Raw genomic sequence first — 144,179 nt, forward strand, 5'->3', positions numbered from 1 at the left:
AAATTCTGGTTCTCAATTTAGACATTTATTCCATATTCTTTCTATTGTTGCCCTTTATTTACACTGTTTACAAACCTATTTCACACTTTTTTTTAAAGTTAATATTACAGATTTTAAACTTCACATACATGTATTTAACAAGAAACACAATTCTGTTTAATGAATGTAGACGTTAATTTACTTCCCTTTACAAGATTCTAAATTTGTCAATGCTCAATATTTTAAAAGCAAGTCCTACGTTAAATTTGTTCACTAATTTTATTCTTCGGGAGAGGGGGGGGGGGGGGGCGCACAAAGTTGTTTTTAACTATAACAGGCCAAACTTTTGTTTGAATGTGGAAATGGAGTTTTTAAATTTGGTAATCTCGATTTTACTTAAAATTGTCAGTGATTTTTGCCTCAAATCTTATACAACTATTTTTTTCAAATTCTGAAATATTTTAACCACTTCAAAAGTAAAACAATACCAGTTCCAATACAGTAACGCCTTATTTCAGGAATAATTGCTTGTACAACTAAATTTAAATAAGTTAAACATTGATTTACAAACATGTTACAGATAATATATGCATACTGCCCTCTATAGACCAAATATTTTAACTGTGTCTATCTGGCTAGATTTTGATGCCAATTCATTTTAGAATGCTCAAATTATTTCAAAAACACTTTCCATTTCCCTTTTCTTTCCATAAATTTAAGGACATCTCAAAAAGCAAATATTTAAGGATCTTGTTTCCTTAAAACATTAATTTTTCCTCTAAGAACTTTTAGAAATTTAGTTTCAAAATGTCACTTTACAAAAAAAACCAGTTTCATTTGTATATTGCGAAGAAGTTACTATTGTTAACTTTGTATGATAACATCTTTTACATGACACAAATTTGGCTTATTTCATTCATGTCAACCATATCTTACACCTTGTAACAAAGCACTCCTATGCATCATGTTTAAACCAATTGTTAGTGTGGATCATACACTTTGAGTTTTAAATGATCACATTGGTAAAATTGTATTTATATTCCTTTTATTTATAGAAATAGTTTGATTGTAAAGCACCAGGGAGCATTTTTTAAATGGATTCGGCGCTATGAAATTCCATTATTATTTCATTATTATTATACATTAATTCATTCATTAAACAGTCATTAGCAATTCATGGGCAATAGAGGGCGCTCCTCATTGAGACTAATTTTTATTTACCACAACTAGGGTGCACAACTATGTACAACATTTCTTAATTTTCTCTCATTGATATACAAACAAAAATCTCAATTTTAAATTTAAACAAATGATAACTACACAAATGAACAAAAATACAATAATGCCAAGCAACTAATTGGGCAAAACCAGAAAATCTACAGCTTTAGCAAGTATATGGGCAATTCCATGGTGACAGACATTTCAGAGTTTCGGCAGGTTTCAAATTCGCATCAGTATCACGATTCAGAACAATTTTACGCGTAACGCCATCACTTCAATTCTTTTCGAACGCTAAGCGATAAAGTGGCATAGGGTTTTAATTCAAATTTTTCTCTTAAAGAAAAATGATAACCACCTCTCATTCTTAATTTTATGATGTACATAACGTCTGATTGCAATAAGAAGTAAAAGAGTGATTTTTTCAAGGAGTATGGTGAATTTTGAGCATTTATGTGACAAGAAATTATAATGCGATTTTCTCAATAGGTTTACGCAGAGACGCCATGCCAAAACTGAAATTTGAACACGCCATTATGTTTGCGTACACTAATCAGCCGCATCATATAATTCCAATACGCATCATTTTTGGGGGGATGAAGTGTTTTTACATTTTTCAACCTGTAGACGCATTGATCTTTTCTGTCCTTCGCTTACAGAACTCTTTCTTTATTGTGACCGACATTACATAAAAGCAACACAGGAAACAAATGACAGATCAAATTGGGAATTTCTCTTCATGTTAAAGGCCAATGGATGTCATATTTTATTTCTCATATAATTTATAGCCAGTATAACACTTTATACATGTACAAAGATGTAAAATGAAAGTTTTTATAGTCATAATAATTGAGAAATGAGACACTGTGAATTGAAAAGTTTCTGTTAAGGTCAAGTTTTATTTTCTTTATAATTTCCAACAGTGACTGTATTCGAGACCAAAAATAATTTTTCAATATCCAAACTCAAAGAATTTTAGAATTTATCAAAAACAAAAACATAATAAAAAACCTACATGTATATACCATCAACACCAAAAAGTAACTGATCATAAAGCTAATTAAGTAAGAAATTTTGCAAAGCGACCATAATAATAGTACAGTTGTCTCCAATAAAAACTGTGTAAATAGACTTGCATCATATTTTCTGTGTTATTACAAATTTTGAGGTCTCAACATGTTCAACAAATTCCATGCTCAATTCTAACTACTTTTCTCCTAGTTTTATTCCTGCCCACTTATGAAACTCCTCATGTTCTGTTCTTTTCTGTCTATTCCTCTTTCATTTGTTCCTCTTGTGGTCTTCATACAATCCTTTTCCTCCAAGTTTTGTTTCTGCTGTGTCTTTCTCTCTCCAAGTTGCAACTTGGCTGTACATCTTTCCTGAAAATATAAAATATTCAACAGAATTAATCATAATTTGTACATGTTTACATTAACACAATTTTACTTGCTATTTTTCTAGCAATACCAAAGTTATCCAATGTACCAACAACAAAACAAATGAAATAAGTTAGCCAATGTTTAGTAATAAATAGGGAATTATGAATATCAAACTATTTGGTGCCAAACAATAATTCAGTTCTCACAGGGAAGACTTCCCCCACCCCACCCCATCAGAATGGACAATGATAGACTACTTGTGCCCAAAAGCAAAACAAATATATTTTTCGTTTTATCAAAGGGTTACAGATGTCCAAATTAAATTTTAAAAAGACTCATTTTGTGAATAATATGTAAGTTGCTCAGACAGTGGCTTGGCACTCAGTTGCATTTTGGTTCAAAGAGTTGACTACTTGTATGTGTATGGACTTAAATAACATGTGTACTTGCATTTTCCTCAACTATGGACTGTGCAATAATGTGACTGGCACTACGTTACGCTAAGAGATTGTGACTGCATGACATTACATGTGGCTGACATTACAATATTTCATGGCTGGTCTAAGCATAAAACAAAAATGTAAACAAAATTCTAGTTTTAAATATACTTCTCAAAACTCAAGCTAAGAAACTTTTAACAGAATAATTCATTGGTAAAAAATGTAGGTATTTACAAAAAAAAACAAATCCATTTTGGTGACTTATAAATAATTAGATTTGTACATCATTTTACAAGCAAAATCTGACTAAAATTAAAAACTACAAATAATATCCAAACACCCTTAAAATGGTAACACAGCAAATTGAGAAAAATATTACTGAATAGATAGCAAAAGACAACTTCAAAATTACTTACCAGTGCATCCATAAGTCATCATGACGTCATTGCAGACTTTGATGTGATGGTGTACCGTAACTCACAAAAAGTGCGCGCATGGGACGAAACTATTTCAGTTTTAAAAACGCCAAGCTATATTATGTCACTTCAGCAAATCAAACGAGAACAAATCGTAAAATAATTGTTTGGTCTTGTGTCTCCACCAGCATGGAATTGCCCATATAACCTTTTTTACTCATTGAACAGCCTAGTACATTCTAAATAGGCCCAAGGCACCTTGGATGTAGTTTCTCTGATGTTTGATGTCATCACAAAGTGGTGCAGTTTCAGGGCATTCCGGCATCAAGAGCAACGTCTTCTCAGTAATAGCAGGAAAACCTAAAATAAGTTGAATAAAAAAAATTAAAAAGGAAAATTGAATATAAATAGCATACTTGTATACATGCAGTTTATGATTACTTTTTTGCAGGCTTTTGTAGCTTTTGAGGCTCCACTGATTTGGGAGAACAACTATATGTAGGGAGGAGTTTTGAAGATAGAATTTAGAATTTTAGCTTCCTTTGCGTTCACATCTACAGCAAACTTTTAGTATGAATTATCATCAACCCATAATTCACATAAACATTGTTGCAAAAGCAAGTACTCAAGTATATTGAACAAGTTCTTAGCTCACCTGAAACACATGCGTTCCTCTTCTTGTGGTTCTGATAACAGACGTCTGATGACTTACTCAGGTTACTCAGGTCCTGTCTTATCAATGACTGTGCAACAAATGAAATATAGATTAGTTATGACAGAGTAAATTACTTGTGAGGCTGTAGACATTGGTTATTATTATCCGAAACAAATAACTGACTTTTAGAGGCAAGCAAAACGATACACATTTCATACACGTGAGCACACAGAATGGAAAGTTACAGAACAATTTGAGTGTTCATCACAGAGCTTGAGTTGGCATTGTAATCGTTGGACCATGCTCTGAATGACAGGTAGTGGTGTGTACGTGTTTGCAGCCAAGTAAGTGAGGGTGCCAAAGAGGGCTGATTCAAATTACCAGCTGCGGTCGGTTGTCAACAAGAGAAATTTACCAGAGTAAAACTCTCGGGCGCGGCCCGCTGAACCGTGGTAATGCTCTTGGAGAGTATCTCCTTCCCCTTGTCCGTACGTGTGACTACTGAGCCATAACAGCAGCCACTGAAAGAGATACGCAACAGGCCAACCACCATAATAGCCTGGGACCAGAGGGTACAGATCTGCCCGCTCAAGCTGAAGTTGGCCAGGTCCCCCTCCGTAGACTAGCTCATGAACTGAATGGTTCGGCAGATGACAGAAATCAGCTGCATGGTGGAGACACTGCAACCGGTATTGCCAGGTGAAGAGGAAATTTGTACAGCTTGCATGACTGTTTGACTGCAGCATCCTGGATGGGATCCGTCAGACCCAGACCGCCCACCATTCTGTCTGCAAAGATGTCATTGGTGGCAGTCCTCGTCGGAAGGATGCAAACTTTCCGCACCAACCTCACCACCTCATCCCTTAGCCACTTTAGACTTTTCTTCTGGCAATTTCTGGCAAGCAACACATACAAGGTGCACTATTCAATGGCAGTGTGTAGTGCATCCAGCGTTTGCCAGAAAGCCAGGAGAGAGGATTCCACCTTGCCCAGATCTTCTGTCATCTTGGCCACCACTGCCTCAAGGTTCTCGTTACTTCTGCGACCCGATACGGACGCGACAGTAACGATATAATTCCTCAGTCAGTGCTGGAATATCGCTGCCTTGCACTTTGTAGACTGAGGGAAGCACTCACCGACCTCTGCGACACTCCAGGGACAGAGTGACACACTTCATTGGTCTGAAGGTAAGCCGCAGCTTGCTGGCCATGTCCAAAAGCAACCTGGCCTGCTCCCTCACCTAGCTGTGATGGAATTCCAGCGCCGCACATCAGTCACATGGATTTGGTTGCTCCCCCAGCACATACATGTACAGACCCTCATCTGTGTTATGAAAAACCAAAGGGCCCCAAATGAAGTGTTGGAGCACCAGGGCAACTCTCTCATCAACGCTAGAAGAACCCCGGAGGGGACTCCAGCATTCATCCGTGGAGTGTTGGGAAATGGCCAGATCTCACTTGATCCCAGTCCCGGCTGGGAAGTCCCTGATTCGTGCTCCTGGGAGACAGAGTGTTAGGCTGATGTCAGTACAGTCGTAATTAATTGACCAACCAAGCCATGGGCTGGGAGCGTTGTATCCACAGGCTTGGAAGGTGTGTCATGAGGCCGCAGGAGAGCCTGGACAATCGGTGAAACGGACCCACTGCACTTGTGAGTTTGGTAGTGGTTGGAAACAGCTAGCCTGTCTGAGTCAAACTCCCACTGATAAACGTACAAGGTGAAAAGAAACTAGAGAATGTACTGCTGGTGTTGTGTCAGCGTCTGCTGCAAGTGGTAGCTCTCCCGACACATGACACAATTTCAGTGACAGGATAGGAAAAGATTGGTCTCATTGTCTGAAGATCTTGGAGGCTGTGGATTTGAAATGGACCCGCGCCTGTAACGATGGAGTCCAAAAGCCGTAGGAATGATCTTGAGTACCAGTACAGGCGTTGGCCTGGCCCTTGTCCATGTTATGGTCGCCCTAGGGTTCCTGAGCATTCCTCCACGGAGTGTTGGGCTTTTTCCCGGTCACTTCCCCAAACCCTCTTCTGTGATACGGCTACCCTGAGGGCTTCCCAAGCATGCATCCACAGAGTGTTAGGATAGAGCCAGAATCCTCCCCTTATCCGCCTTACTGTTGCCCAAAGGGGCGTCTGAGTGTTCTTTCGCGGAGTGTTGGAGATTAGCCGTGTAGTGATTCTTCTCCAGCAGCTTGTCTCCAAGGTTTTCTTCATCATCCAGCTCCTATACCTACCATTTCAGGGAGCAGGGTCGATTGCTTGAATGACTGCAAGAATGATGACGTCCTGCGGACAATGTTTGTATTTGCAGTGACAGCTGGTTTGTTTCTGTGTGAAGTAGTTGCACTTCTGTCAGTGATGCAGGGGTGCATGTAGATGCGACTGAGTTGACCCTGACTGACTGCTGTGGAGCAGCAACATCCATTATTCTGTCTGCAAGTTCAGCCCACTGTTTGATTTTGACGCTATCACAAGTAGGACATTTTGACTGAAGAAACAACTTGCATGCAATCTACTTCAAGCGATCTCCAGTAACTGGGTTGGTTGCATGCCACTGAGTATACACTTGCTGAAACCGTTTTTAGTTTTATTATCCGGAACAAATACCTGATTTTATGAAGCAAGTGAAATGGTAAACAAACAAGATAATTACACACATGCACAGAATGGAAAGTTACATAATGAGTGAACTTGTTCACCGAGCCGTCTGAAGAAGGTGCACTTACAATAACTTGGTTACTACAATGTTCAAGCAAGGATCTGATCCATTAATGGTGCCTAAAACCTCTACTGATCCATTTCAAGTAAATAGTTGATGTAACAACCACTTTGAATAAAGTTTATGCAATTGATCACTGATGCAGGCAGGGATGTGAAGTCAACCATTAATTTTATCCTTTAAATTTATTAGTTCTTGAGTTCTGAAAAAAACATTAAAACTATATTCTAAGCAGACCAAAGGTATCAAAATTTTGTCAAAGACACCACAAACTGACACTCGGTTTTCACGAACTGAAACCGGTCTTAAAGTCACCAGTTTAAAGGATTCTAATTCATTTTTTGTGTAAGCCCACAAGTAAATGGATGACGTAAATTTGTGTTGAAGCCTTCAAAGCGTTTTTATATTGTATTTCCATCACATGCTTGTGTTTCATTGGGTAAAAAACTACATTATTCTATTACGAGTCAGTGTACTATTAAAGTGCGCGTACACACCCCCATGTCAGTTCTTGAAACTGAAATTATTGATAACACGGTTTTCACGAACTGACTCCACATGCGTACATGTCAGTTTGTGAAAACAGTGACGATTTACCTGATGTGTGATGTCACAAAGTAGTGCCGTGTCAGTGCATTTCAGCATCAAAAGCAGCTCATCTTTGAGGTCCAGGTATTGTGAAAACCTTGAATTGGAAATAAAAAGCAACATTAAAATTAATTATATATGTAAGTAAATGTATAGGGACCGTACACGAACCGGCACGCAATCGCTCTTCGGGAGGTATATAACAGGTGTTTCCACATGTTATTGATCGTCAATAATTCTAAGACATGTGGGTCATTTATTCCTGATATAATGCAATCCTAAGCTGGCTGTTTTATCGAATCCTGCTTCATTGATCCACACTGGATCTGTCCCACACCTGTTAACCCCTTGATGCTGGTATTGTCAGCCACGGATCAGCGGCACTTTGAGTTTGAATGTGTACATGCAGGCATTTGGATATTGCCCATCAATGAATGCAGCAGGAATGCGGCCACAGCGTTCCCTGGCTCATCACCCTTCATTGAGCTGCAGTCACCGCCGTCAGCCAGCGTTAAGGGGTTAAATGATCACCTGTCTTTAGGTTTAGGCATTCTCCTGATGACAGTCACAGATCACTGACTAAATCTTCAAATCTTCAGAACCACTTCTCTTTTTAGAGACTGTCACTTCACATGCTGTTCATATAGAACTTTTCCCTAGTGATTTCTATCGTATTCAACATCACCTACCTAGGCAGAGTCAGCATCCAGGATCTCTAGTAGCTACCATTAAACATCAACGTTGTTAACTTGAACTTTGCTCCTCCACCCCTAGCTACCGACTTCCTCAACGGGATGTGCTCTAGCGCCCATCGCATGGCAGATGGCAGAGAGGTTGGAGCAAAACTACTTCACTGAAACATCCGTCTGTGGTGGCAAGAAATTGGAGATGCAGTGGATAGGAAGACCAGGAGACTACTGGTGAAAGATGCTGGTCATCACCTGGCTGTCAGCAACCTCCTTTTCTTTGTCTGTGGCATCCATAGGGATCCCTATGGATGCCACAGACAAAGAAAAGGAGACAATTACCATCAACGCATGTCATTTGTAACCAGCATGCTTTATATGCAATTGTTGACCAGCTAGGAAGGCAGCTGCAGCTTGCGTGTGTCACACTTGATCGGCAAGTTTCTAATATTCAAACATTCAGTTAAGTGCAGTTTTGAAATGATCAAATACTAAATTATTTGAAAATGGACAGCCCTACAAGCCCCACTTTAGTTGTAGCCAGCAGACCAGCAGTTTATAGTTCACAGTATTTCATTATAAGTTGCTCCTAACTGGAGTTGTTTCCTGCTTGGGTTTGTCTGCTTGTGGAGTCATTGGTTTGTAGATCATTGCTGTGCTTTTACAGTCATTTTCCAACAATGCTGTGCGGCTTTTTACTTTTTTCCTGCTGTCCATTTTTTATACCTTAGTTTTTCTCTTATTCTCCTAAAATGTTATCCAATTGTTGATTATTTTTATCCTTGGCAAAGTTTTATTTTTCTCCTTGGCAAATTCCTTTTGAGCTTTTTATTCATTGTTTGATCCAGATTGAGATTTCTTTCAGTTAAAAAGACTGTTTTTTTTTTATTTAAGGATACAAATTGTTTTTGTATGTGTGAAAGATCCCCTTTTTATCAGACTAAATTAAAAATTTGAGAAGTCTATTTGGTTTCCTTGATTCCTTTTCTTCTTTGTCCCAGTTTCTAAAAGTATATCGTGACATAATAAATTCAACCAGGATTTGTTCTTAGGTAGCCATTTTTTGCCGTTACACAAGTATCAAACATCTTGGAGAAAATATCACAATTTTATGCATTTGCATATAGTTAAAAAAATTACAATATTTACAAAATACCAAATATTTAACCAGTCATAACCTAGAACAACATTCCATTTCAAACCTGAAAACCTAGCTTTCCCACCACCGCTTTCCCACCACCACTACTTCAGAAAGTTCCGATGAAGGTTGATTGGTCAGTCAGTTGTAAATCCACTTGTGAGAAACGCTCTCCTCTGCAAGGCTATCGTGCTGTCTGTGTGGTCCACCTGCAGAGGAAGATGTGAGATAGAAACAAAAAGGCATATCAGAGTCAAGTCAACTTGAATTGGATTGAGAACAGTGGGGTCTTAGAATAGTGTTTATCAGACAGGGCTCATAGTGGATCATCAGACAATTTCAGAATTTGAGAACATCTCAACTACAAAGAAGATTTTTGTATTTTGTAGTTACTATCAAGAGGACATGCAGACTTGAATTGATCTCAAGAGATTATGGAGACTATAATCGGATGACCACATTTGAAAGCAATTTCTGAGATGGAACCAGTGCACACTTTCAGGGCATGTTCACAATCAGCGAATCATTCGTAGTTTGAAAAAAAAAACCATTTACAACTTGCAAACCTGTCCTTCAAATGCACATGCGTAAATCTTTGTGTCAACAGCAGAGAGTCTACTCTCTACCTTGGAAGTCAACTACAATTGCTCCTTGATTTCAAAGCACAAGTGCAAAATCAGAGACCTTATTAAAATGGTAGTTCTTGCTAACAATGACTGCGGCAGATCTTGTCTCCTGCGTGTTTCTAAGAGCCCATACTGACTATCAGGAAAGGAAGGAAAGAAAAACAAGAAATTCATGTTTGATATCTGAAGGAAATAAATGATCAGGGCTAAGAATGACCAGAAAGCATAATTCTTGACAAACAGGGGAATTTTAAATAAATTTGCAAAAATGCACTGCAAAACCAATTTTGGAACCATTACATGTTGAGAATCAATTCCTTCCAAAGTTAGAATGCATGTGAAAAGTACAAAATCTGACTTGAGAATGTATTTTGCTCTGACAAGGACCTCTGAATGGGCAAATGTCCGATCATAATTTCAGCCTTTTCTTAGGTTTATCCGTTCCCTTTGCTGTCTTGAATTGATCATCTTCAGTCAGATGTTTTGCTCACCTTTGATTAGAATGATTCATTGTCACCACAACAAATTCCTCTACAGCCTCTCATCTCCAGTGGGGAGGGGGGGGGTTAAACTGCAATAACAAAATAACTTGCAAAACAACATTATCCAGTGGCAAATCGTGGAATTTCTTCTTTAAATTAATCAATTAAACTGAAAAGCGTTCAGTTTTGAAACTGTTTAATTTACTGATGCATTTTGAAACAAACTGACCCGACAAAATATATTTTAAACCGTCTCATGCAGAGCATCAAAAGCCATTAATTTAGAATGCACTTCAAAGTACAGAATTCAATTTGTTCACAGACAAATGTCCAATCGTAATTTCAGCCCGTTTGGTTATGTTTCTCCATTCCTTTTGCTGTCTATAATGGATCAGTTGCAATCAGATGCTCACCTTGGATTGGACGATCGGATTCCCCTGAAGTCGTTGGTTCATCGCTACTTTCCCACTTCTCTCCAGTAAGCTTCTCATCTATACCTTGTACCTTGCAGTGTTATCAAAAACAAAACAATCATTCAAGTGGTCAAGTTTTCAAAGTACATTTTGCACAGAAATCTTGTCCACAAATTTTGTATTTCCAATTATAAACACAAAAGCAATTTTATTTGTGTTGTTTTACTTATTTGTTCTCTTTATTCAGCGTGCCCAGAATTTTTAAGCTATAGATTCAGAATGCCGAGTTAAAACTGGAGTGAAATTTTGAGAGGTGGAATCAATTTCACTTTCAAAAAAAAGGCCTTTGTTGACCCACTCTGAAGATTGTTTTCCATTGTAAGAAAAGGTTTTAAAATCTTTCTCCAACAGAATGCTTTGGTTTACTTGATGGAAAACATAATAATCCCAGAAACAAATGGAATGTTTTTTGGGGTCTAAAATTGAAGTCCATTTTGACTGATCGGCAATAATTATGATGTTTGTTGAGAATTCATTTTTCAAAAGTTGCTAATTGAATTTCACATTTCTTCAAAAAGTCATTCCTTCTTAAAATCTTACCTTGTTTTTAGATGTAACCCTTCTGGAAGCACATCCTGGTAAGATTAGTTTAAACAGGGCCACCACGTGAAGGTCCCAGGATACCAGCCCCAAACACGCTTTCAGTATCGTCAGGTCCATTGCTGGGCAAAAGGCCGGCCCCGGAGGGCCATGCACAGTTGCCGACTGTCCGGTACGCCCCCCCAACCCCGAAGGATCAGGAGAGTACCCTAACCTATATGCGTGCCCCCCTAAGTCCATCCCCCATTACGGGTTCATGCGGTCTGATAGGAAGTAGCAGCGTTTGCCGGCTGTGAATACAGGGCCACACCCCTATAAAGAGGGACGCACTACCTGCTCCTTTATGGCACGGCATCCTAGGGTTTCCAGGCCGCTGCGTAGGACCCACGCCCCACGTGGATGCCGGAGCATTCACGCGGACGCAACCCGTCCCTTGAAACTGGGTTTGCCTCGCACCAATCGGAGCACCAGTTCAACCCCGATTAACTGGGTTTACCCCGCACCTCAATCGAAGAACCAGTCCAACTCCGATTAACTGGGTTTACCCCGCACCTCAATCGGAGAACCAGTCCAACTCCGATTAACTGGGTTTACCCCGCACCTCAACCGAAGCACCTGTGGAGAAACCACCACCTATACCCCACACAAACCACCACCTACACCCCACACAAACCACCACCTACACCCCACACAATAACAAGCACACACCCACCACCAACCAGTACATCACAAACACATATGTCAACCACCCTGGACATTCTTATTGTTTAAGTAAAACATTAACTAAAATGTTGTCTGTTTAAAAAAAAAAAAAGTAATTGTTAAAAATTTAGGCTGATAAATGCATTGCAGAATGTTTTCTCCCAATTTTCCTTTATTTCTACAAAATCCCGACAAACAAATTTAATTTTGTGCTTATTTCCAAAACATCGTTTAAACTGAAATTATTCCAGGATGGTTCATGTAACATATACATGTACAAGCAAATTTGAGGGTTTTTATTGAGAAATTTGATTACAAAATTGCTAAAAACTGCCGCGCTAATTGGTTCACATATTAAAAACATAATAATGTACTGCAGTTGCTTCAACTTTATAGAATCAGGATAGATTCAAATTTGCTTGCACATGAAAAAGTACAAGAATTGTGGTTTGACTTACTCTGAACAAAACGAACGACTCCACTTGCAAACTGTCACAATCCGGGGGGAACAAGTGCATGTGGCCTTGAGCTGCAAAGAAAATGGTTACCTCACCTCAGTTAACATGCAACCTTGTCCCCCGTGCGCCGATGATTCCGAACAATCCAACGAATGACTCCACTTGCAAACGGTCACAATCCAAGAGGGAGGGGGGGGGGACAAGTGCATGTGGCCCTGCAAAGCAAATGGTTACCTCACCTCAGTTTACATGCAACCTTGTCCCCCTGTGCCGATGATTCCGAACAATCTATCGAATGACTCCACTTGCAAACTGTACACTTTCACAATCCGGGGGTCTCTTGTGCATGTTCACGTCTGAAGAAAATCAATGCAAATAAATTAATGTTCATTTAATTTGAAGTATTTTCCTTGTACTGCCTTTGGTCAAATAATAAAAAGCTGAAATTTATAAAATACCAGATTCATTATATCTGCCTTGTTACACTCTAAATACAGATTGGTTAACATAACCAATCATTGGTTGAATTAACCAACAGTTGTTTAATATGTGTTGAACTAATCGGGTTGGTTGGATACATTTTAACCAACATTGGTTATTTAACCAATCTGTTTTTAGAATGACCTATAGTGTCATGCCCCATAACATGTGTTAATTTGTGAAACAAACCCAAACCTAGTTAAATGATGCATTGCTATAACATCAGCAAAATCCTTTTTAAGTATCTGACAATCAGAGTTGCTGACTCGAGTCATGTGACTTGGACTCGAGTCGGACTCGAGTCGCTATTTTTGTGACTTGTGACTTGACTTGTAAATACAAGCTTTGACTTGTGACTTGACTTTGACTTGCAAACAATGACTTGTGACTTGACTTGGGATTGCAAAAAATGACTTGTTACCAACCCAAGTCAGACGCTACTCGAGCGACCCAATACACTTTAATTAAGCTATTATACTTTTAATTAGCTTTTTCATTCCAGAAAATAGACCTCGGTGACTGAATCCAGTAAAATGAATAGTTCCCACTAGTTTAAAAAGTGTTCAATAAGACTGTCACAACAAACTACAGTTTTCAATGACCAATTGTCTCTTGCTTAATGTATTGGTTGAACAAACTTGGAAAGGAACCTTTCATGAAAAGAAAGCAGGCCTTTGTCAATTGCATGTAAAATACCAGATAGCCTAACCCATTGGTAGGCGTTTAGTATACATGAAAATTGAACAATAAAGTGTTAGTATACAACATGTAATGGAGTGAGGAAGTCTTTTTTTCACGGTCATCTCAACATTTATTTCTACAATGTAAAATAAATTTATTAAAGTAAACAAAGGGCTAATATCCGACAGATATGTGATAAACTACAAGAATAGTAATTGCAACACATTGAAAAAGGGAGATTAAGGAGGCATGTTCAAAATAACTCGTAAGTTCACGCCAGGTTAATTCTTTTAGCTTATTACAGCTGGACAAAATAATGTGCAACTTGACGTGTTCTTGGACAAAGATACTTGTAACTTGACTTGTTTTTAGACCAAAAGACTTGTGACTTGACTTGTGACTGGACCTAATGACTTGTGACTTGACTTGGACTTGCAAACAATGACTTGAGACTTGACTTGGACTTGCAAAAAAATGACTTGCTGCCACCTCTGCTGACAATTAACAATGATTTTTTTTTTGGGGGGGGGGGTTACCTCCGAGGTTTCCGAGTGATACAGGCAACCACAGGTAGCGAGGATGGCGAATTCCACTTCTCCCAACATCAGAAATTCACCAGAAAGTCACCAGAATCATTCCACTTCTCCCAACATCAGAAAGTCACCAGAATTCCACGTCTCCCACATCAGAATAGGCAGTGTTCCTCAAAGTTCCAGATGGTCCTTCCAAACAAGCATCGTCCTTCCAAACAAGCATCGTCCTTCCAAACAAGCATCGTCCTTCCAATTAAGCATCGTCCTTCCAAACAAGCATCGTCCTTCCAAACAAGCATCGTCCTTCCAAACACGCATCATCCTTCCAAACAAGCATCGTCCTTCCAAACACGCATCGTCCTTCCAAACAAGCATCGTCCTTCCAAACATGCATCGTCCTTCCAAACACGCATCGTCCTTCCAAACAAGCATCGTCCTTCCAAACACACATCGTCCTTCCAAACAAGCATCGTCCTTCCAAACACGCATCGTCCTTCCAAACAAGCATCGTCCTTCCAAACAAGCATCGTCCTTCCAAACATGCATCGTCCTTCCAAACAAGCATCGTTCTCCAAACACGCATCGTCCATCCAAACAAGCATCGTCCTTCCAAACAAGCATCGTCCTTCCAAACAAGCATTGTCCTTCCAAACAAGCATCGTCCTTCCAAACAAGCATCGTCCTTCCAAACAAGCATCGTCCTTCCAAACACGCATCGTCCTTACAAACACGCATCGTCCTTCCAAACAAGCATCGTCCTTCCAAACACGCATCGTCCTTACAAACAAGCATCGTCCTTCCAAACAAGCATCGTCCTTCCAAACACGCATCGTCCTTACAAACACGCATCGTCCTTCCAAACACGCATCGTCCTTCCAAACACGCATCGTCCTTCCAAACAAGCATCGTCCTTCCAAACAAGCATCGTCCTTCCAAACACGCATCGTCCTTACAAACAAGCATCGTCCTTCCAAACAAGCATCGTTCTCCAAACAAGCATCGTCCTTCCAAACAAGCATCGTCCTTCCAAACACGCATCGTCCTTACAAACAAGCATCGTCCTTCCAAACAAGCATCGTCCTTCCAAACAAGCATCGTCCTTCCAAACACGCATCGTCCTTCCAAACAAGCATCGTCCTTCCAAACAAGCATCGTCCTTCCAAACAAGCATCGTCCTTCCAAACACGCATCGTCCTTCCAAACAAGCATCGTCCTTCCAAAACACGCATCGTCCTTCCAAACACGCATCCTCCTTCCAAACAAGCATCGTCCTTCCAAACAAGTATCCAAACAAACTTGCAATATTGCATGGAGTTCAAGGTAGGCATGTTCTTCAGTTGAGCTTCCAATCCAAGACAATTGTATCAAGTTATGTAGCAGTTTGCAACGAGTCCGCACTGGAGAAACGCAAACGGCAATACTCAACAAAACAGTCATGTCCATCCTTTGTTCCAAACTGGTCAGATGTGCAGCAGTATTTCCAGTACTGTTAATGTCCAAAGTTCATCCAGGGGCAACTTGGGGGGCGATTTTCAGAGTTTCTCCATAATGACTCTCACATTTTACTGCTCCGTACTGAACATTGTCCCAAGTATGTCAAGGGCCAACTTGAGTAAATGTCATATACCTCAATTTTCAAATCATGTGGTTATGGCAAACAAGAAATGTGAGTTACCTTGTTTGTAATTACAGTTTTTAAATAAAACTCTTTCAGGTTTATGCCTTATACTAACTAATCCTTTCAAACATTTCTTTTTATGAATGTAGTTTTAAATTGCATTTTTACATTGAACATCCTTTATTGTTTGGCTATTTATCATTTATATCATTTTCAGAGAATTTAATTTCATTACAAAATTTTGTCCATTTTTAACATTAAGATTGTTTTTAAATATGTCATTTTTTTAGATTATGCTCTGAAAGAATTTGTTTTAAAGCATTTTCATTTCCTTTCTTGTTTGTGCTCATTATTTCAGCCAAATGTAAAAGTTGACTCAAATTGTTTGCCTTTCAATAAATTGTGTAAATGCTAAGAACTGCTTTTACTGGCAATCCAGCTTTGAAAAACTAAGAAGAAAATGCGCAAGTGAACTCAAGTTCCCAAGAAGTGTGGAATATTTGCCCAGTCCTTGCAACATTTGGACAGGTCTGGTTAGCGGTTAATTAGGTGGTTTATGTCGTCAGTGCCAGTGGTTAATACGACTGTCCGTCAATGGATGCATGCAGATGATTGAATGACCTAACAAATGCTGCAAGGGTCCACAGTTTTACACAGAACAGTGGAAACAAAAATGACTTTGGCATACTTGAATGCTACCACATTGTAGTCAAAACTGGATTGCCATCCCAAGTGAGCTGCCTCACATCTAAAGCTAAATTTGACTTTCATTCGCTTTGACCTTCGGTTTTGTTACATTTACGGTTCTGCTGATGCTTTCTCATTTCATTAAATCAAGTGGACAACTTAGTTTTAGGAACTGAATATTCTTAAGTCTAAACAAATATTGATTCCATTTATTAAAGTGAATTGTTAAATGTATTTGAAGTTTGAATTTACTTTTATGAGCACTGACCTAATGTTAAGGTTAGGTTTTCTGTGCAACTTTTTCAAGTTATTTTAAAACTGGACTTAGTTCCAAGCATCTACGTGCTCAAGGTCTAAACATCATGAAGATTTAGTCCATTTGTTAATGTATTTGGAATCAAATCACTCATTTCATATTTCAGTTTAACTACATAACTCATAAGATTATTTCCATGCCCTAAGAAGTTGGCCCGAAAGACTTTACTGGAGCTTTGTTCTAGAGCATATTAGTTCAATGAACAGAGTTGAACCATGACAAACCGAATGGCAAGGACTTTGAAAGTTGGGCATTCCTTCAGTTGAAGATCAGCTTTGTGTGGTTCACGTAAGCATTCTTGACAGCATCCACTTCATTGGCTCTGAGTCTGACTGTCATGATAACCACCTGTAAATAACAAGAGTGCAACTGATCAGTTTTCAATGGCAGACTTGTGAGAGCTACCATTCAGTACTGAACATTCAAGAGACATGCAGGCAAATAAAATAGACATTTGAAGGAAGTGTATAATTATTTTGCAGGTTAGATTTAGCTGGCCTTCTTTCAATGAACGATATTTAGCCAGATAGATTATACAGCGCCCCTTTTGACGCGTATACAAGTAGGCATACATTAGAAAATGCATGGAATTGCCAACATTGTTTGTGCATGTGCAAGACCTGTGGCCTAGTGGATAGCATGTGAATCTTATGAGTGAGAGATCCCCAGCACAGCAGGGTTCGATTCCCAGCCCTCAACATTTTCAATTTTTGTTCATCCCAAAAAAAATTCAGAATATCCTTTTATTAATTTATATAATAAAAGAATTTGTTTTAATTACGGGAAATAAAGTCTGAAATTGTAACATGGTCAGATTCCATCTCGTGAATATGAAGTTACGATGACAATGTTAGCGCGTAACCAGACTAAGATTTATCACAGTAAAAATGTCTAAGTCCTGAAAAATGTTGCTGCTCATGTTCAGTGCCTATCTGGCAAAATATCGATCACTTTAACTTTTAAAGAAGATAGTGGATATTTTGCCGGAGGTAACGCCGGCAAATTAACGTTTATTAAAGGTTTGCCGGCGGCAATCCATATCAACTGAGGGCGCTGTACTCTATTGAGTGGGATGTCCCGAGTTCGAATCCTGATTCCTGCCACATTTTTAAGGTTTTTTTTCCCATCCCCAAATAAATAATAATATTCTTCTTTTATTATTTAATATGTCTCCAACATTTTATTGCAGAGTATTACTTTTTCTTTTTCAGATTTGTGGCTCAGGAGGATTTTTTTTAAAGGGCAATAAAGTCCGAAATTATAAAATGGTGTGATTCCCATCTTGTAAATACAAAGTTACAACGATAATATTGGCATGGAGCCAGACTAAAATTTGTCACCGGAAAATGTTGAAGTACAAAAAAAACTGTAACTGCGCATGTTCAGTGCATATCCGGCAAACTAACGTTTACTCAAGGTTTGCCGTCTCCAGCAAAATATCCACTGCCTTTAAAGAAAGCCGGCGCCAGCTAAATATACACTGCCAAATTTGAACTTGAATAAATAAGACAAGTTTGGTAATCCTTACTTTTAGGACCCCGTTCCTATATAGGAAGGGAAAGACTCACCAAAACAGTTGACTAAATGACACTAAAAATTGACATTATATTTCTTGGCACATCTGAACAATTTACAATGACACCTTCTTCAAGTTCTTGAATATCAGCAGGTTTAATTTTGTGGAAAGAGGGCAGGGCTTTGATTTATGAGGGAAATTCAGGGGTAAAAGACGACGATGACAACCAGAAAACAGACTCAACAATGCTCAAAAACCAGGATGGCAAACATGAAAGCTCGATGCGATGAAAGCTCGATGCTGATTGGCTGATAAAAAATAAACATCTTATTTATTTTTTTTAACAGCCTATCAGCATCGGGCTTTCATTATGCAGGGCTTTCACACGTGTGAGAACTAAAACATGCACGTCTGACTGCGAAAACAGGTAGGAAATTCACATTTCCTTTGAAAGTACTTTCAAAATTACAACTAACATGAGTTTATATGAAGAAAAAAAACCTGCATTAGCCTGCAAAAGTCACTTTGGTACTGAACAGTCATCTTGCAAAAGTCAGTTTTGAACAGAACTCGTAAAAAATAGAGGTGTCCTAAAAGTAAGGATACCACAAGTTTATGCATTAAAATTCCTGTTTTTATCCATGCCGAGCATGCATTGCAAATGTCAGTAAATTGTCACAAATGTTTGTTTCAACCTTTTGCCCTTCCTGCCCTACGTCCATTTTAAGTGTTGGTGCCAACCCCCCCCCCCCCCCCCCCCCCCCCCCCCCCGCAGTCCAATTTCTGAAACCACGCCCAATCCCAGATTCTCAGAAAATGGAGAAAGGAAAAAAATAACTGACGGAATTCCTTCTTTAAAAACTAAGGATTTCGGACCGTATTTTCGACTGCATCAACTTCAGAAGAATCTACAGTAGTTCAGTCACTTCTACCTAACTTTTCAAGGCCAAATGGTTCACTTTTCAGGTCAAAATTGGCAAACTTACTTTGACTGTTGTGACGTTTTCTCGAAGTCCTCCACCATACGTGCCCCGCCAATTTACGAACGCGCAACGAACCACGTGAGATTGGTTGATGAACAAATCCCTGGTCCCTGTACTATTGCAATGATTTCAAAGGCATTGGGGGACGCGAACCAGTTATTTGTGCGGCGCCTTCCTTATCACTGAAAACTATCCGGCAATTTTTTGTGGGGAAGTTTTCAGTTTCTTTTAGTTTGGGGTAAAAGTCGGGTTTTTTTTTTAATTCACAATTTTTGCATACCCATCTTTTTAAATTCTCACAATTTCTATAAAACAATATTGGAGACGTGCATCTAAGAAAAGATTGTTTGAATAGTTTGCTTTGTTTTATTTTGAACTGAGTTCCCTTATTTTTGTATTGATGGATGGCTCACCCCTACCATTAATTTGGTATAGCCGGGACAGTGCGGAATGTATATGCAAATTTTACATGTGCAATTGGTCTTTTCTTTCATCACGTGATAACTACGCAAATTTCCAGAGTGCCGCGATTTTCTAATTATTCCTCTATTTTAATAATATTCCTCTATTCGATATATATTTAATATCTAATATTCCTCTATTTAATAAATTTAGCCATAGAGGGCGGGCTTTCGATTAGTGCGGCCAAATAAACTTGTCCTCTGATAACCCCCATTAATAATGTAGACAGCTGAATTAAATTGTACAAAAACATCTTTTTTACGGGAATATGGAAGGGGGTCAAACAAAATGCGCATTTTGTTCTTTTAAAGTGGAGTTGTTTATTAGTGGGGCCCATGACAACAAAATTATCGTTCATTCACGAAAGGGGAAGAATGGGGGGGGGGGGGGGGGGGGGCAGTAATTTGTGCAAGTTCCAATTTTTGGTGTTCATTGGGTGCTAGATAAATATTTTAAAATGCTGTTTGTTTTCAAATGTAAGAGTCACTATGGTGTCGCAAAGCTGACACAATGATTCATTCAAGACAACTTCAATTTATATCAAGTTGTCTTGAAGTCATAAAAGAAGCTTTTGTCTTGCAGACCGAAGTGGGGGCCACCAGAAATGCCTTTAAGATTAATCCACCAGGGAACAAGTGAAGACGACTGTTTTTAATGCGAAATTCATCCCCGTTGCCAATTTATAATACAAAGAAAGAAAAGAAAGGAAACACTGCACCCCTCCCATAAAATGCGATCTAGCCCCGCCCCTCCACATAAGGAATTGGCAACAACTGGCCTGTCGGTGACCCCTTTCTTAATCCCCCAACAATAAATGCTTCTGGATCCATCAGTGATTTAGCTGTCTAATCATTGTTTTTTTAATTGCATGAAGTAAATTTGTGATTGGGTTGATATATTTTCTAAGGAATTTCTTTTGATATCCTCATTATGAAGCCTGCATGCCTGATTACAAAACCCAAGTGGTGACCCAGCTGTAGAATTCAGAGGCGGGAGATTGGTCCATCACTGAGGGAGGAATGGAGGCATAATACAACAATCATCTAACCTCAAAGATTTCTCCTTGATTGACTCAAGTCATTGCATGCAATGATTTATTACACGAAAATAAACTTACAAAAGTACACAATGTCAAATAATAATCCCTGACGTCTTAATCTTTGCCCAAAATATCTGGAAAAATAAAAGAAGAGATCACAAATATTTCTGCACCAATAACAAATGATACAAATGACTTACAAATTCCAACATATCTCTACTCATAGTTAACCAATAAACTTACTTCCGCCAAACGGTGCAAATTTCAGATATTTAATTTTTATTTTCAAGTTAAGACAAGATAAGTTTGCAGTAGCACCATGTGAATAAATCTCTTTTGTGAGTATGTTGGTTCTGAAAAGAACCGGAGGGACTCAACGTTTCAAACAGTATGCTCTGCCCGTCGTCAGGAGAATGAGGGATTCCAACGATGATGAGATGTTATAAGGATGGGTGCGGTGAGGCGTGAGAAGGATGCAAACTGGTGAAGCTCCAAACCGGTGAAGCTGAGAAGGATGCAAGTTGACTGATTTATTCACGTGGTGCTACCGCAAACTTATCTTGTCTTAGTATCTTTCCACCATGCAAACCTTCAAATCTTATTTTCAAGTTAAATAAACAAATTGACTGCAGCAGGATGACCGTTCCAGATTACCGTACCGGAACAGGAATCCGGAGGTCACAGGGTCAAACCAGCTCCAGTCAATTTCTTTGTTCAACTTTCAAGTTATTATAATGCACCGAGTCAGTTCTCCTTTGTGATTTATTTTTATGACTGAAACCAAACTATCCAGAAGTCAGCAGATTATCTTGACTTGGAGTCCGTGCCCGAGTGATGACCTTATCTTACAGAGTTGCACATTAATGATCACAAGATAAAAATCACAATTATGTAGTTTGTAAACCATGGCTTAAAGGCATAGGAACATTTGTATTTCATGCATTTTGTTCGTTTCCAATACATGTAATATCATCACTGTTCCACAGAAGAATACTCTAAACCTAACATGTTGAAGCTTTGGATATTACACTTTTTAAGAAAAGAGTAAAATATCCATGCACAAACTTTTCATCAATTAACGCGATTTCGTCCATAGAACTCCTATTTCCAAAAATCAGTCAATTGACTTATCATTGGAAATCACCTACATTTCTTGATTTCTTCTTAATGACAGCAAGCCAGATGGAATAATTTCACAGGGTATTTAGTACCAGTACGATCTTCAATCCAAGTGAGCTTTTTGATTTCAATTTGGTAGGTTACTTTTGGGATAAATGCAAATGATCCCGTCCCATATCCCTTGAAATGCGTAAATGAATGAGTAAAAACATCCCCGTCTTTTAAAATTGCAATCAGTTCGGCTTCGCAAATACAGTGTTTAAATCTCATTTTAATCAAAATCTTCTTTCATGTGTCATGCCAGCAACAACAGTTAGACATTACTAACATTCAGTTTACATTTCCAATGTGAATAAATCAAAACGTTGATTCAAAGTATACTTTTTCTCTCCTGCAGAACCGCTTTTACCAAATTGAATTGTTGCATTTGGGCATGTTATAAACGACTGCTATCACCTGGGCAACTACAAAATATCAAAACTGTTAGAAACAAAAATGTCAGTTTTTGTACAGAATATTGATCATTCTTGGAATAAACAAATCTAGTGTCAATCAATACTTTAAAGAGGCTTGCAATGAAAAAACAAGCAAATTGTCCACTTGTACCTATTCCAACATAATCAGAAACACAGAAACATTTTTGTGTATACAACAATTGCAATGATTGGTCCTGAATGAGCAAACATGACCGTCCTCTGACAAAAAAATGCATCATTTGGCAATGCAACATTCTACATGTATATATTATACATGAATTGTTTGACAGTATGAACACTGGTTTAGTAACTCTCAATATGGACATAGGCCTATAGTTGAATAGTAAACAAAATCCACGTTATACTGTCCTTACACAACTGCACCACTTTAAAGGTATATTACATAAACAGTCAAGGTGAAAGATATATACAAACGTTAGCAAACTGGAATCATAATTTTTGCCATTTAATGCATAATTTACATTAATTTACACAAAGGATAATGATAAAGAATGAAGCACAAACACTCAAAAGAAACGTCTGTTTAAAAGGCGTGAAGTTGCAAGAATTTTCCGAATTTGTACATAAGGCAAACGCAAAACAATTCAAAAGTACCCGAGGTTTGGGGTATTATTCTGTATACTAAGTTTTGCACAGCACTGGTCTATGGAAGGGTGTCGTGCAGCCATTTGCGTGTGGTCACATTAGTTTGTTTGAATGCCATATTACTACATTGATCGGATAACAGGGTAGGAGGAGGCCTTTGTCACAAAAGTTGAAGACATCTCACACAATTTCACCTAAGATGATGCGATTCAAGATATTTTCTCAAAAGAAATGGAAAGGAGAGGTGGATTCTCCTGTTTAATTGACAATTAGATTGTAGATTTATAATAGTACTCAGAGGTCACCCAAGATACAAGGTCAATTTAATATCACTTTCAAGTGACACCCAGAATGCTTAGTGCAGTGCTATTATGTTTGAAGATTTCAATGAATCATTTTGTACAGGAATTGTTGATTGACTTTTCACATTGATTGATTGATTAATTGATGGATTGAATTGGTTTTTTTTTTGGGGGGGGGTTCAGTAGAATGAAGAACTATGCTTGGTATATTTGTATTCATAATGTAAGAGGATTCAAAATATTTGTATTGAAACCTTTTTGTTGACTTTTCTATTCATTATCGAGCCCCTTATTGTCCTCTGAAAATAAAGTTTTTGTTGTTATTGATTGTTGTTGTTGTTGTTTTTTTTTTTTAACTTATTGGGGGGGGGGGTTTGGGGGGGGGAGGGGGATGCAGAGCATTGACTTCACATAAAATGACCCATCATACATGCTACTTGTTTCGGTTTAATGGGGCTCGTGAGCGTGGTGCATTCATAGGGAACAGGGTGAGAGTTATGACTTGATGGGAGATTATTTAGGCTCGGAATTCTCCCTCTGCTATTTCCTTCAGGTGAGGGAGGTCTTGACTGACAACTTGTCTGATGAGTTCAGCATTGAGGCCGATGTTACGAAGACTCAACCAATATAACTTAGGGAGACCTCGGAGATGATGGGTGAGAGCCCTGACTGCATCCAAACTGAATGCATTGCCATCAAGAATAAGCCGTTTTAAACCATGCCCAGCAGGAAGGATGCTGATCAGGTCCTTCACATCATCATCTACCAACCTGCATGCAATGAGGTGCAAGATTGTAAGGAATGACAGGATGTGGCTGACATGTCGCACCCGTGCATGCAGGTTGGTGCCATACAGAGTGAGCGAAAGCAACCTGCATCCTTCCAGTGCCTTCAATAGATCAACAACCTCATCCGGTGATCGTTGGAACATAACCAAACCAAGATCGCCTATTTGTTCCTGCATGTGGAAAAACCTGTGTGATACACGCCCCACGTCAAACCATGACTTTGCCTCAATGCAAACCACAACCTGTAATTCAGCAGGGTGCTGTTCATCCACCACACCAAGTGTTTCCTCAAGAAGGATAAGCTCCTCCTCCTGCTCAGACAAGTAGTAGCGAACCGCTATCAGCCCAGCTGACTTCATGCTGTCACTCAGAAGAATTACCCTGAGAATGGTAAGCTCCTGCTTTCTTACACGCATGTGAAAACCTGCACCTTGAAGTGGTGGAGTGACATGCTGTAAGTAGTAGCTCAGTGATTTCAGGTCTTCGTTACTCTTGCAGGCTACCCTAGTTGGTCTGACAAGTTTGGTAGCCAACTCTTCTGAACCAGCCTCGAACATGAGCAACCGGGCCAATCCCTGCAGTTCCTCCTCATCACCTTGCATCTCTTGTATGTGATCCAGAATGAAACCAGCAGCCTGCATTGATCTACCACAACAAAATCTCAGCAGGTATTCCATCGCAAGAACATTGCCTTCTCCAATCTGCTTCAACTGATGACGGAAATTGTTTTCGTCATCTTGTAGCAATTTCACCAGGTGACATGCTGCAAAGTATTCTTGGATGGACTTGTGGGGGAAAGTGACCAACGCTTTTACATCCAGACCACTCGTGAATGTTTCACGTTGAACGAAACCAACACGACAACCCTCAGCTAAGGAAGACTGACAATTCTGAAATTCAGTTTCATTGAACATAAGTCTTTCCCCTCTAGAGTCTAGTAACCCTTGCAATGCAACACGCCCCAAGTCATCAATGATGGACATCATGATGGACATCATGTGCTGATCACCCATTTCTTCGTTGCGGCGAATGAAAAGAACCTCCGTAAACTTTGCAAACAGCTCAGTAATTCTCTCAGGCAATGACTTTTGATTCTTCCAAACAAGGCATATCATCTGGGAAATGATCGGAACTTTTGACATTTCCCAGAGATGTTGATTGGTTTTCAGATTTGAAACCAATGCCTCTCCCCTGTCAGCATCATCAGGAAGGTTTAATCTGATGTACTGATCCCTGTTTTGTGGATTGAAGCCAGTTGTCTCCACTTGGGCATACCTTGGGTGACCCCTAAGTATGTACTGTTTCATGTGTGGTCGGGTGGTGACCAGCACAAAACTTTTAGTAAGGACTCTGTTGTGTAAGATATCCTGAACCCTGTATACGCCCTCCTCAGATTGCAAAACATGAGATGGAATTTCATCTACTCCGTCCAACAGCAAAGCAATGCCTGATTCATGATCATCAATGAACCCTTTCACTATGCGTTTTGTCAGTTTGGTGTTTCGTGCTAGAATTTGGTCAAATATGGCATCCAAGACGCAACTGGTATGCTGCATTTGCCTCAGCTTTATCCAAAGCACAAGATCGAATCTACCAAGAAGGGGTTTTGATCTAAGTGTGATGGAGGAGTTTGCAACTTTCACTAACAGGGTTGATTTACCCATCCCGGCCCCACCAATAAGAAGAATCTTGATTTCCTTAACTATTTCCTGATTGAACAAATCATCCAAGGAATTGAGAATGTCATATAGTGCTTCATCCAAGAACAATTTTCCTTCTGGTAATGTCACCGACCTCTCTGATTTTGTTTTCCCTGGAATGTTCTTTTTCAGGTGCAGAGGAATAAAGAATTCCTCAATACCCACTTGACGTGACTGCAGTGTAGGGTGTGCAGGAATAGTCGTTGCAGTTTGCTTGTAGTTGTCGATAATTTCCTGTTGTAAATCCTCAAAGGTAACCGGCCCCTGGAGTCCGGTGATTTCTAAAACAAATCATACAATTATAATGAGTAATTAATTTGAGGACAGATGAACATGATTCATCAGCTACAATTCAACAAAGCCAACAATCTGCTCGTTCATTTTCCAAGTCCTCGCACCACCTATTGTTTTTTCTGTATTCAGGTTATTTTTACCTTAATATCCACATATTAAGTATTCAATTAGTTTTAGTTTCCCATTCAGTGCAGTAAAATGTACACTTGCAAATTTTGGCAAGTACTGAAATTCACATATCCAGATATTTTTTTTAATCAGGCGCCCAAAGATAACAATATTGATAACCAAATAGTTATCTGAGGTTGATGTTATAGCCAGTCCCTTGCAGTCTTCAATATACTCAACTTTAATGAAGTCAAAGAGACAATTTTGACCACACCATAAACTGCATCAATAAGGACAACTGTAGTTGGCAGTAAATTCCTACAAAAAGGGCGAAACTTTTGGACAATACTGTGCGCTGTTTTTATTCCGTTATTGTCTGGAGAAATTTCTCTGTCCAACACCCAATGAAACAAACACTTGTTCATTTGTGGACGTATTGGTGGCTGCATGAGGACATGAGACCTGACCTTTCTCCCCCCCCCCCCCCCATATAAAAAAGACTGCAAGTGAGAATTGCGCAATCCCCTTGGCATGCTGGCAGTTTTTATAATGTCAGTGTCCCTAACCAAAATGGAAGATTTCTATTGTTTTAGCAAAAGTGACCTTGACCTTTGACCTGTTGGCCTCAAAATCAATACGCTTGATAGGACTACCAAGAGCAACCCACAAACCAAATTTCAAGTTCCTAAGTAAAGTATTTCTCAAGTTATCGCGTTGACAAGGTTTCTATTGTTTTAGCAAAAGTGACCTTGACCTTTGACCCGTCTGTCCCAAAAGCAATAGACTTCTTAAGACTACCAAGAACAACCCACAAACCAAATTTCAAATTCCTAAGTAAAGTGTTTCTCAAGTTAACATGTTGACAGGATTTCTTGTTTTAACAATATAGTGACCTTGACCTGTAAAGTAAAGTATTTCTATGGTGTAAATCGAGGATTTTCTTTTGTTCCTCTTCCCTTTTCCTTTGTTTGTACACTTACTTTTTCGCAACAGGTTTTGTACACGTTTTCCAACCGAGGAGTCCTTGATTTGGTTTCTGTCCTCGATTCATCGATGATGTTGAACTTGTGTGCCCCCAATTTACACCATAAACAAACGCGCACACACAAACGCGTTCACACCATCAATCGTGGACGTCCTATTGTCCCTCTTTTGTTTGTACTTTAACTTAGGAAGACTCCCATATGTTTTGTACCCGACCCATAACGCAGACGTATGCTGGGAATCGTGGGTGATATTGTTCTCTGGTATTTTTCGTCCACAGTTTGAATGCTGAACACACCCAGACATTTATATACTAAAGGAGTTGTGAGCCTTAAACAAGCAGCTATTCATGTTATACCCCACCCCTAGCTATTTTAACGGCTAGAAAAAAGGGTATAATCCATTGTTCAATCATACCTACCAAGGCTACAAATGTCATGAAAATAACAATTGATGTGGTTCATTCTGATACCTACCTATCATGCGTAGAACGGGCTCAGTGATACCTGCAAACAGACACAAATCAATTGATACGGTAAACAACGTTTCTGTACAAAATCTTCATGAGGTTTATTGCTTAGTTCAACAGCTGTTTATGGTAAACAAAGCTTACGCTTTAATATGTTCAGCACAGCAACTTTGGACACTTATGCAATTGTCCTATTCAATCCCAAGAGCTCTCCTCTTCTCTGCCTGGCCAGTCAAATGAATAAACGTGTACGGGAACGCAAGGGGAGTTCTCGGAATTGAACGGGAAAATTCACTTTCATCCAGATAGTAAGTAAAATTCGCCATGGGGTGACAGGGGCTGGTCTGCATGCAGTGTGGTCCCCCTTGTTTCAGGGACTCATGCTATGCTATATATTGTGCCTAATAGCGTCAATGCAAAGGATGGAGGGGAAGGATGCTGTCAGGGAACCGATATCAGGGCCAGGGGAGTCATAACATGCAGGGTTGACAGACAAATGTTTGTGTCTCACCCGGTCTTGGCTGTAGTTGCGGTGGTGGTTGTGGCGTTGGTTCCTGCTGGGAAGGCTGTCTGCTGCTGGACTGAGTCGTTTGTTGATCATCCCTCACTCCATCAGCCGGTAGTTGTTGGGTTGCAGCTGTGCTTGGACCAGGGTAAGTTTGTGTCTCACCCGGTCTTGGCTGTAGTTGCGGCGGTGGTTGTTGTGTTGGTTCCTGCTGGGAAGGCTGTCTGCTGCCAGACTGATTCGTTTGTTGATCATCCCTCACTCCATCAGCCGGTAGTTGTTGGGTTGCAGCTGCCTGACTGTCTTGTGAGGTGCTTGGACCAGGGTTAGTTTGTGTCTCACCCGGTCTTATCTGTAGTTGCGGTGGTGGTTGTGGCATTGGTTCCTGCTGGGAAGGCTGTCTGCTGCCAGACTGAGTCGTTTGTTGATCATCCCTCACTCCATCAGCCGGTAGTTGTTGGGTCAGAGCTGTGCTTGGACCAGGGTTAGTTCGTGTCTCACCCGGTCTTGGCTGTAGTTGCGGCAGTGGTTGTGGTGTTGGTTCCTGCTGGGAAGGTTGTTTGTTACCAGCCGGTAGTTGTTGGGTTGCAGCTGCCTGACTGGCTGGTGCTGTGCTTGGACCAGGGTTAGTTTGTGTCTCATTTCGTCTTCGGGCTCTCTTAGCCGGTGATTCTGCCATTTAGCGCTGGTGATGTGGGCACAGTTTAGTTACAGACAGCTTCGGTAGTCCAACTTGGTAATCCTGTGAGTGTAAAGTACTGTAAGTACAATCATGTAAAATCACAAAATGGATGCTTTCGGGCTGTCAATCAGTCCATCGCTCAGTTGGTTGACCAATCAGGCATGCAACTGGGAATTTAGGAAAAAAAACGAGGGATTTCCGTACCACACAAGACTTTGTACAGTGTTTTGCAATTTGTGATGGCATTCATGAGTTCTAGCAAAAAAAACAAGGAAATCAGCGGATCCGAGGAAAAGTTGCATGCCTGCTATATATTTCAGTCAGTCAGTTGGTCGGTCTGTTGGTTGGTCAGTCAATCTGTCGTTCAGTCGATCAGTTCGTTGCTCTGTGGTTGGTCAGTAGGGCGGGGTTGATTGGTTGGTCAGCTAGTCCATCGGAGGGCGTGGAGTATTGAGGGGAAAGAAGGGAAGTGGGTTATAGCCGCGGATAATTAATGATCAACATGCAGATTCACATGGCCAGCAGTTTTGTTAACACCCCACCCAAAATCTTGCAACGTGACCAGCAAAACTTTTTCACCTTGACAATAAAAGTGTTAAGTATTTTTTTATTGGAGCATCTTAAAGCTTAAAACTTGAAATTGGAAACCCAGATTATTTAAAAAATCACATCATTCAGTCACAAAGATTTTAAAAAGCTGTACATTCCTGATCAGCAGAAAAAAAAATATTGCAGTCATTAATAGACCTATTGACGTCATGCTTTGTTTACATGTGTGCTTTCCTATGGGAGCCAGGTGGGCAAGAGAGCCACCAAGCTCCCACAGGAAAGCACACATGTAAACAAAGCATGACGTCATGATGTCTAATACATGTAGGTCAATTAATTCACTTACCTTTAACCCATGAAAGGCATTACTCTGTAGCCGACTGTGGCAGTGAAGGAGTCAACACGTCCATTACTGTTTGGATATAAAGATATAACAGTTCACTTTGTGTAGGAAGGAACTTAAACCCTATTTTTACAACCTGCATTGTGCTAAAAACCTCTAAAACAGCAGTGTTGAGGGAGGGGCATCCCTGCCCATGTTTTCCCCCTCCTAGTTAACCCCCATGCTCCGTATCAGAGTCTGAATGTCCATACTCACTATTTGCTGATGGTACATTTAACACAAGAAACTGTCTGGAAGGGAATTAACCATGGCAACACATCAAACTTTGGACAACCAAATGCACAACCGCCTCCCTACCCTCAAGTGTTCTAGGATGTAGCCCCCTCCTCCCCCCTCCCCTCCCTCCCCCATATACCCCACTGGTGTCTACAAAAGGAAATACAAGTAAGGTCACAAGAAAATGGTGAACAGACTTGATGCAGGAAACTACTTCTTAGCATCCTTGGCAGAGTCTGAACTCACTTTCATATTAGTAAAGTAATTAAGGCCAACAATAGTAATTGCTGGCTTGATCAATTATTATGACATGTACGCATGTAGCGGTATATGCTTATAATTATAGTACACAGAGTGCCCCATTTTTTTTTCATTCCAACAGGGCCCAGAACATCCCTGTTGATAAGATTGATTGCCGCAAAGAGAAACCTTTCTTAAAGTATCCCACGTCTGTTCATGCCAATTAACTTGCTAAGCCTTGGCTCCACTATATGTTAGCATGTCATCTCCATATAAAATTGCATGGCAGACTCAATCAATCAAATTAATCAAATCTTTAATTTTTCCCAACACACACATGAACATATAATATTCCTTAACATTTGAGTTATCGTGTATGGATGGATGGAGGTCTCCAAAAAGCATCAGCTTGTCGAGTGGAGACCCCCACTGTAATAAAGAACAATTACAATCACAATTACGATGACAGTTACAATTAATTACAAGTACAAGTACAACGACAGGAGTTAAATAACAAAAAATATTGGTACAGAGCTAGTACATGTAATACGAAATAAAACTAAATTGATTTGGTCTTACAAAATGAGATTATTCTACCACATATTTGTTAATTAATTGGGTTTTATATTTGCGTTTGAACAATGATACATGTGACACCTTTTTTAGAGATGGATTGAGAGAATTCCACAGCACAATGTCTCCATTGTGTTCACAAAAAAATGTGTAAGTGGGGGCAAGGGAAAAAGGCCATCCATCCCTTGCCAACAGTCACAAATGGCATTGCTTACATTCATATCATCAACGCAGGGCCAGCTGTGGTTCAATTATGATCAAAACAAAGAAAATGTGCACTCCGTTTAAAACTTGCCTTCCCAGCCGGTTTCAAACGTCACAGGAATGGGTGGAAGTTATGCTATTCACCGAGATGATAAAAGGGATTTTCAATGAGTTGTCAATACAGTTCACACATGCACATGTATAACTGTGGCTTGCCTAATAAATCATGCTTTTATCTCTTCCACAAACTAAATCTCAGGCATGCAACTGTAAATTCACCACACAAAAAAGGAAATTCCAAAATTTGTTTTTGAATTTTGAGAGGCATAATGACATGAGAATAAAAAAAGAGAGGAAATCAGCTGCTAAGAAAAAAAGTTGCATGCCTGAAATCTATTGCAATACTGAAAATGTACAGTTCAGAATCGACAAGAATTGATCCACTGTTTGTACTACCAAATGATAGAACCTCTTCCGCCCAGCCCCTATCTATAGTGAAACTGACATCATGCTCGGAGAGATATTAAAGTAGAACTGGGCAATTGTCAGACCCCCTGTGGGTTGGTATATACCACGAATATTGAAACTGCTTCACTGCCTATTGAGCAACGGGGCAACATGCAACACAAACTACAATTTGAAAGTTGTCAAACATCCCGTTTTGCGTAAAACCTTTTTTTTTTTATCAAACAAGTCCTAATTACAGAATAGAGTAACATCTTTTGAAGTATACTGCTTGCATTTCAGCAGGGTAGCCTTTTTTTAGTAATTTGAACTGTTCTTAAGGGTCCTGACAAGCATGTTAGCCCACCAGTATCTGTGAAGACAAAACTTGTTTACATGTATTGTGTCAAAGAGAAATTACCACTCCTCCAAAAAAAGTACCTTGGCCTGTACATATGTTACTCAACTCAATTCAGCAAAAACACCCTCTCTACCTGTATATTAGCGATAGAGCATGTACATGTACAATCAGTTTATGAGAAATAAATTGAATACCCAGACTATATTGTTGATAGTACAATGGTATATTCACCAATAGTTTACCTACAGCGAGCCAGACAGCTAGAATCTATTCAAGTTCAGTCATCCTCCTTCCAACGTCACTACCCCATTTATTGGGTTTGTATTCTCAGGTCATCCACCATTGACTCTCACAGACCTTGATGCAAATTCTGCCAACAATACCCAATGAAAAAGCTGCCACAAACAATCCCATATTTGGTGCTGCCCCGCTGCTTATGCCTTACGGATAATAAATACCACACCCTGCAGGTAAAGATACAATGGCGATATGGAACTACATGTACATGTATTGCAGGTGCCTTTCACTTCGTTTGGAAAACTCACCTCAGTGAAAAATACTGTATTAGGCAAACCATGGACCACATGGGTCCGTGGGCAAACTCAACATGTTTTTCTTTGGTAAATTGGCTCACAGCATTAGCAGTAAATACATGTACTTTTTTCATTACAACTTACAAGTAGAAAATCCATTAATTAGGATAAAATATTCCCACATCACAGTATACTCACCAATTGTTCTAATTTAAAGGGAAAATACAACATTTGCAAACATCAAAAAATAAAACTACCAAATCATTTTGAAATACCTTGCTTGACTGTTAGTGAATGACAGTGTAAAGCATCCTGTAAAATCATGGCACCTAGTATACTGTCATTTTCAAGAAAAGTGTTATTTTTGTATCAATTTCCAACGCTGATCGGCCGATCAGCGTTGGAAAAAACTGGCTTTTTTTCCAAATACTGGCCCCAATTGACCATCGCACTTGTTTGCAATCGATCACAAACCTATGAACGGGTACGAGCCAACTAGACTTGTTCCCTGACCTTACAATTCCGCAATGTATGTAAACTGCTCTGTTTCTTCTTACATGGAGTCAGGGAACCAGACTACAGGAAAATGATTGTTTTTCCTGGTTTTTATAGCATTTTCGAACCCAAAACCTCAAAAAAGTAAGTGTAACTATATTTGCTATATATATATTTCCAACCCCCCAATTCCATCCATTTCTGAAAATTACAGCAAAAGCAAATGATGTATATTCCCTTTAACTTCACTTTTTAACATAATTGTAGACAAGCTCAGTAGGCATCTCAAATAAACTTAAAGTAAATTGATATAGAACCATCATCACACGATATTCACAGCAGATTATCAAGAAACTATGCAGCAGGACGTCATAATTACACAAACTGTTCTCTGTATGCTGTCCCTTAAACACTGCTCATAGTACATGTATGTGACATGGTCTGAATAAGATTTCATTCATGTAGACTTGGATTTAAATAGCATAGAATCAACCATTTACTTGAATACAATGTAGCTGGATTTCTGGAAAAAGACCAGACTCAAATTGGACTCAATCTGCTTGGCCTCAACTCAGGTGGCCTGAACATGTTACTCAACAACAGCCAAAAAAAACATGCACCTGTATTTAATAGCCATAGAGCGCGTAAAATCAGTTTATGAGAAATAAATTGTACCCAGACTTCATTGTTGATTGTACAATGGTCACCAATAGTTTACCTACAGCGAGCCAGAGAGCTTAGAATCTATTCAAGTTCAGCATTCCTCGTTGCAACGTCACTACCCCATTTATTGGGTTTGTATTCTCAGGTCATCCACCATGGACTCTCACAGACCTTGATGAAAATTCTGTCAACAATACCGAATCAAAAAGCTGCCACCAACAATCCCATATTTGGTGCTGCCCCGCTACTTACATGTATGCCTTACGAATAATATACACGTACATGTGCCACACCCTGCAGGTAAAACTTGTACACACTCACCCAAAAAAGAAAGTCCCCCCCCTCAAGTTTGTTTGTCTTTAACTCAAGAACTACTAGGCACCTCTCGCTCAAATAACGACTAATCAGTACAGAAAGTCCTTAGCAATCCAGCCATACTCTTAAATTGGCCCTAAAACAGTGATAATGTGTACAAAATTATACAACTTATGACAAATGATACCGAAACAAATTTGCACTTTTGTACACCTGCAAGTTGAGTGTGAACATTTTGTTTCTAACGCTCTTTCATCTCTTCCAACAAAAAATTCTTAAAATTGATTTCTTAAAATTTTTGTCACCATTTTCTTTACTGCATACTTTGCATGTTCTTCCAGGTTCAGTAAAGGAAAGGGTAAAAACATAACCAACAAAACTTGAAATTATTTTTATGAAATTTTTGTTGGAAGATTGCGTTGGAGATGAAATGTTCACACTCAACTTGCTCGTACACTTTGTGTACGTACATTATCGCTATTTTGTGCCAAATAAAGAGTATGGCTGGATTGCTAAGGAATTTCTGTACTCGTCATTATTTGAGCAAAAGATGCGCAGTAGATTTAGAGTGAGACAAAAAGTATTGGGGGATTTCTTTTCTGGTTGAGTGTATGTGTGTGATGGCGATATGGAACTATTGCCTGTGCTTTTCATTTCGTTTGGAGCACTCACCTGTTGTGAAAAATACTGTATTAGGCAAACCATGGACCACAATGGTCCGTGGGCAAACTCTAACATGTTTTTCTTTGGTAATGAGTGATTGGCTCGCAGCATTAGCAGCCTACATTGCACATGTACATGTACATCTCACGAATTAATTTGCAAACGGTTAAAGATATAGTCCATCATTTATAATTTGCGCATTCTGTTCATTTGAAGCAACAAAAGTGCTCAAAATCTAAAGAAGGGTGCTGAACAACTGACCTGATGAAGTTTCAGCTCAGCTTCTGCTGTATATTTCAAGAAAAACAACATTCTATGATCTCGATTTCAAATCAAAAGTTGCTACATGTAAATCATGCTTTGAATCAGGCCTGAATTCAGCGTCCGAAACAGTTCTCACTGAGCCAATTGCAGCTTCGCGCACTGATCCGACGAATTATAGCAACTGCGCACGCATGTGCATCGTGTCAACGCTTGCACGCGCTTCGCTGAATAAACGAACTCCTAGTTTACAGAAATTTCCAACGGTGCTTCTTAAGATGTTGGAAAGGCCTTCTTTTGTTGATTTCTTTAAAATGACAGCTTGCCAGAAAGAATAATTTCACAGGGAGTTTAGTACCCTTACTATCTTTCAATCAGTAGGGCCTATGTTTTTCACCAGTTACTTTTTGGATAGCTGCAAATGATGGACTCTGGCTTTAAAATAGAACATGTATACTTTTTTCGTTACATTATAACTTACGGTACAAGTAGAAAATCCATTTCAATAAAAAATTCCCACATCACAGTATTTGCTAATTGTTAAATGACCGCATTTAACTTCACATTTTCACATAATTGTAGACAAGCTCAGTAGGCATCTCAAATAAACTTATAGAACCATCATCACACGATATTCACTGCAGATTATGAAGCAATTATGCAGCAGGACGTTATAATTACACGAACTGTTCTCTGTATGTTGTCCCTTAAACACTGCTCATGGTATGTGATGTGGTCTGAATGTGTTTTCATGCCTACATGTAGGCTTGGATTTAGCTTGGACTCAATCATGAAACTTGGACTTTAATAGCTTGACTTCTGGAAAAGAGACTAGACTCGATTGGACTCCATCTGCTTGGACTCAACTTGGACTCAATTGTCAGACCCCCTGTGGGTCCCGGGTCCCACAAAAATTGTAACTAGTTCCCTTTCTATAGCAAACCTAGGGATAGATAATAAAGTTTGAAACGGCCGTTAAGACTGATTCATTACTCTTTTATTCTAATTTAGCCCCAGTAATTTAGAGATGTTTTTTCTCGTTGAAAAGCGTTAATAATGTAGGAAATTCTGTAAAACTTATCTGTGTTGTAAATTTACAATTCCCGTCACTCGCTCAGGCTCCGTTTCAAATCACGAGCGGTCGGATTGCATTATGCGGCACTCAATATTTTGTCACATGGGCTGCAATGAAACAGAAATCACCTCCGGTATGGAATGTGCGCAATTCTATGGGACGTTTTCGGATAGCATTTGCGCACATTGTCTAATCGCGGTCTTGAACAGCTGCAGCCAGATGCTTAAATACATAGGTCACAGGCCACTTCCTTCACAAGATTCTGTGAAGCTCATCAGAGTATCCCAGCGTCCTGTTTGCAGGGCAGGGGGTACGAGCGAACTAGAGCAATAGACTTGTACACGTGTCAGTCTGTTACTGTCAGTCTGTTACCATGGTTTATTTCAAAAATAACAAAATGGTACATGAATTTTCTTTGTCAATTTTGTTCATAGCTGGATGACAACAGAGAATCCAAAAAAGATCTAACAAATATAAAAGACTAAAAAAACTTTTTTTTAGATATTTCGGTAACAGACTGACACATAGTTTTGGTAAAATTTAAAAGCGGAAGGGTTTTGAGTAAAATCCAATACAAATTCAATTTTGTAATATTAGGAAATAAAATGCGGCTTTTTGCTTAAAAATTACAAAATTCAAGAAAATTTGTCAAAATATACTTAATTAATTGGCAAAAAATATCTAAAATTGCAATTTATTAAAATTTTACTTTTTAACCAATAAGTGCTTTTTAAAGCCATTTTCATGTCAATTTTGTATTTGATGTAAAATTGAGTATTTTTTTTTTGTATTCTGTACCTTAGGCCAAACAAAAAAAATGGTGTGTTTACGGTAACGGTCTGTGTTTATGGTAAAGGTAGGTAGGGGAAATAATTTTATTTTGTAATTTTTTTTTTATTTCAGTTCTGCAGGCTCATGCGTGTTTGTATAAAAACATTTTTCAAGCATTCAAGATACTCATCGATACATTTCATTCCAGTATACGGCCCAGTATCAGTATCAGTGTGCATTACTGCACTGTGTACGGCCCATCCCATGTGGCCGAAAATCTTGCACTACTGCAGAAACACGCTATGATGTTACGCCAAGAGTTCGAGCTTTGCAATCTTGTCATTTTAATGGAAAACACATACACAGAAAATAAAGATCACGTTCTGTGAATTAATTCGCAGAAATTCTCTTTCTCCATCGATGTTTGTTTGGTATTTTTACGATCCAACTTCGGCCGACGTCACAACATCATCATTGTACGACGTTTGTATAGGCAGTAGTCACTGGTTCCGGGCCTTCATTATAGTATTGATTCCGTTAGACGCGAAGGGAACCAGTGCACCATGCTGTATGTGCTGCATGCCTGTCAGCTGGCGGTCGACAGAACCCGTCATCGTACGTGCATTTTGATCACACATGCATCAGAAAAACAGGATTTTTGTCAAGATATTGCATGTCAAGATGAAATAATGGCATATGTAACGATTATATTGTGCACTTTAATGGCGTCAATAATAATTATATAGTGCATATCGTCGGGCCGATTCGCAGTACGCAAGTTTGTACGTGGGGAGAACCATGCCGTCCGTCGGCCAGGCGCACCAGTTCACCCCGATGCGTTTGTGCAAAAATAATCGTACTTCATGTAGTTTGAGAATTCAAGTTTTGAGATCGTCGCAATTTGCGCACGTTTAACACAGGTATGTTTGTGTCAAATCATGGTCAGTTTCAAGTATGGAAAATGGTCTATGGTTGTGGCAAATAATTAAAAGTACTTGACATTTTTGAAATAATCAATATCAACCTTCAAAATTCCAGGTCAGTCGGGTTACCATAAACACACCATTTTTTTGTTTGGCCTTATCAGCTTCAACATGGTAGCCAATATGACCATTATGAAAAACAATTTATGACCCTCAGGATGACATTTCCACGGAATTGCCCCACCCTACATAGAGTATGCACGACATGCACAATTCGTGTTCACATAATTAATGTACAGCCAGAAAAACACACACATTTGCATGCCCCAAATGCTTGAATCATTTGGCCTAAAGCCCTTTATCCAAAAGTATACACAATACACTTACTTTTAACATCCAGATTAGATGCAGATAATTCTTCGGAAAAGGTGAATCTCTGGAATAAAGTGCCAGTAACCCTCAGCTATTGTTAACCCCGATACACGTCAACTACGGAAACAGTGAGAGAGCGAATGTAACACTCCCACTGAGTAAAATTATCACTCCTCAATGAAATAGTTATAGTTAAAATGAAAAGTAGGCTACAATTTACCCCTTACAATGTTCTAAAGGGATCAATAATAAATTATATCAACAAAAACATCTCATCCAATTAGCACACATGTTTCCCGAACATGGCAAAGGCGGGCACTACTTTTTGTGTTGCGAATACATAAAATTGTTTGCATGACTAAAGCGCCAGGCAATTAAAGGGACTTGTTCAATACTGTGTTATAACACACATGCAATATGCACCACGCTATACATTAAAGGGCAAAACCTACATGTATTGTTGATTGAATAATGGTCACATCGTACTTGACAAAGGTTTACCTACACTACAGCGGGCCAGAATGCTAGAATCTATTCAAGTTCAGCATTCCTCGTTGCAACGTCACTACCCCATTTATTGGGTTTGTATCCCACTGACTCTCACAGACCTTGATGCAAATTCTGTCAACAATACCGAATGAAAAAGCTGCCACAAACAATCCCATATTTGGTGCTGCCCTGCTGCTTACGGATTAGCACAGCAGGTGAAAGGAATAATGGTGATATGGGACTATTGCTGGTGCTTTTCATTTCTGTTGGAGTACATGTACTCACCTCAGTGACAAAGTCTTTATTAGGCAAACTCAATCTGTTTGTCTTTAATGAGTGATTGGCTTACAGCATACAGCACACACCCAATATGTAATTTTGTTCACATTTTGTGGGGATTTATTAGCAAACTATAGATTTTTGGAAACTGTGTTGTACAGGGTGTCCCAAAACAAATGACACACTAACTTTGATCGCAACTTCAAAAAAAAGTATCAGAATTGAAAAAATCAAATGGGAACAGAGAGTGCAATTATTTTGCTACATTTTGGTGAAAAGTGCATTTGATTTGGTTCAGTAGTTGCAAAGAAATGAGCGATTATGTAACACTAGTCAAAGAACACTTCCTTCCAAGTTTGCTCATATTTTAGGAATCTACAGTACATTGAGTACCAATTACAATGGACGGAAGGTGATTAGAGAGGTGACAATTATATGATTTTCATCTTTTCATGATATTCTCAGATCTGGGGTGATATCACTGCCGGTCACTGACCTTAAACGACTACCTAACGGTGGGTGAAAACAAAAATCACCGCCATTTTCACTTCAAGTGTGTGTGTGTGAGTATAAACACCGGCAAGCGTGGACGTAGGACAAAAGAATTGGGGCGCAAACAATACGTCCACGATTGACCGAACGTCCACGATCTCAAATCGTGTACAAAACCAATGAGAGCTGTCGCTAAAAAGTTAGAGTACAAACAAAGGAAAGAGTATTAGGGACAATGGGGCGTCCACGATTGCCGGCATTTATGTGTGTGTCGTGTGTGTGTTAAAGTCCATGCACATGGTTCCTTATGGGGCAGTTAAAACAATAGAACAATAGACCTCACGAGGAAGTCTGCAATCTATCTGCCCCATTAGGGAAACGCTATGGACTTTGAGATAGGAACAAAGGAGAACAAAACTAAACAAAGGTCTTCCCCCAAGAACCCATATGTACTGTACGCCCTGTTTTCTTTTTTGTGAAAGCTACTTTGTGGCATTGTTTTCACCCAGTGGATTAGCAGGTCACCAGTTCTGGTCAAAATACCTGGGATTTAAATCCGAGGCTCTTTGTATTATTGTTAAGGCGATCTCTAGCAATTGGCAATCTCTAGCGGTACTTTGCCTGGCCTTCAAAAGGAAACTTATCCATGTCATGTGTAGAAGAAACCAACATCTATGTAGGATCATGTAGAAGCATTATCATTCAATTTTACACAATAAGCATCCATGAACTTGAATTCTAAAGTTCTAGTTCTCACTGAACTTGACGCATCATCATGACTTTCAGACTTGAACATGACATCCTGAGAGTCCTCATCACTCTGGTACACTGACAAAGGTCCACATATTAACAATGATAACATCATAATATTTAGCCCGGAAAACACAAAAAAGAGGGGAAAAAAGATGTGTCCGTAAACTGGGCTAAAAATTAGGAGAAGCCTGGTCTTAACGTGGGAGACTAGAACAATTTCAAAGTAATCCCCCCAAAATTTAAGAGATTATGGTTGTTGATAATAATTATGCAAACGTCAAACATTTTCTTACGTACATGTAGGCAAATTTGGATGTTTCTTTGAACTTGTGGAAGTCCCCCAGGTTAGGCAGCCCTTTGCTTTATTTTTAGGTAAAATTATAGACACCTCATTTCCCCCCCCCCCCTTTTTTTTGTTTTCTGGGCTATACTTGTATCATAATGTTATCATTGTCAAAATGATTTTCCATATAGAAGGTGAGTTAAATAAAAAGAAACCCAAATGTCGGGACTATTGTTTCAGTGACGTTCTGCATGTAGGACTTTCAAAATCTAGGATATGAAAGCCCAATTCAAAAGCTTTCTTTTAGTAGAAGAATCATTCAAATCACTCATGTACTTTTTAAGCAACAGAATTTTAAACACAACCACTGTTTTAAAGTTCTGTCCACGGATCACAAAACAGGTGTGCGTTCTTTCAGCAAAATGAAGACAATTATTAAACACACATCCCTACAGTATGTGATTTGTTTTCCTTTTGCTGAAAGAACACTGAACTTTTTGTGTTTATGGTGTAAATCAAGGATTTTCTGTTGTTCTTCTTCCCTTTTCCTTTGTTTTTTCCCCTAACTTTTTTGCAACAGCTTTCATTGGTTTTGTACACATTTTCTAATCGAGGTCGTCCTTGATTTTGGTTCCTTTCCTCAATTTATCGATGATGTTGCACGTGTGTGTTCTCAATTTACACAATAAACACACACATATTGTCAGCCTAAGTGAACCTACCATGATACGGGTCTTGACACACATCCATGGCTTGGCCGGTGTCAATTCTTGCTGTCCTCTTTGGAGGTTTGTGGCCATGAACTTCCTGTATGCATCTTCATCGGTCTCTGCAAGCTCATCCAGCATTGACCAAAAGCACTGTGCCTGCTTCATCAGGTCATGTTGGACGCCTGTCGCCATAGTTTACTGAAATTGGAAAAGAAGGGAGCAAATTTTTAAAATGGCGTCCACGCGATATTCGCAACGGAGCCCTCGCCGATAAATGGTACATTTCACTTTTCATCCAGATTGTAAGTAAAGCTTAGTATCTCGATCTTCAAATCATCAATCTGTAATTGTATCTCAGGTGGCGTACAGGTATGTTAATGTAGTAATTCTGTGGCCGTTTTGAGGGTGAGATTTGATGTTTTTGTTGGCAAATGGTTGGTTGTTAATTATTTGAAACGCCATGTAAGTACTATCGCCAGATCATGTCCAAATGTTGAAAATAATGCAGGGGCTACTGTTGTCGCAATTGCTATCGTTAAAGTAGGCCTATCTTGACAATTTCCGTAAAAAAAAGGCAGTGGATATTTTGCCGGAGACGGCAAAACTACAGTAAACGTTAGTTTGCCGGATATGCACTGAACATGCGCAGTTACTGGTTTTTTGTACTTCAACATTTTCCGGTGACAAATTTTAGTCTGGCTCCATGCCAATATTATCGTTGTAACCTCGTATTCACAGGATGGGATTCAGACCATTTTACAATTTCCGACTTTATTTCCCTTTAAAAAAAAATCCTCCAGAGCCACAAATCTGAAAAAGAAAATGTAATACTCTGCAATAAAATGTTTGAGACATGTTAAAATAATAAAAGAAGAATATTCTTATTTATTTGGGGATAAAAAAAAAAACCTTAAAAACGTGGCAAGGGTCAGGATTCGAACTCGGGACATCCCACTCTCTAAAGCTATTGCTTAACCACTGCACCAACTGTGCTACACAACTTTAGAGGGAATTTAATACATATTATAATTCAGCCCTATCTTAAAGAGTACAGCGCCCTCTGTTGACATGGATTGCCGCCGGCAAACCTTTAGTAAACGTTAGTTTGCCGGCGTTACCTCCGGCAAAATATACACTTCCTAAAAAAAAACGCCAGTTCCAACGGCTGTCGTCCATTTTGTTTTGGTAAATATGTAAATGTATGCATCACGTGATGACATCAAAAAAAATCTGCGTGCGTGATGTATGTAGGTACCACACCACTTTCAGGCGCCGCAAGTGAGTTCAATTTTCATCTGGTGCGTTGTCGTGGAGAGCATTCTCGTTGTCAACTGGAGTTACTCAAGCTATCACTCAGCCAATGAGCATGATCAGCATTGAGACTTCGACATTGAATCAAACTTTCAAAGTTGCCATCTTGTTTTTTTAACCTGTTTTCTGGTTGTTGTCGTCCCCTTTCACCTCATAATTTCCCCCATAAATCGAAGATATGCCCTCTTTCCACAAAATACTAGGGCCTACTTTTCACAAAAGGAAAGAATGCAGTATTCAGCATTTGTGTACAAAGTCTATGGAAATTCAATAAGATTCTCAAAGTATTTTTTAACCAAATTGGAAATGATTCTCAGTCCCAGATTCATGTCTTTTTAATATTTTTACAATGACTGACCTTATTGAGATGATATATGAAGAAAATGTGGCGTCAGGTTGCAACGTTCTTTCCCAAAACGTTCCCTTTCTTGCTGAACTTCCAGGAGTTTCGTCCACAACTTTCATGACTTTTGTTTACGATCGTGCAGGTTGACAGGCGCCCTCTCTAGTTCTAGTTGGACGAAGACATCTTACATTCTGAGGGCGCCCTTCTCAATTAACGGTGGGGGATTATAAAAGTAAACCGTTTGGCACATAAATTTGTCTCCGTGCTAGACTACTATTTTGTCAGGCGCACCCCTTTTTTCAGCAGAAACCTTTAGTTGACAAAAGTGTGAAGGTAATGTACGGGGTAATGCCCTTGTAAACTTTGAAACAAACGACCTTCAATTAAGTACCAACGGGCCGGTATTTATTGATAGTTTTATTTAGACAGGGTATGCCGCTAGCCTCATCAGTTAAAAACTGCTATTACTGAGGGCCCAGTATAAAATGATCAGAATAAAATGAAATAAAAGAAAAATATTATGTAAAATCACTAAGAACATTAAGTAAAAGTAAAAACTAGAATAAAGAAACAAATATGCAAATATGTAAAATATAGGGGTGCAAATACAAAAATAAGAATACATTTTACCACTAAGATACACATATAAATACTGACGAAATACAACACAGAAATTAAATTAACATATTATGAGGATTGTGTTGCATATTTTCCATGAAAATTGATTCGGATTGTATTTTTCGCATATTTATTTAACACTTTTCGGTCATCATTATTTGTGTTGTTAGATGGTTTCTCATGAACACACTATTTATTTTAATCATATTGAATTTATTATAGACAGCTACCCTCAAATTTTAATAGGTTTGTATCACAAGGGCATTAAATCTCAACAGAAAACACCAAACACTTTCTTTGGCTCAATATTTGGTCGTAATGTCATGAGGAAGTCCATTAAATTGCAATTAAAAGGCAACATCAAACACTTTATTTTAAAACAATTCTCAAGCAGTAGAGTGGTGCGAAAGGACATTTCCGCACATTTTAAATTTTGCCCACTAATATTTTATTTTATTTCAAAAGAGGGCGCGCTTTACAACCACCGTTAAGGATTTTACCCGTTTGTACATGCACCATCGACACAGGCATTATGGACGGAAACACTTACTCCTAAATTAACTGATGCATTGAATTCAATCAGTACAGCCAGGAGATGCATAACAAATAGAAAAAATACACAAAATAATTATGCCATAAACTGTTGTTCTCTCCGTAAATATTATAGAAATTTGTCAACACCGAGAAAAACGCACCCATCTGCAATCACAGTCTAGGCCAATAGAACAAATCCGAAGTCAACTTTATTGGAGCGAAAATAAAAAATCGTTGTGGGCACAATTACTCAATAAAATTATCTTGCGATAAACTGAAATTTGGGTTAATATGTGATGTCATAAGGAAGGTTATTACTTTCAATATCCAGGGGAAATCTCATACTATATTTCATGCACTTAAAGAGCATAGAGCAAGGAACAGACAGAGCGCGCGCGGCGTCCCCTCACTTTTGTCAACAATCGTTTTATGCAAAAGATGTTTAAATATATATATTAAATTAGGTAAAAAAGTGACTTTTCTCCAAACAAAACAGAATTTCCTTTGAAGGTACAAATGAGTATCAATTAATATTTCTCTTTTGCGTCATGTAATTTTTCAATTTCAAATAAAATGCTTTTTGCAAAGCTCTTTTCAAAGGTGAATTTGTGAAGAAACAATACCAAATAAAACTGCAGATTTTGAATATTATGTGGCACGTCCATGTTGCTGTACTACAACTTGTACAAGGCGTCCGGAAGCCTAATACCATTACTCCAACACTCATTTTCAATCGTCCACGCACCCTCCCACACTCCCGCGCTGCCCCTCCCCCACCGTGGCTCGCAAATCCAGATAATCTACTTATTACTGTAGCTAAACCTCTTAGTCAGATGGCCTAGCGGTCTAAGCCACCTGCGGGATTCGAACCCGTGCCCGGGCGCTCCAAAGGTCTTTGGAGCGCCCGGGCACGGGTTCGAATCCCGCCCAAGTTTTGACTTAAACACAATTTTAAGTATAAGAAAATATCTTCTTGATATTTTTTTAGGGGGGGGGGGGAGGTTCAAAACTCTTCATTGGCCAAGAGAACGAGTGAACATCACAACCAATTATTTACAATATTAAACAGTGATTAAAACCAATGTTATTGATGAGAGAGATTAAGAGATGGCTAGTAAGAGGTTTAACATTTGAGATATACTTTAAATTGCTCAAATTAATTGGGCCGTAATATTGTTGTCAAAATTTGAAAAATAATAAGAACAAAACGAGAAAGACATTATGGGGGGGCGCTGGTCAAATCCGACGATCATGTGGTCACGATAACTAAAAAATACATGTGTCATAGAAGTGAAATTCTACATAAAATTGAAACTGCGTCTATTGCTGGTCCTAAATGTCTTAAATAATTATTTGACATATCAAAAAGAGAAGCAAAACAATAAAGGTATGTGAAAACACATTTCAGTGTTTTTTTGTTTCCTTTGCAGAATGATCAAACCATTAAGAATGTTTTACTTAATGTCGTTTTATTTTATGTTAAATTAATGGGGTTTTTTCGAGTGCCGAAACGTTAATTCAACATACAAGCCGCCGCATCACTGGGGTTTCTCAAAGAAAAATATTTGTCTCGACTTTCATCTTTATTTATTTCTTTTTGATGGCCAGCCAATTGCATTGTCAGTAAAAAATATTCACAGCAAAACAAACTCACCTCCCGAAAAGCGACAACAAGAAAAAAACAAAGAAGCCCATATCCAATTTCTGATTTAGACATCGACAGCAAAAAAACCCAAAACAAATCAATATCTCATTTCCTAACCGTCAGTCTCATTTTGAATCGGTTGTTCCCATAGCTTTCTTTAGATTCTATGCCATGTTTGTATCTTCAGCAATGTGCGACCACAAGATGGCGCTCTTCATACAAATCATCTGAAGTCGACTGCCTGAATCAACAGAGAAAAGAAAACTTTGAATCTCTGCCAAACATTGTGAAAACAGATCATACAATTTGAATGAGACAACTCATTTGCAAAGTAAACGTGGAATAATTAGTCAGTAATAATTGTTGATTTTGAAAAAATATGACGACAAAATTCTTCCTATCGGTAGGCCTATCTCAATTACGTTGCTTTATTTTCGTTGGTAATAATTTCATCAGTTTCACCCTAAGTCTGTCATGATGATGACCTCAGTCGCCAAATATATCATGTGCAGCCTGGAACGGTCTCATTGTGTCTTACGCTGACAGAGGATCGTGATCTTGACCTTGATCTTCATCATGACATCAGTCGACGTCACTGCTACGTCATGTACGTCATTCAATAAGATATGGCTATTTATTTCACATGACAAAAAAACATGTTCATGTACATGCCTACATTAACAAGCAATAAACACATGCATACCTGATGTAATTACATTGTGATTGTGTTCTTTAACGTCATGACTACATACGTCACAATTTTTCTTTTTTTTTTTGCTTGTAGGCTTGTAGTCTACAAGTTCATGATCATTGATCTTGTGGGATTCTTATCTTAGATCGCATTCAGGATACTCAGATCTCTGACCCTTGACCTTAGATTTTAGATATCCCTGATCTAATCATGGCTCCTCATATACCTATTTCAGTCGTCGTCATAGTCTTAAGGAATATAATTATTATATTTCTCTTCCAAGATATAACTGCCTTAGCAAGGGTATTGTATCACATCTGTCTCCATGCAGTCCATCATAGCCTGAGACTAATTTCCATAATTTCTTGGAAAATATCCTTATTATTTTGTGATTTTGTGAAGTGCCTAATTATATGCCTCTAATTAATTACTCTTTGGATATTCTTTGACGAATAGTATTGTTTCAATCTCACTTTGCAACCTCCCCCTTTTCAACTTCCCATGGCTGGTAAAATGTTAGGTTTCTCTTGTCCAGTAGGCCTACATGTAAAATCCCCTTTTCGTTACTGATGAAGTATAATTATAAACAGTGACTTTAAAAGTAAGGATTACCTTTTCCCTCATAATGTCCACGTCTTTATGGTTGTTTACGAATACAGGCCTAGCGCTCCTCGCGATAAACTTATGAAATTCGGTCTCCTGTAATTGTAAGGTTTGCCTCGTGCGCGGAAATTAGTGGAGGTTGAATTCTTTACATTATATTAGAACACGGTAGGCCAAGCGATAGTCCGGTAAAGAAATTACCGAGTGTTTCATTTCCTATCGTTTGCACTTCAGCTCATTTCACCTCGAATGTTGCCGTGAATTACGGAGCAAAACGAACACGGCGACAGCTTCAAAGTCTTCTGGGTTACCTAGAATTAGTTTACATCGTCACTGTTCTCATGGGCATCAGTTTTGGAAATATTTTATCGCAGAAAAAAAGAAAGGAAATTTAAAACAAAAATACTCACAAGGTGTAAATGTCCGGCATCCATCTTGAAATGCAAGCAGCAGATGAGCGGGCGAAAGTCAGACGGTTGGGCTCAAGGCGTAATGCGGTTCAAAAACCCTATCACTTGTTTATCTCTCCGCACATCACAAAATATTTTTTTTCTACTTATGTTTTACTTGTGTCTCGGGTCATGACTTGTTTTTATTAATCACAACGATATAATGGATCATGCTGCTGAATAGGAAACTTTCAAACCATATTAAACCATTTTATCAGAAAATGGGGTTCTATTTTTCTTTATCCGCGGACTAACACACACTAGTCTCAATGTTTGCTGAAAAAAAGTGTAAGAGCGGTTCTGATTGGTCGAAAGTCAACAGGATATTCTGGGGTTGGCTGGGATTGGCCAAGATACACAATTTGCATACGGCATGGCGCGTGCCAGGTGTGGAATTTGGATGACAATAGCTATTTGCATAATTCTTCGAGAAAAGCCCGAGTCAGAGGTCAATGCTTTGTATTGTGCGTCATACCGGTCACACGACGACAGTTTCATGACTGCAGTGCTGAGATTGTATGGAACCGATCGTGCTGGTAAATTTTAATTAGGAAAGAATTAAGCCGACATCTCAACAGCCAACAGTAGAGTAACTGGGGTCCCATGAGGCCGGAGAGGGAGGGTTCTATGGGTCTCATTGGAGGCACACAAAAGGTTTGGTCATTGTTCTTTTAAAGATATTTGCAGATGTTTTCTTTACCCATACCCGTCCATATCAGAATATCATTGCCAAACATTTTGTGACTTTTATGCTTTTGTCAAGACCGTGAATTCATAGCTCTTTATAGAGATGCTTGCCACGGATTTACTTGCTTGGAAAAATTCGGTTTAATAATTATTTCATTATAAATTCGATGATTTTTAAAATATCTTTTGTAGAAAAAAAGGCACGGAAAACTAGATTGGGAAAATCAGATTTATCTTCACAACCTCCCCCCTCCCCCCGGCGAACGTATTTTCCGATTTGGTTTCCCACAGTATGTGGCCTGCGCCACCTGTTGTTCAGTATTTGATACATCCCTCGATGCACCATCGGTCGCGCATGCGGCACGTCGATCGTCGTGGTGTCATCAGATAACAATTGTTTTGACCATGGAGCTATTGTTGGCAGTGGTTTTACACACAGACTCATAAAATTGTGATTTGCATTTACAGGATAACTAGTTTAGTACTAGAAACCTTCGAAAGAATGTCAATTGCGTCCTGAATTCATGACGTGTATCCTCGAGATCGACGCAGCTAATAACGAGGCCACATGGCATGGCGAACCCAAATCAAATGCGGATGCGTATAATTTGATCGCGTCGTTTTAGGGGGTCTGACGATGTCATCAGATAAGGTCAGTTAAAGGTTGAAAAACATGAATCTGAATGAGAAACTGAACTCTCCATAGCCTGACTGTGTGTAGTTAATTTGCCAATTAATTGTAATTTATCTCGTGATGACAATTGAAACATCTGGAAAAAATGTTGCAACCTGGGGGTGAGGCTGAAGCCACTTCCAATTCCACGCTTGTGTACAAATGGAGACTAGGAACATTTTTTAAGTATTTCCTAACAAAATTGGAAATATTTCTCAGTCCCAGATTCATGTCTTTAACACTTATCATCCTTTTTGCAACAAATGACCTTCCTTGAGATGATATATAGAAAAAAAAGAAGCGTCAGGTTGCAACATTCTTTTAAAAAATTTGTGTGCACCATGTATGTGGGTACCATACCGCTATCAGGTACAGGCAATTAAATTTTCGTCTGGTGCATTGTCGTGGAAAGCAAGATGACTGTTTCATGCGTTAAGCATTCACGCAGAAGGCACTCAGAGTCTAACGCATGAAACAGTCAGTTAGAAAGCGCATCGCGTAACATTCCCCAATAATATGGAGCGCGTGACCAAGGCCTTTGTTGCTGTGTCTATAGCTGAGTTTATTTTATCCATGTCTAGACGTGACAACGGGTGAATGACCAAAGACCTGATATATAGAAAGCACCCACTGATTGGTAAAAATCTAGAGGTCAAGATGCGGTTGTCTTGCATAACTAATCAGCGAATCTGTTCAAAAATTATAGAGCATGGCTTAGATTGCCATGGTCTGTTATAGACTAGCACGTATATTGTGTATTTGGCGCAGTAGAAACACCCCTATATCTGAGTGGAACAACCCGCTATATCGCAGCGGCGCAAACATGCTTTGGCCTCTCTTTTTTAACTTTGTGCGCGGACGTCCTTTCCAGCCTTGTTTTCATTTGTGGGTTTTTTTTATGGGTAATCCAAATCATTTATTTCATTGAAAACTACTCAAATGCCGACTTCATGCTGTGTTGGAACGCGCAAAGAAATATTTAGACTCTGATTTATTAACCAACAGACTTTGAATGATGTTATTTGACCCCTGAAAATTGGGAATCAGCCAAAGCAGTCCTGTATGGCGGTCGTGTGGAAAGGATGCAACCGTGTGGGATGGCCGTCACTACAAGCAGTCACTTCTTGGTAAGCCCAACGTGATCATTTATTAAGTTGCCCCATTCATGGGGAGGGGAGGGGAGGGGTAGACTTTTTTTGGAGGGAGGGGAAATGGAGCAACTAGAAACTCTTAAGTCCTTTTGATACTAGAGCCTGTCAATCTGGGTTGAAATCAACCCTGGGCAAACCCAGTGCCGCCCTGGGGTGAGTTTTTTAATTTCAACCCCACGTTCAACTCCGCATTGTTTCACACTTGTTTTAGGCAAATCAAGCTTATCATGCTCAGTTACTACTGTTTTGAACCCTGGCCAGAATTTCAACCCGGGTTGAAAATCTCAACGCTGGTCTGGACCAGGGTTGAGTTCAACCCGGGGCGAAATCAATTTCGGGGTTGAAATTCTTTAAGTGTGAAACGATACATGTTTTCAACCCTGCGTCAACCCCAAGATTTGTCTAGTGGGAAAAGGGCTTCACTTTAATAGAGAGAAACCATAGTCGAAAGCCTACTTCTGGACCCTTTCCCGCAAGACTGATGAAAATCCACCTTGTTCACCAAGCTAGCTGGCATGTTTAGAGTAAAGAATAACTACATGTGTATGTGATTTGAACTTGTTACAAGTGTCCCCAAATAGGGTAAAGCCACAGAGTTTCGTGGGTGTCCTTAAAGCAATATGCCTTCAGAAACCACGAATGCCGATACAATTTGGACCAACCATGTTTGTCCTTGTTTACCATCCTATCAAGATGGTAAAAAGAGAAAACAGGTCACGATGAAGCCATTCTTGTAAGAGCAGTGGCCCCAAAATATTTGTTTTCCACAAATTTAGCATCAGAAATTACAGTTGTTTGAGCTGGAAGGCCCAAATACCAGCTGTGCAAGTCAGAGTTTCAGATGTCCTAAGGTTTAGTTCAACAAAGTAATATTTAAAAGATTAGTCATAAAATTTTGCTAATAAATGGCCTTATCCCAGGGACTAAAATGAATGAATGCATTTATTTCTGCTCATTTCAAAACCTCAGATTTTACAAGTAAATTTGAATAGAATTTATTAAAGAAGAGTTTGAAAAGTTTCATGAAAAGTTTCATGATTCATTGTTGAAACTCAAAACTGCAGTGACGGGGATAATTGTTTTCATTAATTTCAAGTTGAAATGGCAACCAAATAGGTACAACAATGCAAACAGAGGTCTGGAATTTAATTCTTGAAAATGCAAGGAAATTTCAAGGAGGCAGTCAGGCAAAAAAGCAAGGCAACGGAGGCCATAGCTTCCTGAAATTCAATACCATTGATTTGAACATTTGTTGAAATGGTTAGCAACCCCTCACACTTGAAGAATTTTTAACCTTCAAAGAAAAATAATAAAAATTCCCATCAAGATAATCCCTTGGGATAAATTTAAAAATAAAAGTGCTCAATAGTTTAAGTAGGGTGCATAACAAGCATTCTGTTCAAGTCTTAGCTGAGTGGCTACTATACATTTTGGAGAAAACAGAAAAAACACAATTCACAAGTCTTTGGATCTCGTAACTGGATTCTGTAGGCACCCCATTTTGAAACCACCTTCAATGTTTGTTTTCTGACAATACCATTTCAGGTGGAAATATTTCACAGGGTATTTGTTACCAGTCCTATCTTCACTTTGAGGTTTCTGTCATTAAATCGGTAGGTGCTTATCTGGGTAATTGCAAATGATCCTACATGACTTTAAAAAGTGAAGTTAACGGAAATACAGAATAATTGATATTGTACAGGCTGTAATTTCTATAATCAGAATATGTAATGTAGAGATAGCACAGAATACAATGAGTAGATGTATGTTCTATTAGGAACAAATTGAAGAATATACATAAAGGGAGTTTACAAAGTCTTGTTGTGACTACTAAGATCTACATACAGTGGTGAATTGTTAAACACTTAAAAGTCTACTTGAACATTTCATTTTTACAATAAATTGATACTTCGCAAACAAATTAATAATTTTTGCTGAAACCCAAACCGAAATGATGATTTTTGTTCATTTCAAGTTTTCTGAAAATGGCATACAAAAATGCAAAGCAATGAAACAGAGGTGTGCAATTAAATTCTTGAAAAGACGAGGAAATATGTTTGGTTTGTAAGGAAAAACCTTGGATTAGAAATTTGCTATTTGTGTGGGGCCTTTTCAAGGTGGCAGTCAGGCTAAAATCAAGGCAACTGAGGCCGTATAGCTTTCTGAAATTCAGCTTCAGTCGAATTGATTTCTAATCATTCAAACTGAAGGGATATTTGACAGTCTGAGGAATAAATGTAAACAAAATTTCAAATCAAGATAAAAACATTCTTGTAAACATGAGTCTTCATTCTGTAAATTAAGACAGGAAACCAAATTAATTGTCACTCATCTTTAGCAAACATTTCAATTAGTAAATTATCTTCAATATACATGTAAATGCATCGTAAATTCAAATGCGTAAACAGAAACTGCAAAAAGTAATGTCAAAACTGAGTAAATAAAGGCTTACATTGGACAGTAATCTAAGTACTAACTATCATGGTGATGCGTATGCTTAAAATGAATTCAAACAATACTTTTTCACAAAATACTTGTAGTATGGTTACATCTCAAGGATGAAGTGGTTGTAAAACTGTCTCAAAATTACTATCATCAAAAGTACAATATATAATGGACAACATATACATGTAGATTTCATTAGGAACACGTTTCAGAATCTCAGGGAGTTTACGAAATCTTGGTTTTATCTACAGCTATGGCTTCTACTTTTAAAAGCCTCTGATGAGGTCAAGATATAAACCTCATGAACAATGTCAGCACAATTCTCCATTCTGTGAATGAAGATCTGAAACCACATTAATATAATTAGTTTTGTCACTCATCTTTAGGATGCATTTGGACAAGTCAATTTACTTGGAAGAGTAGTGTTTTATTAATTAAATACATTGTAGGCAGATGCCAACAGCCAAAAAAACTGAGTAATAAAAAATTAACTGAGTGAATAAAGGCTGATCTTGAACACTTCACTAATATGCACGTATTTGAACTGAGTAATGCATTATCTTGAACACTAATCCTAACACAAAATTGAACTGAGTAATGCATTTGTAAAGTTGTAATTACTCCAAATAAATTTTAAGAATGTTGCCTCTCAAGAACAAAATGATCCTCAACATTTCTCAAGTCTTTGTTATAAAAGATAGCAGAATATATACAGCAAGTTCCACCAGGAACAATTTAACAGTCTTAATTGTGTTTATGAAATCTTGGCTTCGTCCCTGGCTTTGGCCTCAGGCTGCATGATTTTTGTCCCCTGATGTAACTCCAGTGCAATATTGGTCCATTTTCTTCTTCAGAGACACCAAATCCTGTCACACAAGGCCAATGGATGGTTGGTGCATTTTCACTGAGTTTGAATGTGGTAGGATTCTTAGGAATCTAGTGCCAGAGATGAAGCGGAAGCCACAACGAAGCCGGGGTTTCATAAACATCACAAAGAGTTGGTAAGTATTGGATAGATTGATGGCAATCCATGTACTGGGTGAGGGAGGGGTGTTGGGTTGAGGAGGCAGGGGTCATTACATTCAAACACCTCAACACCCACTAAACTCCCCTCTCCTTTCAAATTTACCATTTAATTTCAGATTCCAGTCATTGTACATGTAAGATTAAAACAAATTATCCCAATCATATCAAATATAACTAGTCAATACACTGTTTATATAAGACTTTGTATAGTAACATAATGCAATTGATGCACTGTTTATTTAAGAATTTGTATGGTAAAATGGTTCACATCAGAGGGATCTGGCAGTTTGGATTTTTTAGGAGAGATGTGGAATGAGTGGGACATGAATGTTGATTGGTGCTGTAATGACTGGACAATTTCATCCTCAACATTTGCTGTTGGGATGATGATGATGGCTAGTCAATGTCATGTTGGATGACATCACACCTTGTGATACATTTTGATTGAGAAGTTGTCAGCCACTGCCAGCTCCCCATTGGATGTGAATGTGATTCCACATGGGGCACGCAGACCCTGAGCCAGGCAATCAAGAAACTTGCCATCTAGGTCATAGTGGTGAATATGACCATTAGTGCCAAGCCCACCTTGGTCCACTGCAAGGAAGATGCCTGAGCTGTCACAGCATACACCCATGCAGTACCCCACTGGCTCACCATTAATGGTAGGCCGGATGGTGACATTTGTTCTACCTTTGCTATCAGCAATGTCCACTTTCTTTGTGTCACCTCCACTGACCACAACTCTATCAGTTTTGTCATCAACAGCCAGGTAGTAAGGTGGAGTCTGCACTGGTATGGTGCGTAGGATCTCACCATCAGTGGGTTTGTGTTCAGTCCACACCATTTTGTAGGTGTTGCCTACTAAGATGCTATCCTTTGTTACTGCTAGCCTCGATAGGTTCATTTTTGTCTTGTTTACCTGATGTTTGGGCACCGTTGGGAACTGTGTAACAAGAGTGTTGTCCTTCATGTTGAACACCTTGACATACTTGCTTCCAACTTCCAACACAAACAAGCGTTGCTCAGGATTGTGGATGGCTGCAACTGACACTGGATCTGTGGGTAAAGAAGAACTCAAATTTAACATATGCACAGTATATAAATGCACTGTCACTATTCTCAGTCCTCATGAAAAATAAATACCTTTGATAACCTAGCTACCTATATTAATGAAAACATGGCCTGCCTTAAAGCCTGGTCATGTAGAATTAATATGCCTGTACATGAACATTGTGCAGTCTTCAACCACCATGCATGTATAATTGTGAATAACTGCAATGTCTTGGAGATACAGTTTTGCAAAGTCTTTAAGTTGATGCACTCTCTGTGCTATTCTCATTGTTCAAACATCAAAATATATTAGTCTTATATTTACCCGTATCGCTAATTTCTTTATAGCAATAATAAGGTTGTTCAATTTTCAAATGAAGCATTAATTGAGCAACATAAACCCCATTTTTAGTCATCAAATAATTGTATAATAACAAACTGTACAATAACAATTTAGTTCTTGCAAACTTTACGACACCTTTCACAAAATGTTCCAAGATTGGTGCTTACAACTGAAGAAAAAAAAGAAACTTGAAGCATATTGGGTTTTTTTTGTAATTTAAGGCCAAAGGTCATTTCGTAGCGCATTTTCTCTGTGCTTCATGGTATGATTTTGGTTTTATTTTATGAAATGGAGGCCATTCAAAGAGCTTTAATATGATGTACAATTTGGCTTTGTATTTGCTATAGTTTTGGAGATACAAGTATTGAAAGTTCGGAGGTCATGCTAATTAGTCAAAAGGTTGTTGACCCGTATCTCAGAATCTAACAAGCCAAACTACAAAAAAATTCAGTTCTGGGGGTTTCTCATACAGGCCAATCATCACACCAAATCGTTTCAATCTGTGAGGGTCGGGTCCAAAATTGTGTTGAATTGACACGGAATGACACATTTTTGAGAGTTAAAATTTTTACCCCAAAAATTTGTTCTTGCAAGAATAACACACAAACGACCAATTTATCAAGGATGGTTGTGTAGACGTTTTTATATTGCCATACATCTCCTTGTCATTTGATTGGTGGAACTCACATCACATGACATGCGTTATTGCTCCCATTCACGCCAAGGCTCAAAAAGTCCCATTCGCCCATGGGGATGGGAAATACATTGTACTATTCAACAGTTAGGATCATTCTTGTTCCATGACGCGGTATTTGTATGCAAATGCATGCTGGTGTGCGCGTTCATCGTAGCATATCGCGTATTGTTCCAAAGAGCCAGCGCTGCAGAGTTAGGTTCAAACATTTTCGTGAAGGGGTGGTTTGGAAGAGAAATACATTTTCCACCAATTTCATGTTGAAATAAAGGTTCAAATGTATCAAATATGTCAGGATCTATATGTCAGGAATATAAAAAAAAATTTTGTGTGGCTTAAAATTGTGAAATCGGAGGAATATTATCACTTGGTAAAATCTGGACTTTTCCATTTCTCGAGGCGAATTAAAGTCCAGATTTTATCTTGCGATAATATTCCTTCTATTTCACCCCGAGCCACTCATCAATATATTTTTATAGGTTTTCTCTGTCAATTTCGGCAAATGAGCAGCCAATTTAATTTTCGTGCGTTCGAATTGAAGCGATTTTGCCTCTCCAGTTGTTACTGCGTTTCAAATTCAGAATTCGGCCATTCAATTTCGTTTTGAGGCATTCAAATTCCTTTAGCACTGTGTTCAATTTAGCATATCGTCATTCTTTTTCGTGACACACAATCATCATTCAATTTAGCAAAGCTGGTTCGACTGGAGATTTTACTGATTTAATTTTTTTCAATTTCGTAAAGAGGCAATCAATTTCGCTTAAAGAGAATTTAAATAAGTACGACTAAAGAAATACGAATAAACAGATAAACTGTACTAGGCAACTGTTTCGTATCTTCACTTTAATTCAGGCAAACCTTGTTTTATTTATTTATGCTTCCAGTAGGCTTTACATGGGGCCAATGAGGTTTTTTCTTCTTCTTTGTTTTCTTCTTCTTCTTTATTTTTTTGGGGGGGGATCTTTATTGGTTAATGACCAAGACCTAATTTTGTATTGTGTTTGAATGGGGTGTTTCTTTATGTTTTTCCTGGTTTTGTATTTTTTATGTTGTTTCTTCCTCAACCATCAATCTGTTGGCGTGCCAGACATCTTGGCATATATGTCTGGGTATGGTTGTACCACTGCATGCACTTCACCTGGGTGATGACATCAACGCTCTGGATGGCTGCTTGTTGAAGGAGATCGCACCTCCACTGCTGCATGTTCATTCCTGCTTGCTGGGCAGCCTGTCTGTCTCCGACACGTTGTTGCCACTCAGGTAACCCAAGGATGCGTTTAACTGCAGCCTTGAATGCAGAGTGTGTCATCTCCGTGCTGTTCAGGAATAGGGAGTAGGGAGGGAGGCGCTTCAGCTGGATCATTGGGTTGGCACCTTCAGGGAGTTGGGCTCGCACGTGAGGCCTCGCATTGTCGTATATGAGGTAAATGGGTTCGTCGTCTGGGAAAACTGCATCACACTCTTGAATTGTGTCCGCAAGAAACTCCTCGAATCTCTCTCGCGTCACAGTTTCGAATGCGATTCGGTGGTGCACCAAGCCTACTTCACTGGAAAAAGCGAAGGTGACATTGCAATTTCTCCCTCGTCTGTCGACGACTCGTCCTGCAGCGATCCCTCGTGGAGCTCTACCCTGGGAGCGTCGAGTCCAGACGTTATAACCTGTCTCGTCAATGAAGACTAGATGCGCCAGAACACCATGCTGCAGGAACCACTCACCATACTGGACGCGTTGATCAAGAACTTCAGGGGAATTTCTTGCATCAGGGACGTCCTCCACTAGTTTCAGTGTAATCATCATCCCATCCAAGGCCCTGGCTATGGTGGCAGTAGAAACCTGGGGCTTCTCTGGCAGATGCTCACTCAAACTAGCCTTCATTTGTTGAAGTGTCAAGACGGGATTAGCGTCAAGGATGCCTTGCAGATGGTTTCGCATGTCATCATCCATCTTGCTGTGGGTTGCTCCTCCTCTTGCCAGCGTTTCTCGCCTTCCAGTCCTCAAATATGTTGCAACAATTGATCTGGCTGTGGACTTGTTGATGTTCAAAATGACCGCAAGCTCAAGGTAGTCTTGCTCGTTTCCCTCGAAGGCCTCAATCAACCTTTCTCGATCTACCTGGGCCACTCTAGCGTAGCGACCCCAAGCTGCCATTTCTAGAAATATGCGTGCAAAGTGACTCAAGTGCCAAAAAGTGAACCGTATTTATGCCTTCAAAATTCTAATAAGGAAACAAAAATTTAACAAAGCGTTTTTTAGATTGCACAAATTCCAGAAATGACTGCCCAAAAATGAATTTGAATGACTAAACAAACGCCTCAAAAAGCTCCTGTGAATTTGAATGCTGCTTTGTTGAATTGTAAAATTGCATGATTATTTTGTTAAATCGAATGACGCAACAGTACATTTGACTGGTCATAAAACGAAATCGAATGATCCTTTTCAGTAGCATTTGATTTCGCGCGAAATAGAATAGCGTAGTGGTTAAATTGGCTGCTCATTTGCCGAAATTGACCGAGAAAACCTATATAATATCCTACTTTCAAATGCTCTTTGTAGCCCTATTGGGTGCTTTCCAGGATGTAGTGTCCATTTAAATCACTTTTAATTTGATATGATGGTGTCATTGTATGATGTCATGTCTTTGTACAACAGTGCATATTTGTACACAGTTTTTTCTTCATACCTTGACCCGTTAGGGAGTAATTCCATATTTTTGTGTTCATGTTGCTTTTAGTATAACTTTGACTGTCAACCCCAGAAGGTCAAGCAACTTCACGCGTATACACAGGACCAAAAAAAATGGTTCATCAACGTATGATTCATCAGATCACAAAATGTGAACAACATTTTTTGCTTTGTTCAGGAGTTATAAACGAGACAAAATGGTCACTTTTTGAACTAAAATCTCTTGCAATTTGACATCTGTTGATGTCATTTTGACTTCAGATTTGAATGCACATCTCAGTGTTAGGATGGATATGTTGAATACCAACTTTAAAATTCACACGTTGTTGTGTTTGAAATAAAAGCCATGCAGCATTATTGTCAGAAGAACAAAGACCAAACCAAAGGGTGATCTGGATGGGGGCTCATCAGCCCCATCACCCATGGCCTAGAACATTCTACTCACAGGGCAGATATGTTTGCAAAGCAACCTTTAAGTAAACATTTCCTTCTCAAGGTTACAGACCCCCCCCCCCCAAGTTTTTCTTCCATTCAAACACAAATCAGTAATAAAATAGATAATAGTTTTGCTGTAGTTTTGTTTATTTTGTGAGTGTGTGTCTGTGTGTGTGGGTTTTTGTGCCATTTTTTTTTACATAGGCCTTCATGTAAAAAAAAACTGAATATTTGTTGACCAGTATTTTATTGTTTTTCATTCTCAGTTGTCAGATCTGCATGTGCACATGGAAGACTTACTTATAATTTCCACACAATTATGAAGGTTTGTGTTGATGAACATGTGCATGAAAGAAACTTACTTTGTACGGGAATGGTTCCCTTGTGTTGTCCCTCATTGCTGCAGATGACCACTCGGTTGTTGTAATAGTCTGCCACAGCAATCTCACCAGGTTGAGTAGCAGTAACATCCCGAGCCCCATGGAACTTTCCTGGACCACTTCCCTCTTTACCAAACTCACGACACATCTCCCACTTGACTGCTTCCACCTCAAGCTTGCCCAGATTGATGTCACCAATCCTCTGACCCAGGGTGAAGCTCAGATATGAAAGCTTGGGATCAATCTGGGGAGGATTTTGACTCTTGAGTGATTTCAAGTCTTTACTGATGATAGGGTATAGTGACAAAAAGTCACTGTCAGATGCAGTGGTTATGATATCCTGGGATGTCCCTAGAGAATGTTTTTTACTTTCTAGCATCATTGTCAGTGTTGACTGATGCTCATCGTATGTTTTGTTCCGCTTCTGCTGGAGTTGTTTGATTTCTTCAATCATCTTTGTCTCTTGAGTTGTTATCTCAGCTCTCATTTTATCCGCTTTGTCTTTCACAGCTTTCACAGTCTTTGTGACGTTCTGCGTAAACTTCTGCTTAGCTTGTGATGAAGTGGCCAAAGCCTTTTGAAGTATTTTTATGCCTGTGGTGACATTTGGAAACATCTCTTTCAGTGACTGTTTGTATTTGCGAGAAGCCTCTCCTGAGTCAATGTAGTGATGTTCTGGTTTACAGTGGTCGATAACAGTACAAGCTCGGCAGATTAACTCTTCACATGTCTCACAATAAAACCATTTCACTTCACCATTGTGTTTCTGGCATTTGGACTGATCTGATGATGTTTGTTCCACTGAACGAGCCACCTTTTCTTGGAGTGAGACCTCCTCAACTATTCCCATCAAATGGAAATTTGTTTTCAGGCCTTGAATGCGTCTCTTTGGAAGTACCGTCTCCCGTCGACATAAAGGGCAAGGAATCTTAGGTTGCCCTCCATGCCTGCTAGTGTAGTATTGCTCCAGACAATCTTTACAAAAGCTGTGCTGGCAATCTAATATCTTAGGCTGTTTATATCTGTCAGCACAAATGTCACACTCGAGGGAGCTGATCGTCTTTAGAGCTGTAGCCATTTTATCTGTATACAAAAAGTATGTAAAAAGAAATTGGAATGGTTATAATACGGAGATGTAACTTCTTTTATTATACATTAATACTGCACTGCCTGTGTGAGTTTAACCCAGGCTAAAAAATATTTTCAATTGCTTTTTTGTTGTTACATGTATCCACTTTTGAACAAGGTATCAAATATTTTGTTTATATTTCCGTCAAATTTTAAGAGCTCTGATAGTTTGAAGAGCTGTGATAGTTTGTGCCCACTCTTGTTATTACTAAATATACATGTAGGTTTTGTTGGAACACTACTACTGTATGTACTCTTCACATTTTTGTTGTTAAAGGCAAACTGTGATTCCTAAACTTGTACCGGTAAGCTAGCATTTAACCTCATTAAAAATAACTGACACTCTTTTCTTACCTTTTTTTAATTTCAACCAAATCACTTGAATACAAATCTTTCCAATTTGATGCAGAGAGCACAAACAGTTGAGGCTTTTGATGGGGCGGATCTGGTAAAGATGGCGCTGGACAAACCCAGCATCGTCATCAAGTCGCGTGACATGGTGTATATATAGAGCTTGGGATTTTTGTTTTGCTGCGTACATGTACATGTACGTCACACACACACATACAATCTGTATACTGGTTATCTGTGCACATATTTACTTGACACTTGAGTTTTGGACCATAGATAGGTTCATGCATTCTATTTACGTGAAATTTCAATCGCATATATACACCTCACCATACATTTAATTCCACTTTTCTTCAACCATCAAATAAAATAAGCTGTAAAAATATTTTCCTCAAATGTTTCATATTTCACACACAAAAAGTTTCTATCATCTTGTGCTATAAATACTGATAAAGAATTTTCAGTCAATTGGAAGTTATCATTTTGACTAACCCAAAATTAAAGTTTCAACTTTTGTATTAAAATTGTCAATGCAAATAAAACACAAAAACATGCTACTGGGGAAGTACATGTGGGTGTAATGGTGTACACTGAGGACAATGAACAACAGAATTGACTGTACATAAGAGGACGCTATGTCCTCGGTTGGAAACCATCACAAATCAAATGAGAGGAGTTGCCAAAAGTTACCCAAACAAAAACCATCAGAAGGACAGTGGAAAGTCCTCAATCTACACAAACCTTTGTGGGAGTGTGAAAAGTGCAGAGTTTCAGAGGAGGGGAACCAACATAATGTTGAAACAGTGTAGCAAAACTACAATCTTTATGAGTGCATTTTTTAGAATGCTGTAACCATGGTAACATAAAACTGTCATCCTGTCTGGCTTGTTTCCAGGGTGTGAAGGGCATCACCTCAAACTCCCTTGACAACAAGATGAGACAACTCAAGGAACATGGCCTGGTTCTTGGCAGGATTCATCCTGGGTTCTATGACATCAGGAAGAGATTGAAGGAAGATCTTGAGAGAATGTTGGCTGAGAGACGATGAGGAGTCAAGAAGATGACGGCCGGTAAACGTCTCAAGTCAAGTAAGAATGAAAGTTGTCTGGAAATAATCACTGCATCAGCTAGATTTGATGACTAGTGATCCTACATGTACTTAATGTCTTGGAAGCTTCATGTTAGGGCTGTCTGGTTTGAATCTGGTGAATCTTTGCTTCAGATCCTACTGCATGTTTTCGTTTCTATTGACCCCTGGTTCGATTCCTGTTTATTCCCAGGTGTGACCTCAGTTATCCTTGAAGTATTTGAGGAGTCTTTGGTTCAGATCCTACTGCTTGTTTTCTTTTCTATTGACCCCTGGTTCGATTCCTGTTTATTCCCAGGTGTGACCTCAGTTATCTTTGAAGGAATTGAGGAGTCTTTGGTTCAGATCTTACTGCTTTTTTTCTTTTCTTTTGACCCCTGGTTCGATTCCTGTTTATTCCCAGGTGTGACCTCAGTTATCCTTGAAGGAATTGAGGAGTCTTTGGTTCAGATCCTACTGCTTGTTTTCTTTTCTATTGACCCCTGGTTCGATTACTGTTTATTCCCGGGTGTGACCTCAGTTATCCTTGAAGGAGTTGAGGAGTCTTTGGTTCAGATCCTCCTGCTTGTTTTCTTTTCTATTGACCCCTGGTTCGATTCCTGTTTATTCCCAGGTGTGACCTCAGTTATCCTTGAAGGAATTGAGGAGTCTTTGGTTCAGATCCTACTGCTTGTTTTCTTTTCTATTGACCCCTGGTTCGATTCCTGTTTATTCCCAGGTGTGACCCCAGTTATCCGTGAAGGAATTGAGGAGTCAAATCACTGAAAAACAATTTTGAGAAATTGCTACAAGTTTTTCATTTTGATGCAACGAGTGTGAATAGTCGTAACTTTTAGAGGGGGCGGATCCCAGATCTGAGTCATGTACAGTTCATTATCTTGTTTGTTTGCTGACATGTTTACTCTACACTTGAGTTTGTATCTTGGACCTGAGTTAGGTTAATTTTGTACTTGCATACGTGTACATGTACACGTACACCATCAGGTTGCAGACTACTTAAATAAACTGCCATAGACCCCAGTGATAGATATCCCCACTTCCAAAATTCAGGGGAAAATACTCACAACTCTCCAAGGTGTTTAAGACACATCAAATCCAAACTGATTTCATCATCTTTCATTTTGTGTTCAATTTTGTTTTGTTAATTCGATTTGAAAACTGATGCCTATGCTGCATTGCCAAATAGAGCAATTTTAGGGCTTAATTCATCCAAATTACACAGAAATACGAGCTGGCAGTCCTGTTCACGGCTTCCACCTTTCTTTGTTTCTTTGTTTCAAACCTTCAAAATCATGGGCAACAAAATGCTCTAATATAAAAAAAAATGAGGGCGTGGATATTGGATTTGGCCGGCGTAGGCAATTTTGGGCCTATTTACTGTCCTGCAACCATCAGTGTCCATACATATGTGCATTGTACATGTCATTCCAAACTTGTTTCATCAAATGGGGTGTTAATACATGTACCTGTGCATACTTGTTCCTTCCATTCTGTGACATAATGTACTCATTTTAATGTCACAACATTAACTATATCACTACACAGCCTCACCCTTACATGTATGTACATTGCACTTCTTAAAATTCATCTATCTTTTAAGCCCTAATATGGCACATGTTTTCACAACTAGAAAAGTTGCATGTTGAACTCCATTTTCGACCCCCCCCCCCCCCAAAAAAAAACCCAAGTTGCCAGCTGGGCACTCAGAATACATTTGTACTTTGCTGTTGGCTGTGATAAGATCTTTATATATTTGTCTTTTCATATTTGGTGAGAAAATCTTGGGCAACTGCATACTCTTTCTGCAGCATTAATCCAGAAATGATTAAAAAAAAACCTATTTTGAGTTTTTGCCTTATTTCCTAATTAAAATTGAGTATAAAAAGAAAATCATCCTGAATCTAGCAAACATTTACAAACCCAAATATTTTTTCAATTACTTTCAGACGAGTGCCACCAAATTCAGATTTCCTTTGCTCTTTTATTAAGAGTTCATTTTTTTTTACCGTGGACACTTATATAAAGTACTTACATGAAATGACTCTTACTTTTTTAAAATAATTGTCTCTTTCAGGTGATGGTACATGACACAATAAACAATGAAGATGACACCCAGGTCAGTCAATCCATTTATAATCTTTTTAATAAAACCTTGCATTTAATGTTGAGTAAGAAAATGAAAATGGAATTGAAGTAACTTTGATATCTTGTTGTGATTATGTTCTGACCAAATTATGAAACACAGTCTATCATTCATGGCAAACATTACATTCATTTTTCTCATTAATTTTGAGTTTTTTTATCATTTTAATTTCATTTTGAGCAGCTCACTCATCACGTGGAGCCTTGCTTCGTTGACCAACCGCCTCGCCTAGTCTGGTCACCATGGCAACTGAACAGCCTCAAGCCCCGCCTCCAGCAGCCATTGGTCAAGATCGTCACTTACCAATTCCAATCAGCAATGAGCGTAGTCGATAGCAACGCAAGACACCTGTCAGCTTTGTTGTTGTACCTGTCAGTGATCTGGGTTACCCTGTTGGTTCACCAGGGAGTAGCATCTGGGCTTATACACCAGGTAAGCTCAGTTTTCATTTACCACACACTTTCATTAGATGCATGAAAACTGACTATATCTGGAGCATCAAGAAAATAGGAGTGTGAAATAGTCTCATATTTTCTTGGCTCGGTACTTTAAGATCCTAATTGAAGAACTTAGCTAAAAGATCCTTGTTGATTAAAAAATGCTATAAAAACCAACTCAGAAGGATACAACAACATTCAAGTTCAATCCATGAAAATATAATTTAAAAATAGACTACTGTGATTTCTAAACCCAATGGACATACAGGACATGCTGATTAGCAAAATATTAGTTGTCATCCATTCAAGAGAATATTTTCCTATAATGGCAGATTTTAATAAAGTTCTTGTTTTTTTCTGAATTTTCCCCCAGGGAACAGCGGTGACTGGATCCCAAGTAGCAACTTAGAGGACATACCAGGCACAGCAGCTAACAGGATGCCTAACTTCCCCCATCAAGACACTGTCAAGAGAGGATGGCTTCCAAATGAACAAGTAAGCATCTCACCCCTCCACCACCCCCACTACACTCAATCAGCATGAGTTCAGGACTTGGAAACAGTTTACAACAACACAAGGCAATTCAAGTTGGTTCCAGAGTACACACGGTCCTATTCAATTGATGTAGCCCATTCATTGGTGTTACAGGGTAATCCTATACAACAGCACTGCCCAGCTCACAAGTGACAGTGAGTCGATCCGTGAGGTACAAAGAGGACTGTAGGCGGGCCCTCTGGGACCAGCACAAACTGAACAGCGATCATTGAGAAAATCAAATAGAGAAATCAAAACCTCATCAAGATGGACCTTGTGTATCTCAAGACATTACTGAAATGTCATCATGCTTGCGAGCTCTAACTTTATTGCCCTGGTTATTTCCTACAGACACCTGTCAGCCGGTTTGGTGAGCAACATGAGCCAATGTCTGGCATGCATCATAACATGGCCATGGGAGATGGGGGAGGGGTGACAGCTCATGGAATGGCAGGAGCGGTCTGGAACCCTGTAGCCACCATGCAGCTTCATGGCACCAATCCAAAGGTGGGTCCTGTCTCAAAGCTTAAGTCCGTGTCAATATTATCAGGCTATATATGTGAGGCATTCTGGCAAAATAAGACGCAACTGGGCACAGGCCGTAGTGGAGGGAAAATGCAACAAAATGATAGGGGGTGATTTTTGTTTTTCGACTTTCAGATATATTGATATTCTTATAAGTAAGTGAAAACATGTAGTCTAAAAATCATGGAATACAAGAGTTTTTAAGGAAAGATAATTGGCATCTTTCATTTTCACGAATACAAAAATCGAAACTTTACAGGCCTTTTCTTAGTATTTTGCTTTTTTGACATGTCAATAAATGCAAACTTTAAAGTGAGCCATAACTTGTCAACGGAATGTCCGATTGAAGTGCAACAAACAGTATTGTAAGGAGAAGTTTATTCTCTTTCCTAATCCCTGCAAACCCTCATTTCAACCTCTGCCCAGTTCTGTCTCATTTTGCCAGAACGCCTCACATATATGGTCGTCAGTAACACGTGTCTATCAGCCGCTTTCATATCGGCGCATTATTGCTAGCTGCAGCAATTGGGAGACAGTCTGAAAATCTGTCATTATTTCTAAACATAAATTCCTTGAATATTTACTGCAAAATCCTTCTTCAGGCCAAGTTCAATGCATTCCTGATGTAGTGAATGCCCAATCTTTGAAGTTGTTAAACGTTAAAGGTCTAAAGTGGCTGCTCAGAAAACTCCAATATTTTCAGAGAAACAGAAGTGTTAAGGCACGTTGATTCAGAAACAAAAGAATTAAATATTCCCATAAATACCACTTCTTCTGTTTTTTGCAGGGAGGGGTCTTAAAAAAGTTTGTTGACATAAACTACATGTTCTAAAATAAAATTTGCTCAACAGCATTGCGTGTAGTTGGGATGAACTACCCTCAGTCACCCAACAAACAATCCTCATTTTTTTACTTTTAATGTTTTTTAATATAAATTAGATAATTTATTAAATTTGCAATTTTGTCTTTTATTTTCCCAGGTGTGGGGAGCATCACAGAGCCAGTCAGTCATGTGACATGACACCTCTCCGTCCATTCCTATAGAGGGCGCTGTTCGTCACAGCCCCAGCATCCACAAGAGATAGTTAAGTTAATTAATTTTTCTTCAATGGCCAGTAGCCATAGAGGGCGCCATAATGCTATCTGGTTTGTTCACAGACATATAAACACATAGACCGCCAGTCGTGCGTGTGAAACCGTGATTTAATAATTGGGCAAAATGTTTGTTGACAGCGCGCATAACTGCCACTCAATGCGCCAACCCGTTTAGTACAGTACATACATTGAAGTACAGTTCATAAATTATTTTGGTAAAGGCTGTATTACTCAAAAGTTGTATGAAAATGTTGGGTACTGTATTGTTTTTAATCTACATAAATTATAATTAGTTCACAAGGGATTGGTTTACAATCAAAAACTAACTTCACAATTTTGTTTGTTACATATGTTTGACTGGAATTCGTCAACTGTGTGTAAAATCCTATACCGAGAGGTGAATTTGCCCATGGTTTTGATTTTAGTTCGGCGCTAGGCAAATCAGGAAATGCTCATGTAGTTTGAATAGGACCTGGCGGTCTATGCATTTATATGTCTGTGGGTTTGTTGGCTTACCTACCAAAAAAATTGCTGACGGTTTAATTCAGAGAACAGAATGAAAACAAAATAATTAGGCCTGGGAATAAAAAAAATTGTGTCAATTCTGTGAAATTGAAGATGATTGTAAACTGCGAGTAGTTTGTATTTAACTTTATTTATGTTAGGCCAAAAAAAAAAAAAATAGTCGGTCTCTGGTCAGCGCGCGCGTCGATTTTAATCATGCGCGTCAATCTCTTTTTTTTCCAAATCTTTCATGGTAGCTCCAACAGCGCCCTCTATTGCCGCACCTCCTCAATTTTTTTTTTACCAAAGAGCAAAAAGTTGCCTTGCATCAAGGCAAATGATCGAGGGCAAATTATGGAGGACACCAGTGTACATGAGGACACCAAAAAAAAGAAAAATAGTACCCCACCTTGTCTGTACAATCAAAGCTTGAAAAAAAAAAAAAAATGCGTCACCACATCAATTCCGGAACTTTGGTCTGACCAGAGACCGAGTATATGTTTTGGGGGCCTTACTGTAAAACAATTGAAAAATCTTAATTGGCTTAATTATGTATGTTAAAAGATGATAGGCTACTAATGTTTGAAGTTAATTGAAACCAATCTTGGAAACTGTCAGTTGAAGAGATGTTTTGTTGACATGTACATTACAACATGAAAGGTCAATAAACCTGGGTGACCTTTGACCTCTGTTGTCTCGATAGTAGTTTATCAGTTGAAATGTCCATTCCATAGAGCTGTAGTAAATTATGAGAGCGTTTACTCCTCATTCCCTTGCACACTTCAAAGTTGTCTGAGCTCAACACAGTGCTTGAAGAATGTACATGTAGCGAGATCAATGTGCAAGTCACGTCGCCAATATGACATCAATTCTTTTGAGTTTTGTGCGCTTAATGTGTTGCCAAAATATAACAGATATATGGCTGAGCAGGCACGTGATCTACAGTGAAAAAAATTCCAAAGTGTGAAAGCACAGAATAAAATGAAAGTTGTACTAACAGCTTTGAAATGTAAAAACATACAACATTTTGAGCTATAATTTCCTTTGATTTATGCACAAACATGGATGCATGCGCCCAGCAAGTTTCATCCTATTCATATATGAATAAGCTCTCTAATAATTGACTATAGCTCTATGGCCTGATTAAGTGCACATGTGCAGATACAAATCTAGAATAACAGGGAGTGCGTAACAGTTTATTGCAATAGTTTTTCTTGCAACAATAAAACAAAACACAATGGAGTGTGTTCAGTGGAAAAAGTACAATCAGAATGCAAGTCAATTGAAATTTTGTTTGTTGGTTGGTTGTGATGACGAGGCCCGGATTCTCCAATAGATCTCTCTCATAGGAAGCCATCTTTGTAGGAAAATTACAACTGCGTGTTCAACGCCATGTGCGCGTAGTGTGCAAAATGTTCTAAACATGCGCTCCTGTTGCTTGGAATGTCTCCAAAATACGGCGCAGCCGATGCGCGTCATGAAAATTTGAAAATTTGACGTCTAAATAAACAGCCCAAATTTGAAGAGAAATTGTCAAATTTAATATTGTAGAGTGTGTTAATTCAGCAGGAAAACAAGCACAATGCGAATTAAATCAACCATTAAGGCAAAGTAAAAAAAAAATGTTTCTCATCCCTGCTTCCTACCTTTTTGGAGGCCGCCTGGATTTTTTAAATTATTTTTTTTGTTTTGAAAAATGCAGTAAAAAAAACACCGAAAAAGTCCACAAATTCATCGGAAAATAAATTGTAGACAATTCAAGTCTAAATGACTGTAAATATGTTCATTTCTCTTGTCCAACTTATCTTTCATTTTTAAAGTGTCTTTGAACAGTGGAAACACCAACGTTTGCAGGAAATTTTTAAATGGCGGCCATCTTGAAAAATAAAAAAGCCCTGCTTCCTCTTTTTTTCAAAAACCCGGACAAGAAACATGTTTTTTTTTTTACTTGACCTAATGAAACAGAACATACTCGTTGTCTGGAGGATATCATGAGAAATACTCATTGTATTAAAGTGAAATTTCCTCCGTTATAAACTGATCATGACGTTTTTGTGAAGCCTGAAAAATTTTAACAGGAATATCAAACAATACAGTTAATGTTACTAAAACAATTATAGTCTGTTTCTAGCGAGAAAATTGCAATGCAAAATAATGCAAAAATAAAAGTCCCCATAAAAACCCACACACTGGTTTTTGAGATGATGTCTTTAAAAATCCTATTTAATTTCTACAGCAAATTAATTCAATTAATATAACAAAAACAACGAAGTGTTTTCTGCGTGAAAATTTAAATTGGAATGAAAAATATTCTTAATACGCAACAAGAACAACACATTTGTGTGGATGACAATTCTGGAAATATATGCTGAGCTTGATTAAAAATGTGTCCATCGATTGTTCATAAAGTAAAGTCTTCAATTAAAAACTCCATAAAATTTCAAGAGGAATCGTGTAACAATTAAAAAACGCTTAAACGTTTAGAAAAGTACTAATGTAAAATATAATCAAAGCCGTAGAAACTTTGCATTATACTGTTGCACTGAGAAACAAATCTAAGATTTGCAAACATTTAGGCATACCTCTAAAAATTAAGTGTAAAAATTACTCCTGTTTAAAAATCCTGAAATTTTCACCGGCACCAGACTATCATGTGACCTCTAAACATCTTGACAAGAGAGTACGATAAGCCATACAAAATCATTGAAGCATGAAAACCCATTTTGACGGCACGCTACACGGTCAAGTGAGGAAGGCCCTTCAACCAGGTTGCATCGAGACCCTCAGGCTAAGAAGTCTACCTCCACCTCACACACCACTGGTAACCAGCATTCCAGCAGTCTTATGTGGTCTCTAGCAGGCTTCAACAAGTGTAGCAATCTCCAAAAAAGGAAAAGGCTAACTACCAATCTGACTGATGATTGGCTGAGATGACAGATCTGAACTTACAGGACTGGGCAGGGCTTCAAAAAAGAAGTCTGAATTTTCGGTCCAAAATGTAGTCCAACTAATATGAGAAAATTATATTCCCAAAAATAAGTCCAGCCAAATAAATTCTAAGTCCAAATATCCCCAAGACCCTCCCTAGTCCTATCAACTTGCAGACCTATCAGTCAGGAAGCCTTTCAACTAATAGTCCAGTTCCCTCTCAACCATCAACCAGTCAGCCCAAAGTCCCAAAGCCTACCCTCCAGCTCCAGACCCCTTCAGCTCCCAACTTCTCAACTTCCCAGCCTCAGACCCTCAGATCTGAAAAAATTTCAAGGGGTACCCCTTGATTTCTGAAATTCTGGCCAAAGCTGAAAAATTGGCTAAGTCCAACAACCTAAGGGTTTTAATTACGATAACCGGAGATTTTTTCAAGAAAGTGCCATGGCAGAGCGGAAAAGAAGAGAGCTGGCATGCAGAAGGTACGCGGTTCAACCCTGCTCCATGCTACTATTTTATATATTTTAAAAATTTTATCACTGCTGTGAGGAAAAATTCTCCTCCCGGGTCCCCAGCTGGGTTTTGAACCGGGGACCCGGCGCCTGGCGGTCAGCGAGCTAGACCGCCAGGCCACTGGCCTCTTCGAAAATTTGTTCTCGGAACTTATATTTAAAGGTTAGATTGCGCAATATAAAAAAAAGAAAAAAAATGGCCGCCTGGCCTCATTTGAATAATTGAATAATAAAAAGCAGAAAACTGAATATTCAGAAGGAAACCACAACTGACCCAAAATTCTGGTTCTCAATTTAGACATTTATTCCATATTCTTTCTATTGTTGCCCTTTATTTACACTTTTTACAAACCTATTTCACACTTTTTTTTAAAGTTAATATTACAGTTTTTAAACTTCACATACATGTATTTAACAAAAAACACAATTCTGTTTAATAAATGTAGACGTTAATTTACTTCCCTTTACAAGATTCTAAATTTGTCAATGCTCAATATTTTAAAAGCAAGTCCTACGTTAAATTTGTTCACTAATTTTATTCTTCGGGGGGGGGGGGGGGGGGCTGCACAAAGTTGTTTTTAACTATAAAAGGCCAAACTTTTGTTTGAATGTGCAAATGGAGTTTTTAAATTTGGTAATCTCGATTTTACTTAAAATTGTCAGTGATTTGTGCCTCAAATCTTATACAACTATTTTTTTCAAATTCTGAAATGTTTTAACCACTTCAAAAAGAAAAACAATACCAGTTCCAATACAGTAACGCCTTATTTCAGGAATAATTGCTTGTACAACTAAATTTAAATAAGTTGAACATTGATTTACGAACATGTTACAGATAATAAATGCATACTGCCCTCTATAAACCAAATACAGGGGTGTGAAATCTCAGCTTTATAGCTGATTTCAGCTATTTTTGTTTTGGATTTCAGCTATTTTCCCTCACTTGCTGTGTACAAAAGTATTGGGGATTTCCAAAGTTCAGCTTTTTTTACACCTTTTTCAGCTGTTTTCAGCTATTTTTGTCAGAGGTCACTCACACCCCTGCAAATATTTTAACTGTGTCTATCTGGCTAGATTTTTATGCCAATTCATTTTTAGAATGCTCAAATTATTTCAAAAACACTTTCCATTTCCCTTTTCTTTCCATAAATTTAAGGACATCTCAAAAAACAAATATTTATGGATTTTGTTTCCTTAAAACTTGGATTTTTCCTCCCAGAACTTTTTTCTATTAGGAATGTAGTTTTAAAATTGTCACTTTACAAAAAAAGACAGTTTCAATTGTATATTGCAAAGAAGTTACTAATGTTTAACTTTGTTGATAACATCTTTTACATGACACAAATTTGGCTTGATTTCATTCATGTCAACCATATCTTACACCTTGTAACAAAGCACTCCTATGCATCATGTTTAAACCAATCGTTAGTGTGGATCATACACTTTGAGTTTTAAATAATCACATTAGTGAAATTGTATTTATATTCCTTTTATTTCTATAAATAGTTTGATTGTAAAGCACCAGGGAGCATTGAACGCTATAGAAATTTCCATTATTATTTTATTATTACTATACATAAATTCGTTCATTAAACAGTCATTAGCAATTCATGGGCAATAGAGGGCGCTCCTCATCAAGACTAATATTTATTTACTACAACTAGGGTGCACAACTATATACAACATTTTTTTACTTTTTACTTTCTCTCAATGAGATACAAACAAAAATCTCAATTTTAAATTTAAACAAATGATAACTACACAAATGAACAAAAATACAATAATGCCAAGTAACTAATTGGGCAAAACCAGAAAATCTACAGTTTGAGCAAGTATATGGGCAATTCCATGGTGACAGACATTAGAGAGTTTCGGCAGGTTTCAAATTCGCAGCAGTCTCAAGATTCAGAACAATTTTACGCGTGACACCATCACTTCAATTCTTCTCGTACGTGAATCGATAAAGTGGCATAGGTTTTTAATTCAAATTTCTCTCTTAAAGAAAAATGATAACCACCTCTCATTCTTAATTTTATGATGTATAAGACATATGTCACTTTGCAATTAGAAGCTAAAGAGTGAACTTTTCATGGTAAATTTGGAGCATTTTTGTGACAAGAAATTATGACGCGATTTTCTCAATAGGTATACGCAGAGACGCCATGACAAAAACTGAAATTTGAACACGCCATTATGTTTGCGTACACTAATCATATCAATTCCAATACGCATCCTTTTTTTCGGGATGAAGTGTCTTTACATTTTTCAACCTGTAGACGCATTGATCTTTTCTGACCTTCGCTTACAGAACTCTTTCTTTATTGTGACTGACATTGCATAAAAAAACAACACAGGAAACAAATGATAGATCAAATTTGAAATTTCTCTTCATGTTAAAGGCCAATGGATGTCATATTTTATTTCTCATATAATTTATAGCGAGTATAACACTTTATACATGTACAAAGATGTAAATCATGATAATTGAGAATTGAGACAGTGTATAGAAAAGTTTCTGTTCAGGTCAAGTTTTATTTTCTTCATAATTTCCAACAGTGACTGTATGAAAGAACAAAATAATTTTTCAATATCCAAACTCAGAGAGTTTTAGAATTTATGAAAAACAAAAACGTAATAAAAAACCTACATGTATATACCATCAACACCAAAAAGTAACTGATCATAAAGCTAATTAAGAAAGAAACTTTGCAAATATTACAGTTGTCTCCAATAAAAACTGTGTAAATAGACTTGCATCATATTTGCTGTTTACTAAAAATGTGTAGGTCTCAACATGTTTAACAAATTCCATGCTCAATTCTAACTACTTTTTTCATAGTTTTATTCTTGCTCACTTATGAAACTCCTCATGTTCTGTTCTTTTCTGTCTATTCCTCTTTCATTTGTTCCTCTTGTGGTCTTCATGCAATCCTTTTCTTCCAAGTTTTGTTTCTGCTGTGTGTCTTTCTCTCTCCTGCAAGTTGCAACTGGGTGTATATCTTTCCTGAAAAATATAAAATATTCAACAGAATTATTCATATTTTGTACATTTTTATATTGACACAATTTTCTAGCAATACCAAAGTTATCAAATGAACTAACAACAAAATGAAGAATTTAAATCAGCCGATGTTTAGTAATAGGGAATTATGAATATCAAACTATTTGGTGCCAAACAATAATTCAGTTCTCACAGGGAAGACTTCCCCCACCCCACCCCATCAGAATGGACAATGATAGACTACTTGTGCCCAAAAGCAAAACAAATATATTGTTCATTTTATCAAAGGGTTAAAAAGACTTGTTTTGTGAAAATATATCAGCTCAGACAGTGGCTTGGCACTCAGTTGCATTTTGGTTCAAAGAGTTTACTACTTGTATGTGTATGGACTTAAATAACATGTGTACTTGTATTTTCCTCAACTACGGACTGTGCAATAATGTGACTGGCATTACGTTACGCTAAGAGATTGTGACTGCATGACATTACATGTGGCTGACATTACAATATTTCACAGCGGCCTAAGCATTAAAACTACAATGTAAACAAAATATTTTTTGTAAATAAACTTGTCAGGACTCAAGCTAAAAAATTTGTAACGTAATTATTCATTAGTCACAAAATGTAGGTATTTACAAAGAAAAAAATTATGTTTTGGCGACTTATGAATAATTAAATTTGTATTTTATTATACAAGCAATATCCGACTTATATTGACATCTTAAAAATAATATCCATTTTCACAAAGATGCCCTCAATATGGTAACATAAAATTTGAGAAAAATGTTACTGAATAGATAGCAAAAGACCAATTTAAAATTCCTTACCAGTGCATCCATAAGTCATCATGACGTCATTGCAGACTTTGATGTGATGGTGTACCGTAACTCACAAAATAGTGCGCGCATGGGACAAAACTATTTCAGTTTTAAAAACGCCAAGCTATATTGTGTCACTTCAGCAAATCAAACTTGAACAAACCGTGAAATAATTGTTTGGTCTTGTGTCTCCACCAGCATGGAATTGCCCATATAACCTTTTTTACTCATTTAACAGCCTAGTACATTCTAAATAGGCCCAAGGCACCTTGGATGTAGTTTCTCTGATGTTTGATGTCATCACAAAGTGGTGCAGTTTCAGGGCATTCCAGTATCAAGAGCAACGTCTTCTTGGTAAGAGCAGGAAAACCTGAAATTCAATTAAAAAATTGAAAATTGAATATACACAAAATATGTACATGCAGTTTATGATTTCTTTTTCAGATTTTTGCAGGATTTTGTAGCTTTTGAGGCTCCACAAAAATGGGAGAACAACTATAATAATAAGTAGAATATAGGTAGGGAGGAGTTTTCAACATAGAATTTAGAATTTTAGCTTCCTTTGCGTTCACATCTACAGCAAAATTTTGGCGTGAATTGATCATCAACCCATAATTCACATAAACATTGTTGCAAAAGCAAGTACTCAAGTATATTGAACAAGTTCTTAGTTCACCTGAAACACATGCGTTCCTCTTCTTGTGGTTCTGATAACAGGCGTCTGATGACTTACTCAGGTTACTCAGGTCCTGTCTTATCAAAGACTGTGCAAAAAATGAAACATAGATTAGTTATAGTAGATTAAATTACTTGCGAGGCTGTCGACATTGGTTATTATTATCCGAAACAAATAACTGACTTTTAGAGGCAAGCAAAACGATACACATTTCATACACGTGAGCACACAGAATGGAAAGTTACAGAACAATTTGAGTGTTCATCACAGAGCTTGAGTTGGCATTGTAATCGTTGGACCATGCTCTGAATGACAGGTAGTGGTGTGTACGTGTTTGCAGCCAAGTAAGTGAGGGTGCCAAAGAGGGCTGATTCAAATTACCAGCTGCGGTCGGTTGTCAACAAGAGAAATTGACCAGAGTAAAACTCTCGGGCGGCGGCCCACAGAACCGTGGTCATGATCTTGGAGAGTATCTCCTTTCCCTTGTCCGTACGTGCGACTACTGAGCCATAACAGCAGCCACTGAAAGAGATACGCAACAGGCCAACCACCATAATAGCCTGGGACCAGAGGGTACAGATCTGCCCGCTCAAGCTGAAGTTGGCCAGGTCCCCCTCCGTAGACTCGCTCATGAACTGAATGGTGCGGCAGACGACAGAAGTCATCTGCATGGTGGAGACACTGCAACCGGTATTGCCAGGTGAAGACAAAATTCATACAGCTTGCGTGACAGTGTTTGACTGCAGCATCCTGGATGGGATCCGTCAGACCCAGACTGCCCACCATTCTGTCTGCTAAGATGTCATAGGTGGCAGTCCTCGTCGGAAGGATGTAAACTTTCCGCACCAACCTCACCACCTCATCCCTTAGCCACTTTAGACTTTTCTTCTGGCAATCGCTGGCAAGCAACACATACAAGGTGCACTATTCAATGGCAGTTTGTAGCACATCCAGCGTTTGCCAGAAAGCCAGGAGAGAGGATTCCACCTTGCCCAGATCTTCTGTCATCTTGGCCACCACTGCCTCAAGGTTCTCGTTACTTCTGCGACCCGATACGGACGTGACAGTAACGATATAATTCCTCAGTCAGTGCTGGAATATCGCTGCCTTGCACTTTGTAGTCTGAGGGAAGCACTCACCGACCTCTGCGACACTCCAGGGACATAGTGACACACTTCATTGGTCTGAAGGTAAGCCGCAGCTTGATGGCCAAGTCCAAAAGCAACCCGGCCTGCTCCCTCACCTAGCTGTGAAGGAATTCCAGCGCCGCACATCAGTCACATGGATTCGGTTGTTCCCCCAGCACATACATGTACAGACCCTCATCTGTGTTATGAAAAACCAAAGGGCCCCAAAGGGAGTGTTGGAGCACCAGAGCAACTCTCTCATCCACGCTAGAAGAACCCCGCAGGGAACTCCAGCATTCATCCGTGGAGTGTTGGGAAATGGCCAGATCTCACTTGATCCCAGTCCCGGCTGGGAAGTCCCTGATTTGTGCTCCTGGGAGACAGAGTGCTAGGCTGATGTCAGTACAGTCGTAATTAATTGACCAACCAAGCCATGGGCTGGGAGCGTTGTATCCACAGGCTTGGAAGGTGTGTCATGAGGCCGCAGGAGAGCCCGGACAATTGGTGAAACGGACCCACTGCACTTGTGAGTTTGGTAGTGGTTGGAAACAGCTAGCCTGTCTGAGTCAAACTCCCACTGATAAACGTACAAGGTGAAAGGAAACTAGAGAATGTACTGCTGGTGTTGTGTCAGCGTCTGCTGCAAGTGGTAGCTCTCCCGACACATGACACAATTCCAGTGACAGGATAGGAAAAGATTGGTCTCATTGTCTGAAGATCTTGGAGGCTGTGGATTTGAAATGGACCCGTGCCTGTAACGATGGAGTCCAAAAGCCGCAGGAATGATCTTGAGTACCACGTACAGGTGTTGGTCTGGCCCTTGTCCATGTTATGGTCGCCCTTGGGTTCCTGAGCATTCCTCCACGGAGTGTTGGGCACTTTCCCGGTCACTTCCCCAAACCCTCATCTGTGATACGGTTACCCTGAGGGGTTCTCAAGCATGCATCCACAGAGTGTTGGGCCAGAGCCAGAATCCTCCCCTTATCCGCCTTACTGTTGCCCAAAGGGGCGTCTGATGAGTGTTCCTTCGCGGAGTGTTGGAGATTGGCCGTGTAGTGATTCTTCTCCAGCAGCTTGTCTCCAGAGTTGTTCCTCATCATCCAGCTCCTTTACCTACCATTTCAGGGAGCATGGTCGATTGCTTGAACGACTGCAAGAACGATGACGTCCTGCGGACAATGTTTGTATTTGCAGTGACAGCTGGCTTATTTCTGTGTGAAGAAGTTGCACTTCTGTCAGTGATGAAGGGGTGCATGTAGATGCGACTGAGTTGACCCTGACTGACTGCTGTGGAGCAGCAACATCCATTATTCTGTCTGCAAGTTCAGCCCACTGTTTGATTTTGACGCTATCACAAGTAGGACATTTGACTGAAGAAACAACTTGCATGCAATCTACTTCAAGCGATCTCCAGTAACTGGGTCGGTTGCATGTCACTGAGTATACACTTGCTGAAACTGTTTTTAGTTTTATTATCCGCAACAAATACCTGACTTTATGAAGCAAGTGAAATGGTAAACAAACAAGATAATTACACACATGCACAGAATGGAAAGTTACATAATGAGTGAACTTGTTCACAGAGATGTCTGAAGAAGGTGCACTAACAACAACTTCAAGCGAGGATCTGATCCAAAAATGGTGCGTAAAACCTCTACTGATCCATTTCAAGTAAAAAGTTGATGTAACAACCACTTTGAATAAAGTTTATGCAATTGATCACTGATGCAGGCAGGGATGTGAAGTCAACCATTAATTGTATCCTTTAAATTTATTAGTTCTTGAGTTCTGAAAAAAACACATTAAAACTACATTCTAAGCAAACCAAAGGCATCGAAATTTTGTCAAAGACACCACAAACTGACACTCGGTTTTCACGAAATGAAACCGGTCTTAATGTCACCAGTTTAAAGGATTCTAATTCATTTTTTGTGTAAGCCCACAAGTAAATGGATGGCGTAAATTCGGTCGAAGCCTTCAAAGCATTTTTATATTGTATTTCCATCACATGCTTGTGTTTCATTGGGTAAAATACTACATTATTCTATTACGAGTCAGTGTACTATTAAAGTGCGTGCACACACCCCCATGTCAGTTCGTGAAACTGAAATTATTGATAACACGGTTTTCACGAACTGACTCCACATGCGTACATGTCAGTTTGTGAAAACAGTGAGGATTTACCTGATGTGTGATGTCACAAAGTAGTGCCGTGTCAGTGCATTTCAGCATCAAAAGCAGCTCATCTTTGAGGTCCAGGTATTGTGAAAACCTTGAATTGGAAATAAAAAGCGGTCAAAATTAATTATATATGTAAGTATAGGGACCGTACACGAACCGGCACGCAATCGCTCTTCAGGAGGTATATAACAGGTGTTTCCACATGTTATTGATCGTCAATAAATCTAAGACTGGTGGGTCATTTATTCCTGATATAATGCAATCCTAAGCTGGCTGTTTTATCAAATCCTGCTTCATTGATCCACACTGGATCTTGCAGGCATTTGGATATTGCCCATCAATGAATGCAGCAGGAATGCGGCCACAGCGTTCCCTGGCTCATCACCCTTCATTGAGCTGCAGTCACCGCCGTCAGCCAGCGTTAAGGGGTTAAATGATCACCTGTCTTTAGGTTAGGCATTCTCCTGATGACAGTCACAGATCACTGACTAAATCTTCAAATCTTCAGAACCACTTCTCTGTTTAACCCTAAAGGGGCCGGGTTATTTTGACCATCTCTCAGCCGGGGGGGGGGGGGGGGGGGGGGGGGGGGGGGCGGATTCGGCCCCCCCTAAGATCTCGGCCATCGAGTGACGAAAAATTTTGAAACTCGATACATGCATAGAGCAACTCTTCCTTGACATACCCAAGAAATTTCATGACTATAGGTCAAAGGATTTTGGAATTATGGCTAATTAATTATTCATATGTACGAATGGCAATTCTGCTCTGTGTACACGACGTATATGCGAAAATTCAGTTTTCACGGCGCGTAGCGTCGAAAAAATTTTCGCTACGCGGCAACCCGTGGTCCGATTTTTATGTTTTTGGTATCAAAAGATGCGCAAAGCTCGAGGCTAAAAAGTCATAACAGCTCGAGTCGCGAAAAAAATTTTTTTAGAGGCTATCACGGAAAATGTTGAGGGGGGGCGCGGATTCCGCCCCCCCCCCCCGGCCCTTTTAGGGTTAAAGACTGTCACTTCACATGCTGTTCATATTGAACTTTTCCCTAGTGATTTCTATCGTATTCAAAATCACCTACCTAGGCAGAGTCAGCATCCAGGATCTCTAGTAGCTACCATTATACATCAGCGTTGTTAACTTGAACTTTGCTCCTCCACCCCTAGCTACCGACTTCCTCAACGGGATGTGCTCTAGCGCCCATCGCATGGCAGATGGCAGAGAGGTTGGAGCAAAACTACTTCACTGAAACATCCGTCTGTGGTGGCAAGAAATTGGAGATGCAGTGGAAGACCAGGAGACTACTGGTGAAAGATGCTGGTCATCACCTGGCTGTCAGCAACCTCCCTATGGATGGCACAGACAAAGAAAAGGCGACAATACCATCAACGCATGTCATTTGTAACCAGCATGCTTTATATGCAATTGTTGACCAACTAGGAAGGCAGCTGCAGCTTGCGTGTGTCACACTTGATCGGCAAGTTTCTAATATTCAAACATTCATTTAAGTGCAGTTTCGAAATAATCAGTTTGGAGTCATTGGTTTGTAGATCATTGCTGTGCTTTTACAGTAATTTTCCAATAATGTTGTTTGGTTTTTTTACTTTTTTCTTGCTGTCCATTTATCTAAATCTTAGTTTTTCTCAATATTCTCCAAAAATTGTATCCAATTGTTTATTATTTTTATCCTTGAAAGTTTTATTTTTCTCCTTGGCAAATTCATTTTAAGTTTTTAATTCGTTGTTTGATCCAGATTGAGATTGCTTTCATGTATTTAAGAAGATTTTTTTTATTTAAGGATACAAATTGTTTTTGTGTGAAAGATCTTCTTTTTTATCAGACTAAATTCAAAATTTGAGAAGTATATTTGGTTTCCTTGATTCCTTTTCTTCTTTCTCCCAGTTTCTAAAAAATATATCGTGACATAATAATTTCAACCAGGATTTTTTTCTCAGTGAGCCATGTTTTTGCGATAATATCACAATTTTATGTGTTTGCATGCAGTTAAATAACTACATTTACAAAATACCAAACATTTAACTAGTCATAACCTAGAACAACATTCGATTTCAAACCTGAAAACCTAGCTTTCCCACCACTTTCCCACCACCACTACTTCAAAAAGTTCTGATGAAGGTTGATTGGTCAGTCAGTTGTAAATCCACTCGTGAGAAACGCTCTCCTCTGCAAGGCTATCGTGCTGTCTGTGTGGTCCACCTGCAGAGGAAGATGTGAGATAGAAACAAAAAGGCATATCAGAGTCAAGTCAACTTGAATTGGATTGAGAACAGCGGGGTCTTAGAATAGTGTTTATCAGACAGGGCTCATAGTGGATCATCAGACAATTTCAGAATTTGGGAACATCTCAACTACAAAGAATATTTTGAATTCATCAAAAATAAGACATCAATGTTGTAGTATCTATCAAGAGGACATGCAGACTTGAATTGATCTCAAGAGATTATGGAGACTATAATCAGATGACCACATTTAAAAGCAATTTCTGAGGTGGAACCAGTGGACACTTTCAGGGCATATGCACAATCAGCGAATCATTCGTAGTTTGAAAAATATGTTTACAACTTGCAAAACTGTCCTTCAAATACACATGTGTAAATCTTTGTGACAACAGCAGAGAGTCTATACTCTCTACCTTGGAAGTCAACTACAATTGCTCCTTGATTTCAAAGCACAAGTGCAAAATCAGAGACCTTATTAAACTGGTAGTTCTTGCTAACAATGACTGCGGCAGATCTTGTCTCCTGCGTGTTTCTCAGAGCCCATACTGACTATCAGGAAAGGAAGGAAAGTAAAACAAGAAAATAATGTTTTATATCTGAAGGAAATAAATGATCAGGGCTGAGAATGACCAGAAAGCATCATTCTGGACAAACTGTGGAATTAAATAAATTTGCCAAAATGCACTGCGAAAACCAATTTCGAGCCAGCAATCACGTTGAATTGACAAGCATATCAAAAATACACAATCTGACTTGAGCATGTATATTTTGCTCTGACAAGGACCTCTGAATTGGCAAATGTGCAATCATAATTTCAGCCTTTTCTTAGGTTAATCCGTTCCCTTTGCTGTCTTGAATTGATCATCTTCAGTCAGATGTTTTGCTCACCTTTGATTAGAATGATTCATTGTCACCACAACAAATTCCTCTACAGCCTCTCATCTCCAGTGGGGGGGGGGGGGTAAACTGCAATAACAAAATAACTTGCAAAACAACATTATCCAGTGGTAAATTGTTGAATTTCTTTTTTAAATTAATCAATTAAACTGGAAGTTGTTCAGTTTTGAAACTGTTCAATTTGCCGAAGAAAAAAAACTGACCTGACAAAATCAATTTTAAAACGTCTCATGCAGAGCATCAAAAGCCATTAATTTAGAATGCACTCCAAAGTACAGAACTTGATTTGTTCACAGACAAATGTCCAATTGTAATTTCAGCCGTTTTGAAGATGTTTCTCCATTCCTTTTGCTGTCTATAATGGATCAGTTGCAATCAGATGCTCACCTTGGATTGGACGATTGGATCCCCTGAAGTCGTTGGTTCATTGCTACTTTCCCTCTTCTCTCCAGTAAGCTTCTCATCCATGGTAGCTTGTACCTTGCAGTGTTATCAAAAACAAAACAAAACAATCATTCAAGTGGTCAAGTTTTTAATGTTTTGCACACAAATCTTGTCCACAATTTTGTATTTCCAATTATAAACACAAAAGCAATTTTATTTGTGTTGTTTTACTTACATGTATTTGTTCTTTTTATTTAGCTCGCCCAGAATTTTTAAGCTATAGATTCAGAATGCCGAGTTAAAACTGGAATGAAATTTTGAGAGGTGGAATCAATTTCAATTTCAACAAAAAAAAGGCCTTTGTTTACCCACTCTGAACTCCAGTCAGAAAAAGAGGAGATGTTTTCCATTGTAAGAAAAGGTTTTAAAATCTTTCTTGAACAGAATGCTTTGGTTTACTTGATGGAAAAAATAATAATCCAAGAAACAAATGAAATGCTTTTTTTGATCTAAAATTGAAGTCCATTTTGACTGATCAGCAATAATTATGATGTTTGTTGAGAATTTATTTTTCAAAAGTTGAATTAGATTTTCAAATTTCTTCAAAAAGTCATTCCTTCTTAAAATCTTACCTTGTTTGTAGATGTAACCCTTCTGGAAGCACATCCTGGTAAGATTGGTTTAAACAGGGCCACCACGTGAAGGTCCCAGGATACCAGCCCCAAACACGCTTTCAGTATCGTCAGGTCCTTTGCTGGGCAAAAGGCCGGCCCCGGAGGGCCATGCACAGTTGCCGACTGTCCGGTACGCCCCCCCAACCCCGAAGGATCAGGAGAGTACCCTAACCTATATGCGTGCCCCCCTAAGTCCATCCCCCATTACGGGTTCATGCGGTCTGATAGGAAGTAGCAGCGTTTGCCGGCTGTGAATACAGGGCCACGCCCCTATAAAGAGGGACGCACTACCTGCTCCTTTATGGCACGGCATCCTAGGGTTTCCAGGCCGCTGCGTAGGACCCACGCCCCACGTGGATGCCGGAGCATTCACGCGGACGCAACCCGTCCCTTGAAACTGGGTTTGCCCCGCACCTCAATCGGAGAACCAGTCCAACTCCGATGACCTGTGGAGAAACCACCACCTACACCCCACACAAACCACCACCTACACCCCACACAATAACAAGCACACACCCACCACCAACCAGTACATCACAAACACATATTTCAACCACCCTGGACATTCTTATTGTTTAAGTAAATCATTAATCAAAATGTAATCTTTAAAAAAATAATAAAAAAGAACAATTTGGGCTGATGGGAATGTTTTTCCCCAAACTTTATTTCAACAAAATCCTGAGAAACAAATTGGCTTTTGTGCTTATTTCCAAAACTTCTTTTTCACTCAAATTTTTCCAGGATGGTTTAAGTTACATATATATGTACAAGCACATTTGAATTTTTTTTTTGTGAGAGAATTTTTATTACAAAATTGCAAAAAAATGCCGCGCAAATTGGTTCACATAAGATAATAATGTACTGCAGTTGCTTTGACTTATAGAATCAGGATAGATTCAAATTTGCTTGCACATGAAAAAGTACAAGAATTGTGGTTTGACTTACTCTGAACAAAACGAACGACTCCACTTGCAAACTGTCACAATCCGGGGGGAACAAGTGCATGTGGCCTTGAGCTGCAAACAAAATGGTTACCTCACCTCGGTTAACATGCAACCTTGTTCCCCCTGCACCGATGATTCCGAACAATCCAACGAATGACTCCACTTGCAAAAACTGTCACAATCCAAGGGGGGGGGGGGACAAGCGCATGTGGCCCTGCAAAAAAATGGTTACCTCACCTCAGTTAACATGCAACCTTGTCCCCCATGCCGACGATTCCGAGCAATCTATCGAACGACTCCACTTGCAAACTGTACACTTTCACAATCCAGGGGTCTCTTGTGCATGTTCACGTCTGCAGAAAATCAATGAAAATAAATTATGGTTCATTTAATTTGAATTATTTTCCTTGTATTGCCTTTGGTCAAATAATAAAAAGCTGAAATTTATAAAATACCAGATTCATTATATCTGCCATTTTTACACTCTAAAAACAGATTGGTTATCATAACCAAACATTGGTTGAATTAACCAACAATTGTTTAATATGTGTTGAACTAATCGGGTTGGTTGGATACATTTTAACCAACATTGGTTATTTAACCAATCTGTTTTTAGAATGACCTATAGTGTCATGCCCCATAACATGTGTTAATTTGTGAAACAAACCCAAACCTAGTTAAATGATGCATTGCTGTAGCATCAGCAAAATCCTTTTTTAAGCATGCCAATTATAAATTAACAATGTTTATTTTTTTGGGGGGGGGTTTACCTCCGAGGTTTCCGGGTGATACAGGCATCCACAGGTAGCGAGGATGGCGAATTCCACTTCTCCCAACATCAGAAAGTCACCAGAAAGTCACCAGAATCATTCCACTTGTCCCAACATCAGAAAGTCACCAGAATTCCACGTCTCCCACATCAGAATAGGCAGTGATCCTCAAAGTTCCAGTTGGTCCTTCCAAACAAGCATCGTCCTTCCAAACAAGCATCGTCCTTCCAAACAAGCATCGTCCTTCCAAACACGCATCGTCCTTCCAAACACGCATCGTCCTTCCAAACACGCATCGTCCTTCCAAACAAGCATCGTCCTTCCAAACACGCATCGTCCTTCCAAACAAGCATCGTCCTTCCAAACAAGCATCGTCCTTCCAAACAAGCATCGTCCTTCCAAACAAGCATCGTCCTTCCAAACAAGCATCGTCCTTCCAAACACGCATCGTCCTTCCAAACAAGCATCGTCCTTCCAAACATGCATCGTCCTTCCAAACAAGCATCGTCCTTCCAAACAAGTGTCCAAACAAACTTCCAATATTGCATGGAGTTCAAGGTAGGCATGTTCTTCAGTTGTGCTTCCAAGACGATTGTATCAAGTTATGTAGCAGTTTGCAACGAGTCCGCACTGGAGAAACGCAATACTCAACCAAACGTTCATGTCCATCCTTTGTTCCAAACTGTTCAGATGTGCAGCAGTATTGCCTGTACTGTTAATGTCCAAAGTCATCCAGGGGCAACTTCTAATTGGAGGTGATTTTCAAAGTTTCTCTGTAATGACTCTCACATTTTACTGCTCCGTACTGAACACTGTCCCAAGTATGTCAAGGGCCAACTTGAGTAAATGTCCTATACCTCAATTTTTAAATCATGTGGTTATGGCAAACAAGAAATGTGAGTTACCTTGTTTGTAATTACAGTTTAAAATAAAATTCTTTCAGGTTTATGCCTTATACTAACTAGTCCTTTCAAACATTTCTTTTTATGAATGTAGTTTTTAAATTGAATTTTTAGATTGAACACATCCTTCATTGTTTGGCTATTTATCATTTATATCATCGTCGTATAGAATATAATTTCATTTCATTTGATTTTTTCGTCAATTTTTAACATTAAGATTTTTTTTAAGATTGTCCGTTTTTTAGATTATGCTCTGAAAGAATTTGTTTAAAGCATTTTCATTTCCTTTCTTGTTTGTGCTCATTATTTCAGCCAAATGTAAAAGTCGACTCAAATTGTTTGCTTTTCAATAAATTTTGTAAATGCTAGAACTGTTTTTACTAGCAATCCAGCTTTGAGAAACTAAGAAGAAAATGCACAAGTGAACTCAAGTTCCCAAGAAGCGTGGAATATTTGCCCAGTCCTTGCAACATTTGGACAGGTCTGGTTAGTGGTTAATTAGGTGGTTTATGTCGTCAGTGCCAGTGGTTAATATGACTGTCTGTCAATGGATGCATGCAGATGATTGAATGACCTAACAAATGCTGCAAGGGTCCACAGTTTTACACAGAATAGTGGAAACAAAAATGACTTTGGCATACTTGAATGCTACCACATTGTAGTCAAAACTGGATTGCCATCCCAAGTGAGCTGCCTCACATCTAAAGCTAAATTTGACTTTTATGAGCTTTGTCCTTAGGTTTTGTTACATTTACGGTTCTGCTGATGCTTTCTAGTTTCATTAAATCAAGTGGAAAACTTAGTTTTAGGCACTGAATATTCTTAAGTCTAAAAAAATATTGATTTAATTTATTAAAGTGAATATTTAAAGTATTTGAAGTTTAAATTTACTTTTATTAGCACTGACCTAATGTTTAGGTAAGGTTTATTGAGCAACTTATTTTCCAATTATTTAAAAATTGGACTTAATTAGTTCCAAGCATCTACGTGCTCGAGGTTTAAACATCACGAAGATTTAGTCCATTTTGTTAATGTTTTTGGAATCAAATCACTCATTTCAGATTTCAATTTAACTACATAGCTCATAAGATTATTTCCATGCCCTAAGAAGTTGGCCCGAAAGACTTTACTGGAGCTTTGTTCTAGAGCATATTAGTTCAATGAACAGAGTTTAACCATGACAAACCGAATGGCAAGGACTTTGAAAGTTGGGCATTCCTTTAGTTGAAGATCAGCTTTGTGTGGTTCACATAAGCATTCTTGACAGCATCCACTTCATTGGCTCTGAGTCTGACTGTCATGATAACCACCTGTAAATAACAAGAGTGCAACTGATCAGTTTTCAATGGCAGACTTGTGAGAGCTACCATTCAGTACTGAACATTCAAGAGACATGCAGGCAAATAGAATAGACATTTGAAGGAAGTGTATAATTATTTCGCAGGTTAGATTTAGCTGGCTTTCTTTCAGTGAACGATATTTAGCCAGATAGATTATACAGCGCCCACTTTTGATGCGTATACGAGAAGGCCTACATTATAAAATGCATTAAATTACCAACATTGTTTGTGCATGTGCAAGACCTGTGGCCTAGTGGATAGCATGTGAATCTTATGAGTGAGAGATCCCCAGCACAGCAGGGTTCGATTCCCAGCTCTCGACATTTTCAATTTTTTTCATCCCACACAATTAAGAATATCCTTTTATTATTTTAAATCGATTAGAACTCCGACATTTAATTACCGATTTTCTTTTTCTGATTCTTGGCTCTGAATGATTTGTTTTAATTAAAGGGAAATAAAGTCCGAAATTGTAAAATGGTCAGATTTATCACGGTAAAAATGTCTAAGTCACTGCGCATGTTCAGTGCCTATCCAGCAAAATATCGTTTGCTTCAAGAAGCCGGCGCCGGCTAAATATACTCCCACTGCCAAATTTAAAGAGGTTGTGGAATGCTCAAAGACATTTCCGTCATTTTTCGGGTATATGTAGCCTAAGGTGTGATGAAATAAAAACGACTATTGTTTCTGTCATAAAATGAGTACAAAAGGTACTTTTGAGAGCTGTTTTTCAAGCCCTGTCATGCCTGTTCCGACCCGAACGTGCAATTTGTGTAAAAGTCGTCGTTGCGGGCAGCAAACAAAACACAGTAAATCGTGACGTAATAAACAGGACTCCCGATGCAGAGTAGCATAAACGAGTCCTGTTTATTACGTCACGATTTACTGTGTTTTGTTTGCTGCCCGCAATTACGACTTTTACACAAATTGCACGATTGGGTCGAAACAGGACCTGAAAAATAGCTCTCAAATGTACCCTTTGTACTCATTTCATGACAGAAACAATAGTCGTTTTTATTTCATCACACCTTAGGCTAAATTAGCCCCATAAATGTGGCCTATTTACTGGACTGCCTCCGTAAACATAGGCCACACGTCCACATGTACAAAAAATCGTGTCGACTTTGCCAAATTTTGATTTTCACATTTAGGCTTAGTTTGTAGGATTTTTTTGCTTTAGAAGCATACTCACCCACTTTATAGGCTAGTCAGAAAATGCTGCCTTTTTCAGATGTCTAATTTTTGTGAAATTTCATGTTGAAATTTTGATACGCAAACGTGTAAAAATGAATCTGGAAATTTCACGAAAAATATACATCTGAAAAAGGCAGCACTTTCTGACTAGCCTATAAAGTGGGTGAGTATGCTTCTAAAGCAAAAAAATCCTACAAACTAAGCCTAAATGTGAAAATCAAAATTTGGCAAAGTCGACACGATTTTTGTACATGTGGACGTGTGGCCTATGTTTACGGAGGCAGTCCAGTAAATAGGCCATATTTATGGGGCTAAGGCTAAATATACCCAAAAAATGACGGAAATGTCTTCGAGCATTCCACAACCTCTTTTAGCTGGAGTTACCCAGCCCTGAGTTTTATCATTGGGTTGTCTATTACTATTAGGGCTGGAGCGCATTTTTCTCAAAACTTGTAGTATTTGCAAAAAAAATTTGGAAAATGTTCAATTTTGTCCCCGTTACACACTAATTGCAACTGCAACTCACCCCAAACTTGCCTGGAATAACCATTACACAGGTCCTTGAAGTAAAAAAAACGATCCACGATGAAGATTCAGCCTACAATTGCAGTGAAAACAGGAGGAATAACCGCTAACTTGACAACCTTGCTGGATTGGCCAGGACCGCTATTGGTTTGTGCACAAAAAAAATTGTGTACAATGAATGGCGGTCGATTAACAGGCACAGAGAGCGATCGCTGTCAACTACTCGTTTTGCCGGCTGCGCTGGCTGTTGGCGCATGACGTCACGCGGAAGCGTAACACCCGATGACTGTTTCATGCACTATTGGTTGCGGTTCCAGTACCAAAGCTTTGATGCGAGTGGTAAACCTTATACTCGTGCATGAAACAGTCATCGGGTGTTACGCTTCCGCGTGACGTCATGCACCGACAGCCGGCGAAAACGAGTAGTTGACAGCGATCGCTCTCTGTGCCTGTTAATCGACCGCCATTCATTGTACACAATTTTTTTGTGCACAAACCAATAGCGGTCCTGGCCAATCCAGCAAGGTTGTCAAGTTAGCGGTTATTCCTCCTGTTTTCACTGCAATTGTAGGCTGAATCTTCATCGTGGATCGTTTTTTACTTCAAGGACCTGTGTAATGGTTATTCCAGGCAAGTTTGGGGTGAGTTGCAGACTTGCAGTTGCAATTAGTGTGTAACGGGGACAAAATTGAACATTTTCCAAATTTGTTTTGCAAATACTACAAGTTTTGAGAAAAAATGCGCTCCAGCCCTAATAGACAACCCAATGATAAAACTCGGGGCTGGGTAACTCCAGCTAAACCTCTTTCAACTTCAATAAAAAAGACAAGTTTGTGCATTAAAATTCCTGTTTTTATCCACGCCCAGCATGCATTGCAAATGTCAAAAATCTTTATTTTATCCTTTTACCCCTCATGCCCCCTCCATATAACCCGTTGCCCCCCCCCCCCCCTCCGCAGTCAAATTTCGGAAACCACGCCCATTTCCAGATTCTCAGAAAATGGAGAAAATAACTGACGGAATTCCTTCTTTAAAAACTTAGGATTTCGAACCGTGTTTTCCACTGCATCAACTTCAGAAGAATCTACAGTAGTTCAGTCACTTCCACCTAATTTTCCAAGGCCAAATGGTTCACTTTTCAGGCCAAAATTGGCAAACTTACTTTGACTGTTGTGACGTTTTTTTGAAGTCCTCCACCGTACGTGCCCCGCCAATTTACGAACGCGCAACGAACCACGTGAGATTGGTTTGTGAACAAATCCCTGGTCCCTGTACTATTGCCATGATTTCGAAGGCATTTGGAGACGCGAACCAGTTATTTGTGCCGCGCCTTATTTATCAATGAAGATAACCCGGCATTGTTTTTGTGGGTTAGTATTCACTGTCTTTAAGCTTGGGGGTAAAAGTCGTTTTTTCCCTTCTAATTCACAAGTTTTGTTTAACATCTTTTTAAATTCTCACAATTTTTGTAAAACAATATTGGAGACATGTATCTAAGAACAAGATCGTCTTCAATAGTTTGCTTAGATTTTTTTTTATTTTGAACTGAGTTCCCTTATTTTTGTATTGATGGATGGCTCACCCCTACCATTAATTTGGTATAGCCGGGACAGTGCTGAATGTATATGCAAATTTACATGTGCAATTGGTCTTTTCTTTCATCACGTGATAACTATGCAAATTTCCAGAGTGCCGCGATTTTCTAATTATTCCTCTATTTTAATAATATTCCTCTATTTTAATAATGTTCCTCTATTCGATATATATTTAATATCTAATATTCCTCTATTTAATAAATTTAGCCATAGAGGGCGGGCTTTCGATTAGTGCGGCCAAATTAACTTGTCCTCTGATAACCCCCCATCAATAATGTAGACAGCTGAATTAAATTGTACAAAAAACATCTTTTTTAAGGGAATATGGAAGGGGGTCAAACAAAATGCGCATTTTGTTCTTTTTAAAAGTGGACTTGTTTATTGGTAGTGGGGCCAGGACAAAGTATTGTTAATTCATGAATGGAGATGAAAGGGGGGGGGGGGGCAGTAATTTGTAAAGCAGATATAGCTCACATGTTCCATTTTTGGAGTTCATTGGGTGCTAGAAAAAAAAAAAACTATTTTAAAAAGGCTGTTTGATTTCAAATATAAGAGTCACCGTCACAAAGTACACAACAGCAAAACACAATAGGTGCACACCAAAACAATGTAATGAAACAATGATTAATTCAAGACAACTTCAACTTATTTGAAGTTGTCTTGAATTAATCAAAGAAGCTGTCTTGCAAACCGAAATGGGGCCACCAGAAATGCCTTTTGAGATAAATCCACCAGGGAAAAGTGAAGACGGCTGTTTTTAATACGAAATTGTAGTCTATTCATCCCCGTTGCCACTTTATAAAACAAAGAAAGAAAAGAAAGGAAACACTGCACCCCTCCCATAAAATGCGATCTAGCCCCGCCCCTCCGCATAAGGAATTGGCACAACTGGCCTGTCGGTGACCCCTTTCTTAATCCCCCAACAATAAATGCTTCTGGATCCATCAGTGATTTAGCTGTCTAAATCTTTTTTTTTAATTGCATGAATTACAATTTGTGATTGGGTTGATATATTTTCTCAGGAATTTCTTTTGATATCCTCATTATGAAGCCTGCATGCCTGATTACAAAACCCAAGTGGTGACCCAGCTGCAGAATTCAGAGGCGGGAGATAGGTACATCACTGAGGGAGGAATGGAGGCATAACACAACAATCATCTAACCTCAAAGATTTCTCCTTGCTTGACTCAAGTCATTGCATGCAATGATTTATTACACAATAATAATCATACAAAGTACACAATGTCAAATAACAATCCTGGACGTCTTAAACTTTGCCCCAAATATCTGAAAAAACAAAAGAAGAGATCAGAAATGTTTCTGCACCAATAACAAATAATATAAATGACTTACAAATTTCCAACAAAATCTCCATTCACATTTAACCATATCAAAGCCAACTCAACTTACTTCCGCCAAACGGTGCAAATATCAGATATTTAATTATATTTTCAAGTTAAGATAAGATAAGTTTACGGTAGCACCATGTGAATAAATCTCTTTTGTGAGTATGTGTGGTTCTGAAAAGAACCGGAGGGACTCAACGTTTCGAACAGTATGCTCTGCCCGTCGTCAGGAGAATGAGGGATTCCAACGACGATGCGATTATAAGGATGGGTGCGGTGAGGCGTGAGAAGGATGCAAACTGGTGAAGCTCCAAACCGGTGAAGCTGAGAAGGATGCAAGTTGACTGATTTATTCACATGGTGCTACCGCAAACTTATCTTGTCTTAGTATCTTTCCACCATGCAAACCTTCAAATCTTATTTTCAAGTTAAATAAACAAATTGACTGTAGCAGGATGACCGTTCCGGATTACCGTACCGGAACAGGAATCCGGAGGTCACAGGGTCAAACCAGCTCCAGTCAATTTCTTTGTTCAACTTTCAAGTTATTATAATGCACCGAGTCAGTTCTCCTTTGTGGTATATTTTTATGACAGAAACCAAACAATCCAGAAGTCAGCAGATTATCTTGACTTGGAGTCCGTGCCCGAGTGATGACCTTATCTTACAGAGTTGCACATTAATGATCACAAGATAAAAATCACAATGATGTAGTTTGTAAACCATGGCTTAAAGGCACAGGAACATTTGTATTTCATGCATTTTGTTCGTTTCCAATACATGTAATATCATCACTGTTCCACAGAAGAATACTCTAAACCTAACACGTTGAAACTTTGGATATTACACTTTTTAAGAAAAGAGTGAAATATCCATGCACAAACTTTTGATCAATAAACGCGATTTCGTCCATACAATGTAGAACTCTTATTTCCGAAAACAGTCAATTGACTAATCATTGGAAATCACCTACATTTCTTGATTTCTTCTTAATGACAGCAAGCCAGATGGAATAATTTCATGGGGTGTTTAGTACCAGTACGATCGTTAATCTAAGTGAGCTTTTTGATTACAATTCGGTAGGTTACTTTTGGGATAAATGCAAATGATCCCATCCCATATCCCTTGAAATGTGTAAATTAATGAGTACAAAAATCCCCATCATTTAAAATTGCAATCAGTTCGGCTTTGCAAATACAGTGTTTTAATCTCATTTTAATCGAAATCTTCTTTCATGTGTCATGCCAGCAACAACAGTTAAACATTATTTACATTCAGTTTACATTTCCAATGTGAATAAATCAAAACATTGATTCAAAGTATACTTTTTCTCTCCTGCAGAACTGCTTTTACCAAATTGAATGATTGCATTTGGGCATGTTATAAACGACTGCTATCACCTGGGCAACTGCAAAATATCAAAACTGTTAGAAACAAAAATGTCATTTTTGGTACGAGAAAATGTATCATACTTGGAACAAACAAATCTAGTGTCAATCAATACTTTGAAGAGACTTGCAATGATAAAAACAAGCAAATTGTCCACTTGTACCTGTTTCAACATTATCAGAAACACAGAAACATTTTCGCGTGACCAACAATTGCAATGATTGGTCCTGAATGAGCAATCATGACTGTCCTCTGACAAAAATGCGTCATTTGGCAATGCAACATTCTACATGTATATATTATACATGAATTGTTTGACAGTATGAACACTGGTTTAGTAACTCTCAATATGGACATAGGCCTATAGTTGAATAGTAAACAAAATCCATGTTATACTGTCCTTACACAACTGTACCACTTTAATATTACATAAACAGTCAAGGTTAAAGATCTATACAAAAGTTAGCAAACTGGAATCATAATTTTTGCCATTTTATGCATAATTTACATTAATTTACACAAACGATTTGATAAAGAATGAAGCACAAACACTCAAAAGAAATGTCTGTTTGAAAGGTGTGAAGTTGCGAGAATTTTCCGAATTTGTACATAAGGCAAACGCAAAACAATTCAAAAGTACCCGAGGTTTTGGGTATTATTCTGTATACTAAGTTTTGCACAGCACTGGTCTATGGAAGGGTGTCGTGCAGCCATTTGCGTGTGGTCACATTAGTTTGTTTGAATGCCATATTACTACATTGATCGGATAACAGGGTAGGAGGAGGCCTTTGTCACAAAAGTTGAAGACATCTCACACAACTTTTTCCTAAGATGATGCGATTCAAGATATTTTCTCAAAAGAAATGGAAAGGAGAGGTGGATTCTCCTGTTTAATTGACGATTAGATTGTAGATTTATAATAGTACTCAGTGGTCACCCAAGATACAAGGTCAATTTAATATCACTTTCAAGTGACACCCAGAATGCTTAGTACAGTGCTGTTTAAAGATTTCAATGAATCATTTTGTACAGGAATTGTTGATTGACTTTTCACATTGACTGATTGATTGATTGATAGATTGAAATTTTTTTTGGGGGGGGGGTTCAGTAGAATGAAGAACTATGCTGGGTATATTTGTATTCATGATATAAGAGAATTCTGAACACATGTATTTGTATTGAAACCCTTTTGTTGACTTTTCTATTCATTATCGAGCCTCTATTGTCCTCTGAAAATATAGTTTTTATTGTTATTGATTGTTAGTTGTTGGGTTTTTTTTGGGGGGGGGGGGGTTGGGGGGGGGAGGGGGTTGCAGAGCATTGATTTTACATAACATAACATTAACAATACGAGCTACTTGTTTCAACTGAATGTGTCTCGTGAGCGTGGTGCATTCATAGGGAACAGGGTGAGAGTTATGACTTGGTGGGAGATTATTTAGACTCGGAAATCTCCCTTTGCTGTTTCCTTCAGGTGAGGGAGGTCTTGACTGACAACTTGTCTGACGAGCTTAGCATCGAGGCCGATGTTACAAAGTGACAACACACGTAACTCAAGGAGACCTTGGAGATGACGGGTGAGAGCCCTCACTGCATCCAAACTGAATGCATTGTCATCAAGGTCAAGCACTACTAAACCATGCCCAGCAGGAAAGATGCTGATCAGGTCCTTCACATCATCATCTACCAACCCGCATACACGGAGCTGCAAGACTGTAAAGGATGACAGGATGTGGCTGACATCTCCCAGCCGTGCATGCAGGTTGGTGCCATACAGTGAGAGATGCCCCAACCTGCATCCTTCCAGTGCCTTCAATAAATCAACAACCTCATCCAGTGATCGTTGGAACATACCCAAACCAAGGCTGCTTATTTGTTCCTGCCTGCAGAAAAAGCTGTGTGATACACGCCCCACATCAAACCATGACTTTGCCTCAATGTAAACCGTAATGTGTAATTGATCAGGGTGCTGTTCATCCACCACACCAAGTGTTTCCTCAAGGAGGCTAAGCTCCTCCTCCTCCTGCTCAGACAAGTAGTAGTGAACCACTATCAGCTCAGCTGACTTCATGCCGTCACTCAGAAGAATTCCCCTGAGAAGGGTAAGCTCCTGCTTTCTTACATACATGTGAAAATCTGTACCTTCAAGTGGCGGAGTGACATGCTGTAAGTAGTAGCTCAGTGATTTCAGGTCTTCGTTGCTCTTGCACTTTACCAAAGTTGGTCTAACAAGTTTGGTAGCCAACTCTTCTGAACCAGACTCCCACAACATTAACCTAGCCAATCTCTGCAGTTCCTTCTCGTCACCTTGCATCTCTCGTATGTGATCCAGAGTGAGACCAGCAGCCTGCCTTGATCTACGGCACCAACTTCTCAGTTCGGGTTCCTTTTCAAGAACATTGTCTTCTCCAATCTGCTTCAACCAATGACGAAATTTGTTTTCGAATTCTAGTTCTTTCAGCAGGTTATCTGCTGTACCCGGCCCTTGGAATCCGGTGATTTCTTCGGTGATTTCTAAAAGAAATCATAAAATAAGTAAGAGTAAACTATTTATTAAGTATACATAAACATGATTCATAACAATTCTCTCAAGCTGCATTTCATCAAAAACGAACAATTTGCACGTCCATTTTTGGACATTTTTCTACTGAAAAGGGTTTTCTGTTCGAATCAAGCCCCCATTATTTGGTCAGTTGGTCAATAAAAAAAATTGAGAAAGGTTTGCTCATTGGCTGATACTGCCATTTACTGACACAACGAAGCCAAAGAAAATGTACAACCGTAAAATATCAAAAGATTCTAGCAATTTGTCATGCTATATAGCTGTAATTTTGAGGTTTCTGACCAGAACGACATCCCAGTTTTGCTCATGAATATGGAAATTTGTATTAGCATAAAAAAAAAATCACGAAAATACCCCTGAAAACAGCAAATAAGAAAATGAGGTCAAATGGGACACAAAGGTGCATTTCCAAGGATTGCATTAAAACAAAATTACATTTAATTTGGCTTCCCCGAGATCACAATACAGTGAAATCTCTGATAACTCAAAACAACTGTTTAGTCAAGCAAAGAATCCATTCCTTAAGTATATAACAATGATATACAACCCTGCTTAACTCAAAGCTCTGCTTATGTCAAATTTTGAAGCTATTTGATTTATCAAGATTGCACAAGGTTGACATTGCGCGCAATAGCCATTCTCTATTCACCCTGTGATGAAGTCAACGCATAAATTTTGATCACGCCACAAACCATTGAACGGGATGATAAAATGAAGAACTGTTGCTGGCGGTACATCACACAGCAGAAAACATGACCTAAATTTGCTGATCAAAGACTTGATTCTACAGTAAAACGTAGGCTAAGTAAGTTGTGTATGAAATGAGTTAACACGCATTTGTCTATGAATATAGTAATGGAAATTATTTTTAAAGCCATTATTTTTTCCACTCTCTTTCAAAGATTTGCTTTATAATAAAGGAATCTTGAACATTAAACACAAAGTTATTCATGTTAATTTAGGGATCTGGGGATTTCCCAGTCAAGTAACCTTTGATCTTTATTTGCATATTTCATTTTGACCCACACGTGCTGAATTACAAAGCATTTTCTCGACCAAACTCGTCAGTCGGAATACGTTTGTATACATTGCACTTGCAAAGTCTGCGCGTTTTCGGAGACAGTTCCCATGTTTGACTCCTGCAGCTCTGATGCAAGGCCTATTTGCCGTGATAGGGCAAAATCACTGAAACTTGGTGGGTAGGTAGATACTGTTAATACCAAAGCAACATCATGATGACGTCATGGGTCCCAAACTGTCATCTGAAATATTTAAAGTCCTATATATCTGGAGAACTACAAGAACAGCTAAATAGTCATGGAACTATGTTCACCACATATTCTAAAACCGTATACCACCCTCCCCCTGCCCCCCCCCCCAAAAAAAACGTTAACACTTGATTTAAGATATCAAACTACCTTATTGTATCAAACAATATTATATTTACCTGGTCCCTCCGACGGCAAGTTGGAATGGAAATTAACACTTGAACCAACAATGATAGGGTTGTGGCTACCGCCGATTGTACCAATGCTTTCTATGCTGGCTCCACTTCTTTGTGGGTAATCTACAATTAAAAGCAAGAATTAAAATATCCTTCAATTCAATTCAATTCAATTCAATTCAATTCAATAATTAGGGAATAACAGTGTGAGGACCCGGTCTTCACTTTTGTAGCTTCACCATGTGTGGTTTTTCTTTCGGCGATATTTCCAGACTTTTTATGTTCATGTTCAGGGGCCATAGTTTATTTTATGCACGGTACCCTGTCTCTTCAATATGCACTGTTAATATCACCCTTGCCGGCCCAAGTTGGACCACATAGTTCATTACAACTGATGTCCAGGGTATGAACTTCTGCGATAGCGAACAACATTACAACAATGTTTGTTTCATAATTTTAGTTTTACCAGATGGAGGAAGCTGAAATTTTGTTTACATACATGTATTCCTTGTGTCCAAAATTACAAAGATGCTCGGTTTAGAAAAAGTAAATATCTCCTTGGGAGACATGTTTACAGAAAATAAATCGCAGATCCATGATTTCGTCGTTAACATCCTAGGTACAAACATGTCGTGTGAAGACTTATCACGTGCCAGCGCGCACGCCCCACATAGCAATATAGCTTACGTGTTGCATACACGCCCGGAAGTCTTCACACAATGGTGGCTGAGCGCATGTGTACTGCTGTATTGTAACAAGTGGTCCCATAGGACTGTTGTATATTTGGCCAATCATTGACTTACATGATGCCGGATCAGTGCTGGTTTAATAAGGAGCCATTTATTCGCTTGTAAAGCTAGTCTTTATATCACATGTTAATACACCCCCACATGATCGAGTCTCGACCAATCAGAAGCTATCAACTCTCCAAGGCATTTATTAATGGTTGATTAAAACTAATCGGATATTTGTACATGTGAACATAATATATGATTTTTAAAAACAATTATACCAAAACATAATATTACTAAAAACCAAATATTAAAATACTTACATTTAAAATAAAAATATTTTAAAAATATGTAGGCCTACTTTAAAGTCTTTTTTTTTAAGAACCACAAGTTCAATTCAGTTAATTTATACTGGTATTTGGCCTGTATACAGATACAAAGAAGATTTATCTCCTTAAAATGATGTTGCATTCGGGTGACGTGATTATCGGTTTAAATAGTGTCTTTCAATTCAAAATGTTTTCCAGGCCACATACATTATATTATGAACCCAGTATGTCCAGGAGTTGGTGCCCTCATGCATCCATGCCATGAGAACTTGACTACCGAACCGTCTCACTAATTTGTGCACCAACAGTTTATTTGCCAAAAATTGTGCTCGAAAAAAATCATGAAATATGCTCTTTGTTGTCAACATCATAATATAGTGTGCTTTGATAATATCCTACTGTTGGCTCTCAGGTATGTGAAAAACATCATATTTAGGTTTTTTTTTTAAATATTATTCATAAGATGGAATTTGCATTGGGTGATGTAATGAAATCAATATTGACGTCAGGCGCGGATCCAGGATTTTTTTTAGATGGGGGCACAACTTTGGAGAATTTGCTCCGAGAAGTAATACGAGCGCGGAGCCCCTGAACATTTTGGATTCTAGATAATCGAAGTGACCATTTTGCCAGGTATGACTGTTTGATAGGCTATAAATAATTATTGAGGAACATAAAAGCTTGTTTATTATGAAATCAGAAAAATATACATAATGTACAGCAGACGACAAAACTAAATCATATGAAATCATGAAATTTCATGTTTCAATATTATTTCTTGTAATATCTTGTGTCGATAGTCATAATCTGGTTTCAAGGCAAAAAGGTTTTGGAAGATTTCCATTCCTTCTCTAACCCTATACGATTACAGACGTGCCATGAATTCACTGCGGAAGGGGTGGGGGGGGGGAGATAAAACAAGTAAACAATATGGAAAGGCAATAAGGTCAAATTCCGTGATCATACTGGTAGGAACATCACTTACATATTGCAAAACCAATTGTCAACAGAGCCACCAGAAAGCCACCAATTCCTCCAACCGTCCCAGCGATCTTGCAAATATCATCCCAGTCATATCCACCGCTTCCAGTTGCAGACGGCGTATTTGTAGTCGTGCCGCTGCCAAACTCTGCCATTTCAACGACAGTTAAACATTATTTACATTCAGTTTACATTTCCAATGTGAATAAATCAAAACGTTGATTCAAAGTTTACTTTTTCTCTCCTGCGGAACGACTTTTACCAAATTGAATGGTTGCATTTGGGCATGTTTTAAACGACTGCTATCACCTGGGCAACTGCAAAATATCAAAACTGTTAGAAACAAAAATGTCAGTTTTTGTACAGATTATTGATCATACTTGGAACAAACAAATCTAGTGTCAATCAATACTTTAAAGAGGCTTGCAATGAAAAAACAAGCAATTTGTGCACTTGTACCTATTCCAACATAATCAGAAACACAGAAACATTTTTGTGTATACAACAATTGCAATGATTGGTCCTGGATGAGCAAACATGACCGTCCTCTGACAAAAAAATGCATCATTTGGCAATGCAACATTCTACATGTATATATTACAAGCTGATTTACCCGATCATAGATCGGGTAGGGCGAAGTGTTGGGGATGAACATTTGGGGAGTTAAATGTAAATGGGGATCATAGTTAAGGAGACATGCAGTTATAGAAAAGCAATTTCTGTGGTGTGATGCGAGGCAATTTCTGACCACTAAAACCAATTTTAGCAAAAGATCATCTTTTAAAGTTTTGAGTTTGGAGTAATTGAATCAGCTACATGTATTCTGAGCAATAGAATCATTGTTGTAGGCTACAATTTTTATTCGGGGAAGAAAAAGTGTGGGGGGGGGGAACCAAACAATGTCCCCGCTTTAAAATGGGGAGGGGGGGGGGTTCCCCCTGTCCCCCGTCGTTTTACGCACATGATAATTATGTACCATGGCAACTGTCTGTAAATGTTCCCGTTGGTCTGTTAAATTGGCATTTTGTGAGGCAGTCGCATTTGGAAAACGCAGTGAAAAGGTTGCCGTAGTACACAGGCGAAGGCTGATTGTACAGTTTCGACAATAAATCATAATGCAATAAAACGTAAAGGTGTCATTTGAAATGAAAATGTTGAGTGTTACCATAAAATTACAAACGGTCTGAATCATGGACGAAGGTCATAATTAAGTTTCAGTATTGGACTCTTCAACAAACGTAAACTTGAACTTCTTACAATTTGCGAGACCGTCTGCGAGGAAAAAGTCGATTTAACTTTTATTGAAGTTGGTTCAACCATCTATATAAGAGCAAGTTTTACTCGGCCTCCGAGAAATGTTTGCTCCTGAAAGGATCCGAGACCGCGGTCTCCCTCGACACCAAAATGGCTCCACGTCCGTGGAAAAATGTGGGTGTCTTCCGCCGGGTCGGACACTTTTTCGTCGATTTTTTTGTGAATGCATCGATCCTTCGTTGACCCCAAACAGGCCCCCGAAATTATAACACGACACTGAATTATACGTGGCGGGCAGCGAACTCACAACGCTCAGCCTTGGTGGTGGAAGCATGGAGCTGTAAACACATTATGGAAGCAACAGCACTCTATCACGCGACGTCACATGCTTGTGCTTCAAATAGCGAGCACCGTAGACTCAACCTCGATTCCAGGGTGTGGAGCAGGCTGCAGTACGCGTTGCCAGTGACGGTTTTACGCATAGCCGGGAAGTACCACGCAGTGTAGACTTTCGATTGGTCAGACCGCGCTAGGCATACTAATGTGTAGTCCTTCTGAGTATTCGTTGCACTCGGCACAGGGGCGGCAAGCGAAGCATATGAAAGAATAGGGACACTTGGTGGCCACGCACCATGGACAAAAAATATTTTACCAAGGTCACCCCATACTAACGTTTGGTGAACTCTTTTGCAAAACGGCCGAGTAGAACACGTAAACGCAACCCCTACGTTGACCTCGCTGACCTCGCACAGTCTAGACACGCAGAAAAAGCCAGCACAGGGGGCGGCCAGGCAGTCAACGTGAAAGCGCACACGACGGCAAATTCCTGCGCAAAACGCAGTCACGAAAAATCGACTAAACGGATCGCCGGTCCGTACGGGAAAATCAGGACAACCCAAAGCGTCCGACCCGGCGGAAGACACCCTCCGCATTTTTCCACGGACGTGGAGCGATTTTGGCGCCGCGGGAGCCCGCGGTCTCGGATCCTTTCATGAGCAAACATCGTCTCGGAGGCCGAGTTAAACTCTCTCTTATATATATAGATACATGAATTGTTTGACAGTATGAACACTGGTTTAGTAACTCTCAATATGCACATAGGCCTATAGTTGAATAGTAAACAAAATCCACGTTATACTGTCCTTACACAACTGCACCACTTTAAAGGTATATTACATAAACAGTCAAGGTTAAAGATCTATACAAAAGTTAGCAAACTGGAATCATAATTTTTGTCATTTTATGCATGTAATTTACATAAATTTACACAAATGATTTGATAAAGAATGAAGCACAAACACTCAAAAGAAACGTCTGTTTGAAAGGCGTGAAGTTGCGAGAATTTTCTGAATTTGTACATAAGGCAAACGCAAAACAATTCAAAAGTACCCAAGGTTTGGGGTATTATTCTGTATACTAAGTTTTGCACAGCACTGGTTTATGGAAGGGTGTCGTGCAGCCATTTGCGTGTGGTCACATTAGTTTGTTTGAATGCCATATTACTACATTGATCGGATAACAGGGTAGGAGGAGGCCTTTGTCACAAAAGTTGAAGACATCTCACACAACTTTCACCTAAGATGATGCGATACAAGTTTTTTTCTCAAAAGAAATGGAAAGGAGAGGTGGATTCTCCTGTTTAATTGACGATTAGATTGTAGATTTATAATAGTACTCAGAGGTCACCCAAGATACAAGGTCAATTTAATATCACTTTCAAGTGACACCCAGAATGCTTAGTACAGTGCTATTATGTTTAAAGATTTCAATGAATCATTTTGTACAGGAATTGTTGATTGACTTTTCACATTGACTGATTGATTGATTGATAGATTGAATTTTTTTTGGGGGGGGGGGGGTTCAGTTGAATGAAGAACTATGCTGGGTATATTTGTATTCATGATATAAGAGAATTCCGAACACATGTATTTGTATTGAAACCTTTTTGTTGACTTTTCTATTCATTATCGAGCCCCTATTGTCCTCTGAAAATGTAGTTTTTATTGTTATTGATTGTTAGTTGTTGTTGTTTTTTTTTGGGGGGGGGGGGTTTGGGGGGGGGGAGGGGGTTGCAGAGCATTGATTTTACATAACATGACCCATAATACGAGCTACTTGTTTCAATTGAATGTGTCTCGTGAGCGTGGTGCATTCATAGGGAACAGGGTGAGAGTTATGACTTGGTGGGAGATTATTTAGACTCGGAAATCTCCCTTTGCTGTTTCCTTCAGGTGAGAGAGGTCTTGACTGACAACTTGTCTGACGAGCTCAGCATCGAGGCCGATGTTACAAAGTGACAACACACGTAACTCAAGGAGACCTTGGAGATGACGGGTGAGAGCCCTCACTGCATCCAAACTGAATGCATTGTCATCAAGGTCAAGCACTACTAAACCATGCCCAGCAGGAAAGATGCTGATCAGGTCCTTCACGTCATCATCTACCAACCTGCATGCACGGAGCTGCAAGACTGTAAAGGATGACAGGATGTGGCTGACATCTCCCATCCGTGCATGCAGGTCGGTGCCACACAGTGAGAGATGCCCCAACCTGCATCCTTCCAGTGCCTTCAATAAATCAACAACCTCATCCAGTGATCGTTGGAACATACCCAAACCAAGCCCGCCTATTTGTTCCTGCATGCGGAAAAAGCTGTGTGATACACGCCCCACATCAAACCATGACTTTGCCCCAATGTATAATTGAGCATGGTGCTGTTCATCCACCACACCAAGTGTTTCCTCAAGGAGGCTAAGCTCCTCCTCCTCCTGCTCAGACAAGTAGTAGTTAACCGATATCAGCCCAGCTGACTCCATGCTGTCACTCAGAAGAATTCCCTTGAGAAGGGTAAGCTCCAGCTTTCTTACATGCATGTAAAAATATGTACCTTCAAGTGGTGGAGTGACATGCTGTGAAAAGTAGCTCAGTGATTTCAGGTCTTCGTTACTCTTGCACTTTACCAAAGTTGGTCTGACTAGTTTGGTAGCCAACTCTTCTGAACCAGACTCCCACAACAGTAACCGAGCCAATCTCTGCAGTTCCTCCTCATCACCTTGCATCTCTCGTATGTGATCCAGAATGAGACCAGCAGCCTGCCTTGATCTACTGCAACAAGTTCTCAGCAGGTATTCCATTTCAAAAACATTGCCTTCTCCAATCTGCTTCAACTGATGACGGAATTTGTTTTCGAAATCTAGTAATTTCAGCAGGTTATCTGCTGTACCCGGCCCCTGGAGTCCGGTGATTTCTAAAAGAAATCATAACATTAGTAAGAGTAAACTATTTATTAAGTATACATGAACATGATTCATAAAAATTCTCTCAAGCTGCAATTCATCAAAAACGAACAATTTGCATGTCCATTTTTGGACATTTTTCTACTGAAAAGGGTTTTCTGTTCGAATCAAGGCCCCATTATTTGGTCAATTGGTCAATAAAAAAAATTGAGAAAGCTTTGCTCATTGGCTTTTACTGCCATTTACTGACACAACGAAGCCAAAGAAAATGTACAACCGGAAAAATGTCAAAAAATTCTAGCAATTTGTCATGCTGAAATAACTGTAATATTGAGGTTTCTGACCAGAACAACATCCCAGTTTTGCTAAAGAATATGGAAATTTGGATTACCATAAACACACAAAAAGCACCAAAATAACCCTGAAAATAGCCAAAAAGAATTTGAAGTTAAATGGGACACAAAGGTGCATTTTCAAGAATTGCATTAAAACAATCCCTGAGATCACAAAACAGTGAAATCTCAATAATCAGTCAAACTCTGATAACTCAAAACAACTGTTAAGTCAAACAAAGAATCCATATCCAAAGCCTTGGTCAAGGCGCTAAATGTTATTCATCCCGGCCGTGGCGCGTAAAAGATATCCTCGCTAGGGCCATGCATTATGATTTGCATAAAAATAGTGGCCGCGTGAGGTCGCTGTTCGCGCTGTATTTTTAATGCACTGTACTGCATGCATAGCGCATAGACATTATGACTGCATGCATTACCGCGCTACGGCCGGATAAAAAACACAACTAGCGCCTTGACCAAGGCTACCATATCCATTGCCTTCATTAGTATAACAATGATATACAACCCTGCTTAACTTAAAACTCTGCTAAGTCAAATTTTTAAACTGTTCCTTTGAAGTTTGACTTGTCAAGATTTCACTATATTGATCAACGTAGCTGCACAAGGTTGACATTGCGCGCAACAGCCAGTCTCTATTTACTCTATGATGAAGTCCACGCAGAAATTTTGATCACACCACAAACGGGGTGATGAAAGGACGAACTGCTGCTGGCGGTACATCACACAGCAGAAAGCAAACCTTTGATAATACTGTACTGTGCAGTGTTGCAAGGTCACTTTCAAGTCTTGTGTGTTATCACGAACAGGGTGTGGACCCACTTATCAGTCCTCATTGTCTGTAAATTCCTGGGCATATTTAAGGATGCATAGCAACCTACCTTTCTCAACACCACACCCCCCCCCACCCAACCCCTAAAAAGAGGGCAAAGCAAGCTGAACAATACCAATTACGACCAGACCAAGATTTGTTTATCGAAGACTTGATTCTACAGTGAAACGTAAGCTAAGTAAGTTGTGTATGAAATGAGTTAACACACATTTGTCTTTGAATATAGTAATGGAAATTATTTTTAAAGCCATTATTTTTTTCCAATCTCCTTTCAAACTTTGCTGGTTTATAACAAAGAAATTGTGAACATTGAACAGAAAGTTATTCATGTTAATGTGGGCATCTGGGGATTTCCTTTGATCTTGATTTGCATATTTCATTTTGACCCACACGTGCTGAATTACAAAGCATTTTCTCGACCACACTTGTCAGTAGGAAGTCACTTACATTGTATACATTTGTATACATTGCACTTGCAAAGTCTGCGCGTTTTCGGAGACAGTTCCCGGACACAATTTCCATGTTTGACTCCTGCAGGTCAGAAGCAAGGCCTATATGCCGTGATAGGGCAAAATCACTGAAACTTGGTGGGCCCGATTGTCATCTGAAATTTTTAAAGTCCTATATATCTGGAGAACTACAACAGCTAAGTCATGGAACTAATGTTCAACACATATTCTAAAACCGTAAACCACCCTCCCCCTGCCCCCCCCCCCAAATACATTAACAATTGATTTAAGATATCAAACTACTTCACTACTTCATTGCATCAAACAAGATTATATTTACCGCGTTCCTCCGACGGCTTGTTGTAAGTGATATGAACTGCACTTGGACCAACAATGACAGGGTTGTGGCTACCGCTGATCGTGCCGGTGTTTCCTATGCTGGCTCCACTTATTTGTGGGTAATCTACAATCAAAAGCAAGAATTACAATATCTATTATAAGATTTAAATGGATAATGTGGACATTTTTAAAAACAAGTAATTTTTTATTTTGATTTATTTTTTCTCTAAAAAATTATTTCAATTTAATATGTTTCATGTTAATATGATTTTCCTTACTGCAAATAAATATAACTTTCTTAATTGACTCATTTGCAGATACAATGAATACATACAAAACAAGACTCAGGCAGACAGTCAGCAGCATACCATCACCAGTTTTATTACACTTGGTGCACATAGCAGCATTTTTTTTTTTTAAATGAGGTCTCGGTCTCGGTCTTGGACTATGAGGTCTCGGTCTCGGTCTCGGATGGGGAAGTCTCGGTCTTAGTCTCGGTCTCGGACTATGAGGTCTCGGTCTCGGACTTTGAGGTCTTGACTCCAACACTGATACTCAATTATCTAAAAACACGTTAAAATTGTGCAGCAGCAGGATGCCAGTCAAACCAGTGAGTTTGGCAGTTTTGAGACATAATCTTACATTGAAAAATAACTTTTTAATTTTGCCATCGCGCATGGCTACGCACAGACCAGAAATCTGAGACTTTTTGTTTTGGCCTTAAGTTAAAAGAGATATTTGTTTCAGGTGGTAAGAAATCTTTACACATATTATAGGATTAAATTGACAGGGCAAAATCACTTCAACTTGGTGGGTAGGTAGATACTGTTACTAAGATGCATACAGAAGTCATCATGATGACGTCATTGACCTGATTGATTTTTAAACCTTTTACATTTCTTCTACTACCAACATTTGACATAAATTGCAATCAGATCGTCTTTAAACTATGCATAGACAAAGAACCCAACCCTAGACAAGTGATGTCATGATGACGTCATCAATGGTCCTATGACGTCACCTTAAAGATTAATGGATTCTAAATGATAAGTCCAGTTAGAAATGAGATTTTTGTGTCTAACTTCGGTAGGGGGTTGCCCTTGGGTACAGGCAAGTTGGGATTAGTTTTGGGATCAAAGGTCAAAGTCACCATGGTGAGTTTAAGGTCAATGGTTTCTGGATGATAACTTGACTCCGGCTGAGAGGTTTCAACAGCAACGCTGTTATTTTTCTTTGATATTTCAATTTCCATTATTATATTTTTTTCGTTTTGAAATACCAAATATCTCCTTACCTTTACGTTGACTGCGACGTTTCTCAATGTATTGATCTGCAATAACAACACAAAAGTGTCATTACTTTTCAAGGACCTCATATTTCAGGGAAACAATTTTCGTTAAAGGCACAACCACTGTCGTAGTCTTGGTTTCAAGACGTCCTTAGTGGTGCAATTAATACTGCATGCACGCACGGGTTATTGGACTGTGCAGCGATTCACAGAAGTGGGCGCTACGCAAATACTAACAAGCCATGTCAGGTTTGTGGTGATGTGCGGTGCAAAGGCTGTACTGTCTCAGTATCCTGAATTAAGAACGTCTTACTCCAAAACTACCACTGTCTGTGAACTTCTACACTCTCTAATAATCAAAGTGACCATTTTGCAAGGTATGACTGTTTGATAGGCTATAAATAATTATTGAGGAACATAAAAGCTCGGTTTTATTAAGAAAATCAGAAAAAAAATACATAAGGCTAAAAAAAATAATAATCAGTCTCTGGTCAGACTGAAGTTCCGGAATTGATGCGGCAACACATTTTTTTTTTTTTTGGTGGCTTTTTTTTTTTTCAAGCTTGTATTGTACAGACAAGGTGGGTACTATTTTGTTTTTTTGTGTCCTCATTATAAATTGGTGTCCTCCATCATTTGCCTTGGTGCCCTTTATCATTTGCCTTGGTGCAATTTCCCCATTCCTTCATGGTGCTCCTTGGTACAAAAATGTCAGGAAGTGCGGCAATAGAGGGCGCTGTTGTAGCTTCCGTGTTAATTTGAAAAAAAAAAAAGGTTGACGCGCATGATTAAAATCGACGCACGTGCTGACCAGAGACCGAGTATCTTTTTTTTTGCCTAATGTACAGCAGACGACAAAACTAAATCACATGAAATCATGAAATTTCATGTTTCAATATTATTTCTTGCAATATCTTGTGTTGATATTCATAATCTGGTTTCAAGGCAAAAAGGTTTTGGAAGATTTCCATTCCTTCTCTAATCCTATACAATTACAGACATTCTATGTATTCACTGCGGAAGGGGTGGGGGAGGATAAAACAAGTACACAATATGGAAAGGCTGTAATGTCCAATTCTGTGGACATACCAGTAGGAACTTCACTTACATATTACAAAACCAATTGTCAACAGTGCCACCAGAAAGCCGCCAATTCCTCCAACCATTCCAGCGATTTTGTAAATATCATCCAGATCATATCCACCACTTCCAGTTGCAGACAGCGTATTTGTAGTCGTGTCGCTGCCAAACTCTGCCATTTCTGTTCTTGTCAACAACCTTTTAAAAATAAAGTCACAAGCTAAAATTGTAAGTGAGCTACATGCCAGATAGCGAGGTGTTTGTTATCTAGACACTACAATGTTATGAATGGATTTTTTTAATCCAAGGGCAGATCCGCGGAAGTGATTGGTGTCTCTCACTACCCTGAAATTAAAATGCTAATTCTTTACGTGATGGAAAAAGTCTTCATTTTTGGTTTACATTTTTCTCTGCATAATTGTCATCACTCAATATTGCAAATCCTGAATTCACTGATGCAGAGAGGTCCTTGATATTACTATGAGGTGACTGCAGTAATGACCCATCCTCTCCTCTGGAAAATCTACCACTGAAACTACAAACTCAATGAGACTTTTATCGGATGATCAGGTTGTTTAAGGTATATTATTTGCAGCTATCCAAAAAGTAACTGATGATATTATTGTTGAAAAGCACACTTGATTTAAAGATAGTAATGACACTAAACTCCCTGTGAATTGTTTTCTTCTGACATGCTGTCATTTTAAAGAAAGTAAAAAAAGAATGTCATATCCAAAGATGCATTTAAAGACTACTTTCCGATAGTAGTTCGTTTTTAATTCATTGAAGGCATGAATGGGCCCTATATCTAGAGAACCGTACAGTTAGCACTGAAACTTTGTAGTGTATGTCTATAGATGGGAATGCGTTATCGATGAAAATCAAGATGACGTTATGGTGCTGTCATTACGTGATTTTATATAGATTTCAGACATTTTGATGATTATCGCCATATCTCACCAACACAACATGCCAAATTAAAAATTCTTTTGTAATTTTTTAGTTAGGTCATAGATATGAAAAAACGTGTGATGCCATCATGAAAATGTGAATATTTAAAACAAACATCCGGGTAGGTCCGGTCATCATGAAACTTGGTGGAAGGCAGATAATAGTATGCAAAATGTGAAATGACGTGAAGATGACGTCATAAACTGATTTTAATAAATGTGAAACTTTTCTTTGTGGGTAATAGCAAAACTTTAAAGTATGAATCTAATACAAGAACATATCAATTACATGATTAGGCATTGCCATCACTTCACACTTTGCAATAAAGCAAAGTGTTATTCCTACGCTTGTAAGCTAGCCTTAACCTCATCCAAAGTAACTGACAATTTTCTTACCCCGTTTAAGTTCCCAGTCAAATCACTTGAAGACAAAGTTTTTCTACTTTGATGTAAAGCGCACAAGCAGTTGAGGCTTTTGACGGGGCTGATCTGGTAAAGATGGCGCTGGACAAACACAGCATCGTCATTAAGTCGCGTGACATGGTTTATATTTAGAGCTTGGGATTTTTGTTTTGCTGCATACATGTACGTCACACGTACCGGTACAGTCTGTTTATCTGTTTATCTGTGTACATACAGTATTTACTTGACACTTGAGTTTTAATTTGGACCTTAGAGACAGGTAGCTCCATGCACTGATTCTATCTACAGGCGTACTTTGTTAGATTTCAATCGCACACACCTCAGCATCTGTGTACATACCGGTATTTATTTCACACTTGAGTTTTGGACCTTAGATACCGTAGGTTCATGCATTCTATCTACATGTACAAAATGCACTTAGTTAAATTTCAATGGCATACACCTCAGCATCCATTTAATTCCACTAATGTTTTTTAACCCTCAAATAAATGCCCTATAATATTGTAAAAATCTTGCTTGAACCCTACAAATGATTGCAGTTTCTAGGGTTCACCATAAATTCAAATGAAATGGAAGTCCGGCTTCCTATTTTGAAGTTATTGTGAACCAGTTGTGAAGTTATGTCGTTCTTAGTTTAATACCCAAACATTGCCGACTGTGCAGTTTGTCACTCAAGTAATTTGGAAACTGGTTCCTTGCTTTCCAGGAGAACAATCGGGCCCCTGTTTTACAAGAACCTTGAAATCAGTATTAGATGCAGCACTTAACCTGTCGTTCGATTTTTATGTTTTTGGTAATAAAAGATGCGCATGGCTCAAGGCTAAAAAGTCATAAAAGCTTGGGTCACAAAAACATTTTTTTTCAAGGCTATCGCGGAAAAAGTTGAGGGGGGGCGGATCCTGCCCCCCCCCCCCCACCCTTTTAGGGTTAAGGAAAACGGAAGCATTTTCACACAAAAATGTCATTGATAAAGAAGCAAGAATTGAATTGCAGTGGTGGGTTTCCAGTTTGCCCGCTGCGTCTCGTTCTATTTTGCCTCAAGTGAGCAACTTGCAAATAGAAATGGATGCATCCAATAGTGCATGGGGAGCCTAATGCCTCGCAATTAATCTTAAAACTAATGGAAGATGGACTGCAAATGAAACCAAATTTCATATCAATTACTGTACCTTGAGCTGTTTTCTAGTATGGCCTTTGTTCATTTGTATCGCATGTTGAAGGTAAACCCATATATCCGTATCAATGGATAAGACCACTTCAGTAGCGTGTATATAAATCATATGGATGGATGCCATTCATTGGAACTAAATCAGTTGACTAAGAGAATATGGCTGTGGTGTGTAGTGGTTAATTTCACATCATATTCCAAGTGTCCATAACACCATGGCTGATTCCTTATCACAGTCATTTAATGACAATCTTGAGAGGCAACTCAACCCTCATGTGTTTTGCCACATTATGTCGTTTTGAGATTTTAAACCGACCATAGATATGTTTGCTTCTCAGTAGAATAAACTGCCAAATCAAATCTTTCGTATCTTAGCTGCCAGATCCACAGGCAGGAACTTGCGATGCCTTTTCAGTGCCATGGGAAAATGAACTAATTGATTGTTTTCCGCCATTTTCTCTAATGGACAGAGTCTTACAGAAGATAGAAATGGCCAGGAGTGCTCATCCTCCCCTTCTGGAAAACACAGCATTGGTTTCCACGGCTACTACGTCTATTGACAACAGAGCCAGTTGGACTGACCAAGACCAAGACACGCCTGCGTCTACCTCACGACCCACAGCGTCAACATCCACTAGCAACCAGCCTAGAGCTGTGTGGGGCACACTTGTCAGGAATTCTCTCATTGAGAAAGGACTATCAGAGGAAACAATCGAGATTGCCATACAGTCATGGAGAATCAGAACACGTAAACCGAACAGTTCAGCATTATGCAATAATTCCTGGATCCACCCCTGCTGCGTTACCAATAACAAGTGCGAGTGCAAACTCTGGCAACAAATGTGACCACACATTTGGTCAATTTTGACATTTCCTCTTTCTAGACACTGTCCAACCGCTATACAAAATACCACGTGACTTTAACATTACTGCACATACTTTGCCTCCATTTCCAAACTTTTTTTATAAACATCTTTCCAAATTGTCACAAACAATTTTCGTTAAGTATTTTATTTGCCTTTTTATTTCAATTTGGTAGTTAATTTTTTTATGGGAAACTGAGGGGGCTTATTTCGATCAATTTTCAGGGACAAACATAATGCAAAATTAACATGCATGCACAAAGATTGAAACAAAACCGGTGTTCCGAAAACTTTTGGCAAGAGTGCATTTTATGACCACGGCATGGCATTTGGTCAATTAGTCAATTTTTTTGGGTCAAATATTTTTGGTCAATTTTCGGGGACAGACCGACCGAAAGACAGACAGACAGACAGACAGACAGACTGACCAACCACCAAGTGACATGTAGAAGCTCCTGCCAGAGCTTAAAAACTTATTAGCAAACCAACAGAATGTTAATTTGTTGACCTCTTTTTTGTAGTTTATAGTCATTTCATGGCAAGGGATTTTCTGTGAGAAAATCCACCCTACACAATGCAGGGTTTTCAAATTTGCCATGTTCTTTTCTTATAACGTGGGTTACCGAAAAAAAAGTAATTAGCAAGTAAAAGTATGACAGACTGACAAATAAACCCAAGGAAAGTTAAAAACAAAGTAATTTTTCTACCTACCAACCTGGATAACTGTTAGGATGTTACCGTAAACACACACATATTTTCAGCCTAAGTGAACCTACCATGATACGGGTCTTGACACACATCCATGGCTTGGCCGGTGTCAATTCTTGCTGTCCTCTTTGGAGGTTTGTGGCCATGAACTTCCTGTATGCATCTTCATCGGTCTCTGCAAGCTCATCCAGCATTGACCAAAAGCACTGTGCCTGCTTCATCAGGTCATGTTGGACGCCTGTCGCCATAGTTTACTGAAATTGGAAAAGAAAGGAGGGCAATTTTGAAAATGGCGTCTGCGCAATATTCGCAACGCAGCCCTCACCGATAAACGGTAAATTTCACTTCTAATCCAGATTGTAAGTAAAGCTTAGTATCTCGATCTTAAAATCATAAATCTGTAATTGTATCTCAGGTGGCGTATGTAGTAATTCTGAGACTATTTTGAGGGTGAAATTTGATGTTTTGTTAGTAAATGTTTGGTTGTCAATTATTTGAAACGCCATGTAAGTACTATTGCCAGATCATGTCCAAATGTTGAAAATAATGGAGGGGCTACTGTTGCGGCAATTGCTATCGTTACAGCATTGTCTGGCTCCCTGACCTAATAGTAAATGTCATTCGCACAAATGCATGTGCACACATCACATGACAAGGATTAGGGTCTGTGGATGGACAGTTCACCATACGCATGCAAAATCATAAAAGAAAGTTCTTGTTTTGAAGTAGATGCAAAATGTTGATTGTTTAACAGCACCATGGTTTAAGATGGTTTGTATTGATCATGTGTATGCTGCAACTGTCCAAACAAAATTGTCCCTCTTCTTTTTTACTGCAATAGCTAGGAAAGAATTCCATACATAGACATCACTAATATTTCCGATAAAATGCCCTAAAAAGTCTAATTTTGCAGGTAAAATATTGAAGCATTTACAGAGAAAACACTTGGAATTTTTCAGACCAGTCTCATAGGGTTTGTGCACAGGGTGTCAAGTGATGTCCAGGTGGGGTATGGAAGTCTTTCTGCTTTGTTTATCCACAGACCATTGTTGTCATGTGATGTGCACACGCGCAGTTGTAACTCCGATGGGGCTTACATTGTGTACTGAGACTTGGGTTATCATTATCTTCAGGACACCTCTATTTTTTACGAGTTCCGTTCAAAACTGACTTGTGCATTCACTGTTCAGTACCAAAGTGACTTTAGCAGGCTAGTCTTTTTCTTCAGATTAAGTCATGTTTGTTTGTTGTAATTTTGAAACGCACTTCCAAAGAAAATGTGACTTTCCTATCTTTTTTTTGCAATCGGAGACGATGTGCAACACACGAGCAAGCCAGACAGAATGAAAGCCCGATATTAATAAATAACAACAATAAAAAAATTAAAATGTTATCCGCCATTCGCCAATCAGCTTGATCAGCATTGAGCCTTCAATGCATCAAGCTTTCAATTTCAGTTGCCATCTTGGTTTTTGAACCTGTTTTCTGGGAGTAATTGCAGAATACCCCGCCACTCGGAAATACACCCCTAAAATCTCTGGCTACGCGGTTGGAATCACGGAAAAGAAACAATTCATTGCCAGCTACGCAGATATGGAGTGGGGGTCTATTATTTGAGAACGAAGCAACACAAAAGGAATGGGAGTTGCTGAAAAAATTCTCCAAGTCCAAACCAACTACCCTGTTGCCGGCTACGCGGATACGGAGTGGGAGTGCAGTGAAGCATGATGCATACTGGGCATAGTACATACAATTAGCGCTGAGAAGGTTTATTGAGGGCAATCAACCGTTATCGTGTCCATGACTCCATAGCCCGCTACGATGTGGATAGATTAAGTGGCGGGGTATTCTGCAATTGTGCCGTTTTCTGGTTGTTGTCATCCACTTTTACCCCATAATTTCCCTCATACATCAAAGATATGCCCTCTTTCCACAAAATACTAAACAAAAGGAAAGAATGCAGTATTTAGCGTTTGTGTACAAAGTCTATGGAAATTCAAGAAGATTCTCAAAGTGTTTTTTAACCAAATTGGAAATGATTCTCAGTCCCAGATTCATGTCTTTTTAAAAATATTTGGTTTACAATGACTGACCTTTATTGAGATGATATATGAAGACAATGTGGCGTCAGGTTTCAACGTTCTTTCCCAAAACGTTCCCTTTCTTGCTGAACTTCAGGAGTTCCATATGTAACTTTCATGACTTTTGTTTACGATCGACCAGGTTGACAGGCGCCCTCTCTGGTTCTAGTTGGATGTAGAAATCTTACATTCTGAGGGCGCCCTTCTCAATTAAGGGGGGGGGGAGGGGGAGATTAAAGTAAACCGTTTGGCACATAAATTTGTCTCCGTGCGAGACAACAATTTTGTCAGGCGCGCCCTTTTTCAGCAGAAACCCCTTACTAGTTGACAAAAGTGTGAAGGTGAAATGTATGGGGTAATGCCCTGGTAAACTTAGCGAAACAAACGACTTTCAATAAAGGAAACGGGTACATATTTCTTAAGAGGATTGTGTTGCTTATATCAAAAATAATTCGGATTGCATTTTTCCGAATAAAAATTTAACAGTATTCGGTCATATTATTTGTATCGTTCGACGCTTTCTCATGAACACACTATTCATTATAAACAGCTACCCTCAAATTCCAATAGGCTTGTGTCACAAGGGCATTTCATTTCAACGGGTAACATAAAAAAAATATTTTAATACACATATAGAGCAGAAGAGTGGTGTCAGCGCGAACACTAAATCAATCCGAATTCAAACACAACACACTGGTTGAGGCAGGATAATTCCACAAGTGCCACGTGTGATGAACTCATTGCCTCAATAATTGGTTGTGATGTCAAGAGGAAGTCCACTAAATTACAATAAAAAGGGAATATCAAACACTTTATATCAAAACCATTCTCAAGCAGTAGAGTAGTGCGAAAGGACATTTCCGCATATTTTAAATTTTGCCCACTAATGTTTTAGATTTTCTTTCAAAGGAGGGCGCGCTTTACAACCACCGTTAAGGATTTTACCATTGTACAGAAACGACACAGGCATTATGAACGGACACACCTACTCATAAATTAACTGATGCATTGAATTCAATTACAGCCAGGAGAGTCATAACAAATAGAAAAAAATACACAAAGTAATTATGCAATAAATTGTTGTTCTCCCCGTAAATATTATAGAAATTTGTCAACACCGGAGAAAAAACGCGCCCATCTGCAATCACAGTCTAGGCCTATAGACCAAATCCGAAGTCAACTTTATTGGAGCGAAAATAAAAATCGTTGTGGTAAGCGGTAAGCCTTGCATTTTTATTAAATTTGAGCATAATTTGCCTTCTTTTCGAAAATTAACAAAACTAAGGGGATAGCCTTGCTATTTGTATCAAAACTGGGCAAAATTTGACTTAATTACATTATGAGATTGAATTTCATGAGAAACCATCAAACAATGAAAAAAGAGCATACCCCAAACAAATATAGTATTTTAAACGTGAAAAATACAAACCCGATGAAAAATGGAAAGTCAAGGCCCATGGAAAAATAATAATACACTCGTTGTTTGAGCAATAACCCGAGCTCACCAGGTCAGGCTATATTAAGTTGTAAGTTCAGCAAGTGATCGGTCTTGATGTCTTACATGAGGAGATTAAATTTCGTGAGAAACCGTCAAACAACTAAAAAAAATCTTTCGAGAAAGGGCGCGCTGAATAAAACAAGTGATCTCGCACCGCCAAGACATAATACACACCCGCACGCCGTAGAATATTTTAAGTTTCGTTCAATAGAGGGCGCGCCAAATAAATAGTGGTCTCAACAACGCATCAACATGGGTGCTGGAAAATTGAACAAAAAGAATAAACTCGTTTCCGATGAACTACTCAAGAAATACGAAACGGATTCAATTGAAATTTGGTACAACTAGTTTTCACGATGTGTACCAGAAGTGGTTTGAATGGCGTGAGAAACTGTAGCGCTATAAATATAATATGATCGTAACAATCTAGTGTTTGAAAAGCTAGAAATCCACGTTGACTTCCATTAGGATTGTATTTGTCGCGATTAAAACCCTGTATTGTTACGGTCATAATAGCTTGATTGTTTGACCTTTTCTTCTGAAATTAAATCTGTTATGTTAAACATCATGACAAATGAGTGCACAAAAATTCATTTTTATGTAACGTGTTTTTCTTGAGTTATTTAAATATATAGCTCGTCTGAGTGGTAAAAATTGAACTACGCGTTTCAACTTCGCCATCCCTTTTTTCGAAAATAAACAAAAGTAAGGGGTTAGTCTTGCTTTTTTATCGAAATTGGGTTTAATTTGTCTCTTTTCGAAAATTAACAAAAGCAAGGGGTGAGCCTTGCATTTTTATCTAAATCGGGCAAAATTTGACTTTTTTTCCAAAATTAACAAAAGTAAGCAGTATGCCTTGCATTTTTATTAAATTTGAGCATAATTTGCCTTCTTTTCGAAAATTAACAAAACTAAGGGGACCATTACTTTTCAATATTCAGGGGAAATCATACTATATTTCATGCACTTAAAGAGCAGAGAGCAAGGAACAGACAGGGCGCGCGCGGCCTCCCCACACTTTTGTCAACGATCGTTTTATGCAAAAGATGTTGAAATATATATATTAAATTAGGCACAAAAGTGACTTTTCTCCAAACAAAACAGAATTTCCTTTGAAGGTACAAACGAGTATCAATTAATATTTCTCTTTTGCGTCATGTAATTTTTCAATTTCAAATAAAATGCTTTTTGCAAAGCTATTTTCAAAGGTGAGTTTCTGAAGAAACAATACCAAATAAAATTGCAGATTTTGAATATTTTGTGGCACGTCCATTTTCCTGTATTACAACTTGTACAAAGCGTCCGGAAGCCTAACGCCATTACTCCAACACTCATTGTCAATCGTCCACGCACCCTCCCACACTCCCGCACTGCCCCTCCCCCACCTTGGCTCGCAAATCCAGATAATCTACGTATTACTGAAGGTAAACCTCTTAAGTCAGATGGTCTAGCGGTCTAAGCCACCTGCGGGATTCGAACCCGTGCCCGGGCGCTCCAAAGGCGTAGTCTTTGGAGCGCCCGGGCACGGGTTCGAATCCCGCCCAAGTTTTGACTTAAACACAATTTAAGTATAAGAAAATATCTTCTTGATATTTTTTTCGGGGGGGGGGTGTTCAAAACTCTTCATTGGCCAAGAGAACGAGTGAACATCACAACCAATTATTTACAATATTTAACAGTGATTAAAACCAATGTTATTGATGAGAGAGATTAAGAGATGGCTAGTAAGAGGTTTAACATTTGAGATATACTTTAAATTGCTCAAATTAATTGGGCCGTAATATTGTTGTCAAAATTTGAAAAATAATAAGAACAAAACGAGAAAGACATTATGGGGGGGGGGGGCGCTGGTCAAATCCGACGATCATGTGGTCACGATAACTAAAAAATACATGTGTCATAGAAGTGAAATTCTACATAAAATTGAAACTGCGTCTATTGCTGGTCCTAAATGTCTTAAATAATTATTTGACATATCAAAAAGAGAAGCAAAACAATAAAGGTATGTGAAAACACATTTCAGTGTTTTTTTGTTTCCTTTGCAGAATGATCAAACCATTAAGAATGTTTTACTTAATGTCGTTTTATTTTATGTTAAATTAATGGGGTTTTTTCGAGTGCCGAAACGTTAATTCAACATACAAGCCGCCGCATCACTGGGGTTTCTCAAAGAAAAATATTTGTCTCGACTTTCATCTTTATTTATTTCTTTTTGATGGCCAGCCAATTGCATTGTCAGTAAAAAATATTCACAGCAAAACAAACTCACTTCCCAAAAAGCGACAACAAGAAAAAAACAAAGAAGCCCATATCCAATTTCTGTTTTAGACATTGACAGCAAAAAAAAACCCAAACAAATCAATATCTCATTTCCTAACCGTCAGTGTCATTTTGAATCGGTTGTTGCCATAGCTTTCTTTAGATTCTATGCCATGTTTGTATCTTCAGCAAAATGCGACCACAAGATGGCGCTCTTCAAATCATCTGAAGTCGACTGCCTGAATCAACAGAAAAGAAAAGAAAACTTTGAATCTCTGCCATACATTGTGAAAACAGATCATACAATTTGAAGAAGACAAATCGTTTGCAAATTAAACGTGGAATAATTAGTCAGTAATAATTGTTGATTTTAATAAATATGACGACAAAATTCTTCCAATCGGTAGGCCTATCTCAATTACATTGTTTTATTTTCGTTGGTAATAATTTCATCAATTTCACCCTAAGTCTGTCATGATGATGACCTCAGTCGCCAAATACATCATGTGCAGCCTGGAACGGTCTCATTGTGTCTTACGCTGACAGAGGATCGTGATCTTGACCTTGATCTTCATCATGACATCAGTCGACGTCACTGCTACGTGATTATTGTCTCGACAATGCCAATTTTAGGCTTTGAAATAAGACTATAGGCCTACATTTAAAATGTTAAAGATATTGACAGCCATAAAAGTCAAAGTTTTCCTACCAATAAAAATATTTTTCTGCACCCATAAATTTAGGGCAAAAATTTGTAAAATATCCAAACTTCTATAACAAAATTGCAAAAACAACTGTGAGCCCCCCCCCCCCCCAGCCAAATCCTGGGTGCACCATTGACTTAAACTTAAAGCAATAGAGTGGCCGGGAAAATATTCAGTTTCATTGGTAATTTTTGGCAACAACCATTGTTTGTCTTACTTCCTAGGCTTGTTTTACTAGTAATGACCAAATAGGCGAAATTTCACTTGTCCTTAATCTGTCAATTTCTTGAATATTCAACTGAAACAAACTTATCTCCCTGTATTAAAGCGACAACAAAAACCATTACAAAAAGTCCATATTTCATTTCCGTTTTGGACACCAAAACCCAAAACCCTTATCCCAGCAGCAACGCAACCATTTATTTCCAAACCGTCAGTGTCAACTCTCATTTTTTTCCCCATTTCTTAAATTCTAAGCCATTGCATCTTCAGCAATGTTTCACCGCAAGATGGCGCTCTTCAAATGTATCATCTGAAGTCATCACTAGCACCATGGAGCTGGCACTCAGTGCCTGAATCAACCTGCAACGAAAAGAAAAGAAAACATTGATTCTGTGGCATACAATAATATTCTGAAAAGAGGTCATACAATTTGATTACTCATTTACAAAGGTAATGTGGAATATTTAGGCAGCAATAATTGTTGATTTTACTTTTAGGCCTACATGATGACAAAATTCTTCCAAGTACTGTAGTTGGCTCATTAGTTGTTTTGTTTTCGTTAATTGGTGTGATAATTTCATCAATTTCACCCTAAGTCTGTCATGATGTTGACCTCAGTCGCGAAATACATCAGTGTGCAGCATGTAACGGTCTTGTTGTGTGCGCTGATCAGAGGATCGTGATCTTGACCTTGATCTTCATCATGACATCAGTCGACGTCACTGCTACGTCATGTACGTCTTTCAATAAGATATGGCTTCTCATTTCACATAACAGAAAAACATGTTAATTTACATGCCTACATTAACGAGCAATAAACACATGCATATATACCTGATCTAATTGTGATTGTGTTCTTTAACGTCATGACTACATACGTCACACTTTTTCTTTTTCTTTTTGCTTGTAGGCTTGTAGTCTACAAGTTCATGATCATTGATCTTGTGGGATTCTTATCTTAGATCGCATTCAGGATACTCAGATCTCTGACCCTTGACCTTAGATTTTAGATATCCCTGATCTAATCATGGCTCCTCATATACCTATTTCAGTCGTCGTCATCATAAGAAATAATTTATTATAATTCTCTTCCAAGATATAACTGCTTTAATTGGCATGGGTATCGTATTACATCTTTCTCCATATAGTCCATCATAGCCTGAGACTAATTTCCATAATTTCTTGGAAAATATCCTTATTATTTTGTGAAGTGCCTAATTATATGCATCTTAATCAATTTCTCTTTGGATATTCTTTGGCGAATGGTATTGTTTCAAACTCACTTTGCAACCTCCCCCTTTTCAACTTCCCATGGCTGGTAAAATGTTAGGTTTCTCTTGTCCAGTAGGCCTACATGTAAAATCCCCTTTCCGTTACTGATGAAGTATAAACAATGACTTTAAGAATTAGGCTTACCTTTCCCCTCATAATGTCCACGTCTTAATATGGTTGTTTACGAATACATGCCTAGCGCTCCTGTAATTGTAAGGTTCGCCTAGTGCGCGGGAATTATGGTGGCGGTTGAATTTACAAGCGTCAGTCCGGTAAAGAAATTATCTGTGTTTCATTTCGTATCGTTTGCGCTTCAGTTCATTTCACCTCGAATGTTGCCGTGAATTACGGAGCAAAACGAACATGCATGGCGACAGCTTAGAAGTCTTCTGGGTTACCTAGAGTTTACATCGTCACTGTTCTCATGGGCATCAATTTTGGAAATATTTTATCGCAGAAAAAAGAATGGAAATTTAAAACAAAAATACTCACAAGGTGCAAATGTCTGGCACCCATCTTGAAATGCAAGCAACAGATGAGCGGGCGAAAGTCAGACGGCTAGGCTCAAGGCGTAATGCGGTTCAAAAACCCTATCACTTTTTATCCCTGCGCACTGTCACAAAATGATTTTTGTTTTCTATTTATTTTTTACTTGTGTCTAGGGTCATGACTTGTTTTTATTAATTACTACGATATATAATGAATCATGCTGCTGAATAGGAAACTATCAAACCATATTAAACCATTTTATTCAGAAAATGGGCTTCTATTTTTCTTTATCCGCGGACTAACACGCACTAGTCTCAATGTTCGCTGAAAAAGTGTAAGAGCGGTTCTGATTGGTCGAAAGTCAACAGGATATTCTGGGGTTGGCTGGGATTGGCCAAGATACACAATTTGCATATGGCATGTCGCGTGCCACGTATGGAATTTGGATGACAATAGTTATTTGCATATAATTCTTCGGGAAAAACCCGAGTCAGAGGTCAATGTTTTGTATTGTGCATGCCTACCGGTCACACGACGACAGTTTCATGACTGCAGTGCTGAGATTGTATGGAATCGATCGTGCTGGTAAATTTTAATTAGGAAAGAATTAAGCCGACATCTCAACAGCCAACAGTAGAGTAACTGGGGTCCCATGAGGGAGAGGGGAAGGTTGGTCTCATTGGAGGCACACAAAAGGTTTGGTCATTGTTCTTTTAAAGATATTTGCAGGTGTTTTCTTTACCCATACCCGTCCATATCAGAATATCAAAGCCAAACGTTTTGTGACTTTTATGCTTTCGTCAAGACCGTGAATTTATTACCAGAGCTCTTTATAGAGATGCGCTTGCCACGGATTTTACTTGCTTGGAAAAATTCGGTTTAATAATTATTTCATTATAAATTCGATGATTTTTTAAAATATCTTTTGTTGAAAAAAAAAAGCACGGAAAACGAAAATGGGAAAATCAGATTTATCTTCACAACCTTCCCCGGGCGCCGGCGAACGTATTTTCCGATTTGGTTGCCCACAGTATGTAGCTTGCGCCACCTGTTGTTCAGTATTTGATACATCCCTCGATTGCACATTCGGTCGTGCATGCGGCACGTCGATCGTCGTGGTGTCATCAGATAAAAATTGTTTTGCCCGTGGAGCTATTGTTGGCCGTGGTTTTACACACAGACTCTTAAAGTTTTGATTAGCATTTACAGGATAACTAGTTTAGTACTAGAAACCTTCAAAAGAATGTCAATTGCGTCCTGAATTCATGACGTGTATCCTCGAGCTCGACCCTCCATATTCGACGCAGCTTATAACGCCGCCACATGGCATGATCGCGTCGTTTTAGGGGGTCTGACGATGCAGATAAGGTCAGTTAAAGGTTGAAAAACATGAATCTGGACTGAGAAACTGAACTCTCCATAGACTGACTGTGTGTAGTTAATTATGCAAATTAATTGTAATTTATCTCGTGATGACAATTGAAAAATCTGGAAAAAATGTTGCAACCTGAAGCTAGCCCCAAATGTGGCCAGTTTACTGGACTGCCTCCGTAAACATACAGTCCAGTAAACTGGCCACATATTTGTAATTTATCTCGTGATGACCATTGAAAAATCTGGAAAAAATGTTGCAACCTGAGGCTGAAGCCATTTCCAATTCCATTGCGCTTGTGTACAATGTCTATGGAGACTAAGAACATTTTCCAAGTATTTCCTAACAAAATTGGAAATATAACTCAGTCCCAGATTCGTGTCTTTAACACTTATCATCATTTTTGCAATGAATGACCTTCATTGAGATGATAGGGCCTATATAGAGAAAAAAGTAGCGTCAGGTTGCAACATTCCCCAGCAGGCATTTTTGGTCGGTTTAACGTCCAAGCGACGTTTGATTCTGACCAATACTGACGTTGGATTTTGGTCCTTTTATAATTGATTATGAAAGTCAGTTAGACGTCGAAATCTGACCAAATAATAACGTCTGTTTATGGTCGAGTTGTGACGTCAATCCTACTGGTTTTATTGACGTTAAACTGACGTCAGATTTCATGGTCAGATTTTGGTCATTTGATGATTGATTTTGTAAGTTATTTAGACGTTGAAATCTGACCAAATAATAACGTCTGTTTATGGTCGAGTTGTGACGTCAATCCTACTGATTTGATTGACGTTAAACTGACGTCAGATTTCATGGTCAGATTTTGGTCATCTAATGATTGATTTTGTAAGTTATTTAGACGTTGAAATCTGACCAAATAATAACGTCTGTTTATGGTCGGGTTGTGACGTCAATCCTACTGGTTTGATTGACGTTAATCTGACATCTGATTTCATGGTCAGATTTTGGTCATTTTATAATAATATTGATTTTGAAAGTTTTTTAGACGTTGAAAACATGACCAAAATCTAACATCCGTATATGGTCAAATCATGACGTCAGTCTGACCATGATTAACTGGCTAAATGGACGTCGACAGGACGTCAGATTCTTTGTTGAATTTAGGTCAGTTAATGGTTGAAAGTGTAATTTATTTAGACGTCTAAAACACAGACATGAGATCTAATCTCTTTTTTGAATATGTGTGGAGGTAGAAGACATCAGGCCGTCGATCTTGATGTTTTCTCTGATGATTGTTGACACGTATGGTAGGGCTTGGGTAGTATGTTTCTTCTCCATCAATTGCAAAGAGCAGAGATGAGCTGGAAAATTAAAAGGAGATGAATGAAATTGTGAATTCTCTTGAATACCAACACATTCAAAAATATTTTTTTGTGACTCGTAAATAATTAAAACAAAATAGATTCTTTATGTAAGCCAATTTAAGTGCAGCGGCAAATTTATTTTCAGAGATCCGAAGAAAACAATTATTCTTATGAAGAAGACATGCATATTTTAAGTATACTGGGCAGTTCCATGCGATTCCAAGAAAATGAACAAAACTTAAAAATTCGAAGAATATAAAAATTTTAAAAACTGCAAGCATCACAAGGTCCTCATTTGAGTTAGTGCGGTAGTGAGATTTGGAATATTTAAGTTATCGATCAACATAGTGTAGGAAATATGTCTCATGTTGAGATGTGCGTTAAATGACAGCAGTTTTAGGCTTAAATGCAGCTTGGACATGATGATGGAAGGCGGGCAGAACATGCATGACTGCTGATTAGCTTAGATTGTCTAGATTTCAATGTTTAAATAAAGGGCACCGTAAGTGTAACTTTGAATTTGAAATAAGAATTGACAATAGCGTCAAACATTAACAACTTTCAACAATGAGAAGTTGAAGTATTTTTCCATTGAATTTTTATGTTATACAAGTAAGTAGGCCTACAGAAGGGAACCCATTGTACATATCACTGTCAGGATAACATTTCAAGACTACTCGATCCCGTCCTTAAAAGAAATTTCAAATCCCTAACTCGGAAACAATCGCATTAGAAACTTACCGTTTTTCAGACCGGTACATTGCAAAAGCCGACCATATTGTACGCCTGCGTACTAATCTTGATAATTGCAGTTCAATCGAATCTTGTGCTTGTCCCATACATCCTGATGTCGTATCTTGACTTGAAGTTAAGATTAGCAGGAACATGATCTTGTCATCAAGTGGCATATACTGTAGGACAATGACTGTTGCAATGTGCCCACAAAACTTCGACATTTGACCCACCACGTCTTTTCCCGAACTGAGCTGTTTCGAAGTTGCTAGACTCGTGTAGCATTGGATGGAATGCAAGAGGTCACACACAGGGCGTAAATAATGCTCACGCACGCGCGGTGCGCGCGCGATGTTTTGGTCATTTGGCGCGCGGGGCAGGAATTTTGGCTCGGAGCCAAGACGTACGTTTGGATGTTGTATTTTGGTTTAAACCATGACATAATGACAACGTTAGATATTTTAACCATCCATCGACCAGAACTTAACGTCATTATTTGAATCGTCGAAAGGACGTTAGAAAACGGACGTAACTATGGTTGAAAACATGACCTTTAATAATGACTTCAAATATTATAACCAGCAACCGACCATAATCCAACGTCACTGTTCGAGTAGTTGAAAAAAAAATGTCAAAACCATGACATAATAACGACGTTAAATATTTTAACCATCCCCTGACCAGAACTCAACGTCGTTATTTGAGTCGTGGAAACGACGTCAGAAAACGGACGTAATATCATTGTTAAAACACAACCTAGTAACGACGTCAAATATTATAACCAGCAGCTGACCACAATAAAACCTCGCTTTTGGAGTCGTTGAAAAAAACGTCAAAAACGGACGTTATATTTTGGGGAAAACCATGACATAATAACGACGTTAAATGTTTTAACCACCCCCTGACCAGAATTCAGCGTCGTTACTTGAATCGTGGAAACGACGTTAGAAAACGGACGTAATATCTTAGATGCAAACATGGCCTCATAATAACGACTTCAAATTTTATAACCAGCAGCCGACCACAATTCAACTTCGCTTTTGGAGTCGTTGAAAAAACGTCAAAAACGGACGTTATATTTTGGTGAAAACCATGACATAATAACGACGTTAAATATTTTAACCATCCCCTGACCAGAACTCAACGTCGTTATTTGAATCGCGGAAACGACGTTAGAAAACGGGCGTAATATCTTAGATGCAAACATGACCTCATAACGACTTCAAATATTGTAACCAGCAGCCGACCATAATTCAACGTCAATTTTTTAGTAGTTGAAAAAACGTAAAAAACGGACGCTGCATTTTAGTTGAAAGCATGACATATGTACGACGTCAGATATTATAACCAACGGCCAACCACAATTCAACGTCGTGTTTTGATTTGTTGAAACGACGTTAGAAAGCGAACGTCATATCTTGGTTGAAAACATGACATAATTGTGACGTCTTGAAGGGAACCATAATAATGACAATAATACAACGTTGTTTTTCAGGCCGTTGTAAAGACGTTGACAAAACAACGTCATATCATGGTTGAAACTATGTTACGTATTATTTGTGACCAAATTCCTACTACATTGTGACGTTGTTGTTATGTCAAATTCTGACGTTAAATTGCCGACACTAAAGCAACGTCTGGCAGACGTTATAATGACAACGTTTTCTTTGGTCTACCAAAACAACGTTGTTTTTCGGTTAGGAATGGTTGATCCGACGTTGCGACCATAGTACAACCGTTATACAACGTCAGTCTGACGTTTGGTGCCTGCTGGGTCTTTTCAAAAATCTGTGTGCGACGTGCCCCATTTATGTGGGTACCATACCGCTTCCAGGTACAGCTGGTTAAATTTTCGTCTGGTGCATTAATAAAAGCAAGACGACTGTTTCATGCGTTACGCGTTCACGCAGAAGGCACTCATCACAGTCTAACGCATGAAACAGTCAATTAGAACGCGTGTCGCGTAACATTCCCCAATACAGAGCGCGTGACCAAGGCCTTTGTTGCTGTGTCTATAGCTGAGTTTATTTTATCCATGTCTAGACGCAACAACGGGTGAATGACCGAAGACCCGATATATAGAAAGCACCCACTGATTGGTAAAAATCTAGAGGTCAAGATGCGGTTGTCTTGCATAACTAATCAGCGAATATGTTCAAAAATTATAGAGCATGGCTTAGATTGCCATGGTCTATTATATAGACTAGCACATACATTGTGTATTTGGCGCAGTAGAAACACCCCTATATCTGAGTGGAACAACCCGCTATATCGCAGCGGCGCACACATGCTTTGGCCTCTCTTTTTAAACTTTGTGCGCGGACGTCCTTTCCAGCCTTGTTTTCATTTGTGGTTTTTTTCATTTGTAATCCAAATCATCTATTTCATTGAAAAATAATCAAAATACTTCATGCTGTGTTGGAACACTCAAAGAAATATTTAGACTCTCATTTTTTTTTAACCAACAGACTTTGAATGATGTTATTTGACCCCTGAAAATTGGGAATCAGCCAAAACAGTCCTGTATGGCGGTCGTGTGGAAAGGATGCAACCGTGTGGGATGGCCGTCACTACAAGCAGTCACTTCTTGGTAAGCCCAACGTGATCATTTATTAAGTTGCCCCATTCATGGGGAGGGGAGGGGGAGGGTACACTTTTTTTTGGAGGGAGGGGAAATGGAGCAACTAGAAACTCTTCAGCCCTTTTCACACTAGAGCCTCTCAACCTGGGTTGAAATCAACCCTGGGCAAACCCAGTGCCACCCTGGGGTGAGTTTTTTTATTTCAACCCCGCATTCAACCCCGCATCGTTTTACACTTGTTTCATGCAAATCAAGCTTGTCATTCTCAGTTACTACTATTTGAACCCGGCCTGGCCACAATTTCAACCCGGGTTGAAAATCTCAACCCTGGTCAGGAGCAGGGTTGAGTTCAACCCGGGGCGAAATCAATCTCGGGGTTGACGCATGGTTGAAATTCTTTAAGTGTGAAACGATGCATGTTTTCAACCCTGCGTCAACCCCAAGATTTGTCAAGTGTGAAAAGGGCTTCACTTTAATAGAGAGAAACCATAGTTGCAAGCCTACTTCTGGACCCCTTTCCCGCAAGACTAATGCAAATCCACTTTGTTCACCAAGCTAGCTGGCATGTTTAGAATAAAGAATAACTACATTGTGTATGTGTTTTGAACTCATTACAAGTGTCCCTAAATAGGGTAGAGTTTCGTGGGTGTCCTTAAAGCAATATGCCTTCAGAAACCATGAATGCGGATACAATTGGGACCAACCGTGTTTGTCCATGTTTACCCATCCTATCAAGATGGTAAAAAGAGAAAACAGGTCACGATGAAGCCATTCATGTAAGAGCAGTGGCCCCAAAATATTTGTTTTCCACAAATTTAGCATCAGAAATTACAGTTGTTTGAGCTGGAAGGCACAAATACCAGCTGTGCAAGTCAGAGTTTCAGATGTCCTAAGGTTTAGTTCAACAAAATAATATTTAAAAGATAAATCATACAATTTTGCTAATAAATGGCCTGATCCCAGGGACTAAAAAGGATGAATGCATTTATTTCTGCTCATTTCAAAACCTCAGATTTTACAGGTAAATTTGAATAGAATTTATTACAGTAGAGTTTGAAAAGTCTCATGAAAATTAATAATTCTTTGTTGAAACTACAAACTGCAGTGACGGGGATAATTGTTTTCATTAATTTCAAGTTGAAATGGCAACCAAATAGGTAAAACAATCAAAACAGAGGAATGGAATTTAATTCTTGAAAAGGCAAGGAAATTTCAAGGAGGCAGTCAGGCAAAAAGCAAAGCAACGGAGGCCATAGCTTCCTGAAATTCAATACCATTGATTTGAACATTTGTTAAAATGATTGGCAACCTTTTACACTTGAAGAATTTTTAACCTTCAAAGAAAAATAATAAAAATTTCCATCAAGATAACCCCTTGGGAGTAAATTTACACAAGTCTTTATTCTGTGAATTCAGACAGGAAACCCAATTAATAGGATAAGTATTTGTGCTCATCTATAGCAGACATTTTGATGATTAAATGATCATCCACATTAGTGTTTCATTGATATAAATGCAAATGTACAAAGCTTGTAAATAATAACAATAAACATGATTTCTATGAAAAACTACAAAATGAAAACAAATACAAAAACCTTTTGTTTTTAAAGAAACTGAGTGAATATTAAATTTTTTTAAAGTTATCTTGATTAACTTTCATAGTTTGTGTATGCTTAAAGGTACATTGTGCATAGGATCATTTGCTTTTTGCAGGGTTTTCTTTTCCGAAGCAACAAAAGTGCTCAATATTTTATGTACGGTGCATAACAAGCATTCTGTTCAAGTCTTAGCTGAGTGGCTACTATACATTTTGGAGAAAACAGAGAAAACATAATGCACAAGTCTTTGGATCTCGTGACTGGATTCTGTAGGCACCCCATTTTGAAACCACCTTCAATGTTTGTTTTCTGACAAAACCATTTCAGGTGGAATTATTTCACAGGGTATTTGTTACCGGTCCTATCTTCACTTTGAGGTTTCTGTCATTAAATCGGTAGGTGCTTATCTGGGTAATTGCAAATGATCCTACATGGCTTTAAAAAGAGAAGTTAACAGAAATACAGAATAATTAAAAGTGTACAGGCTGAACATTCTATAATCATAAAATGTAATATAGAGATAGCACAGTTTACAATGAGTAGATGTTTGTTCTATTAGGAACAAATTGAAGAATATACATAAAGGGAGTTTACAAAGTCTTGTTGTGACAACTAAGATCTACATACAGTGGTGAATTGTTAAACACTTAAAAGTCTACTTGAACATTTAATTTTTACAATAAGATTGTCACTTTGCAAACAAATTAATAATTTTTGCTGAAACCCAAACTGAAGTGATGATTTTTTTTATTTCATTTTCCAGTTTTCTGAAATGGCAACCAAAAATGCAAAACAAAGATAACAGAGGTGGGCAATTAGATTCTTGAAAAGACGAGGCAATTTGTTTGTAAGAAAAAATAATTGAAGTAGAAATTTGCTATTTGTGTGGGACCTTGTCAAGGTGGCAGTCAGGCCAAAATCAAGGCAACTGAGGCCGTATAGCTTTCTGAAATTCAGCTTCAGTTGAATTGATTTCTAATCATTCAAACTGAAGGGATATTTGACAGTCTGAGAAAAAATGTCAACAAAATTTCAAATCAAGATAAAAACATTCTTGTAAACATGAGTCTTAATTCTGTGAATTAAGACAGGAAAGCAAATTAATTTTCACTCATCTTTAGCAAACATTTCAATGAGTAAATTATCTTCAATATACATGCAAGTGCATCGTAAAATCAAATGCATAAACAGAAACTGCAACAAGTAATGTCAAAACTGAGTAAATAAAGGCTTACATTGGACAGTAATCTAAGTACTAACTATCATGGTGATGCGTATGCTTAAAATGAATTCAAACAATACTATTTCACAAAATACTTGTAGTATGGTTACATCTCAAGGATGAAGTGGTTGTAAAACTGTCTCAAAATTTCTATTATCAAAAGTACAATATATAATGGACTACATGTACATGTAGATTTCATTAGGAACACATTTCAGAATCTCAGGGAGTTTACAAAGTCTTGGCTTTGTCTCCAGCTTTGGCTTCTACTATTAAAAGCCTCTGATGAGGTCAAGATATAAACCTCATGAACACTGTCAACACAATTCTCCATTCTGTGAATGAAGATCTGAAACCACATTAATAGAATGAGCTTTGTCACTTATCTTAAGGATACATTTGATCAAAGTCAATTTACTTGAAGAGTAGCGTTTTATTAATTAAATATGCAGATGCCAACAACAACAAAGTAACAAAAAATTAACTGAGTAAATAAAGACTTATCTTGAACACTAATCCTAACACTAAATTGAACTGAGTAATGCATTTGTAAAGTTGTGATTACTCAAAATAAACTTTAAGAATGTTGCATCTCAAGAATGAAATGATCCTAAACATTTCTCAAGTCTTTGTTATAAAAGATAGCAGAATATATACAGCAAGTTCCACCAGGAACAATTTAACAGTCTTAATTGTGTTTTTGAAATCTTGGCTTCCGGCTACATGATTTTTGTCCCCCTGGTGTAACTCCAGTACAATATTGGTTCATTTTCTTCTTCAGAGACACCAAATCCTGTCACACAAGGCCAATGGATGGTTGGTGCATTTTCACTGAGTTTGAATGTGGTAGGATTCTTAGGAATCTAGTGCCAGAGATGAAGCGGAAGCCACAACGGAGCCGGGGTTTCATAAACACCACATAAAGTTGGTAAGTATTGGATAGATTGATGGCGATCCATGTACTTGGTGAGGGAGGGGTGTTGGGTTGAGGAGGGGGGGGGTCATTACATTCAAACACCTCAACACCCACTAAACTCCCCTCTTCCTTTCCAATTTTCCATTTAATTTAGACAAGAAAAAAAAGTCATCATGCATGTAAGATTAAAATTTATTATCCCCAAATGAAATTAAATCAAATGTAACTGTAGTCAATACACTGTTTATATAAAGCTTTGTATAGTAACATAATGTAATTGATGCACTGTTTATTTAAGAATTTGTATAGTACATTGGTTCACATCAGAGGGATCTGGCAGTTTGGCTTTTTGAGGAGAGATGTGATATGAGTGCGACATGAATGTTGATTGGTGCTGGAATGACTGGACAATTTCATCCTCAACATTTGCTGTTGGGATGATGATGATTGCTAGTCAATGTCATGTTGGATGACATCACACCTTGTGATATATCTTGATTGAGTAGTGGTCAGCCACTGCCAGCTGGCCCTCTGTTGTGAATGTCATTCCACATGGGTAATGCAGACCCTTAGCCAGGCAATCAAGAAACCTGCCATCTAGGTCATAGTGGTGAATATGACCAGTGCCAAACCTACCTTCGTCCACTGCAAGGTAGATGCCTGAGCTGTCACAGCATACACCATTGCAGTACTCCACTGACTTACCATTAATGGTTGGTTTGATGGTGGCATTTGTTGTACCATTGCTATCAGCAATGTCCACTTTGTTTGTGTCCCATCCACTGACCACAACTCTATCAGCGTCGTCATCAACAGCCAGGTAGTGAGGTGGAGTCTGCACTGGTATGGTGCGTAGGATCTCACCATCAGTGGGTTTGTGTTCAGTCCACACCATATTGTCGGTGTCGCCTACTAAGATGCTATTCTTTGTTACTGCTAGACTCGATAGGTTCATTTTTGTCTTGTCTACCTGATGCTTCACCGTTGGGAACTGCGTAACAAGAGTGTTGTCCTTCATGTTGAACACCTTGACATACTTGCTTCCAGCTTCCAACACAAGCAAGCGTTGCTCAGGATTGTGGATGGCTGCAACTGCCAGTGGATCTGTGGGTAAAGAAGAACTCAAATGTAACATACATTGTATGCACAGTATATAAATGCACTGGCACTATTCTGAGTCCCCATGAAATATAAATACCTATGATAACCGACCTATAATAATGAATACATGGCGTGCCTTAAAGCCTGGTCATGTAGAATGAATAGGCCTACATGAACATTGGGCAGTCTTCAACCACCATACATGTGTAATTGTGAATAACTGCAATGTCTTGGAGATACAGTTTTGCAAAGTCTTTTATAAAGTTGATGCACTCTCTGTGCTATTCGCATTGTTCAAACATCAAAATAGATTAGTCTTATATTTACCTGTATTGTTTTTTTTTTTAGCAATAGTAAGGTTGTTCAATTTTCAAATGAAGCATTAATTGACATAAACCCCATTTTTAGTCATCAAATAATTGTATAATAACAAACTGAACAATAACAATTTAGTTCTTGCAAACTTTAAGACACCTTTCACAAAATGTTCCAAGATTGGTGCGTACATCATAAACTAACAACTGGAAAAAAGAAAAGAAACTTGAAGCATAATTTTATTTTGTAATTTAAGGTCAAAGGTAATTTCATAACGCATTTTTTCTGTGCATCATGGTATGATTTTGGTTTTATTTTATGAATCAGGGGCCATTCAAAGAGCTTTAATATGATGAACAATTTGGCTTTGTATTTGCTATAGTTTTGGAGATACAAGTATTGAAAGTTTGGAGGTCATGCTAATTAGTCAAAAGTTCGTTGAACTGTATCTCAGAATCTAACAAGCCAAACTACAAAAAAAAATATCAGTTCTGGGGGTTTCTCATACAGGCCAATCATCACACCAAATCGTTTCAATCTGTGAGGGTCGGGCCCAAAATCGTGTTGAATTGACACAGAATGACACATCTTAAGAGTGAAAATTTTGACCCCCAAAATTTGTTCTTGCAAGAGTAACACAAACGGCCAATTTGTCAAGGATGGTTTTGTAGACGTTTATATCCTATTTTTAAATGCTCTTTGTAGCCCAATTGGGTGCTTTCCAGGATGTAGTGTTCCTCTAGATCACTTTTAATTTGATATGGTGGTGTCATTGTAACGGTCACCATTTTTGACACGTTTTAGTACAACAGTGCATGTTTGTACAAAGTTTTGTCTTCATACCTTGACCCGTTACGGAGTAAATCCATTTTTTTTAACTCATGCTGCTTTTAGTATTTTGAATTTGCCTTACTTTAATTTGACCGTCAACCCCAGAAGGTCAAGCAACTTCATGTGTACACAGGGAAAAAACCATGGTTCATCAACTGATGGTCCATCAGATCACAAAATGTGAACAAGATTTTTGGCTTTGTTCAGGAGTTATGAATAAAACAAAACGGTCACTTTTTGAAATACAATTTCTTGTAATTTGATACCTGCTGATGTCATCATGACACATTGCCAATGTGGTGTGAATTAAGTTTAGTTATATGTTAGCAATTTCCAAGGTTCGGCGATACGGTTCCTGAAACTCAATTAATATTGGTTATTATTCAAAAAAAATTTAGACTCGCAGTTTGCACGTAAAAAAAATATTTTATTTGCTTTGTTTGTTTTTTTTCCGCAAATTTGTTTCATTGAGATTTTGAATAGCTAAATATTATAACATTCTCTACATAAAAAATCCTAAAACCGTTTTTAAGCAAAACATATTGTTCATGGCCAAAAAGTGGCACAATTGCTTCACCAAGGTTTACCACGCCCACCTCGGGTCAACATGTAAATTAAGGTCACAGTAAAACAATCCATTGGTCTTTAACAAAACAAAACAAATTACACACACTAAATAATTACGTTATGTAGGGCAGTAAGATGCCTAGGTAAATAACAAGACACAACAATGTAAAGATCACTAATGAATCACTGGTAACTGTACAACCTAATCTATTGGTCTTTAAAAAAACGACATAACCTTTTACACATGCTAAATACTGATGTTATGTAGAGCAGTAAGATGCTTAATAGGTAAATTACAAGATACAATAACAAGAAGATCACTAATGAATTACTGGTAACTGTACAACCTAATCTATTGGTCTTTAAAAAATGAAAAAAAATAACCTTTTACACACACTAGATAATTACGTTATGTAAGGCAGTAAGATGCCTAGCTAAATAACAAGACACAATAACGTGAAGATCACTAATGAATTACTGGTAACTGTACAACCAAATCCATTAGTCTTCAAAAAACGACATAATAACCCTTTTGCATACACTAAATATTAACGTTATGTCGAGCAGTAAGATGCCTAGGTAAATAACTAGAGACACTAATGAAGAAGATCACTAATGAATTACTGGCAACTAAAGAACCAAATCTATTGGTGTTTTAGTTACAAAAAAATTACTTGTTATATACACAAATACAGTGGTAACTAGTCTAGGTAATGAATAGATAATAATAACGTTATAATCACCGGATATTCGTAGAAACTGTAAAACCAGAAGAATTGGTGCTTCAAAAGTGAAATGAACTCCTTTTGTCACCACCATATAAAGACGGTTTAAAAACATGTCATTTGGTCAAGTGAATATATAGTGATCATAACGCGATTCGCACTAGTTATAAAAACCTTCAGGAATCACATTTCTTTATTCACGTGATTAGTAGGTAATTTCCAAGTGCCATTGGAACGAGAAAACAGTTCCGTTTATAATTATTAAAAATCATGTTATAAAAACGCAAAAATTTAGTTTAAAAACTACCAAACCAAAAATTCACTAAAAACTCTCTCCCCAAAACAGGTTCTTTTCCGTTGTTTTGTTTACTGGGTAGAACATTCTACTCACACAGCAGATTGGTTTGTTTGCAAAGCAACTTCACACTTTTCTAAAGGTTACAGACCCAAAAATAAAAACAATTTTTCTTCCAAACAAACTGAAATCAGTAATGAAATATATAGAAGTTTTGTTGTAGGTTTTTTTGTGTATGTGTGTGTCAGTGTGTGATTTTTTTTAAACGTAGGCCTACACGTAAAGAAAAAAAATTGAAGTTTTGTCGGGAGAACAAAATCAAATTTGTTAGAGAGCACTGCCAGCACATCAATTCCTTGCCAGTAGTTTATTGTTTTTCATTCTAAGTTGTCAGATCTGCATGTGCACATGGAAGACTGACTTATAATTTCCACACAATTATGAAAGTTTGTGTTGATGAACATGTGCATGAAAGAAACTTACTTGATTTTAGGGGAATGGTTCCCTTGTGTTGTCCCTCATTGCTGCAGATGACCACTCGGTTGTTCCACTTGTCTGCCACACCAATGTTACCAGGTTGAGTAGCAATAACATCCCAAGCCCCATTGAACTGTCCTCGACCACTTCCTCTTTTACCAAACTCACGACACATCTCCCACTTGCCTTTGACTGCCAGCTTGCCCAGATTGATGTCACCAATCTTCTGACCCGGGGTGAAGCTCAGATATAAAAGCTTGGGATCAATCTGGGGAGGATTTTGACTCTTGAGTGATTTCAAGTCTTTACTGATGATAGGGTATAGCGACAAAAAGTCACTGTCGGATGCAGTGTTAATGATTTCCTGGGATGTCCCTAGTGAATGTTTTTTACTTTCAAGCATCATTGTCAGTGTTGACTGATGCTCATCATATGATTTGTTGCGATCCTGCTGGAGTTGTTTGATTTCTGCAATCATCTTTGTCTCTTGAGTTGTTATCTCAGCTCTCATTTTATCCGCTTTGTCTTTCACAGCTTTCACAGTCTTTGTGACGTTCTGTGTAAACTTCTGCTTAGCTTGTGATGAAGTGGCCAAAGCTTTTTGAAGTATTTTTATGCCGGTGGTGACATTTGGCAACGTATCTTTCAGTGACTGTTTGTATTTGTGAGAAGCCTCTCTAGAGTCAATGTAGTGATGTTTTGGTTCACGGTGGTCCACTACAGTACAATCTCGGCAAATTAACTCTTCACATGTCTCACAGTAAAACCGTTTCACTTCCCCCTTGTGTTTCTGGCATTTAGACTCATCTTCTGCTGGTGTTTTTTTCACTGTTACCTTCCCCTGACGAATGTCCTCCAAAGTAGCCACTGTGTGGTTTGATGTAGCAGCAAATCGCAAGTGTGTCTTGCGACAGTTTGGGCAGATATTCTGTGCACAGTCCAAGCAACGATGCATGGCCTCATTTCCCTCATCACAAATCTCACAGATGACCTTTGTGTTTTCTGAACAAGCCACCTTTTCTTGGAGTGAGACCTCCTCAACTATTCCCATCAAATGGAAATTTGTTTTTAGGCCTTGAATGCGTGTCTGTGGGAGTACCGTCTCCCGTCTACATACAGGGCAAGGAATCTTAGGCTGACCTGCATACCTGCTGGTGTAGTATTGCTCCAGACATTTCTGGCAGAAACTATGCATGCAATCCAGCACCTTGGGCTGTTTATATTTGTCTGCGCATATGTCGCATTCAAGATGGGGGCCGATGTTCTTTAGAGCTGTAGCCATTTTATCTGTATACAAAGAGTATTCAAAAAGAAATTGAAATGGTTATAATACAGAGATGTAACTTCTTTAATACTGCACTGTCTGTGTGAGTTTCATCCGGGCGAAAAAACCAAATTTGATTTTGATCCACTTTCGAACAAGACATCAATTTTTGTGTACGTGACAATTTCCCGTCAAATGACTTGTACCCGTAAGCTAGCATTTAACCTCATTCAAAATAACTGACACTCTTTTCTTACCTTCTTTGAATTTCAACCAAATCACTTGAATACAAATCTTTCCAATTTGACGTAGAGAGCACAAACAGTTGAGGCTTTTGATGGGGCGGATCTGGTAAAGATGGCGCTGGACAAACACAGCATCGTCATCAAGTCGCGTGACATGGTTTATATATAGAGCTTGGGATTTTTGTTTTGCTGCATACATGTACATGTACGTCACACACGTACAGTCTGTATTTCTGCTTATCTGTGTACATATTTACTTGACACTTGAGTTTAAATTCAACAGAACTGACAATATTTCCTTACCTCTTTTAAATTCCCAGTCAAATCACTGAAAGACAAAGTATTTTTCACTTTGATGTAAGAGCACAAGCAGTTAAGGCGTTTGATGGGCGGATCTGGTAAAGAGGAGTCTTTGGTTCAGATCCTACTGCTTGTTTTCTTTTCTATTAACCCTGGTTCGATTCCTGTTTATTCCCAGGTGTGACCTCAGTTATCCTTGAAGGAATTGAGGAGTCTTTGGTTCAGATCCTACTGCTTGTTTTCTATTGACCCCTGGTTAGATTCCTGTTTATTCCCAGGTGTGACCTCAGTTATCCTTGAAGGAATTGAGGAGTCTTTGGTTCAGATCCTACTGCTTGTTTTCTTTTCTATTGACCCTGGTTTGATTCCTGTTTATTCCCAGGTGTGACCTCAGTTATCCTTGAAGGAATTGAGGAGTCTTTGGTTCAGATCCTACTGCTTTTTTCTTTTCTTTCTTGAAGGAATTGAGGAATCAAGTCACTTAAAGACATTTTTTTTAGAAATTGTTAAAGGTTTTCCACTTTAATGCAACGAGTGTGAATAGTTGTAACCTTTAGAGGGGGCGGATCCCAGATCTGAGTCATGTACAGTTCATTATCTTGTTTGTTTGCTGACATGTTTACTCTACACTTGAGTTTGTATCTTGGACCTGAGTTAGGTTAATTTTTGACTTGCATACGTGTACATGTACACGTGCACCATCAGGTTGCAGACTACTTAAATAAACTGCCATAGACCCCAGTGATAGATACCCCCACTTCCAAAATTCAGGGGAAAATACTCACAACTCTCCAAGGTGTTTAAACCACATCAAATTAAAACTGATTTTGTCATCTTTCATTTTGTGTTCAATTTTGTTGTGGTAATACGATAACTTTTGTGAGAAATGTCCATCCAAAGATGATCACTTCCAAAAGAATAGTCCGGAAACCCATCGCCATTCTGAAAACTGATGCCTATGCTGTATTGCAAAATAGAGCAATTTTAGGGCTTAATTCATCTAAATTAAATAGAAATACAAGCTGGCAGTCCTGTTCACGGCTTCCACCCTTCTTTAACCTTCAAGTTCATGGCCCACAAAATGCTCTAATAGCAAAAAAATTGAGGGCGTGCAAATCGTGATTTGGCCGGCCTAGGCATTTTGGGCCTATTTACTGGCCTGCAACCATCAGTGTCCATACATATGTGCATTGTACATGTCATTCCAAACTTGTTTCATCAAATGAGGTGTTAATACATGTACCTGTGCATACTTGTTCCTTCCATTCTGTGACATAATGGACTCATTTAATCTCTCATTTTTTGTTCTGTTTGTAAAAAGCCCAATGAACAAGTTTGGATTTCTATAGAAGGTGTGAATTCCTTTGACCTAGCTCACAAACCAGCTTCAGTCAGAATTTTCAGTTGTAAAATTGCCAACCTGTCTGAAGAGTTGTTTCATGTCAATCTTTCATATGAGTGTCCACAATCAAAACTTGATTGTTTCAACTTGATTGGACTTGGGAGTAAATAACCAAAGTCTTTTAAAATCCGTACCAGGACCATTGCCATAGTAACAGGGCATGTGTTTTGCGATTTTTGGCCAATTTATGGGCTCACTGCAACTACATTTTGGGCCAATTTACAGACTCGCTACTAATATGTTTTGTTGCTTTCTTTTGAAAGGCCACCCAGCCTGAATGCAAACCAATGTCACAACATTAACTATATCACTACACAGCCTCACCCTTACATGTATGTACATTGCACTTCTTAAAATTCATGCATCTTTTAAGCCCTAATATAGCACATGTTTTCACAACTTGAAAAGTTGCATTTTGAACTCCATTTTCAACCCCCCCCCCAAAAAAATGCAAGTTGCCAGCTGGGCACTCAGAATACTTTGCTGTTGGCTGTGATGAGATCTTTTTATAGTTTTATTTTCATATTTGGGGAGAACATCTTGAGTAACTGTGTACTCTTTCTGCAGCATCAATCCAGAAATGATTTTAAAAAAACCTATGTTGAGGTTTTTCCTTTCTTTCTAATTCAAATTGAGTATCAAAAGAAAATAATCCTAAATCTTGCAAACTTTTACAAACCCAAATAATTGGTCAATTACTTTCAGATGAGTGCCACCAAATTCAGATTTCCTTTGCTCTTTTATTAAGAGTTCATTTTTTTTCTGTGCACACTCATAAAAAGTACTTACATGAAATGACTTTTACTTTTTGTTTTCAATAATTGTCTCTTTCAGGTGATGGTACATGTACACAATAAACAATGAAGATGACACCCAGGTCAGTCAATCCATTTATAATCTTTTTAATAAAACCTTGCATTTAATGTTGAGTAACTAAAATGAAAATGGAATTGAAGTAACTTTGAACTCTTGTTGTCATTGAGTTCCGACTTGACAAACTATTGATAAAAATAACAAAATGGTTTTGAAAGTGCTTTCATTTGGAAAATGCAAAGAGTGTGAACAGTGGTAAGCTTTTGAGGGGGCGGATCCCAGAGAGATGGCACTGGCAAACACAGAATCATCATCAAGTAACGTGACATGGTTTATATATAGAGCTTGGGGAGTTTGGGGGACAAGTGCTGGATGCAACAGACATGTACAGTTCATTATCTTGTTTGTTTGCTGACATGTTTACTCTACACTTGAGTTTGTATCTTGGACCTGAGATAAGTTAATTGGTCTTTTCATATTTGGTGAAATAATCTTTTACAGTTGTATACTCTTTATACTCTTTTTGATTCACAAACTGGAAAAGCCTATCAAATTATGAAAAACAGTCTATCATTATTGACTTAAGCCCTGTCCGCACTGGACTTTTTTTGGTCAAACTAACCGAGACTATGGGTACTTTTCCCATTTTAAGTCCAGTGCGGACAGCCTAGGACGTTTTCCTCTCGGTTACTTTTCCTGAGTCCAGCGGTTACTTTTACTGGCCAACTGCTGCCCAGGAAAACTTCCCGAGCGCCCAGGAAAACTGACCAGGTCACTTTTCCCGAGACGAAAAGTCCAGTGCGGACAGTGCGAGTCGGTAAAAGCGGCTCAGGAAAGCGTACATCCGGCCCGAGCGCCCTGTTATGCATACAGAGACCGCACGAACCTGCACGTGCAGTGGCCGAACATTTTGTAGAAACACGCTGCGGTGTATCATCAAGTCCGAGCGGTAAAATATCGTCAAAATATATATTTCAACGGACAAATACATACACAGAGAAGAGAGATCACGTTCTGAGAATTAATTTGCGGAAATTCTCTTTCTCCACCGATGTATGTTATTTTCTACGATCCAAATTCGTCCTGATACGCTACTGTAGTCATGCACGGAACATCATGGTCCGCCGTACGTAGGCCGTAGTCACTGGTTCCTGGCCCACATCATAGCTTCGATTCTGTAAGCATGCGATGGGAACCAACGAATACCGATGGCACTGCTGCTGCGCGGAACATCGTACAGCAGCATGGCTTTGACGACGTGCATCACAAATGCGACAAAAATTATAGGCCTTTTCGTCAACATTTAGCGTGTCAAGATGAAATAATATCGTGTAAACGATTATGTTGTGCATGCAAATGGCGTGTGTCATATTACTGTGCGTATCGGCAGCTGAAAATGTGATCGGCAATTTGTTTTCTGTGTATGGTGAGTCATTATACTGACACTGTGACAGCTCGGTTACTTCTCCCACGCGGTCTGGGTAAATTTTCCCGTGTCGAAAGTCCATGTGCGGACAGTGGTCACATTTGACCATTTCTCATTTTACCATCGTCTCAGTAAAACCTTCCCCCAAAAAAGTCCAGTGCGGACACGGCTATACATTACATGTATTTTTCTCATTAATTTTGAGTTTTTATAATTTCAATTTTATTTTGAGCAGCTCTCTCATCTCATTGAGCCTTGCTTCGTTGACCAACCGCCACGCCCAGTCCAGACACCATGGCAACTAAACAGCCTCAGGCTCCGCCTCCAGCAGCCATTGGTCAAGATCGTCGCTTACCAATTCCAATCAGCAATCAGCAATGAGCGTAGTCGAGGGCAATGCAAGACACTTGTCAGCTTTGTTGTTGTTGTACCTGTCAGTGATCTGGGTTACCCTGTTGGTTCACCAGGGAGTAGCATCTGGGCTTATACACCAGGTAAGCTCAGTTTTCATATACCACACACTTTCATTAGATGCATGAAAACTGACTTTATCTGGAGCATTAAGATAATAGGAGTGTGAAATAGTCCCATATTTTCTTCGCTCGGTACTTAAAGATCCTAATTGAAGAACTTAGCTTAAAGATCCTTGTTATTTAAAAAATGTTATAAAAATCAACTCAGAAGGATATGATAACATTTCAGTTCAGGCCATGAAAATACAATTTAAATAATAGACCACTGTGATTTCTAAACCCAATGGACATACAGGACATGCAGATCAGCAAAATATTAGTTGTCATCCATTCAAGAGAATATTTTCCTATAAATGGCAGATTGTTAATAAAAGTTCTTGTTTTTTCTGAATTTTTCCCCCAGGGAGCAGCGGTGACTGGATCCCAAGTAGCAACTTAGAGGACATACCAGGCACAGCAGCTAACAGGATGCCTAACTTCCCCCATCAAGACACTGTCAAGAGAGGATGGCTTCCAAATGAACAAGTAAGCATCTCACCCCTCCACCACCCCCACTACACTCAATCAGCATGAGTTCAGGACTTGAAAACAGTTTACAACAACACAAGGCAATTCAAGTTGGTTCCAGAGTACACACAGTCCTATTCAATTGATTTAGCCCATTCATTGGTGTTACAGGGTAATCCTATACAACAGCACTGCCCAGCTCACAAGTGAAAGTGAGTCGATCCGTGAGGTACAAAGAGGACTGTAGGCTGGCCCTCTGGGACCAGCACAAACTGAACAGCGATCATTGAGAAAATCAAATAGAGAAATCAAAACCTCAGCAAGATGTACCTTGTGTATCTCAAGACATTACTGAAATGTCATCATGCTTGCGAGCTCTAACTTTATTGCCCTGGTTATTTCCTACAGACACCTGTCAGCCGGTTTGGTGAGCAACATGAGCCAATGACTGGCATGCATCATAACATGGCCATGGGAGATGGGGGAGGGGTGACAGCTCATGGAATGGCAGGAACGGTCTGGAACCCTGTAGCCACCATGCAACTTCATGGCACCAATCCAAAGGTGGGTCCTGTCTCAAAGCTTAAGTCCGTGTCAATATTATCAGGCTATATATGTGAGGCATTCTGGCAAAATGAGACGGAATTGGGCACAGGCCGTAGTGGAGAAAAATGAAAAATAATTTCAGATTAATTAATATTCTTATAAGTAAGTAAAACATGTAGTCTAAAAATCATGGAATACAAGAGTTTTTAAGGAAAGATAATTGGCATCTTTCATTTTCACAAATACAAAACTCGAAACTTTACAGGCCTTTTTCTTAGTGTTTTGCCTTTTTGACATGTGGATAAATGTGAACTTTAAAGTGAGCCATAACTTGTCAACAAAATGTCTGATGGGAGTGCAACAAACAGTATTGTAAGGAGAATTTTATTCTCTTTCCTAATACCTGCAAACCCTCATTTCAACCTCTGCCCAGTTCTGTCTCATTTTGCCAGAACGCCTCACATATATGGTCGTCAGTAACACGTGTCTATCAGCCGCTTTCATATCGGCGCATTATTGCTAGTGCAGCAATTGGGAGACAGTCTGAAAATCTGTCATTATTTATGAACATAAATTCCTTGAGTGTTTACTGCAAAATCCTTCTTCAGGCCAAGTTCAATGTGTTCCTGATGTAGTGTGAATGCCCAGTCTTTGAAGTTGTTAAACGTTAAAGGTCTAAAGTGGCTGCTCAGAAAAACTAAAATATTTCCAGAGAAACAGAAGTGTTAAGGCGTGTTGATTCAGAAACAAAAGAATTCAATATTCCCATAAATACCACTTTTCATTTTGCAGGGAGAGGCCCTAAAAAGTTTGTTGACATGAACTACACGTTCTAAAATAAAAATTTGCACAACAGCATTGCATGTAGTTGGGATCAACTACCCTCAGTCACCCAACAAACAATCCTCATTTTTTGACTTAATTTTTTTTTAATATAAATGAATAAATTTATTAATTTGCAATTTTGTCTTCTATTTTCTCAGGTGTGGGGAGCATCACGGAGCCAGTCAGTCATGTGACATGAGGACACCTCTCCATCCATTCCTATAGAGGGCGCTGTTCATCACAGCCGCAGCATCCACAAGAGATAGTTAAGTTAATTAATTTTTCTTCGATGTCCAGCAGCCATAGAGGGCGCCATAATGCTATCTGGTTTGTTCACAGATATATAAACACATAGACCGCCAGTCGTGCGCTTGAAACTGTGATTTAATAATTGGGCAAAATGTTTGTTGACAGCGCGCATAACTGCGATGCCACTCAATGCGCCAACGCGCTTTGTACAGTTCATACATTTAAATACAGTTCATAAATTATTTTGGTAAAGGCTGTATTACTCAAACTTTGCAAGAAAATGTTGGGTACCGTATTGTTTTTAATCTACGGAAATCATATTTAGTTCACAAGGGATTGGTTTACAATCAAAAACTAACTTCACAATTTTTTTTTTTACATGTTTGACTGGATTTCGTCAGATGTGTGTAAAATCCTATACCGAGAGGTGAATTTGCCCATAGTTTTGATTTTAGTCAGGCGCTAGGCAAATCACGAAATGCTCATGTAGTTTGAATAGGACCTGGCGGTCTATGCATTTATATGTCTGTGGCTTTGTTGCCTTACCTACCAAAAAATTTGCTGACGGCATAATTCAGAGAAAAGAATGAAAACAAAATAATTAGGCCTTGGAATAAAAAAATTTGTATCAATTCTGTGAAATTTAAGATTATTGTAAACTGCGAGTAGTTTGTATTTAACTTTATTTATGTTAGGCCAAAAAAAAAATAGTCGGACTCTGGTCAGTGTGCGCGTCGATTTTAATCATGCGCTTCAATTTTTTTTTTTTTTCAAAAATGTTCCATGGTAGCTCCAACAGCGCCCTCTATTGGCGCACCTCCTCACATTTTTTTTACCAAAGAGCACCAAGGAATGGGAAATTGCACCAAGGCAAATGATCAAGGGCACCAAGGCAAATTATGGAGGACACCAATGTACATGAGGACACCCAAAAAAAAAAGCAAAATAGTACCCCCCACCTTGTGTGTACAATCAAAGCTTGAAAAAAAAGGTAAAAAAAAAAAGCTGCATCGCCGCATCAATTCCGGAACTTTGGTCTGACCAGAGACCAAGTATTTTTTTTTTTGGCCTTACTGTAAAACAATTGAAAAATCCTTTGCTATTTTGTTGGCATAATTTTTATGTAAAAAGATGATAGGCTACTAATGTTAGAAATTTGAAGTTAATTGAAATCAATCTTGGAAACTGTCAGTTGAAAATATGTTTTGTTGACATGTACATTACAACATTAAAGGTCAGTGAACCTGGGTGACCTTTGACCTCTGTTGTCCCAATAGTAGTTTATCAGTTAAAATGTCCATTCCATAGAGCTGTAGTAAATTATGAGAGCGTTTACTCCTCATTCCCTTGCACACTTCAAAGTTGTCTGAGCTCAACACAGTGCTTGAAGAATGTACATGTAGCGAGATCAATGTGCAAGTCACGTCGCCAATATGACATCAATTCTTTTGAGTTTTGCGCACTTAATGTGTTGCCAAAATACAACAGATATACGGCTGAGCAGGCACGTGATCTACAGTGAACAAATGCAAATATCTATGCAGCGCATTAGTGTGAAAGCACAGAATGAAATGAAAGTTGTACTAACAGCTTTGAAATGTATAAACATACAACATTTTGAGCTAATTTCCTTTTATTTAAGCACAAACATGGATGCATGCGCCCAGCAAGCTTCATCCTATTCATATATGAATAAGCTCTCTAATAATTTACTATAGCTCTATGGCCTGATTAAGTGCACATGTGCAGATACAAATCTAGAATAACAGGGAGTGCGTAACAATTTATTGCAAAAGTTTTTCTTGCAACAATAAAACCAAACACAATGGAGTGTGTTCAGTGGAAAAAGTACAATCAGAATGCAAGTCAATTGAAATTTTGTTTGTTGGTTGGTTGTGATGACGAGGCCCGGATTCTCCAATAGATCTCTCTCATAGGACGCCATCTTTGTAGGAAAATTACAACTGCGTGTTTAACGCCATGTGCGCGTAGTGTGCAAAATGTTCTAAACATGCGCTCCTGTTGCTTGGAATGTCTCCAAAATACGGCGCAGCCGATGCGCGTCACGAAAATTTGAAAATTTGACGTCTTAAACAGCCCAAATTTGAAGAGGAATTGTCAAATTTAATATTGTAGAGTGTGTAAATTCAGCAGGAAAACAAGTACAATACAAATTAAATCAACCATTAAGGCAAAGTAAAAAAAAAATGTTTCTTGTCCCCGCCTGCTTCCTTTTTTGGAGGCCGCCTGGATTTTTTTTTATTATTTTTTATTTTTGAAAAATGCAAGTCCACAATTCATCGGAAAATAGACCAATACAAGTCTAAATGACACTGTAAATATGTTCAGTTCTCTTGTCTTACTTATCTTTCATTTTAAAAGTGTCTTTGAACAGTGGAAACACGAACAGTTGCAGGAAATTTTAATATGGCGGCCATCTTGAAACAAAGAAAAAATAAAAATCCCCGCTTCCTCCTTTTTTCAAAAACCCGGACGAGAAACATGTTTTTTTTTTACTCTACCTAATGAAACAGAACATACTCGTTGTCTAGAGGATATCATGAGAAATACTCATTGTATTAAAGTGAAATTTCCTCCGTTATAAACTCATCATGACGTTTTT

The 144,179-nt window shown here is 38.7% G+C and overlaps 7 protein-coding genes and 6 long non-coding RNA genes across 27 annotated transcripts; 2 read left to right on the plus strand and 11 right to left on the minus strand.

The window, feature by feature from the left end:
- Positions 1–1,742: 1,742 nt before the first annotated feature.
- LOC119733189 lies at positions 1,743–8,291 on the minus strand. Of its 3 annotated transcripts, none has more exons than XR_005271688.1 (4): positions 8,089–8,291; positions 7,409–7,496; positions 4,091–4,167; positions 1,743–3,795 (listed from the first exon to the last, which is right to left on the minus strand). XR_005271688.1 is itself a non-coding variant. In XM_038206777.1 (4 exons), exons 1-4 carry the CDS (start codon positions 8,103–8,105, stop codon positions 3,665–3,667), a joined length of 309 nt encoding a protein of 102 aa, XP_038062705.1. In that variant the 5' UTR covers positions 8,106–8,291; the 3' UTR covers positions 1,743–3,664. The 3 variants fall into 3 exon arrangements, 2 of the variants coding, with proteins under 2 accessions (XP_038062705.1, XP_038062704.1); XM_038206777.1 differs by having other exon boundaries at positions 4,091–4,163; XM_038206776.1 differs by having other exon boundaries at positions 4,091–4,178.
- Positions 8,292–8,299: 8 nt separating this feature from the next.
- LOC119733190 lies at positions 8,300–11,782 on the minus strand. Of its 3 annotated transcripts, none has more exons than XR_005271690.1 (6): positions 11,345–11,782; positions 10,745–10,835; positions 10,341–10,437; positions 9,908–9,981; positions 9,288–9,432; positions 8,300–8,358 (listed from the first exon to the last, which is right to left on the minus strand). It is a non-coding gene; the product is annotated as an uncharacterized LOC119733190 (long non-coding RNA). The 3 variants fall into 3 exon arrangements; XR_005271689.1 differs by having other exon boundaries at positions 9,908–9,985; XR_005271691.1 differs by lacking the exon at positions 9,908–9,981 and having other exon boundaries at positions 11,345–11,780.
- Positions 11,783–17,119: 5,337 nt separating this feature from the next.
- Positions 17,120–19,416, minus strand: LOC119732892. The gene is made up of 2 exons (XR_005271624.1): positions 19,322–19,416; positions 17,120–17,167 (listed from the first exon to the last, which is right to left on the minus strand). It is a non-coding gene; the product is annotated as an uncharacterized LOC119732892 (long non-coding RNA).
- A 4,284-nt stretch (positions 19,417–23,700) lies between these two features.
- Positions 23,701–47,208, minus strand: LOC119732845. Of its 3 annotated transcripts, none has more exons than XM_038206449.1 (6): positions 47,078–47,208; positions 40,932–41,117; positions 29,748–29,813; positions 28,177–28,912; positions 27,673–27,702; positions 23,701–26,091 (listed from the first exon to the last, which is right to left on the minus strand). In XM_038206449.1, the coding sequence occupies exons 4-6, from the start codon at positions 28,847–28,849 to the stop codon at positions 23,840–23,842; spliced, it is 2,955 nt and encodes a 984-aa protein (XP_038062377.1). In that variant the 5' UTR covers positions 28,850–28,912; positions 29,748–29,813; positions 40,932–41,117; positions 47,078–47,208; the 3' UTR covers positions 23,701–23,839. The 3 variants fall into 3 exon arrangements, with proteins under 3 accessions (XP_038062377.1, XP_038062379.1, XP_038062378.1); XM_038206451.1 differs by having other exon boundaries at positions 28,672–28,912; positions 47,078–47,205; XM_038206450.1 differs by lacking the exon at positions 47,078–47,208 and adding an exon at positions 42,589–42,729.
- Positions 47,209–48,114: 906 nt separating this feature from the next.
- LOC119732847 lies at positions 48,115–66,150 on the plus strand. 4 transcript variants are annotated; one of them, XR_005271604.1, is made up of 6 exons: positions 48,115–48,455; positions 49,482–49,603; positions 52,927–53,073; positions 61,058–61,250; positions 63,324–63,365; positions 63,576–63,730. XR_005271604.1 is itself a non-coding variant. In XM_038206452.1 (6 exons), the coding sequence occupies exons 2-6, from the start codon at positions 49,559–49,561 to the stop codon at positions 65,902–65,904; spliced, it is 447 nt and encodes a 148-aa protein (XP_038062380.1). In that variant the 5' UTR covers positions 48,245–48,455; positions 49,482–49,558; the 3' UTR covers positions 65,905–66,145. The 4 variants fall into 4 exon arrangements, 1 of the variants encoding a protein (XP_038062380.1); XR_005271602.1 differs by lacking the exons at positions 63,324–63,365; positions 63,576–63,730 and adding exons at positions 64,715–64,870; positions 65,869–66,150 and having other exon boundaries at positions 48,116–48,455; XM_038206452.1 differs by lacking the exons at positions 52,927–53,073; positions 61,058–61,250; positions 63,324–63,365; positions 63,576–63,730 and adding exons at positions 63,737–63,824; positions 64,203–64,324; positions 64,715–64,870; positions 65,869–66,145 and having other exon boundaries at positions 48,245–48,455.
- LOC119732848 (E3 ubiquitin-protein ligase TRIM62-like) lies at positions 53,280–60,060 on the minus strand. Its single transcript, XM_038206453.1, has 2 exons — positions 58,645–60,060; positions 53,280–54,136 (listed from the first exon to the last, which is right to left on the minus strand). Exons 1-2 carry the CDS (start codon positions 59,759–59,761, stop codon positions 53,520–53,522), a joined length of 1,734 nt encoding a protein of 577 aa, XP_038062381.1. The 5' UTR covers positions 59,762–60,060; the 3' UTR covers positions 53,280–53,519.
- Positions 66,151–73,873: 7,723 nt separating the features above from the next.
- On the minus strand, positions 73,874–81,989 carry LOC119732849. 5 transcript variants are annotated; one of them, XR_005271609.1, is made up of 9 exons: positions 81,884–81,989; positions 81,255–81,347; positions 80,859–80,936; positions 80,442–80,515; positions 79,806–79,947; positions 78,812–79,077; positions 77,734–77,821; positions 74,423–74,510; positions 73,874–74,116 (listed from the first exon to the last, which is right to left on the minus strand). It is a non-coding gene; the product is annotated as an uncharacterized LOC119732849 (long non-coding RNA). The 5 variants fall into 5 exon arrangements; XR_005271606.1 differs by having other exon boundaries at positions 80,442–80,519; XR_005271608.1 differs by having other exon boundaries at positions 80,859–80,953.
- Positions 81,990–83,133: 1,144 nt separating this feature from the next.
- On the minus strand, positions 83,134–83,891 carry LOC119732850. Its single transcript, XR_005271610.1, has 2 exons — positions 83,640–83,891; positions 83,134–83,222 (listed from the first exon to the last, which is right to left on the minus strand). It is a non-coding gene; the product is annotated as an uncharacterized LOC119732850 (long non-coding RNA).
- Positions 83,892–84,093: 202 nt separating this feature from the next.
- LOC119732851 lies at positions 84,094–88,845 on the minus strand. Its single transcript, XR_005271611.1, has 3 exons — positions 88,763–88,845; positions 85,728–85,851; positions 84,094–84,412 (listed from the first exon to the last, which is right to left on the minus strand). It is a non-coding gene; the product is annotated as an uncharacterized LOC119732851 (long non-coding RNA).
- A 12,437-nt stretch (positions 88,846–101,282) lies between these two features.
- On the minus strand, positions 101,283–104,557 carry LOC119732902. The gene is made up of 2 exons (XM_038206488.1): positions 104,440–104,557; positions 101,283–102,479 (listed from the first exon to the last, which is right to left on the minus strand). The coding sequence occupies exon 2, from the start codon at positions 102,364–102,366 to the stop codon at positions 101,428–101,430; it is 939 nt and encodes a 312-aa protein (XP_038062416.1). The 5' UTR covers positions 102,367–102,479; positions 104,440–104,557; the 3' UTR covers positions 101,283–101,427.
- Positions 104,558–105,737: 1,180 nt separating this feature from the next.
- Positions 105,738–113,142, minus strand: LOC119732890. The gene is made up of 4 exons (XR_005271623.1): positions 113,012–113,142; positions 110,987–111,172; positions 106,835–107,004; positions 105,738–105,768 (listed from the first exon to the last, which is right to left on the minus strand). It is a non-coding gene; the product is annotated as an uncharacterized LOC119732890 (long non-coding RNA).
- A 6,891-nt stretch (positions 113,143–120,033) lies between these two features.
- Positions 120,034–142,264, plus strand: LOC119733248. 2 transcript variants are annotated; one of them, XM_038206834.1, is made up of 8 exons: positions 120,034–120,139; positions 125,347–125,468; positions 129,061–129,207; positions 137,552–137,594; positions 139,192–139,450; positions 139,833–139,954; positions 140,345–140,500; positions 141,466–142,264. In XM_038206834.1, exons 4-8 carry the CDS (start codon positions 137,562–137,564, stop codon positions 141,499–141,501), a joined length of 606 nt encoding a protein of 201 aa, XP_038062762.1. In that variant the 5' UTR covers positions 120,034–120,139; positions 125,347–125,468; positions 129,061–129,207; positions 137,552–137,561; the 3' UTR covers positions 141,502–142,264. The 2 variants fall into 2 exon arrangements, with proteins under 2 accessions (XP_038062762.1, XP_038062763.1); XM_038206835.1 differs by lacking the exon at positions 129,061–129,207.
- Positions 129,565–134,902, minus strand: LOC119733249 (tripartite motif-containing protein 3-like). The gene is made up of 2 exons (XM_038206836.1): positions 133,513–134,902; positions 129,565–130,299 (listed from the first exon to the last, which is right to left on the minus strand). The coding sequence occupies exons 1-2, from the start codon at positions 134,786–134,788 to the stop codon at positions 129,671–129,673; spliced, it is 1,905 nt and encodes a 634-aa protein (XP_038062764.1). The 5' UTR covers positions 134,789–134,902; the 3' UTR covers positions 129,565–129,670.
- Positions 142,265–144,179: the final 1,915 nt, after the last annotated feature.

Source organism: Patiria miniata, unplaced genomic scaffold (assembly GCF_015706575.1).
Source record: "Patiria miniata isolate m_02_andy unplaced genomic scaffold, ASM1570657v1 HiC_scaffold_25, whole genome shotgun sequence".
NCBI lineage: Eukaryota > Metazoa > Echinodermata > Asteroidea > Valvatida > Asterinidae > Patiria > Patiria miniata.

What these genes read in the sequence shown, in the direction of transcription:
- LOC119733189 (XM_038206776.1), bottom strand. An exon ending in TTTGTGACATCACACATCAG is followed by an intron (nt 4,179 to 7,408) that starts GTAAATCGTCAC and finishes TTTGTTGCACAG; the next exon opens with TCATTGATAAGACAGGACCT. An exon ending in GAGGAACGCATGTGTTTCAG is followed by an intron (nt 3,796 to 4,090) that starts GTGAGCTAAGAA and finishes AACTTATTTTAG; the next exon opens with GTTTTCCTGCTATTACTGAG.
- LOC119732845 (XM_038206449.1), bottom strand. Translation starts at nt 28,849, where the DNA reads ATGGCAGAATCACCGGCTAAGAGAGCCCGAAGACGAAATGAGACACAA. An exon ending in GCAACTACAGCCAAGACCGG is followed by an intron (nt 27,703 to 28,176) that starts GTGAGACACAAA and finishes GTCTGTTTGCAG; the next exon opens with GTATCACTGAGCCCGTTCTA. An exon ending in GCCCGTTCTACGCATGATAG is followed by an intron (nt 26,092 to 27,672) that starts GTAGGTATCAGA and finishes GATTTGTTTTAG; the next exon opens with AAATCACCGGACTCCAGGGG.
- LOC119732847 (XM_038206452.1), top strand. Translation starts at nt 49,559, where the DNA reads ATGCAACCGTGTGGGATGGCCGTCACTACAAGCAGTCACTTCTTG. An exon ending in CTACAAGCAGTCACTTCTTG is followed by an intron (nt 49,604 to 63,736) that starts GTAAGCCCAACG and finishes TAGCAACGCAAG; the next exon opens with ACACCTGTCAGCTTTGTTGT. An exon ending in GATGGCTTCCAAATGAACAA is followed by an intron (nt 64,325 to 64,714) that starts GTAAGCATCTCA and finishes TATTTCCTACAG; the next exon opens with ACACCTGTCAGCCGGTTTGG.
- LOC119732848 (XM_038206453.1), bottom strand. Translation starts at nt 59,761, where the DNA reads ATGGCTACAGCTCTAAAGACGATCAGCTCCCTCGAGTGTGACATTTGT. An exon ending in TAAGTTTCTTTCATGCACAT is followed by an intron (nt 54,137 to 58,644) that starts GTTCATCAACAC and finishes TGTCAGTTGCAG; the next exon opens with CCATCCACAATCCTGAGCAA.
- LOC119732902 (XM_038206488.1), bottom strand. Translation starts at nt 102,366, where the DNA reads ATGGAATACCTGCTGAGAACTTGTTGCAGTAGATCAAGGCAGGCTGCT.
- LOC119733249 (XM_038206836.1), bottom strand. Translation starts at nt 134,788, where the DNA reads ATGGCTACAGCTCTAAAGAACATCGGCCCCCATCTTGAATGCGACATA. An exon ending in AACCATTCCCCTAAAATCAA is followed by an intron (nt 130,300 to 133,512) that starts GTAAGTTTCTTT and finishes CTTTACCCACAG; the next exon opens with ATCCACTGGCAGTTGCAGCC.
- LOC119733248 (XM_038206834.1), top strand. Translation starts at nt 137,562, where the DNA reads ATGTACACAATAAACAATGAAGATGACACCCAG. An exon ending in CATCTGGGCTTATACACCAG is followed by an intron (nt 139,451 to 139,832) that starts GTAAGCTCAGTT and finishes TTTTTCCCCCAG; the next exon opens with GGAGCAGCGGTGACTGGATC. An exon ending in TTCATGGCACCAATCCAAAG is followed by an intron (nt 140,501 to 141,465) that starts GTGGGTCCTGTC and finishes CTATTTTCTCAG; the next exon opens with GTGTGGGGAGCATCACGGAG.